The following is a 108,730-nucleotide window of genomic DNA, read 5'->3' on the forward strand; positions in this document are numbered from 1 at the left end:
CACCATGCTGTGCATTAGATCCCAGAATTTATTCCTCTTATAACTAGAGGTCTGTACCCTTTGACCAACATCTCCCATCTCCCCACCCCCCATGGATAGGATCATTCATTCATTTAACAAATATTTATTGAACACCTACGTGTGTTAACTGAACAGCTATTCCCAGAACATTTTTGTTCTGAGTCCATTTTGAGGGACATGTCTGGTAGTTCCATCCATTGTCTCACCCTTTTTCACATATTTATCTGGAAAGAGAAAAGCCAGGCCTGGTAAGGAGTGGCATGTTGGTGTAAAAATACTTCAATATATTAGGTAAGAATAGTGAAAGTATTCAGCCTCACTCTTCCAGTTATCTATTGCTATGTAACAAACCACCCTACAACTTAGTGGCTTAGGGGACTTCCTGATGGCGCAGTGGTTAAGAATCCACCTGCCAATGCAGGGGACATGGGTTTGCGCCCTGGTCGGGGAAGATCCCACATGCCACAGAGCAACTAAGCCCGTGCACCACAACTACTGAGCCTGTGCTCTAGAGCCCATGAGCCACAACTAGTGAGCCTGCATGCCGCAACTACTGAAGCCCACGTGCCTAGAGCCCATGCTCCGCAACAAGAGAAGCCACTGCAATGAGAAGCCAGCACACCGCAACGAAGAGTAGCCCCTGCTCACTGCAACTAGAGAAAGCCCACACAACAAAGAACCAACGCAGCCAAAAATAAATAATTAAAATAAATAAATTTATAAAAAACAAAACAAAACAAAACGTAGTGGCTTAAAACATCATCATCATCACAATCATCACCATCATCACCGTCATCATTATCATTATGGTTCTGGGCTTGCCTGAGCTCAGCCAAGCAGTTCTGTCTTAGGGTCACTCATGGGGTTGCAGACAGACAGTGGCTGGAGTCCTCCCAAAGGCTTCCTCACATGTTTAGTTGTCAGCTAGGACCTCAGCTGGGAATGTCAACTGGAACCTACACTTGACTCCTCTGTGTCACCTTGGCTTCCTCACAGCATGGCAGTAGCCTACCAAGAACAAATGTTCCAACAGGACTGCACGGAAGCCATGTCATTTGTGACTAGCTTTAGAGGTCCCAGAGCCTCACTTTCAGTGTGGTTCTAGACCTGCCCAGATTCAAGGGAAGGGAACATAGATGCCAACTCTCAATGGGAGGAGTGCCAATGCCATGATAAGGAGAGCATGGGGGCTGGGAGAGTTTGTTATGGCCATCTTAGAAAATATAATCTGCTATATTCAGTAATTATCAAAAAATGAAAACTAAACAATGACGCTTGTAGTTTTCAAACGAACAATGGATTCAGTTTACACAGAGTCAAAGCCAATTCCTTCTGTATCAGGCCAGATGGGCTAAGTTGTGCTGTGGTGATGACCACCCCCCAAATCTCAGTAGCTGAAGATAGTAAGTCTCAGTGGCAGACAGTGCCTGGCTGTCTCTCCAGGGTGCCACCAGCTGGTGACTCAGCTCATGACACTTGTCACACATAGGATAGTAAGGGGAGGTTCTGCTCCTTATAGTCACTCAGTAGTGACCCAGGCTGGTGGAGGCTCTACCACCTTGTAGCTGCACTCTCTGGACCACAGATACCAATGAGGGAAAGAAAGACCAGAAAATCACATGTGGGATTTTTGTCGCCTGTGAACCTGAAAGTGACACACTACACTTCCTCTCACATTTCGTTGGTCCAAACTGTTCATATAGTCCTGTCTAGCTGCAAGGGGCTGGGGAATGTAGCAGAGTAATTGGGGTTTTGGGTGAGCATTTAGTGGTCTCTGCCACATCTTGTGTAACCCCAACAAGGCCATACACGATCTGTCCTTCCACCTTATCTCTCAAACCTTTTCTCCAGATATCCACATGGCTTACCTCTTCACCTCCTTCAAGTCATTGCCGAGATGTCTCCTCCTCAGTGAAGCCTCTCCCGATCACCCTACTGAAAATCGTAACCCACCCCTTATTCCTCTCCTTCACCCGTGCTGTCCCTTATTCTGCTTTTTCCAAAGTGCTTATTACTTCTTTTTTTTCCTTTAAATTTCTTTATTTTTGGCTGCATTGGGTCTTCATTGCTGCGCACAGACTTTCTCTAGTTGTGGCGAGCAGGGGTTACTTTTAGTTGCAGTGTGTGGGCTTCTCATTGCGGTGGCTTCTCTTGTTGCGGAGCACGGGCTCTAGGTGTGCGGGGTTCAGCAGTTGTGGCACACGGGCTCAGTAGTTGTGGCTCGCGGGCTCTAGAGCACAGGCTCAGTAGTTGTGGTGCACAGGCTTAGTTGCTCTGTGACGTGTGAGATCTTCCCAGATCAGGGCTCGAACCTGTGTCCCCTGCATTGGCAGGCGGATTCTTAACCACTGCGCCACCAGGGAAGTCCCTACTTCTTTTTTTTTTCAATTGAAGTATAGTTGATTTACAATATTGTGTTAGTTTCAGCAAAGTGACTCGGTTATATATGTATATATCTATGTTCTTTTTTCAATTCTTTCCCATTATAGTTTATTAAAAGCTATTGACTATAGTTCCTTGTGCTATACAGTAAATCCTTGTTGTTCAAAGAGCTTGTTACTTCTAACATACTAAAGTATCTGTCTTTCTTTGCAATGTCAACACTATGAGGGCATCAATCTATGTCTCCTTTGTTTAATGACGGATCCCGAGTACCTAGGATAGTGCCTGGCACAGAGACGGCACTTAATAAATATTTGTTGAAGGACTGAATTTTTAAAAATACTTGCTGTCGGCAAGGTCGTGGTAAGACTAACACTTCTATGCCCTCTTAGTGGGACTATAAATTGGTGTAATAGAGTTTTAAATAAACTTTTAATTTTGGAATAGTTTTAAATTTACAGAAAAGTTGCAAAAACAGTACAGAGAGTTCCTGTATATCCCTAAGGTTAACATCTTACATTGTTGTGGTACATTTGTCAAAACTAAGAAACCAATATTAACATATTATTATTAACTAAACTCTAGACTTTATTCATTTTCACCAGTTTTCCCATTGGTGTCCTTTTTCCTGTCCCAAGATTCAGTCCAGGGTACCACATTGCATTTGGCAATCTGTATTTTTTAAATGTGTGTTCCTTGCAGAGGAAGGTGCCTTCTTATGCTACACTGGGAGTGGTAGGAAGGCAACTGAGAGGTTTCGCAAGCCCCATGAGGGCAGATTTGTGTTGATTTGCAAGAGTCAGGCTGGGCTTCATTCTGGATCAAGGAGTACTGGCCCCATAGGGTGTACCAGTTTTCTCTCACCTTCTGTGCCCTCTTTATTTGTTAATTGATACAGATTTTCTGGAGGACATTAGGTCATATGTAAAAAGTGCCTTTAAAAGGTGCCTACCCTTTGACACAGCAACTTCCCTTCTAGGAGTATAGTCCAAGGAAATAAACCCAGGCACAAAGATTTAGGTACGAAGATGAATCAGGAAGGAATCTTTGTAAATAATAAAACATGACGCTGAGGAATATCAGCAAGCAGGGATCTGTTGGGAGACGCTGATAGCACTCAGGGCTGTAAGGAGTGAGATGACTTGACCTGGGAAAGATGACACGCTGACCCCTCTAGGGATCTCAGTGCCAGAAACTGGTGGCTGTCTCTCCAGGGTGCTGCCAGCTGGTGACTCAGCTGCAACTGGCTTTCCTTCCTGGGTGCCGCCCTCAGAATTCAAATTCCGATTGCAGAAGGGAAGGGAGTCTGTGTCTATTCTATAGCCTTGAGCCCAGTGTCCTGGTCAGGGGGAGGCAGATTCTGCTAACCATTAATCCCACCAGTCATTTGGAGGAAGATAGGATCAGTTCCTTAAAGGAAAAGACTCAGGACTTCCCTGGCAGTCCAGTGATTAAGACTCTGGCTTCCCCTGCAAGGGGCACAGGTTCGATCCCTGGTCAGGGAACTAAGATCCCGCTTGCCGCATGGCTTGGCCAAAAAAAAAAAAAAAAAGACCCAGAGAGAACAATGCCAACAGAGCCCCCTACAAGGGATTTGCAACATAACATTCTTCTATATATCAAAACTTAACCCTCTAGATGGTTATTTTATAGTGGATAGTTTAAGTATAGATGGTTATTTTACAGTGGCTGGATTAAGTAAATTATAGTATATCCCATTTAATATGGTGAATTGTTTACAGTGTTAAATGGAAAAAGCAGGTTACAAAATAAGATGCATAGTGTGATTCTAATTACAAATATGATTAGAAGAAAATACATCAAAATGTTACAAGTAGCTATCATTTGGTGATGGTATCATGAATTATTTTAACCTTTTTTTGCTTTTTAAATATTTTCTAAATTTTCTACAATGAATATGTATTATAATCTGGAAAAACCTAATTTTTTAAAATTTCATGCTCTTTGATCTAGTAATTTCTGTCCTAGTATTCTAAGGAGATAATTAGAAATGTAAATAAAGATCTTATACCCAGAGATATCCATTGCAGAATTATATAAATTAATGAAAATGGAAAACTGTCCAGTATTATGGGAATGTTAAATACATGAACTATATGGGCTATTTATAGACATTAATAACGTTTTTGAAGAAATTTTTAAGACATAGAGAATGTTTTTCACAGCTAAATGAATAAAGCAGACTCTAAAATTGCATGTATAGTGTGATCTCAGCTACTCCATTCAGTCCCTCTGGTTTAATTCAACAGTACCAATGTGGGACTTCCCTGGTGACTCAGTGGTTAAGACTCTGGGCTCCCAATGCAGGGGGACTGGGTTTGATCCCTGCTCAGGGTATTAGATCCCACATGCATGCTGCAACTAAGAGTTTGCATGCCACAACTAAGGAGCCCACAAACAGCAACTGAGCAACTGCCACAACTAAGACCCGGAGCAACCAAATAAATAAATAAATAAATATTTTTTAAAACCCCCCAGAAACCCCAGTGCTAATGCATTCTTTTTTTTTTTTTTAAAATAAAGTTATTTATTTATTTTTGGCTGCTTTGGGTCTCCCTTACTGTATGCGGGCTTTCTCTAGTTGCGGCGAGCGAGAACTACTCTGTTGCGGTGTGTGGTCTTCTCATTGCGGTGGCTTCTCTTGCTGTGGAGCACAGGCTCTAGGCATGCGGGCTTCAGTAGTTGTGGTGCGCAGGCTCAGTAGTTGTGGCTCATGGGCTCTAGAGCGCAGGCTCAGTAGTTATGGTGCACAGGCTTAGTTGCTCCACAGCATGTGGGCTCTTCCTGGACCAGGGCTCGAACCCGTGTCCCCTGCATTGGCAGGCGGATTCTTTTTTTTTTTTTTTTAAATAAATAAAGTTATTTATTTATTTATTTATTTTTGGCTGCATTGGTCTTTGTTGCTGCACGCGGGCTTTCTCTAGTTGTGGTGAGCGGGGGCTACTCTTCGTTGCGGTGCGCAGGCTTCTCATTGCTGTGGCTTCTCTTGCTGTGGAGCACGGGCACTAGGTGCATGGGCTTCAGCAATTGTGGCGCGCAGGCTTCAGTAGTTGTGGCTCGCAGGCTGTAGAGCAGAGGCTCAGTAGTTGTGGTGCACGGGCTTAGTTGCTCCGCGGCATATGGGATCTTCCCGGACCGGGTCTCAAACCCATGTCCCCTGCATTGGCAGGCTGATTCTTAACCACTGCGCCACCAGGGAAGTCCCTGCTGATGCATTCTTATGTCACATGACTAAAAGTATTCCCTGTAGAACAGTTCTTCTCAAACTGTCTGTAATGAAGGGTGACATCTTAAAATTTCCCATCTGTTATGGACTTATATTTTCGTGAAATACAATAAAAACTAGTTATTAGAAAAATGAAATGATAAGACTTATAAAATATAAACTCAATCTTTTATTAGATTCAGGGGTAAAACTGCTGGCTGTGAGTTTCTAAATGCTTGCTCTCAATTTCGGCATGTGTCCCAGTAGCGGACCAGGAACAGCTTGTGGTGCCTAATCCCAGCAGCACTGCTGTAGAACAAGGGACACGCCACTCCTCCATGATGTTCACACCTCAGTTCTAGAGCCATAGCGTGAGTTTGCTTTCCTTTTCATAGGACTAGTATAAGCTCACTGTAAGAACAGCACAGAAAGATACTTCCTCCTCCCCAAAGGTGACCACTGCCACATTTCTTGTGTATCTTTCCAAGCAACATGTACCATTGACAGCTTTTCACATCATTGCACTCAGATCTAGCTCATCATTTCTGTTGGCTGCATAATGTACCATTGTGTGGCTGCCCTTCTAAGATCATCACCGTTACAAATAATACTGCAACAAACACTCCAGAGCTCTTTGCTCCCTTATCCAGGTGTCTCCACGGGAAAAATTCCTTACTGGGTATGTATGCGTACATTAAAAAAAATAAATATAATTCACATACCATAAAATTCACCCTTTTAAGTTGTACAATCAGGTGGTTTTTTTTACTATATTCACAGAGTTGTGCAGCCATCACCACTATTTAATTAATATTTTCAACATCCCCCAAAGAAACCCCATATCCATGAGCAGCCACTTTCCATTCTCCCCTTTCCCCAGGCCCTGGCAACCACTAATCTACTTTCTGTTCCGGACATTTCATATAAATGAAATCATACAATATATGACCTTTTGTATTTGGCTTTCACTTAGCATAATGTTTTCAAGGTTCTTCCATGTCGTAGCATATATCAGTACTTCATTTTGATGACTGAATAATATTCCATTGTATGGATATATCACCTTTTGTTTATCTATTCATCAGTTGATGAACATTTGGATTACTTCCACTTTTTGGCTACTATGAATCATGATGCTATGAACATTTATGTACAGATTTTTGTGTGGACATATGCTTTCAATTTTCTTGGGTATATACCTAGGAGTGAAATTCCTGGCTCATATGGTAACTCTATGTTTAAAATTTTGAGGAACTGCCAAATTGTTTTCCGAAGTGGCTCCACTATTTTACAAGCTCCCTAGCAATATATGACTTGTAATTTCTCCACATCCTCACCACTTGTTATTACCTATTTTACTTTAGCCATCCTAGCGGGAGTGAAGTGGTATCTCATGATTTTGACTTGCATTTTGTTAATGACTAATGATGTTGAGCATCATTTCATGTGCTTATTAGCCATCTGTATATCTTCTTTGGAGAAATGGCTTTTCAAATTCTTTGCCCATTTAGTTGGGCTTTTTATTTTTGAGTTGTAAGAGTTGTTTTTTTTTAAATTTCTTCCTCCCTCCCTCCCTCTCTCCCTCCCTCTCTGTGTTGGGTTTTTGTTGCAGCGCACCGGCTTTCTCTAGTTAGGGCGAGTGGGGGCTACTCTTTGTTGTGGTGCATGGGCTTCTCATTGTGGTGGCTTCTCTCGTTGCGGAGCGTGGGCTCTAGGCATGCGGGCTTCAGTAGTTGTGGCCCACGGGCTTAGTTGCTCTGCGGCATGTGGGATCTTCCCGGACCAGGGCTCAAACCCGTGTCCTCTGCATTGGCAGGCGGATTCTTAACCACTGTGCCACCAGGGAAGCCCCGTAAGAGTTCTTTATACATTGTAGATATAAATCCCTTGTTAGATATATGGTTTGAAAATATCTTCTCCCATTTTGTGGGTTGTCTTTTTATTTTCTTGAAAGTGTCCTTTGAAGCACAGTTTTGAATTTTGATGAAGTTCAATTTATCTATCAATACTTTTTCTTTTGTGGCTTGTGCTTTCAGTGTCTAAAGAAACCATTGCTTAATCCAAAGTCATGAAAATTTATATCTGTGCTTCTTCTAAGAGTTTTATAGTTTTAGCTCTTATGTCTAGGTTTATGATGTTTTAATTTTTGTTTATGGTGTGACGTAGGGGTCTGACTTCATTCTTTTGTTTGTGGATATCCAGTTGTCCGAGCACCATTTGTTGAAAAGACTACTCTTTCCCCCATTGCATTGTCCTGGCACCCCGCACTTATATTTCTGATGTTGCCAAATTGTCCTCCGAAGAGGTTGCACTGGTATATAGCCCCAACCATTGGAGCTAAGTGTCTGTATCTCAGATTGGGCATCAACAGTTAGGAAAAGACTTGATGAACTGAAGCTCATCAGGGACCATCACTAGGGTCGAGTCGGGTGAGCCTGGAAGAAGAGAGTGGCATGAGAGTGTGGGGTGAAGGAAGTGGAAATGCTTCAGAGAAGAGAAAAATGCAAGGGAATATAATCTGAGCGGATGGGCCTGAGTTTAAAGACTTTTTGCCCCTTACCAGCTGTGTAGCATTGGGTAGTTATCGAATCCTCTGAATCACAGTTCCATCATCTGTTAAACAAAAATGGTGATTGCTTACCTTCATAGAGTTGTTGTGAGGAGTAAGTGTATGTAAATATCCCAGCAATAACGGTAGCTGTTGTGACTTTTCTACATGTGGTGCCTGCAGCTGAGATCACGTGATTGTGGGGGGGGGCACCACAGTGGGATAGTGTTGGAGCCATTTGGTGAGTGTGAGACTTTTAATGATGACTGATCATGTGTAGAAACTTGGATCCACTGGTACGTGTCACTGTCACCCAGAGCGAGGCGGTACTTGAAGTCTTTGCTGTGACATGTTAAGGGGAGAGAGGATGTGACTGAGATTGAATGTGACAGCAAGACAGATCCTGAGTGACAGAATGGAACAGAGTGCAGGGAGATGGGCTGCACCGGGCAAACTTGTGTGCGCCCGCCCAATAGGAGCTGCTTGGGAGTTCAGATGTCAGGACAGGTATCTGTATAGACTGTCCCCTCCTCCAGACTCCCCTCTGTGCTTCCTGAAACCTGGGAGGAAAGGAGGGCGGCTTTCCTCATGGACACAGGATTTTGATCAGAGTGTAGAACCCACGATACTAAGGAGCTGCGGCTCAAGCACCTTTGGTGTCATCACCCAAGGCTCAGGAAAAGAATTTGCTGCAAATGTGTGCAAAACGGGTGGAGTAGAAGCCGGACTGGTTTCTCCTCCTCTTGGCTTTAGTCTTCAGAGTGGCCGATAAAAGCAGAATCGAAACCTAAGCATTCCTGCCTACCCTTTGTCCCCTGGCGGAGGGAAGAGAGGAATAAACGCCACATCTCATTAAGCATTGATGAGCTCAGGCAGGCAGAGTGGGCCCACAGCCGAGGCAGGCAGGAGGCTGGGGGAGGCTGCAGGAAGGACTCCCCAGCTCACCAGGGAACATCTGTCCCAGAACTTGGAGGCCTGCTCTACAGGAAGTGAAATAAGGGGTTAACAACAGATGTGGGGGTAACAGCTGCTTTTATTAAAATGAAATCAGAAGGGCCACAGGGACAGGAAGCTGGGTTGATGTGGGGATAAGAGAGAGACAGTGGCAGAGACAAGACGGCAGATCTATGGAAACTGCCTGGAAGAGTCAGCTCTAAGGTGCAAGAATCCTGAGGGTGAGAGAGAAAAGGGGAAGACTGCTCTTTGTACCGTATGAAGCTGAAGTAATGAGATCTTAAACACGAGTGACCCAAGGTGACTTTATATAAAAGGTATAAAAGATTGGCACGAATATTAGTTTGAACAGGGAAATGGGAACTCTTTCTCTGAGCTCAAAAAGAAAGCCATGATTAAGGCTGCACAGACTATAGGGGTAGGAGAGAATAAATACCCTAGTGACCCGCATGTAAAACAGACTGTAAACAAGGGAATGAGATTTGAGGTTAACGGAGGGTCATCTTGCCTAGGCCGCCTTGGACGACGACCGTGTCACAATGCCACGTGGGCATTCACGAGCGCTGCCCACCCGGTGTGAGGGTGACGGGCTGGAGGGTGTGAGGCGTCACAGCAGCAGAGTGGCCTGGGCTTTAACAGGGCAGGAACACACACTGCTGATGAAGTGGGAGTGGGGACAGGGAGCCTAGCCCTGGCTTTGGGGTCTGCGAAGAGAAGGGAGGCAGCAGGAAATCAGGCCGCTGGGGCAGTGCTCATGGTATTGGGAGGGCAGCAGCAGACGCAAGAGCAATAGCTTTCCCAGGTCAAAGTGCAGGCCCAGGTTCATTCCCTACCATCTGGCTGGAAAACCGTGGGGTTCTGGGACTTCAAAGCCACACAGCCAGACTCAGAGACAGGGCTCGCTTGAGCCAATTAGAGTCCCTGCCTGTGGCCAGGTAGACAAACTCCCCCCAGATGGGGAAAGGGTGAGACTCCTTGAGCCCTGCCCAGTCCTGAGCTCTGGGTGTCTGCAGGGAAGTGGAATAGTGCATTAGTGTTAAGAAAAGCATCCAGCGAGGTAAGAAAGGCTTGGGTAGCACCCACTGCCTCTGTCACTTCCGCAAGAATTTCTTGTTGAGGAGGAAGATGAGAAGGTTGACGTTGACCTTGGCCTTGTTGAAGAGTTTCATGACAGCCACACCCTCGTACTGGAGCTGCAGGAGGTCCTAGGAGGGAGGGAAGGGGCAGGGAGGCAAGTTTGAGGGTTTCTCACGGTGGCCCATACAGCTAGTCTATAAAACACTAACATCTTGGAGCCTTACACAGTCATCCAGTGGCACTGGCCACTGAAGTGGGCATTGAAACCCCCTTCACAGATGAGGAAACCAAGGCCAAGAGACAGGTACAGTGACTTGACCAAATGTCAATTCAAGCAGAGCCAGGGCTTGAAATCATTTAAAAGACAAAACAGCAGAGCAAAAAGATTTGGATTTAAAAATCACTGCTTCCCTGAACACTGGTTTATGACTTAGGCCGGCTTCTTAACCTTTTAGTCTCAGAGCCTATAAAATAGGGATAATGCTTGAGAGCTTCGGAGAGGATTAAATGAGGTAATGTGTAAAGTCCCTGACATGTGATAGGGCTTCAAATATTAATCCTGCTCTGACATCACCAGCTCACTCCACTCTCCTGATGCTTGGCAGTGGGGTCTGTGTCAGGGCATGGGGACAGAGAGGCTTGGGCTACACAGACCATCACCCTTCTCTCCAGGAACAGACGACATGGATTGGGTGGGGAACAGAGCTGATGTCATCCGCGGCCCAGGGAAGCCAGGCCAGGCTGCCATCTTTAGGCTAGCACCGAAAGGCCATCGGGTGTCTTGAGGGCTCATGGGAGTGTCCCCTCACCTGATAGTGAAGCTGAAATCGCTCCATGTCCACACCCAGGAACCTGGCATTTACTTCGAACTTTCCTGCCTCATCTCCAGGGGTGATGTCAAAGATCACATTTCTGAAGCTATCAAGAAAAGGATTCAAAACAGGGCCCAGTGCCTCTTTCCAGGGCCACAGCCGCATTCTTCCACCCACTGCTGCTCATCCCAGGCAGGGCTGTGAGTCACCCAGAGCCAGGCTTCCCCTCTATCGCTCTCTTTCTCCTCCCACTTTTACCTCTGCTCACACCTCAGCTCTTTTCTCTGCCCAGCCCTAATCAGCTGTTCTCTCCTGCAGGACACTTTCCCAGCATCTTCTGCCTTGGGGTGTCTAGAACTGTGCCAGACCACACCCACTGCCCTTAACTCTCTGTCTGGAAATGTCATGTCTTCCCCATTGTTCTAGCAGCTCCTTCAAGGCAGGGACCATGCATCTCCTTCCCTCCCACCTGGTGCCCAGCCCAGAGCCCCATCCCCAGGTTAGGACATGGGAAAGGTCTGACATTCTGCCCTCCAAAGGCACATACTGAGAGGTGGGAAGATCTTCAATTTCCACCAAGACACCCTTCTCCAGGAGCTGGGCAGCAGTGTAATGGAGAGATGGCTGCTTCTTCCCTTTCCCAGAACTCCTGATGAAGAAAAGGTCCCAGAGAATTCATCTAACAAACCCTTCAACACCAAAGACACTAGTTCTCTCTGTGGCTGGTAGGAAGGAAATTAGACCCCGAGGAAGACTTCTCACTGGTGGAAGACAAAGGAGGGGGTTGCACTTGAACCCAGGACTTTGCGAGTGAAACTCAAAGACCAGAGTCAGGAAGGGACCATGCTGTTCTGGGGTGAGATGTCCCTATCAAAGCTGGTCAAGAGTGGGGCAAAGGTCGACATGGGCAGGAGGAGAGGTCACAGGTAAGCTTCAAAGTGTAGGAAGGGAGCACCTACTTGGAGCTGGGGGCCAGGTGGTCCAGGCAGGCCCGGATGTACTGGCTGTAGTAGTCGCCCTGCTCCTCATAAAAGGTGGTCTTAGTGCTCAGGGCCTGGAACGTGGCCTGGAGCTTCACCAGCTCTGCCTTCCGCCGCTGCCGGTGCCTGCGCTGGTTGCGGATGTCCTGGGGTTGGGGGCACCAGGGGAGGGGTGAGTTGACCCTTCCTGGCAGGAGAGCCTCAGGGTCTGATTCAGGCCCAAGAACAACTCACTGTAAGGATCTTCAGGAAGAGCAGGAAGAGGAAGATTCCAAGGTTGTTCTCCCTAGGAGGAGGGCAATCTCAAGGACCCTATCCCAAACCCCTGAAGGACATTTCCAGGGCCTCTCCCCCATTGAGGAGTAACTGTTCCATGGCTCCTTGTTTTTCAGTGAAAGACAGTTTCAAGAATACTCCCTTCCCTGACTAATTTTGAGACCTTTCCTTCAAAAAGGACCCTTGGAGATCGCTTGCCTTCCCCTGGCTGGTGACAATTTTGGGTAGGCACTCACCAGGGAGAGGCCTGCCCTTGAGGTGCCAGCACTACGGACATGCGTGCACACACACACACACTCTCACTCCCTCTCTCTCTCTCTCTTTCTTGCCCTCCCGCTCCCTCCAGGCCCAGGCCGTTACCTTGGCCAGTTCGTCTACCAGCCCCTGGTAGCCGTTGCTGGCACTGACCAAACCCAGGCCCTCGAGTCGGCGCAGGTTCCGCAGGACACGCTGTTGCTTCTCTGCCAGCGGCAGGAGGGAGTGGGCTGTCAGCGAGCGGTGTCGTCGCAGCGACTCTGGGGTCTGGGCTTCACAGGCCTGGCGTCGGCACATGAGCCGCTTGTGGGCTGCTTCCTGGGGGGCAGAGATGCTGAGGGGTCTAGCAGGTCCTACCATCCTGCCCCCAAGCCATGGGTCCAGAGGGGGAGGGGCGGGGTGAGGTGGCTTGTGAAGAACATCAAAGTGTACAACCTCACAGATGCTGAAGGGCCTCGTGGGTCACCTTAGAGGAAGAGTGGCCAAGGGGCACCCACTAGGAGTACAGCATAAAGGATTCCGGTAGACAGTGGCTGCGACTTCCCAACAACGGAGCTTTGTGATGGCTCCAGGGTATCTGGGGTTCTCTCCCTCCTTCTGCCTTGTGTTTTGGGACAGGCCTCTACTGGTTGTCCCCACCTGTTCTCTGGGAAGCCCCTGGCTAAGTCTGTACTCCAGCTGGCCCAACTTGCCCCTGGCCAACCACCACTCGCCACCCTCTCCTGCCTCCAGGCCCTCAAGCAGCCCACTCTCTACGCTGAGCACCAGCCCTTCGGTGCTCTTCAAGGGAGCCTGCCCAGACTGCCTCTCTGCACCCCCCGCAACTCCTAGCACTGACAGCAGGGGCTGGGGTCCCTGCAGGGCTCACTCTTATTTCAGTGGGGAGTAGGGAGGGAGGTGGAGTCTTGGCACTCTGCAGCCTGAGGGTCTCTGGGGGCCAAGGGCAGAGGCCTCAGACCCCCAGAGCTCGCATTACTGGTAAGCACAGGTGTCTGCCCGGGAATGGCATCAGCCATGCTGGTGGGGGGCGAACGAGACAGTACCTGTGGGCCAGCCTGCCGCTCACCTGCTCTCTGGAGGCCGAGAGGGACAGGATCTCCTTGAGGGAATCCCCAGAGTGGAACTGCATGATGTCAGCCAGCATCTGCTTGGTGCTGCAGGAGGGGAGCAATGGGGGAGAGGTGAGGGACAGGGGGAGGGTCTGGACATGGGGCTGGCTAGGGAGCTGAGAGTAAGTGGACCTTGCCCCGCATCATGGCTGCCAGGGATGCTTGGGTGGTAAGGAGAGAGGGTGCGATGGAGGTAGGTGTTGTGAGGAGAACATAACCAGGAGGAAGACCCAGGAGGTGGGTTGACGGGTCTGTGATGCAGAACTACCATGGTTCCGAACACACTGTGCTCTCTTACACCTCTGTGTCCTCTGTCTACAATGCCTCCCACAAATGGTCTTCCTTTGAGTCCTTTGGCTAAAGGACACACTTCCTCCTCTGTGAGACCTTTCCCTACCTAGGTGTCCCTCTGAGCTCTCATGCACCTGACACCCACCTCCCTCTTGGTGGCTCTCTGATGTGTGCTCACCCCTAGCCTCGCCCCACTGTAAGGGCTTTGATGGCAGGACAGAGCTGAACACCCAGCTCACTGGTTTACCGGGTGAATGGGTGAGCAGAGCGGCTGCCTTGCTGGCAGGGGGATCAAAGTGGCGACCTGGCTCCTCTACTGCCTGGATGACCAGCCCAGGCCTGCTGGGGGTCCTCCCTCACTTTTGCAGAACTGGGGATGAAAAGCTCCATGCCCATCTCCTGACCATCACTCGTAAGGACAGGGAATTAGAACACGAGCTCCTCCACCGACTGGCTGTGGGACTTTAGGCAAGTCACTTAATCCAAGTTTCTTTCCTCCACTGGAAGGCAGGGAAACCATCATCTATCTACCTCACCGTTTGTCCCTTAGGTTAAATGATGTGTAAGAAAGCATTTGGTAAACAGCACAACAATATGCAAACAACCGTGTTGCCAATGTCCTAACTATTCCTTTGCCTTCAGCCACAAGACAGAGCAAAAAGCTGAGGCTGCCAGAAGGAAAACAGCTGAGACTGCAGCAAGGGGAAGGCCAGTTAGGCTTCAGGGAGAACTTTCTGAAGGATAAGAGAGCCCAGGAAGAAGGTGGGATGGCCACTCCAGAGTAGCCATCTTACTGGCCTGGGGAGGCTCAGGGGGCCGAGGCTGCTCTCCCACCTCAGAAGCAGGCTCCGGGCATTGGTGTCGTCAGCATCTGTCTCTAGCCCTTCAAACTTGTTGGTCAGTGTCAGGGACACTTCTAGCTTGCTCAGATCCACGTTCCCATCCGCAGCTACGTTCTCCCCTGAGGCAGGTGAGGAAGGAGAGAGACTAGCACACTTACACACGCACAGATGGGGCAATGGTAAATAAATACACTGCTCCATGAGCCCCTCTTCCAGGAAGCTTTCCCACACTGCCCTGCGGCACCACCCTGTACCCTCAGCCCTGAGCACCAACGGAAGGGCCGTTACCCACAGAGCTCACCCTTGCATTACTGGGGCTGTGCCTCCCCAAGCCTGGAGCTCCCGGCTGTCTCCCATCTGTCACCACCTCCACCTTGCCCTTCCACCCTTGTAAGCCAGCTTCCTTCCATTCCACAGCTCCTGAAATCCCCCCTCATCAGAGACACATTTTAAGACCCAAGACAGGCCCTATCCCTCCACGGCTCTCTCGTATGATTTAACTGGCCATTTACATGATGGTACAGGGTCCCCTACTGTCTGTCCACTTTCTCCCTATCAGTCTGTCCCTCCCAGGACCAGAGGGAGAGCGGGAAAGTGTGTAACCAGCTTCCTGGCACACGTCCCCAACTGAACACAAACTTGAGGGGGCACGTTCCCATGCCCTTCTCACCTGACTGCCCGCCCCTGCCTGAAGGCCCCTGCCGCCCGCCCCAGCTGTCAAGGATGGCACGCACCGATGAGGTCAGGGACGGTGGGCAGCTCCCCAAGGTCCTCCAGGAGCTCGTGCAGGGGGTCGCAGTGATCAGGGGCGATCCAGTCCTGGTGTTCTAGCAACAGCTATAGGATGGAGGGAGAAAAAGAGATGCAGAGTTTGAACCAGGCCTTCCAGGACCAGCCCACCTACCCAGCGCCCCCAGGTTGCTGCCCCTCACCCTGTGCGTGTTGACCAGCTCCCCCACGGTGATGTACACCACAGGTTTGGCCACAGCCACCATGTCTGAGTACTCATCCATCGCAAAGCGCTCTTCTGGCTCTGGCACGTGGCAGGCTCGGCAGATGAACCTCCTACCTCCAGAGGAAGATCATGTGAGAGGGTGGGGCGGGCCGGCACCCGCCACATTTCTGTTCCCATCAGCCTTCCGCTGGCCCTCTCCAGTGACTGCTCAAGCCAACTCTGACTCTCCAGTCTCGGCTCCAGCCCTTCTGTGCTGCTCTACCTTCTCTCGCAGTGGTCCCCTCAAGCCAACTTCCTTCAATAGTCCTCTTTTCTCTCCACTGGGGAGTCCTTCCAACAATCTATCCTCCTCCAACCCACTAACCATACTCTTCACCTCTATGCCTCCCCTCCTCATGGAGTTGAGAGGGGAAGTGGTACGTGAAAGAAGATGGGAAAAGGAGGAGAGGACAGGGAGGAATAGGATGCCAGGACCCAAGACCTGAACTTGAGGTGTGTCTCCTCCAGATAGTCATTCAAGACCCGCAGGTGCTGGCTCTCCCTGGAGAAGGCCTTGCCAGCTGCAGCGTGCTGCAGGAGTTGAGCCACAGCCCCCAGGGCGTGGCGCTGGGGGGTGGCCAGGGCGCCGCCTGCTGCCATGGCCACAATGTCGAAGGCGTCGGGGGCCACTACAGCCAGGTTCAGGAAGCGGTAGTACAGGAGGTTCCCTACGACCTGAGGGCACAGGATCGTAGAAGCACCTGGGGTCCGCCTCCACAGCCCCAGCCCCGCTCTCCCAGCTCACCTGGCTGGAAGAACCACCTGGGTCAACCCCGTTATGGTACAGAAGAGTGAACAGACCCAGAGCAGGCCGGGAACTTGCTCAAGGTCACGCAGCAAACTTGAGCAATAGCTGGGACTGGAACCCAGATCTGACAAGTCCAGGGTTGGCCACTGTTAACTCATGTCCTGGGTGTCTTTCCATCTGCTACCTGAGCCCTGCTGGTGAGCCAGGCTCGATTGACAGGGTGGAGAATATTTTCCTTCTTGGATTTTTACAGCATAGGGTTTTCTGTCCTTTTGTGTCAGTCTGGGGGTTCACAGGCACCATCGGGGCAAAGGAGAGTGCAAGAGGTGGGGGATGGGAGACAACACTTGCCTTATAGACCTCATTCTCTGTGGCGTCGGGGAACTTCTCTGCCAGAGTTGTCTTCAGGACCTTGGCCACATATCGCATCCCATACCTGGGGGCAAAGCAATAGGTGCGCTATGGCCCTGCCCACCCACCCCGGAGTGAGGGCCTGAGTGTCTGCCTCTCCTTCCCCGGGCTCAGCCACCCCAGAGCTGAGCTCAAGCACTGGCCCTTCCCTATCCACAGCCAGCTCCCTGCTGCCTTCCTCCAAACATCTCTGGGCCTTGTCCCTCCCTCCTGCCCTTATGTCAGCACCCAGGACCAGGGCCCGGTCAGCCACTAAGCTCTCACGCAGCCTCCAGCCTGGCCTGAGAGCCTCTTCTTTGGTCCCCTTTAGTCTCCCCTGGGAAACACCCCAGATCCCAATATTCATCCCGCATTCCCCACAGAGGCACCTTTAGCCTGTACCTTAGGTGTCTGACACCCACAGCCAGAATCCCATCCCAGGACAGCCTGGGAGGCTCTGAGGCTGTTATCACAGAGCATCTATGAAGGGCCTGGTCTGGGCTAGAGGCAGGGGCCGAGGGCACAATGAACTGGAGTAGAAGCATCCAGTCCTGATTCCACCACTAACCAGAGATGTCAGCTTAGGCTGTTTTGCTCCCCTTATAAGTTTGTTCCCTCATCTGAAAAATGGGAATGTTCATTCTATCTCATAGAATCTATCTCATTCTATCTCATATCTCTATCTCATAGGGTTTTTATGAGGATCAGGTGAAATTACGTCTGTGAAAGTAATGGTAGAGTGCTATTCAAACATGCTAGACTTAATTATTATTCCTATTATGGGTGTGCCACCTACAAATTTAATTAAATACCTTTAAAAGCTATTTCCACCTCCTAGGGTGTCAGGGACAGAAGTTTACAGCTCACTGTGTACTTTCCTTTATTAGTCCTAGGACAACCTTTTCTGAATCCTAATTTTAAATCCTTAATCCAGTCCTCCAGGTTTGGGGAGCAGGGCACTGAACTCTGTGGGCTCCCCTCTGCAGCATCCCCACCTTGCCCCGTGCACCACTGAGCCCCAGAAAGGCTGGCTGGCTGAGTGATGATCTAGATGAGGCCCACCTTCTCACCGTTTTCAATCATCTGTTTTTCAAAAAAAAATTATTGACTAAATTTTAAGACGGGAAAAGACTTTTATCAAGTGTTTACTGGTTTGAAGTTTTCATAGTTTTGACTTTGTGGACTGAAGAGTTTTATATTGTCCACCATTTACACTCAGACAATAATACGTCCCCATAATCACTTGAGGTTCCCTTCTCTGGCCCAGTGATGTCCTGACTGCCCACACAGACCTGCGTGCTGTATTCCAGCGCAAGTCTCTAGCCGGGGCTTTGGGCATTCTCCACCCATCTCCTGAAGCCCTTGAGCACCTCGAGACCAGTTTCCCTTCCTGCTTCCATCCTTCAGTATTGCTCTGCTCTCCCCATCGTGGCCTGGCCCTCTTGAGATCCTGTGCCTAGGCTGGTGTGCGGCTGGTGCACATACGGAATTTGGTCCACAGATGAGATGATGGCTGCAAGGAACTTATCGGTCATGGCAAGGAGGTTGCGGAGGGAGATGTCCAGTCGTCTCTGGACCTCGGGGTGGCTCAAGGCCTGCTCTGGGGTGATGTCATAGGGGAGGTGGCTATGGGCAGAGAGAGACAAGGTATCAGCCAGAAGCCCCTCCCATGGCCTCCCCTCCCTGAGGCTCTACCCCCTAAATTCATCTAACAACAAGATCTCATACATACACGCTGAGGGCAGCCCAGCATATGCTTAAGGGGATTAGGCCAGAATAAGAGAAAGGACTTGGAGAGGACTAGAGTGATGTGGGTGGAAGAAGAAAGAGATGGAGCACCCAGGGGGAGGTGGAAGAGTGTAGGAGGAAATGGAGGACCTGGAGTCTATGGAAAGATCCTAAGGGGAACCAGAGGAGACCAGGGCCACCCTGCATATCTTTGGTAGTTGTGGTGGTGGGGAAGGCTGGGCCAGGCCTTGCAGTAGCCCCATCCTATATGCCTGCGTGCCACCCAGAGAAGCCACCAGCGCCGCCTACTCTCCTCAGCAGCTCCATTTCCCTAGTACCTATGCACCTGGGTTAATGCCTCCAATCTATAAGGTCAACTTATTTCTCCCACTATCTCATTTGCCTATTCATCTATAAATTTGAATATTCAACTATACTCCTATCAATAAGGAGTCCATATCCCAACTCCCAGTAAATCTGACATATCATTTGCAAGCACTGACATGGCAATTAAACACATCTGCATATTCATCTGTGCTCATTCTATGTTAAGCGCACCAGGTCTGGTGTCATTTACAGCAGTTCCATGTTAATTACCAGAGGGGGTCTAAAGGCTACCATATTTCATCCTATAGGGCTGGTGTCATATTTGCATAAATCAGCATGCTTATTTATATGCCACCTTCAAAGCACACTCAAGCTTCCCCAGTGAGGCCCCAGACTGAGCTGATCAAAGAGAGCTCTCCCTCTGCCCATCTGCTCACCTGCGCTGCCCTGTCTGGGCCTCGGTCTGGTTGATCCAGCTCTTGTAGAGGTGGACAGGGTCTGTGTGGATGCTGAGCATCTTGTCCTCCAGCACATCCTGGATCACCTTGCCCAGGATCTCCCGCAGGGCACTCTGTCCCCTCCCGTTACGATAGAATCTCACCACCAGCCTCACCACCGTTGGGTTGCCTGTCACCATGTCCTGGGGCTGCTCCACCTTCGACCTATGGGTCAAGAGGTAATTGAAGCTGGTCTCCTGCCTCTGTGTAAAATAGCTGCTTTTCCTTTTGAGATTTTTGGCTCTTTAAAGCCTGCTCTGGTATCCCTCCTGTTAAGGAATGTCTTGTTATCTCTGTCTCGGCCTTTGTGCTAACATGTCAGCACATGTCCTCCCTGCATGCTGTCCCAGGAGATGTCTTGTCTCCATGGGAGGCAGAGAAAAGAGGTCTTCTGATTCCATTTCTACCTTCAAACCTCAATAAATTGTCACCTTGTGAAGGAGCCAATAGTGGCATCTCTTCACCCATTCTCTTCCCATTCCTTTGCATCTGGAAAACCTACTTGATTTCCTCCTGGAGTGCTGTCTTGAACAACTGGAGCAGGAGATAGGCCTCTCGGCGGTTGGAGGCATAGTTGTATAGACTGAAAATCACTGATTCCATGAACTTGGTGGTTTTGTTCTGCGGCATCTGAAAGATCAGCTTGGCCAGGTAGATGGGTTGAGTCTGTACGCAGTGGGGGAGATAGGAATAGCTGATAATGCACCTTGAGGACTAGTGATCAGATAAAGAAAGGCTCTGCTGATTGGAACTTGGAATAGAGAACACTGTCACACTTTCTGGGGGGTACTGGGAACATTCCAGACAAATGAACAGAGGTAGTCTCTTTCCCTGGGTACAAGGCATTAGGATTGTAGGAAAGAACACCTTACTTGCAGGTAAAGGCACAGACATGAAGGCCTCAAGGTCCCAGACCCTCAGGAGATAGTGGAGATATCTCCTTCCAAAGTCCTCTGCTCACCTGGAGCAGGTAGAAGAGGTGTTGGTAAGCTTCTAGTTTCTGCCGTTTCTCTCTGCTCAGCGACTTTAATCCCTTCTGCTTGTCCAGAACCATCATATCTGACAGCTGTTCCTTATTCTTCTTGGTCAGCTTCTTGCAGTGGGAGACCACTTCCTGCAGGGGCGGGGGAGCGTGTGATACAACCAACCCAGGCCAGCACAGAGCACAGAACATATGGTCTAGAATCAGTGCCTTGAAGAGCCAGGGCTTTCTGCTGTTCAAGGTATTCAAGGAATGAGCCAAGGGAGATAAATAGCTCTAGGGTGAGAAAGGGCCTCCCACTGCCCCGAGACTCCATCTGGCACCTCTGCTGTCACAGGGTGAGTCCCCAAAGAGAAGTGGGTTACCAGACTGAGGCACCATGTCTATTCGTTTCTGCTATTATTTCTTATTAGACTGTTGTACAGATTTGAGGTGGAGATATCACTATATCACTTCCACCCCGTCACTGCATATTTGTATGGTAATTTACAGTTTAAGGAGTTTTCATATCTATTTTTACATTTGGCCTGGTGAGGTAGGCACTCTCATTATTCCCACTTTACTAATGAGGAAACAGACCTAGAGGTTAAACAACCAGCCCGCAGTCCCATCACTAGGAATCAGCAGAGCCAGCCATTCCAATTTTATGCCCAGTGCTCTTTCTGCTATATCATGTGCCCCAACAAATTACTAGAAGGGCAGAGGACCACTGTACAAGGACCTGAGCCATGTGATAAAATCCAGACCTTTAAAAAATATTTGATTAGCAACCAGAGAATGGCCAGCATCACCTCTCCAGGGGCAGCTAGATTTGGGAGAAGGGTGGGCCAGTGGGCCCCTCACCTGCAGGGTGATCCGATTCTTCACCAGCAGGCCAATCTTGATGTCCATGAGATTGAGGTCCTGCTCCAGCTGCTGATTGGACCGGATCTTCCTGACCACCTCTTCCTGGAGCTTCAGCAGCTCTGCCTCAGCCAAGAAGTCCTGGTGGCTTTGATTCAAGAGGTGGGCAAATCTGCGTACCACGCTGAGAGGGGGATGGGGCGCGCGGACTGGCGGGAAGGGAAGAGGCGCCGGGATTAGACATGCCTTCGCTAGAGGCTTCCTCGCCAGCCCCCTTCCCCAGTAATCCCTCCCTCAGTGTCCATTCTGCTGGAGGCTAGCAGGTCCCCAACCCCAGTCCTTTTCTAATTAGTTCTGCCTGCAGTTGGAGGGCAGTGGGCAGCCTCCCAGCCAGTCCTGTCCCTGAGCTCCTTATCTTATAACTAGGGATGACACAAGAGCTGTCCTTCCCCTGCCTGGATTCACCCCCAACCTGGGTCTATCTCGGTGACCTCCCACACCAAAGTCAGAGCCCTAGCATCCTCTGATGATCCGTTTAGGCCCCCCTATTCTGATTCACTCCCCACTCCTGCTGGGCCAACTTACTCATCCTTCATCCCAAGTTCACTTCCACCTATCAGCCTCCACTCAGCCCTGCCTGACCCTCACACAACCCTCCTCCGTCAGGAGTGTCTGCGTCGGGGGAGCACAGATAGAAGCAATGTTCAATGGATTTTATAATATAGGGAGGTCAGAGTTAGAGGGATTCTCCTTGAATCTCTTTTGGAATGATATTTGAGCAAAGAGAAGCCTATGAGCTAAGCTGCCGGGAATAACAACAAAATATCAACTAAGACATATAATGTTCACTATGGAACAGAAACTGTTCTAAGTGCTTTAACATACTTAAAACAACCCTGTGAGGTCAGCACACTGTAACTTACTGAGGAAATCACTCCGGCACAGAAAGGGTAAGTACGTTGCCCTAGGTTACACAGCTAGTAAGAAATGAAGGAGTCAGATTTGGAGGATAAACAAAACTAGGCCTAGTCCTTAAAGGCAGTCCAGTAAGGGAAGCAGACAAATAAACCACAATTCACTACAGTGTGGTTAGTGCTCTGAGAGGGGCAAGCATGGGGACCTTTGGGAAAGTGAAAGCGGGCCACCAAAGGCCACCTGCGGAGTGAAGAAAGGCTTCCGGGAGGAGGTGAGACCCAACCTGATGTCTGTGAAAAGGAGGTGAGAGAGAGTGCTCTTGGCTGTTTTAGGAAGTGCTAGAAGTCCATCATGTCTGTAACACAGTGTGGAGGGCACAGGTGCTGAGGGACAGGGCTGGGGGTCAGTGAGGTCAGAGGTGCAGGGAGAGGTTGGATCAAAGAGTTTTGGAAGCTGTGCTTAGGAGACTGGACTTTATCCCCAGGGCAATGGGGTGTCGCTGACAGGTTTTAAGAAGGAGAGTGACAAGATCATGAGGTTTAATGGACTAATCTGGCTACTGTGTGGAAGACAGATCTTTGAGGAGTGAAGAATGGATGAACCAATGGAAGCCAGTTGATGGCATCTTGGATTCACGAGATGTAGCACCTTAACTCATTTAATCCTCACAACAACCATACCTGATCGTTATCTCCATTTTATAAATGAGAAAATGGAGGCAATAAAGAAGTTTAGTAACTTGCCTAGGGCCACACGGCTAGTAAGTGGCAGTGCCCTGAGTGGAGCTGGGGCTAATGAAATTGGGAGACAGACCTGGTAAAAACAAGTTCTTCCAGAAAAACTATAAACTAAAGAGAAGAAAAAGAGATCAAGGATGGTCAGGGCAGTGGTATTAATGCAACAGCAAGAGAAAAAACAGAAAGGGCCAGGCTGGGCAGAGGTAAGGAGGGAAAAGCAGCTAGCTGCCCGGAAGCAGATGGCTAGAGAGGGGCAGGTGGTACCCCTGCCGGCAGGACAGGGTGGGAAGATGGACTAAGGAGGTGAAGGAGATGATTCCTGAACAGTGTACTCAACCTTGAAGCCCACAGGTGTGGCCTCAGGCCCAGGAAGGAAAGGGGCCTACCTCTTCGGAAACCCATGGGCTGGAGGCAAACCTGGAGATAGACCACTAGTCCGCTTCACCAAAAGGAGGGGGACCTCCAAGGCTGGGTTTCTGGGCTTTAAGAACAGGAGCCAAGAGCAGCCTAGAAGGACCTCTTTAAGGCTTTAGATGTATGCCCAACTACTGGGAGCCATGGGGCAGGAAGATGGAGCTCCCTCAAGCGCTCCTCCTCAAGTTCCCTAGCACTGCAGAGAGGACCCCAGGTACCTCGCCTGGCTTCCTGTGTGTTGGGCCACAGAGGGCGGGAAGTGGAGGAATCATGGGTCAGGGAAGAGGGCAAAGTGGGGGAAGGCTGGAACTCTAGGGAGAGGAGAAAGATCCTTTTCTTTCTTTCTTTCTTCTTTTTTTTTTGCTTGTGTGGTAGCAACAGGAAGATAATCTAAGACTGGTACAGAGGTACAGACAGAACCTTGTTAGAGGGGCTTTTCCTGTGATGAGGCTATCTCTTACTGGGGTGGGGCAGGGGGGCTTTTGTTACCACCTCTGTTCCACATTCCTGCACAGACAACTTGTACCTTCCCCTTACCCGCTGTGTGGCCCCAGGAGGGATATCTAGACCTCCCTTCCTATCCCTCCCATCAAACTGGGGTATCTGCAAAGGCAGGAGCACATCTCCTCATTCCTCCACCCACCCTGGGTCCTAAGACAAGCTCAAGGTTGGGGATATCAGCTGTTGGTGAGAGAAAAAGGCTTAAGAAGGCCAGACAACTTCTCTAAGGTCCCAGTTTGTGAGCTGTGGGGTCATGTGACTTTCTACCTTGCTAACTGTTGAAAGCCAGGAAACTCGCAAAGACAGACACGTGCACAGACAGAGGAGGGAAGCCAGGCAGTTTACCTAACATCCTGTAGTCATCCCGGGCTTTCCTGGCTCGGAAAAATGCCTGGATCTTCACGATGGAGTTAACCTGCCAGGAACACAGATGGGAAAAGGGTTGCTGGCTGCCTGTGCTCTGGTCTCATGGATAAAGGTTGGATATGGGGACAGGGAGAGTGGGATGACACTCACATTCTTCTGGAAGTAGCCCAGACGCCTCCGGTATCGCCTCCGAGCTGCCCACATCCGGGCCCAAGCCTGGATCTGGGGGCAGAGACACACTGCCTCAGAGCTCCAGGCTCAGGGCCCGCCCTCCAGGCCAATCCAGCCATCTCTAGAGGTCATAGGAGGTGAGGGGACTAAAAACTGTTCTCAGAGAGTCCTTCAAGAGAGACAGGAACCCACCCAAATCATGATAGCTACCTTGATTACAGCATTCGTGTTTGCTTTTAAATACTGCAACCGTTCCAGGTAAATCTTCCGCTGTCTGTAACCCCGCCAATGAGCCTGAGATCAGAAGGGAAAAAGCGGTAACCCCAGCTGGTCCCTGTTGGCCTGAGAAGCTTGTGGGAAAAGCCTCGTCCTGGGATCTCCAGGGAAGGGGCGGGGGGTGTGGGGAGGCAGGAAAGTAGAGGGGGAAGGAAGGGGAAACTGGCCCTGTTCTCAAAGAACTTCCAACTTCATGGGGAAGACCAAACGTCTGCATGTAGCCAATCATAGCCTCTGCCACACTCCCTGGTCCCACACACACACACACACACACACACACACACTCACGCGTGCACCATGCAATCAAACATACACACTCATGCTAAGCAACACCTCCTCATAGAAACAACTGTTAAGATAAAAGCGTAAAAGATATTAACAAAGCATACATCTACTCACCAGCTTCACCACAGCATGTACCATAACCCCCCCAACATACTAATCCACCCACATAAAGACTACCCACACTCTGTCACACACTCCATGGTCTGGAGAGGCACATGGTGGCATGGGTGGAAAGTGTATGCAGGCACAGAGCTGTGTGCCCACCATCTCTGCCAATGGCCATCTGGGCAGCAGGTCATTCATGCTCTCATAACTCACCCTTCTCTTTACAACTCTACCATTCAGCTCTGAACCCCAGCTCTAAGCAAATCTTCCCTCCAAGGCCCCCAGTAATTCAGCTGTCAGGCTGATGCCCCTCCCCACTGCTAGTCTGCTGCAAAGGGTCTAAATGACCATCTCCTCCATAAATCACATCCCCTTCGGTCCCTAAGACACAAATCTCATGGCTCCCTTCTGTTTTGGTCTCCTTCCTAGGGGCCTCTTCCCTTTCACCCCAAGCTTGTGTGAGATTAATTTTCCTAAAGTACCACTTAGACCATGTTTCTTCCAGCCCCAAAGTTTCCAGAAGTTCTCAACCATCTGACCCCACACTCCTATCTGTCTACTGATCCCTACTTCCTTAAGGATTTTAACCACCTCAGACATTTCACTTTCTTCTAAACATGCCTTATGATCTTCTGCCCCTGAACCTTTGTCTATGCCCACCCTCACCTCAGCCCTGTCTCTACCTACTGAAATCCTATCTTTTAGGGAACACATTAAACATCTCCTGAGAGCTCAGGCCCTGGAGAACACTCTGCCGCTGACATTGCCATGGCTTGGTGCGTTAAGAGCATCTCCTTTCAGACAACTGTCCCTCCCAGCCCCTTCTAAAGCCAGCTCTCTTGGCCAGGCTTTCCCCTAAGACTTACACTGTCCTTCTGTTAGGAAAGGATATAAAAGAGACAGCTTGGCCCCATGATACCAGCTGTCCATCTTGGAGCCTAGAGGCCAGGAAGCCCCAAGTCTGTGCCTTACCTCAGCACTCCTTCCCCTCCTACTCCAGGTACTGCCTGACATATTGTCAGTTGCTGTGGGGAAAGGCAGAGGGGTCTCTTCTCTGCTCTTACCACCTACCCACCCCCACGTGGCTGCTCCTTAAAGAGAAGGCCTCCCAATCTGGATTGGTCAGAATTCAGGACCCTGACTGGGGTCCTGGCCAGGGTCAGACCTCTCAGGAAAGATTAAAGTCTCAACACACCCAAGCTGCTTCGCTTCTGAGTCTCACTCCCCCTAGCTGGAGAGCAGGTAGCCTGGGGCTCTGGGCCCCCTCTCCCTTTCTCTGTCTCCCTGGACCCAGGCCAGAGCCGGCACAGATCCAGGATCAGTAGCAAACTCGCCTTCCGACACTGTGCCCTCTCCCACTGCTGGTGTGGCTTTTCTGCTCCTTAGAGTTGGTGTGAAATTCCAGGCTGTGCTCAGGAGGGAGGAATCCCTATGATTTAGACCACTAAATGCTGATTATTAAGGTTCTGTTTTGAATTCTGGGACCAATGTCCCGAAATTTAACGTCTCATAATGGCTCCCACCAATAGAGTATGTACTGCACTAAGTGCTACGTGTAATTATCCTACTTTACCCTCACAGTCAACATGAGGCGAGCACCACCATTATGAATGAGGAAACTGAGTGCTGGAGAGGCTTAAGTAAGGTGCCCAGAAGTAGTAGGACCAAGAGGCAAACTGCAGCCTCTGACTCCAAAGCCTGAGTTCTCAATGACCACCACATGACCCAGATCATAATCGAGGGCCATTGGCCAGTCTCAGTCTGTGCTTCTGTCTCCCTTGGGGTTCTCTGGTATCATCTCTGCATCCCTACTATCACAATATCTCACATCCACTGTATTCCAGTTCCTCCGATGGGAGAGATGTGATCGCTCACCTGTGTCTCTCACACCCATCTCTCACCCTTGCCCAGTGCCAAGTGGCATCCTTCGCAGATACTGGGCATTTGGAGGTGTTCATTAAATAAAGTCTCTTTACACTGCCAACGTTGCCATGAGGCCCTCCAAGTCACATCTGCCTGAGGAGCTCTGTTTGCTCAGCTCCCACTGTTCCTGGCTTGTAAAGTGCCTGGGCCCGAGGCCTCTCTTCCCAGCTGGCCTCGTGCCCCAGTCACTTGGGGGTTGGTCTCAGAGGCCACACTGGACCGTCCACAGGTTGGGAGAATAAAAATGGAAAGGCTGGCTGGAGAGAAGAGGTAGAGTTCTTTCCCTAAGGGATTCCACCCCTTTTCTGTTTAACCACCACCACCTCTTCACTACTCCTTTTCTAGGCAGGAAGTCCTCCTGGGGTCTATACCCTGAGGTCTCACTAAATCTTTTACTCTCCCCCTGGAGAAGCTAAAAAGCAGCTCTCATACCCTCTGGATGGTGATGATGATGCCAGTAACCAGCATTTATACCATGCTCTTGCCTATCTGCCAGGTACTGTTTAGATGTACTTTAGATATTACCTCAGAACAACCCTATAAGGTGGGTGCTACAATTTCCAGATTCCTAGTTTTCAGATGAGGAAACTGGGAGAGAGTAAGTAACTTGTTGAGGTCATGCAGCTAACCTGGTGGAACGGGGATTCAAACCCAAGTAGTCTGGGCTCCAGAATCCATGCTCTTAACCACTACTGTTCAGAGGCCAAAAGATCATCCCAACTCCACTCAGCAAAAAGTAAGTGGGGAGGAAACCCTGAAGCTCAGATACGCCCAGGCCCTGAAGCCTCAGATGGCCAGAGCCTGCTACCTGGATTTTGATGATTGCTGGGAGCCAGGTCCTCAGAAAGTGGGAACATTCAGCAAACTTCTGCCGAACCAGGAAGCCGCGGAGGCGGGCCTGGAGCCGGATAATGAAGCCCACATTGGCCTTCCAGAGCTGTTGGCGGTCGTGGGCAGCGGTGATCTTGGTGACGGCCAGCTGCGGAAGTAGGAGAGAGAGCCTTTGGTGTCCTGGTGGGTGCGAGCCTCTCCCACAGGAAACTTCCCATCCATGAGGCCCCTCCTTTGCAGGGGCCCACCAACCTGGATCTCCTCCCGAGTCAGGTGGGAGGTGTTGAGGCGGCAGCCGGAAGGTCGCTCCCAGGTCCCCTGGAAGGTCTGCAGATGGAAGTAGTAGGCGGTACCATCCTTCATGTCATGTTGAACCCAGAGCGCCGTATCCCCTAAGCAGAAACCAAATAAGCAGAGAAGGCTCAGAGGAGGCTAGAGGTGGCTGAGGCATGCAGAGAAGGGAGGGGCATGGTAAGGCCACTACCTGGGCGCCGCTTCTTTGCCATGGCATCTTCCAGGACTCGCTGGTACCCGTCAGCACAGTCAGGAACCACCCATCGGAGGCCCACGGAGGGGTTCCTTAACACCCGTTCTGTCTGGGCTGCCTTGCCCTCCTTGATGGCCTGATTGATGGCGGCCACACCAAGAGCCACTAATAGGGGCATTGGGAGGAAGTGGTCAATATTTCCCTGAGCCCCTCCCAGAGGCCCTGTCCTGTCTGTTGGGAAGGGATCCAGAGAAGAAGGACACAAAACCACTCTGCCTGATGGAAGGGACAAGGACATCCCAGGATGGACACAGATGAAAAGAAGCAGCATGCAGCTGTGCTTGGAGGAAAAGGTAGCAATCAAGGAAGGCTTCCTGGAGGAAGGCCGTGTAGGGCTGGGCTGGGGCTTGGTAAAAGGAAAGTCAGCTTGTACAGAAGCTCCAGGGCAGGATATGGTCAGAGAGCCTCAAGACAGTCTTTTAGGAGGAGAATAAAGTCCAAGAAGTGGGGGGAGTTGATGCAGTCCCTGCCTTCCAGTCACTCACAGACAGACAGATGGACAGATGGACTCCAGACACTGAAAACTAACACCATCAGCACCCCACACCAGAAATAACACCAGTGTCTATTTGTACTGACCTTGCCTAGTTTTCCTCAAAGCCAACCCCTCTTCGCCAACTTCAAGACTAAACATTCTCTAACCAGAGCCGATTGTTGGAACCCAGACTCAAGCTACCAGTAGAAAATGGGATGGGTTTTTGACCCCCACGTGGTTTCACATGCTCACATTGCAGGAGGAAAGTGTACACAGGAAGGCACAGAAGGAGGCAGTGGGTGGACTATGGGCTCTCGACTCCTGAGGATTTCCTGCCCAGCTGACTGCTAGGAAATCCATCCTACAGTCAAAGCAGCAGCCCTGTTCTCATTCTGGCCTGCCTCCCCAAAGAGGTTGAAATGGAGAAGGAGGTGACTGGGGAGGCTCCCGCCGAGCCCACATCTCCTCGCCTCCCCCAACCCCTCTCCCCTCCACTCCTGCCCCCACCCCTGCCCATTTACTCCTCTGAGCTGTGTTTGTGTCCTGGTTGGCTCTAACCACTTCCTGGCGGATCTCTTCCAGCCATAGCACAGCTCCAGGATCCCCTGTCACCTGGTAAATTGAGAGAGATGGGACAAGATGAGAGCCCAGGCTGGTCTCCCCAAGCCCAGCTGCCCAGGGGAGCCAAACTGCAGGCCCACATTGGGAGCCACAGGGTAGCAGTCCCCACTCCCCTCTGCCTACCCTGCGTGGGCATGGCCTTGTGGCTTCCTTGGACAGCTGCCAGTTCACAAGGTTCTTTCCTACCCTGCTTTCAGGCCAAGCATCAACTCGGCTTGGCCACAGCACCCCCAGAACCCTCTTAAACCCTCAGCATCCACCACTCTCTCAACAGCTCACTTCCCTGCCCTTGTGCCTCAGTCATGTCCAGGAAGAGCCCACGCCGGAGGCCCTACTTACCTGCCCCTCCTCCCCATTCCCCTACGCCTCAACTTATGGCTTCTTGGGCCCATCTGACCCTGACCTCCACCCTCTCCTTCCCATTCCTTTCCACGCTCCTCTGCCACACAAGGCAGTGGGAAGACTGCATGTGACCACGGGTCAAGTGAGCCTGTGCCTGCCACGCTGTCAGGCTTGTTCCCTCCCTTGCTTTAGCCAATCCCAACCCCAGACTCTACTCCCTCCCAGCTCTCCTCATTAATAGAGTGAATGTTCTAAACTAACATTTTATTGAGCACTGTGTTCCAGGCAGTGTTCCAAAGCACTTTCTTATGAACTAAAACTTGCAAAGCACATAAGACAATGCTCGGGAACAGAGTTAGAACTCCATCAACCTTAGCTAGTACTCCTGTCATATTACCTCACTTAAACCCTATAACTCTGAGACAAGTTCACTATTATCACAAGCTTGTAGGTGAGGGAACTGGGGCCCAGAGAGGGTAAGTAACATGTGCAGGGTCAGGTGCCAGGATGCAACCTGGAGTTGGATGCAACCTGGACAAGGATGCAGGAGTCCTTGTCCTCAGCCACTCTCTACGCTGCTGCCTGCTCTGGATGTTACAGGTTTAAAACCCTGCCACATTCTTCAACTCACTTGGTTTTTAACCCTCATTCCAGTAGGTAGGTAGGACCAGGGCATGTAGTATTTTACAGATGTATAAGGAGAGCTCAGGGATGTTAGGGAATTGCTGTAAGTCACATGGTCACTGAGTGTCAGAGCAGGGAATCCAGTCTGGGTTTTCTGGCTCCCAGACCTGTGCTCTTCCCACGCACAAGGCCCCCACCATTCGCTCTGTGCTGGCAACCAGAACTCTGCCCTTCTTCCCCCAAGGCCAGATCAGAAACCCCACTGCCTCGCATCCCCAGAAGGGACAGTGTCCATCAGACTGGCTTTCCCAGGGTGCATACTGGGCACAGCTCTACCCATAGGCGATATTGTTCCTGCTCTGGTGACCAACCCAGCCAGCCCAAGCCTCACCTGGGCCTTCTGCTTTTTGGCCGCCACGAGGAGGAGATGGTACCGAGGGGCAACAGGAAGGCTGACATCGTCCAGGCCAGCCGCAGGAAGCAGAAGGGAGGAGAGGGTCTTTTCAGGGTTGTTCTGCTCCAGAGCCTCATTGATGAGGCTGACCGCAAGGACCTCTGGGAAAGAGAGATCTGGGTGGGCACAGGGCCCAGACTTACGGCTAAGGGATGGGGCTGTCCGCATTGGGCCATCTTCCCCCAGTCCTGGACTCCACTCACGATTGGTCTCTTCCTGGATCTGGGCGTTGACCTGACTCACGGTGGCCTGAAGATCATTCCAGCTCAGGAAGGCCCCATCCATTCCATGCACCTGTTGCAGCTTCACCAGAGTATCAAAGTACCTGGCAGCAAGGTGAGCGAGAATGAGGGGGGTAGTATGTGCATCATCAGCCAGAGGTCAGGGGAAACTTCTGGACTACTCTCCTCACTTGACCTCCAGGACGTCACATTCTCCTGGTTCTCGTCTCGCCTTACAGGTTGTCCTTTCTAAGTCTCCTCTGCTGGTTCCTCCTTCACCTCTAAATGTCGGAGCATCCCAAGACTCAGTCTTCAGGCCTCTTCTCTCTCCATGCTCACATCCTAAGTGATCTCACCTAATCTCATGGCTTGAAACACCACGTTCTAATGACTCCAAAAAGTACACCAATAGCCCATTCATAAATGCCAGCTGCCTGCTCGGCATCTCCACGTGAACGCCAAAAATCACCGCAAGCCCAGCAGCAAACATCTAAACTCCCGATCCCCCCCATTCAACCTGCGTTTCCCACAGTCTTTCCCATCTTGGTAAATGTTTACTCCAACTTCTCAGGCCAAAAATCTTGGGAGTCATACCTGTCTCCAGTCTCTCTCACACCCCATATCCACCACATAACCAAATCCTGTCAGTTCAGCTATCAGAATATATCCAAAATCTGGCTCCTTTTCACCACCTCCACTGCTACCGCCCTAGGCCAAGCCTCCATCAACTCTCGCCCAGGTTACTCCAATAGACATTTAACAGGTTTCCCTGCTTCTTCCCTTCTAACCCTGTAGTCGATTCTCGGCACAGCAGCCAGAGTGATCCTGTTAAAAGTAGGTCAGATCACCTCCCTCCTCGCTCAAATCCCACCCCCCCCCCCCGTGGCTTCCTTCCTCACTCAGAGTAAAAGCCAGAGGCCTACATGATCCAGCCTCTACAACTTCTTCTCCCATTATTCTCCCTCCCTCCCTCCACTCCGCCTCGTGGCTTCCTTGTGTTCTTTGAACACATCAAGGACACTTCTTTTTCAGGGTCTGTGCCCCAGACAGCTCATGGCCATCACTTACGCCCTTTAGGTCTCTCTCAAAATGACCCCCCTACCAAAGAAGGCTTCCATAACCATACTATGTAGCAGAGACAAACCGCCCTTACCATGTCCCCACCCTTTATCTGCTTTGCCCTGTTTTTTTAACCACCATAGCTCTTCTAATCATTTGACATGTTTGTTTTTTGTCTGTCTCCCTCTACTAGCACATAAGTTAGATGAGAGCAGGGAACTGTGTTTTGTTCACTGTTGTCTCCCAGCACCTAGAATAGTACCTGGCAGGACTTACCTGGTGGAGCAGTGGTTAAGACTCCACGCTCCCAATGCAGGGGGACTGGGTTCAATCCCTGGTCAGGGAACTAGATCCCATATGCATGCTGCAACTAAGAGTTTGCATGCCACAACTAAGGAGCCTGCTGGCCACAACTAAGGAGCATACGTGCCACAACTAAGGAGCCCGCGGGCCACAACTAAGACCCGGTGCAACTAAATAAATAAATAATTGAAAAAAAAATAGTATCTGGCACATGAGTGGGTACTCAAACCTTTGTGATAAAAGATTAAATAAATGGAGGAAAGGGGAATGACTGTGAACCCACCCACTCCCAGGAGAAACACAGGCCAGGGAACTGCGAATAGACCCAGAGGGTGGGCCTGTGCCGGAGAACAGGGCATCGTGCAGAAGGCTAGTCTCCGAGCACAAGAACTTGGACTCTTGGCTACATTCCCTCCATCACCCACCCATCCCCTCTCTCAACATGCGGCTAAACCTTAACCTTTCTCACCGTTGAGCATTCTCTCCTTCCACCTCGGCCAGCCCTGTGGCGGGGTTCACCAGACTGCTCCAGAAGCTGCTGGCATCCCTGGCCTCCAGAGCTTGGTTGATCAGGACCACGGCTGAGAGCATCTCCACGGCCACGAAGAGCTCCTCCTGGCCAAGCTCCTACAACAGAGGGAGGGCCGATTCCCTAGCGGGCTGGTGAAGGGCCTCGGGGGTCTGCCTGCCATCCTGCCCCCAAGACTCTCCCACATCCCAGAGTCTCTGTCTCAAAACACCTATGGCCTAATCCATTCACTAATAATTAATCATACTTAATACTTGAGAATGCTTACTATGTGCTCAATGTACAAGTACTTCGTGCACATTATCAGTTAACTTTCATAACAAGCCAAAGAGGTAAGTATTGTTAATATCCCTATTTCACAGATGAACCCATAGTCAAGTAATATAAGTTAAAGCTAACTGCCAGATACCAGAGCCCACATTCAACCAGTGAGTCCTACCTGCTCCTTTCTGGTCCCTACCACACACCAAGAACTGCACTAGGCCCTGGGCACACTGAGAGCAAGATTATGTGGGCTCCTCAGTGCTGTACTACACACCCAAGGGCCACTTCCCTGCCCAGTCTTCTCCTCCTTCTCAAATATCTGCTTGTGCTGTTCCTTGTCTGGAGCACCCTTCCTGTCCTCTACAAATAGAATGCTGCAAATAATAACAATAATAATAATAATGATGATGATAATGGCTAAAAATTTCACGCCAGGCTCACTTCTAAGCACATATGTTAACTCATTTAATCCTTACAACAATCCTATGAAATAAGTATATTATTGTTCCCATTTTATATATGAATTGAGGGGCAGAGGAGGTAAATAGTTTGCCCAAGGTCACGTAGCTAGGAAGCAGTAGAGCTGAAATTTAACTCAAGGATTCTGGCTCTAAAGTCCACATTAGTCGCTATGCTTTACTTCTTAGGACTTATTTTATGCTCCCTTGTACTATAGTCTCATACATTGAGACCATGCACTTCCTGAGTGTCATGCCTGGAGTCGATGCTCTATAAATGCCTGCTGTGGTTAGGATTCTTTATTGAGTCTCCTCTCTTCCGAGAAGCCTTCCCAGACTTACCCTGAGCTCTGCCCCTTCCATTTCCCTAGTGTGAAGTCATCTCCCATTTACATCATCTACTCCTCCCTGTGTCTCTGCCTGGACCCTCGGGTGTATTCTAACTCCTCCAACAGGCTGGCAAGTCCCTACAGGGGGGCCCTATCACCTCACCGTCAGAGAAGCTGTACGGACAAGGGGAGGTGGGACAGCAGAGTGGTTAAAAACATAGGCTTCAAGTATATTCAGCTTTGCATGCACTCCCAGCACTGCCAGCCACAGCTGTTTTGGGCAAGTTACTTAACTTCTGTATCCGTTTCCTCATCTCTAAAATGGAAATAATAATACTTACCTCATAGGGTTCTTTTAGGATTAAATGAGTGTTTAAAGCAGTGTTTGCTCAAAGGTATTTGCTATTATAATACACTCAGGATGGCAAGGATGGTAGCCCACCTCCCACTCCTAATCTCTTGCCAGCATCTAAGGGTGCCCTCATGGGTGCTCTGGACTGACTGCTCTGATCCCTCCAGCTCCTTGGGAACCCAGGAGCTGGATCCTCATTTCTAGGGCTTACCCCCTGCTGCTGCCGCTGGAGCACTGCCAGCTCCTGCTGGTACACAGCTGATGCAAAGGGGTACGCTGGAGGCAGCTGGGCTTCCGGGCACATCAGCTCCTTCACGGTGTCAGCTGCCACGCCCCTCCGGATGGCTTTGTTGATCCTCTGCACAGCCTGGAGCACTGCAGGGGAGGAGGGAGAGGCTGTACAGGCTGGGCATCCTGTGCTATTTCCACTCTCCTGGCGATCTCTGAGGGGAAATGGCTCTGAACCTCTGCTAGGTTCAAAATGCGTTTCTAAATGTTCAGGAGGGAAAGGGGTTGGGTCGCTTTAAGAAGAGGCTCCGGAAGAAGCAATTTGTCAGGCCTAGAAGTTGAGTAGCTCAGCAGGTGGCTGTCATAGCAGAGGTGAATTCCTAGGGTGGTGAGCATAAGATTGACAGGAGGCTATGTAGCACAACTAAGATGAGGTTAGTCAAGGGGCTCCAGGGACCAAATCTTGATGACAGCGCAGAGGAATAGGGAACTAGCTCCAAGGTGGAGCCATTTGGGCTGCAAAGGGCGAGAGCAAGCTAAAAAGGGGCCCTGGTGTATCTATGTAGTTTTAGTTTTCAAATGCTGGGGCTTATAAAATGCCAAGCAGATATGGGCATTGACATCAAGGAGCACAAAATCCACCGGGGGAAAAATAAGGATACAAAATTACCTACACTGCATTGCTGTCACTGCTATGTGAGAGGTACTTCCCCTCCCCGCAAATCCACTGGCAGTGCGGGGGAGGAGGGATTCTAGGGGGAGAGAGTAGGAAGATCTCACAGAGGAGGAGGCATTTGAGGCAGCTCTGCAGGATATTTTCATCTGCTTTCCACTGGTGAAAACGTGGGAGAACTGTAATCCAGAGGACCAGAGGCCTGGCAGTGGGCAAAGCTGTGGGCAGTCAAGGAAGAACAGGTCATCTGACTCAACTGGGCCGGTGGGATGTGAAGAGAAGGGTTGGGGGAGACATCTGGAAGGTCTCACCTACCATGCTGAAGAGATGGGACTAAAGTCTAGGAGAAATATGGAAGAACCCATGAAGGTCTGAAGATGTTCAACAAAGAAGCTAAGATCAGATCTGTGCTTGAGCGATCACTCTGGCAACAGCAAGGAACTGAGCGATAAGCAGGCAGTTAGCCAGGAGCGGCCTGGGGGCTCCATGAGATAGCCACGGAGAGCCCTGCCAGACAAAGGTGAAGGGCGACTGAGCAAGTCCAGTCAGAGGCAAGCATTCGTGCCAGGTGTGGTGTCCACAGGCTGATGCGTGGCGCCTCGGCACTCTATTTCTCTTCACGCCTGCTACCCAGGTTGATCCCCTTGGAGGGAGACAATCGCTAACCCACATTCTTTTAATAAAGAATTATAGTTGTATTTCATGTTTTTAAGGGAAACTGAGCTGGATCGTGAGTTTCTCTCTCATCTGGGCCATCACTATATTTCAGAAGCCAAAGGAACTCAACCAAGTTGAAACGGTCAAAATACAGGGGAGGTGCCTAGAAGGAAACTGCCTGCCCTAGAAGTCCAGCCTGGTGCAGTACTGACTGTCATTGTCTCCAGGGCCTTAATGAACTTATCTGTAGCATCCCCCCAGGCGGCCAGGAATAGGGCACACTAGGTGGGGAGCTGGAAAATCGGGCAGCAGTCTACCTTGCTCTACACAGAGGCTGGCAAAGGAGTTACATGCTCTCCCAAGAGCCAGTGATACACCCAGACCAGGTCTCAGTCTGGAGATGACTTACTGGCTTGCTCCTGATCACCCTTTGTGTTGGCTGCAGCCACACCAGCTTGGACCTCCTCCTTTTCCAGAAGCTCCACCAGGCCCAGCTCCTGCAAGAGGGAAGAGATGCAGTAGAAGAGAGTCCTCCTGGGACCATGAACATACTTCAGGAGCTGCCAGCATGAGCCCCAGGTCCACCCAGTCGCCCACCCTCAATCCCACCTCTCCCCTTTAGGCAGACTAGCCTGGCCCACCCATCCCTCAGAACTCATCTCTAACCTCTGGCTCTTTCTTACCCAGCAAGCATCTGAAATAACAACACAGCAACACAAATATAGTGTCAGGGAGAAAGTCAACAGCATTGAAAATAAGACTGCTAACTTGAGGTCTCAATTCAGCAATGGGGGAGCATATCACTGCCTACTGGACTGCCCCTGGGTCCCCCCCGGTCAGTATGAGAGATTCTCAGAAGGCAGAAGCTGATCAGTCTGGTCCATTAGGCTTTGGGGTAATTTAACCATTTAAACATGTAGTCAGCACTTACTGAATACAAAGAATTGACAGTGGTGAGGCCCTCCCCCATCCTAGAGTCAGATAGAGGAGGTAGCAGGTCATAGACAGAGCCTGACCTGTGCTTTCTGCTCTCTGTCTGAGCTCAGCTGTTCCAGGTACCAGTCTGCAAAGTCTCTCCTCACTCCTTGCAGGGCCAGGACAGGGTCTTGAAGGGCCTCAAGCAAGGCCTCAGGGCTCTGTCTTTCCAGGGCGTCATCAACAACTTCTAGAGCCCCATGGACTGAAAAGACCAAGACTCCATAATGGATAGTGAGAAAGCCCACCCCTTAACATCCCCAGTTCAGCCCTCTTCCTGCCTGCCCAGGGTTACCCTCACCCCTGCCCCCTGAGCTCCTAGGGCCCAGCCCAAATTCTTCAGCTTGATCTTCACAGCCTTCCCATCTCACCACCCATACCCTGAGGATATCCTGACCTAAAAAGGCAGAGGCACACTCCATCCTGGGCTTTCAAGCAGCCTCTCCTGCCCTGATCCCCTACCCCCATCCATTCTCCAAACTCTCTTCTTGAAGGACCCCAGACCAACTGCCCCCTGGACCAAGAGCTGAAAAGCCTGCCCCTTTGCCTCTGTCCACTCTATGGATGTCCATTCAAACAGAAGCCCCCTTGACAGCGACCACTTCTCCAGACATTAACAGACGTAAAACAGAGCACACACAGCCTTGACTTTGATCTTCCCTTGAAATAAGTGTTGGCCCAAGTGAGGTCATGGGCCTTCTGGCCTGAGAGAAGCCAAGCCCAAAACTCCCTAGGCGGGGGCTTACCCTTCAAACCCCTCCTGGCCTTTCTCTCTTACCATTGACATGGTTGATGTTGCCCTGGATTTCAGCCTGAGTTAGGTAGCAGTCATAGATGTCCTGGCTTTCTCCATCATTCTGCAAAAACTACATTGAGAGGGGAACCTGGGAAAACCAATTCAATCTTTCTTACTCCTCCCTCCCTGTCTATAACTATTTCTTCTTCTGGGGGTCTTCCCAAGGCCAAAGGTCAGTCTGGTTGGAAGGAATCTGAGGAAATCGTGGGATCTAACCCCCTGGCACTGACACAGTTAAGTTGAACTACCCTTTGGAATCTCCAGTCTAATCTCATCCAGTTCTACATTCCAATCCCTCAGCCCTGCCCCAGAACATTTTCCCTTATCTTCTCTTTTGAATTCCCATTATTCTCCTGAGTTCCTCTCCTGCTTCTCAAAAATAACTGACAAGTTGGTTTCTCTAGGCAACTTCGGATTCCGAAGACAGGACAAATAGGAGTCCTGGTTTCACTCGCGATTTTCCAGGCCACCCAGCTTTTCGGCCCCTGCCATCCAAGGCTCCTTACGCGGTTCCTGGCATTGGCAGCCTTCTCCATCTTGGCCTGGGCCAGCAGCTCCTGGTAGATGGCTGCCAGAGGCTCTCGAAGATTCCCCAGCAGAGCACTGGGATTCTGCAAGGCAGCCAGGGTGTCCTTGACCACTCCTCGCTCCACTGCCTCATTGATGGCAAGAACAGCCGCATGGACTAGGAGGGGACATGAAAACAAGGTCAGGATGCCAGAGCAAACCCCAGTCCAGCTACAGCATAACCAGCTGCAGACCACTCTGACATCATCCCCTTTTTACCTCCATAAGGGCCGGGCAAGCCAGGTAGGCTGTTGGCCCTGCCTATGATGAGAAGTATCCAGGATTTATGCAGGGGCTATAAGGTTCAGAGTCCTCCCATACTCACTGAACTACCCCAGCAGGGGAGCCTGGTCTCTACCTGCAGCCTCATCCACCGAGAGTTCATTGGCCAGGATGCCCCCGATCTTGCTGAAGGCAGGCAGCTGGAGGCCATATTTAGCTAGTTCAGAGGCCATGTTGCTGAGTTCCTCAGCTGCAATAATAGCACAGATGCCCTTCATCAGGCCCGGAACCCCCAAGACCTGCCCAGACTGTGGTGGTTGGCGAAGGAGCTGGGCTTACCTGTGAATTTCACTTTCCCATATAGATCATGTATCTGAGGGGCCAATCCCAGCCGGAAGAGGAAGAGACTAGGAAAGAATGGAAGGCATTGGGGCCTATTCATTTTCACATGCTGCCTATAATAGGTTTGCAGGAGATACTATGGGGACTTGGAGATGAAGACCATACAGCGCCTGCCCACAAGTCATCCCCCATTCACAGGGAGAGATGTTATTGTAAGTCGGCACAAGGCAATGCTATAGCAGAAAAATAAGATGCTGTAGGAGCTCTGGGGGGATTGCGAAGGCTTCACAGAGAAGGACACATTGCAGTGGCAGGTCACTGGATGGAGATGGAGGATGGAAATGGCATAGCAAGCAGAGACCCGCTAAGCTAAGGCACAGAGTCCTCAAAGGATGTGGGAAATGAAGTCAGGAAGAGATGACATGATGGACATAGGAACTGGTCAATTACTTTCTATGATTTAGCCAACTGGTTGTTGATGGCTGGCTGCGAGTAGGACTAAATAGCCTTCTCCATTCACACTGACGGCATGTGACACTTCTGATGCATCCTAATCTGACTTCCTTGCACCGCAGTCACAAGCTGAACACTCTTCCCTGCCCGCTCTTTCCCTTCATCCACACAGATCACACATAAATGTGCCCTCCAGCATGCACATAAATCTAAACAAAACTATGTAGATCAAAAATGTCACTCTGAGAAGCATTCCCTGTGGTCTATCTTCCATCCTCCCTGCTGCAATGTTTGTTGCTGTTGACCATTGGTTGCATCCACCTAGAGGAACCTGGATGACAAAAGTCTTGGTCTCTCACCTGAGTGCATGGATGCAGTAGACCACCCGGGGCATGTTCTTCTTGTCATAAATGTCCGTGGTCTCTGGGAAGAAGGTCTAGAGGGGAAACCAGCCAATTACTGCCATTGAAGACTTTGAAGCAGCACCAGATATGGAGAGAGGGGCTGAGGAATTGGTCTTCCTCTCTGACCTGGGGTGTATACTCCTTTGCTGCCTGGGGCTTCTGGGTCAATCTCCCCAGCTCTTTACAGTCAGCACTGCATCCACGCACTCAGTGTAAAAGAAAGGCACTGGGGACACATACTAAGCCAAGACCCAGCCACGGACACACAGCCCCAGATTAACCAAACACCAGACAAGGCTATCAAGGCTATAGGACGCAGGCCACATGCTCCAAGAGAAACAGGCCCCCTGTTCATCCTACAGACACAGCCAGCCTGTGCCCCTCACCTTGGACTCTTGCCAGAAAGGTGGCATGCTGGGAGCTGGCCATGACTCCACAAGGGGCCTAACGAAACACACACTGCCAAGGACCGCAAAGGGTCAGGGCATGCCATCCCTGTCTTCAAGCCAGAGGTCTCTGATCAGTGGGGGCCCCTCTAAGAACTGAGTAACCCCAGGCATGATTTCTCATGCCACCTGGCGACTGTAATGAGGTTTAACCTCAATACCTCTTGGTTACCTTAGATACATAAGAAAGGACCAAATCTAGAGACTTAAAAGTGTTCTAGCCTCACTGAGAACACATGGCCTCTATTGATCTGCCTCTCACCAAAGCATCTGTCTTAACTGTTATTTCCTTGTCTTATAATTGCCTTCTACAGTGAAGAAAAACACTACAGAATCTTATGCTTTAATTTGTATAGTTCTTTATAATTCACAAAAGGAATTCACACAGGTCATGTGATCTTCCTGACAACCTTATAAGGAAGACAGGGGAGGGATTACTATCCCCATTTTACAGATGAGAAACAAACTGAGAGTCAAAGAGTGAGAGGACATGCAGCATGTGTCCACTTGGGGTCCTGGCCTAGGCTTCCAAGTCTACCGCCTTGGGATGTGGTGTGTCCTTGCTTCATGCTATGAAATTCTGGTGGAAAGATGGCTGGCCAACATGAGGCCCACCTCCTGCGTTATATAGGGGCCTCACTGACCAATGGGAACAATGCATCCTGGGCCAGGTTGCCTTCACCTCCCTTCACTTCCCTTACCCACAAGGAAGTGAAGACAGACACCAAGTAACATGGTTCAAAGACATAAAGCCTCAGGGAACTTAAACTCTTAGATTAAGTTCATTTAGAAGGCACACGGAGATGGGCACTAAAGAGTGCCAGGGAGATAAAGCATGTGTGTGGTGGAGGTGCAGGTGCTGGTGAAGAGCAAAGATGAACCCCAGTCTTGAGACCCAATGTTACCGAAGGCAGACCGATGTGGGCTACTGCAGACAGCCAAAAGTTGATGTTGTCCGTGTGACGGAAATGCAAGCCAGTTGCCTAAAAGGGAAGGAAAGAGAAGAGAATCTATTTCCACAGTTCTCAGGATTCCCTCTGGGTAGAGCCCAGACGACAGCTTGAAGATTCAAGGGGTAGGGGCAGAGGACCCTGTCCTATGGATTTCCCATCCCCCCAGGACAGAGACACAAAGACAGAGAGAAACCACCAGGGACGGATGACCCAGTGGGTTATTTGGGAAGGATGGCACAGGGATGGGATTAGCAAGCTAGTAAGGCTTCCTGGAAAAGGGGAGTCCGGAGCTGGGATGGGAAGGAGAGGTGGGTTGGCTTGACTAGAGCACAGTGAAGGGGCAGCATGTCCTGGAAGTAACTTCAAGGTGGCAAAGCTTACAAGCCTCTGAGTGTAGACTGTGGGTAGAAAAGTCTGCTTGGAAGTTCTCATATCAGAGGCATCTCAAAGTCCACCTAGCAAATGCCCCTTGCTGCTAAGCATAGTACACACCGCCCGGCTGCAAGACATCAATTGAAACCCGTTGTTCCAGTGCAATGATTACTAGCACCTTTTATATCCTCAATAGTACCCAGGTTTGGACAATAAATTATATGGTCACCCCACTCTCACAACTTTGAGAACAGATAGTTTGAGAGGAAGAAGGTAGAAAGTAGAGACCTCTGCTCCCCACCTGGTACCGTAGCTGCTCCACGTCATAGATCTTCTTCAAGGGAACCACAGAGGGTGCAAAACAGTGGCCCAGTTTGGCCAGCAGCACTCCATTCCGGAGGCTCTCCTCCAGCTCCACCGGGGACGGAAGCTCCTCCTTCAGGCAGGCCTCCATCCAGCTGAGAGCATAAGAGCAGCTTCTCACCCACTCTGGCAGGCCACAGCACTTCATTCCAACCACAAGACCTTCCCTCCCTCCCTCTCTCCCCCTAAGCAGCCTCTCACTCTCTCCTGCCTCCTGTTCCTGCCCTACTCCCAACTCCCCTCTCTGCCCATTGCCTGGCTGTTCCCACCTTCTCCCAAGCTGCCCCAAACACCGGGATTGGCCTATCCTCAGCCCCCACCCACCCTATACATCTTTCCTGACAGATACTGAAGCTGCCCATCTTCAGTGAGGCTTAAACAGGCTCTTACCTGCTACATGATATAACCTCTCACTCAGTCTGGTTATGCATTTGGCTGTTGAACCAAATTGTACCTGCTCACTTCTCTTATTCTGCATGTTCTGAGAACCCAGGTATACAAAGGTCATGTCTACACAGCCCATAACCCAGCTTTGATGATGATGAGGGGAGTAGGGAAGCCCCAGGGTTGAAGCGAGGGGAGCAGCACCAAGGGACAGAAAGGTCACAGCCCTTCGAATCAGAAGACCTGCTTTCCACACCATCTCCCCCACTTCACCTCTCTGGGCCTCAGCTGCATAATCTGTAAAATGAAGATACCACCTGTACTTCCTGCTTCAGTGGGCAGCTGCCAGGATTAAATGAGTTAATGAATGTGAAAACACTTTGAATATAAATGTAAAGTATTATTATGGCTGATGATTATATGAGGGAGAGAATAAGGGCCTCTCCACATGCTGGGGCCTATAGGAAAGATCTGTTTTCAAAGAGAGAGCCAGTCACACCTCCCTTCATGCCTTCCCTGACACAGACACCCTGGTTTTCTATCTACCCCATCCTACCTACTTTCTTTGGAGGACATTAAAAATATGCTATTGATTAAAAGGAAAGAATTAAGCATTTATCCTGTCTTTAGAGCCAACATCCATTCACAGGAAATATGGGGTACAGAGGAACAAGTTGAGGGACACAGGAAGTGAATAGACAAAGCCAGAATGTAGGATGTTCTACAGGACAAATGACCCGGTTTCTTCAACAAGTCAATGACATAAAGAACTGTTTATGTCAGTTCTAGATGAAAGAAGACTTAGTAGTACATAACAACCAAATGTAACATGTGAACTCTTTCAGATCCTTAACTGAATAAGCCAACTGTAAAAATAGATGATTTTTTTAGACAATCAGGAAAATTTGAAAATGACCTCGGTGTTGATCTTCCAAGGATTAATGGATAACTTAGGTGGGTATTATAATGGTATTGTGGTTACATGTAAGCAAGTGTCCATATATAGAGATATGTATTAAATTATGTAAGGGGATAAAAGGACGTGATGTTGTCTTTGTTCACAGATGGCATGATCGTCTTTGTAGAAAATCTGAAAGCATGACACCAGAAAACTCGTGGCGTTAATAAGTGATTATAGCAAGGTTGCAAAAGACAAGGTTAATATATAAAAGTCAATTGCGGGACTTCCCTGGTGGCGCAGTGGTTAAGACTCTGTGCTCCCAATGCAGGGGGCCTGGGTTTGATCCCTGGTCAGGGAACTAGATCCCACATGCATGCCGCAACTAAGAAGCCCGCGAGCCACAACTACAAAGCCTGCCAGCCACAACTAAGGAGCCCGCTGGCTACAACTAAGGAGCACATGTGCTACAACTAAGAAGCCAGCAAGCCGCAGCTAGGAAGCCCGTGAGCCGCCACTAAGGAGCCCACCTGCCGCAACTAAGACCTGGTGCCACCAAATAAATAGATAAATAAAATATAATAAATACAAAAATAATAAAATAAAATATTATAAAGCAGAAACTAACACACCATTGTAAAGCAATTATACTCCAATAAAAATGTTTAATAAATAAATAAATAAATAAAATAAAATAAAAGTCAACTTCTTTCCAATTCACCGGCAACAAACAAGTGGAATTTGAATTAAAAACACAATACCAGGGCTTCCCTGGTGGCGCAGTGGTTGAGAATCTGCCTGCCAATGCAGGGGACACGGGTTCGAGCCCTGGTCTGGGAAGATCCCACATGCCGCGGAGCAACTAAGCCCGTGAGCCACAACTACTGAGCCTGCGCGTCTGGAGCCTGTGCTCTGCAACAAGAGAGGCCGCGACAGTGAAAGGCCCGCGCACCGCGATGAAGAGTGCCCCCCGCTTGCCACAACTAGAGAGGGCCCTCGCACAGAAACGAAGACCCAGCACAGCCATAAATAAAATAAATAAATAAAAATAAATTTAAAAAAAAAAAAAAAAAAAACACAATACCATTTACATTAGCACCCCTGAAAATGAAATACTTAGGTATAAATCTAACAAAATATGTACAAGATCTACATGAGGAAAGCTACAAAACTCTGATGAAGGAAATCAAAGAAGAACTAAATAAATGGAGAGATAGTCCATATTCATGGATAGGAAGACTCAATATTGTCAAGATGTTAGTTCTTACCAACCTGAGCTATAGATTCAATGCAGTCCTAGTCAAAACCCCAGCAAGCTGTTTTGTGGATCTCCACACACTGATTCTAAAGTTTACATGGGGGCTTCCCTGGTGGCGCAGTGGCTGGGAATCCGCCTGCCAATGCAGAAGACACGGGTTCAGGCCCTGGTCCGGGAGGATCCCACATGCTGCGGAGCAGCTAGGCCTGTGCGCCACAGCTGCTGAGCCTGTGCTCTGGAGCCCGCAGTCTACAACTACTGAAGCCCTCACACCTGGAGCCCGTGCTCTGCAACGGGGGAGGCCACTGCAGTGAGAAGCCTGCGCACCGTGGTGAAGAGTGGCCCCCGCTTGCGGCAACTAGAGAGAGCCCGCGCGGAGCAACGAAGACCCAACTCAGCCAAAAATAAAATTAAAAAAAAAAAAAAATAAGTAAATAAAAATAAAGTTTACATGGAGGCACACCCGGCTAACTCAGTCAGTGGAGCATGAGACTCTTAAAATTTACATGCAGAGACAAAATACCCAGAATAGCCAACATGATATTGAAGGAGAAGAGCAAAGCTGGTACACTAACACTACCTGACTTAGCCACAGTAATCAAGACAGTGTGGTATTGGTGAAAGAATAGGCAAATAGATGAGTGGAACAGAAGAGAGACCCACATAAATACAGTCAATTGATCTTTGACAAAGGAGCAAAGGCAATACAATGGAGCAAAGATAGTCTCCTCAACAAATGGTGCTGGAATAACTAGACATCCACATGCAAAAAATGAACCTAGACCTAGACCTTACACCCTTCACAAAAATCAACTCAAATGGAGCATCAACTTCAAAGTAAAACTCCTAGAAGGCAACATAGGGGGAAACCTAGATGACCTTGGGTATGGCAATGACTTTTTAGATACAACACCAAAGGCACAGTCCTTGAAAGAAATAATTAATAAGCTAGATTTCGCTAAAATTAAAACTTCTGCTCTACAAAAGGCAATGTCAAGACAAGCCACAGACTGGGAGAAAATATCTGCAAAAGAAAATATCTGCAAAAGACACATCTGAGGGAATTCCTTGGCGGTCCAGTGGTTAGGACTCGGCACTTTCACTGCCAGGGACCAGGTTCAATCCCTGGTCAGAGAACTAAGATCCCGCAAGCCACATGGCATGGCCAAAAATAAATAAATAAAATAAAATAAAATAATTATAAAAAAAAGACACACCTGATAAAAGACTGTTACCAAAGATATACAAAGAACTCTTAAAACTCAACAGTAAGAAAACAAACAGTCTGATTAAAAAATGGGACAAAGACCTTAACAGACACCTCACCAAAGAAAGATATACAAAGAAGATATACAGATGGCAAATAAGCATCTGAAAAGATGCTTCACATCATATGTCATCAGGGAAATGTGAATTAAAACAATGGTGAGATACCAATATACATCTATTAGAATTGTCAAAATCTGGAACACTGATAACACCAAATGCTGCTGAGGATGTGGAGCAACAGGAATTCTCATTCGTTGCTGGTGGGAATACAAAATTGTACAGCCACTTTGGAAAGCTGTTTGGTGGTTTCTTACAAAACTAAACATACTCTTACCATATGATCCAGCAGCTGTGCTCTTTGGTATTCAGCCAAAGGAGTTGAAAACTTACATCTACATAAAAACCTGCACAAGGATGTTTATAGCAGCTCTATTCATAACTGCCAAAACTTGGAAGCGACCAAGATGACCCTCAATAGGTGAATGGATTAATAAACTGTGGTACATCTAGACAATGGAATATTATTCAGCACTAGTAAAAAATGAGCTAGGAAGCAATGAAAAGACATGGAGGAAATGTAAATGCATATTACTAAGTAAAAGAAGCCCATCTGAAAAGCCTGCATATTATATTATCCCAGGTATGTGAAATTCTGGAAAAGGCAAAACTATGGAGACAGTAGAAAGATGAGTGGTTGCCAGAAGTTGGGGGTGGCGGTGGGGCAGAGGGAATGAATAAATGAAACACAGAGACTTTTTAGGGTAGTGAAACTACTCTATGATACTATAATGATGGATGGCTATATGTCATTATACATTTGTCCAAACTCATAGACTACAGTATACAACATGAAGAGTGAACTCTAAGGCAAACTATGGACTTTGGAGGATTACGTGCCCAAGTAGGTTCACCAGTTGTAACAAGCATACCACTCTTGTGGGGGCTGTTGATAATGGGGGAGGCTATGTATGTTTGTGGGGAGGAAGCATATGGAAAACCCCTGTATCTTTCTCTTAATTTTGCTGTGAACCTAAACCTGCTCTAAAAAATAGTCGGAAAGAAAAAAAAAAAAAAGATGCTATTTCAACTTTCCCTTTCCCATAGAATGGACTCTTGTCTTTTTGTATTTGCTTTGAGGGCAGGTGCCTGGGGTGGGCAGGGTGGGAAAGGGAGACCAGAAAGAGGCGGTCCCTCTGCTCACCGCTTGGCTTCCTCCAGCCGGCACAGGTACTCATAGGCGACGTTCTGCCGCCTCTGCTCATCCATTTCCTCAGCTGTGAGGCGTTCATCTGAGGAACCAAGGAGGGGAGCATTAGACAGAGGGCTGTAGCAAGCTTCTTCTTTTTTTTTTTTTTTTTTTAAATGTCATTTGATGGGCCCATCTTTTTTAAAATTTTATTTATTTATTTATTTATGCCTGTGTTGGGTCTTCGTTTCTGTGCGAGGGCTTTCTCCAGTTACGGCAAGTGGGGGCCACTCTTCATCGCGGTGCGTGGGCCTCTCACTATCACGGCCTCTCGTTGCGGAGCACAGGCTCCAGACGCGCAGGCTCAGCAATTGTGGCTCACGGGCCTAGTCGCTCCGCGGCATGTGGGATCTTCCCGCATGTGGGATCTTCCCGCATGTGGGATCTTCCCAGATCAGGGCTCGAACCCGTGTCGCCTGCATTGGCAGGCAGATTCTCAACCACTGCGCCACCAGGGAAGCCCCTGCAAGCTTCTTCTTAACAGACTTTCTAAGGCAACTCTGTTCAGAAACCGGAGGCATCTCCCACATGTCTGTCCCCCTATTCCCAGGACACTGGCTCCAATCTTCTCTCCCATCCAGTAAAGCTATCCTAGTCAGCACCCTGTTAAAGGGAGGCCTCTGCACCCTTTAAGAGGGGATCCTTCCTGTATTGGAGGTACTCCTTCCCTTTCCCCTCTAGCCATCTTCCTGACCTCCCCCTTCCAAAACCTACTTCACGGCTCTTCCCTCAGTACCTCCTAGTAGGAATGTCCAGATCCTTCCTTGGCTGGGAACTTAGCTCCTCATTTTATCCCTAATTAGATTCTGAGTTCTCCAAGAACTGTACTTGTGTCATCCTCCTCAGGTACTCTCCCAGAGGCTAGGTTAACAGGACCAACTAGAACTCATCATTCAGCAGCCATTCATTCATTCAATACCTCCTATATGTCAGGCACTGGACTAGCGGACTCCTACTCTCAAGAAGTACAAAGATTATTATTAGAAGAGAAAAACATGTAAGTAAAAAACTTCAACCTGATGTGAGAAGTGCGATCATAGTTCATGAATAGTCTATGGACGTAGACATAGAGAACGGACATGTGGACACAGGGCGGGAAGGGGAAGGTGGGATGAACTGGGAGATTACGATGGACATATATACACTACCATGTGTAAAATAGATAGCTAGTGGGGACAAGGTATAAAGCACAGGAAGCTCAGCTCGGTGCTCTGTGATGACCTAGATGGGTGGGATGTGGGGGGGGGGGTGTGGAGGTCCAAGAGGGAGGGGATATAGGTATACATATAGCTGATTCACTTCACTGTATAGCAGAAACTAACACAACATTGTAAAGCAATTATACTCCAATAAATAAATTAAAATAGTCTATGGAAGCAGCAGAGGAAGCAAAGGATTCTACCTGTGAGTAGAATCTTAAAGAATGAACAGGCAGAAAGGGAGAAAAGGCAGTTCAACAGAGGGAACCACGTGAAAAAAAAGCCACTCACTTGGGTTTAAGTGGAAGGACAGAGAATTTTAAAAGATCACAAAGGTGTATTTACTCTCCCTTTTGGTATAGGTCACCTGAGGAGTTAAATAGTCTCCAAGCTAAATAAAATGCAGACAGTCTCTGACTCCTAAACTCAAGAACAGGAAATCCCTTAAATGAGACAGCATTCATATTCTGCCTTAGCCACAGCCTCCTTTTATCCTTTTCCCCCCTCTTCTCCCCTATCTCTCTAGTCTCCTTAGGGAAGACAGTACAAAAGCAGACAAAATGAGAGAAAGCTACACACATACACCAAGAAAATAAAGTCAGAGAGCTTGAAAACAGAGACAGAGCTTAGCAAATGTCTTTGACTCAGCACTTAATGTCGTTCCCACTCTTTATCTCTTTTCATTATGTTGCATATCCTGCAATATGATTGGGGGAGGGGCGGGGCTTCTTTGAATTGTCAGTTAAGCAAGTTAAAACACACACACACACACACACACACACACACCCCTCCATGTTCAAATTTGAAAGCACTGGCCAATCGCAGGAAATCCATCAGTTCCTGAGGGGGGTGTACAAGAAACAAGTGTTGGTTGCTAAGCATGGAAAATAAACCAGTAAGTGAGTGACATCACTTCAGAGTTATGAATTGAGGACTGTGAGAGATGGGCGGGACTTTGTACATACACACAGAGTCTTAAAAAAAAAAAATCAGTTTTCCTGTCCTTTTCAGATCTGGAACTAGCTTTCCTTCAACAGATCGGTGGACGTGGACTTCGCTTTTTGAATCCTAATGGAGAGGAAGGGAAAGGAGTAGATTTTGCTTTTCTTTCAGAAGGTCAGATGGAAACCTTTCTGCGGTCCCATTTTTCGGACCCCAGTCTCTCTTTCTAAAGCAGTGTTTTTGAAAGTGTGGTACTTGGACTACCCGCATCACAGTTACGTGGGGTGACGGAAGAAGCACAGCGGTGCTTGTTATAAATGCAGATTATGGGCCCAAGTCGAGACCTATTGTTACTGAAGTTCTGGGATAGGATTCAGGAATCTGCATTTTAAATTAGCTCCCCGGGTAATTCCGACACCGACACCGTAAAGTTTGAGAGGCGTTGTCTCAAAGAAGCATCAAAAAGTCAAAGAAGCCCCCCCAGGCCTTGTTAGGCGTCCCGTCCCCTGGTAGCGCTTGGCAAGTATGGTAGCCATCATCAGTAATTGCCGAATTTTTAAGGGGCCATCCAGACCACCTACATTCTCCCATTCCCAGAGCCCCAGAATTTGGGAATAAGGGAGAAAACTCTTTGTAAGCTTTGAAGCGCGACAGAGAAGTCGGAGCGTTTCGCAGCTCACAGCTTTACTCCGGCCCGCAGGAGTCCGGACTGAGTGCTCCCTCCCCACTGAGCTTGGTTGGCCCTGCCCCCAACCCCAGCCCCAACCTCTCCCAGGACCACCGAGTCCCCGACCAGTGGCATCACTGCGGGACCCTTCTCGGCCCCTTCTGGCACTTACAGGTCGCCCGGCCCGGGCCCGTTCCTCTCCCCTCCATGTTCCTCCTTCTTCCAGGTTTGAATCTCCCGCCGCCCGGCCACCGCCCCTCATCGTAGCCACAGGCGGACAGGACACTTCCGGTCCGTGCCGCAGGGGCCTCTGGGATCTGTAGTTCCAGGTTTGGGAGGTGCGCCGCCAGGTGAGGCGAAGGGTACCTTCCAAGGTGGGGAGGGGCGCTCCCGGAGGGGAGCTCCCGTTCCTGTGGTATTTTGGGTCGCTGTTTCTCCAGGGCTCCTTCGCTGCTAAACCGTCTTATTTGAAGTAGCCCCTGCACCTACCCCTGCCTCTTATCATTTCCCCCTAGTATTCCCATTAACCCCCCCCCTCCACTTCCTACAGTGTTCTTTGGTCCCTTTAACTTGAGGGCCTACTATATATACATATAATGGAATATTAGCCATAAAAAGGAATAAAATATTGCCATTTGTAGCAATGTGGATGTACCTAGAGAATATTATGCTTAGTGAAACCAGAGAAAGGCAAATACTATATGGTATCACTTATACATGGAATCTAAAAAATAATACAACTGAATGTATATACAAAACAGAAACAGACTCACAGACATAGAAAACAAACTTGTGGTTACCAAAGGGGAGAGGGAGGCAGAGAGGGACAAATTAAGCGTATGAGATGAATAGATACAAACTACATAAAATAGATAAACAATGAGGATTTACTGTATAGCACAGGGAATTATACCCAATATCTTGTAATAACCTGTAAAAGGATATAATCTGAAAAAGCACTGCATCACTATGCTGTACACCTGAAACTAACACAATATTGTAAATCAACGATACTCAATTAAAAAAAAAAATTCAAAGGACTGGATGAAGTTTTTGAGGAAGGGCATGTAAAGTAAGAAACGAGCAAAGGGCAGAGTGTTGGGAAACACTAGCATTTAAGAGGTGGACAGAGACTCCCTCTTGCGAGAGCACCAGAATCACAACTGGCTGCTGGACAATCATCGACAGGAAGACACTGGACTTCACCAAGGAGGATACCCCACGTCCAAGGACAGAGGAGAAGCCACAGTGAGACGGTAGGAGGGGCGCAATCAGAGTAAAATCAAATCCCATAACTGCTGGGTGGGTGACTCGCAGACTGGTGAACACTTATACCACAGAAGTCCACCCACTGGAGTGAAGGTTCTGAGCCCCACTTCAGGCTTCCCAACCTGGGGGTCCGGCAACGGGAGGAGGAATTCATAGAGAATCAGACTTTGAAGCCTAGTGGGAATTGATTGCAGGACTTCGACAGGACTGGGGGAAACAGAGACCCCACTCTTGGAGGGCGCACACGGAATAGTGTGCGCATCAGGACCCAGGGGAAGGAGCAGTGACCCTGGGGGAGACGGAACCAGACCTACCTGCTAGTGTTGGAGGGTCTCCTGCAGAGGTGGGGGCTGGCTCTGTTTCACCGTGGGGACAAGGACACTGGCAGCGGAGGTTCTGGGAAGTACTCCTTGGCGTGAGCCCTCCCAGAGTCTGCCATTAGCCCCACCAAAGAGCCCAGGTAGGCTCCACTGTTGGGTTGCCTCAGGCAAAACAACCAACAGGGAGGGAACCCAGCCCCACCCATCAACAGTCAAGTGGATTAAAGTTTTACGGAGCTCTGACCGCCACAGCAACAATCAGCTCTACCCACCACCAGAGCCTCCCATCGAGTCTCCCTTCAAGCCTCTTAGATAGCCTCAACCACCAGAAGGCAGGCAGCAGAAGCAAGAAAAACTACAATCCTGCAGCCTGTGGAACAAAAACCACATTTACAGAAAGATAGACAAGATGAAAAGGCAGAGGGCTATATACCAGATGAAGGAACAAGAAAAAAAACCCAGAAAAACAACTAAATGAAGTGGAGATAGGCAACCTTCCAGAAAAAGAATTCAGAATAATGATAGTGAAGATGATCCAGGACCTCGGAATAAGAATGGAGGCAAAGATTGAGAAGATGAAAGAAATGATTAACAAAGACCTAGAAGAATTAAAGAACAAACAAACAGAGATGACCAATACAATAACTGAAATGAAAACTACACTAGAAGGAATCAATAGCAGAATAACTGAGGCAGAAGAACGGATAAGTGACTTGGAAGACAGAATGGTGGAATTCACTGCTGCGGAACAGACTAAAGAAAAAAGAATGAAAAGAAATGAAGACAGACTAAGAGACCTCTGGGACAACATTAAACGCAACAACATTCGCATTATAGGGGTCCCAGAAGGAGAAGAGAGAGAGAAAGGACCAGAGAAAATATTTGAAGAGATTATAGTCGAAAACTTCCCTAACATGGGAAGGGAAATAGCCACCCAAGTCCAGGAAGCGCAGAGAGTCCCATACAGGATAAACCCAAGGAGAAACATGCCAAGACACATAGTAATCAAAGTGGCAAAAATGAAAGACAAAGAAAAATTATTGAAAGCAGCAAGGGAAAAACGACAAATAACATACAAGGGAACTCCCATAAGGTTAACAGCTGATTTCTCAGCAGAAACTCTGCAAGCCAGAAGGGAGTGGCATGATATACTTAAAGTGATGAAAGGGAAGAACCTACAACCAAGATTACTCTACCCGGCAAGGATCTCATTTAGATTTGATGGAGAAATCAAAAGCTTTACAGACAAGCAAAAGCTAAGAGAATTCAGCACCACCAAACCAGCTCTACAACAAATGCTAAAGGAACTTCTCTAAGTGGGAAACACAAGAGAAGAAAAGGACCTACAAAAACAAACCCAAAACAATTAAGAAAATGGTCATAGGAACATACATATCGATAATTACCTTAAACGTGAATGGATTAAGTGCTCCAACCAAAAGACACAGGCTTGCTGAATGGATACAAAAACAAGACCCATATATATGCTGTCTACAAGAGACCCACTTCAGACCTAGGGACACATACAGACTGAAAGTGAGGGGATGGAAAAAGATATTCCATGCAAATGAAAATCAAAAGAAAGCTGGAGTAGCTATACTCATATCAGATAAAATAGACTTTAAAATAAAGAATGTTACAAGAGACAAGGAAGGCCACTACATAATGATCAAGGGATCAATCCAAGAAGAAGATATAACAATTATAAATGTATATGCACCCAACATAGGAGCACCTCAATACATAAGGCAACTGCTAACAGCTATAAAAGAGGGAATCGACAGTAACACAATAATAGTGGGGGACTTTAACACCTCACTTACACCAATGGACAGATCATCCAAAATGAAAATAAATAAGGAAACAGAAGCTTTAAATGACACAGTAGACCACATAGATTTAATTGATATTTATAGGACATTCCATCCAAAAGCAGCAGATTACATGTTCTTCTCAAGTGCGCACGGAACATTCTCCAGGATAGATCACATCTTGGGTCACAAATCAAGCCTCAGTAAATTTAAGAAAATTGAAATCATATCAAGCGTCTTTTCTGACCACAACGCTATGAGATTAGAAATGAATTACAGGGAAAAAAACGTAAAAAACACAAACACATGGAGGCTAAACAATACGTTATTAAATAACCAAGAGATCACTGAAGAAATCAAAGAGGAAATCAAAAAATACCTAGAGACAAATGACAATGAAAACACGACGACCCAAAACCTATGGGATGCAGCAAAAGCAGTTCTAAGAGGGAAGTTTATAGCTATACAAGCCTACCTAAAGAAACAAGAAAAATCTCAAGTAAACAATCTAACCTTACACCTAAAGGAACTAGAGAAAGAAGAACAAACAAAACCCAAAGTTAGCAGAACGAAAGAAATCATAAAGATCAGAGCAGAAATAAATGAAATAGAAACAAAGAAAACAATAGCAAAGATCAATAAAACTAAAAGCTGGTTCTTTGAGAAGATAAACGAAATTGATAAGCCATTAGCCAGACTTATCAAGAAAAAGAGGGAGAGGACTCAAATCAATAAAATCAGAAATGAAAAAGGAGAAGTTACAACAGACACCGCAGAAATACAAAGCATCCTAAGAGACTACTACAAGCAACTCTATGCCAATAAAATGGACAATCTGGAAGAAATGGACAAATTCTTAGAGAGGTATAAACTTCCAAGACTGAACCAGGAAGAAACAGAAAATATGAACAGACCAATCACAAGTAATGAAATTGAAACTGTGATTAAAAATCTTCCAACAAACAAAAGTCCAGGACCGGAGGGCTTCACAGGTGAATTCTATCAAACATTTAGAGAAGAGCTAACACCTATCCTTCTCAAACTGTTCCAAAAAATTGCAGAGGAAGGAACACTCCCAAACTCATTCTATGAGGCCACCATCACCCTGATACCAAAACCAGACAAAGACACTACAAAAAAAAGAAAATTACAGACCAATATCACTGATGAATATAGATGCAAAAATCCTCAACAAAATACTAGCAAACAGAATCCAACAACACATTAAAAGGATCATACACCACGATCAAGTGGGATTTATCCCAGGGATACAAGGATTCTTCAGTATACACAAATCAATCAATGTGATACACCATATTAACAAATTGAAGAATAAAAACCATATGATCATCTCAATAGATGCAGAAAAAGCTTTTGACAAAATTCAACACCCATTTATGATAAAAACTCTTCAGAAAGTGGGCATAGAGGGAACCTACCTCAACATAATAAAGGCCATATATGACAAACCCACAGCAAACATCATTCTCAACGGTGAAACACTGAAAGCATTTCCTCTAAGGTCAGGAACGAGACAAGGATGTCCACTCTCACCACTGTTATTCAACATAGTTCTGGAAGTCCTAGCCACGGCAATCAGAGAAGAAAAAGAAATAAAAGGAATACAAATTGGAAAAGAAGAAGTAAAACTGTCACTGTTTACATATGACATGATACTATACATAGAGAATCCTAAAACTGCCACCAGAAAACTGCTAGAGCTAATTAATGAATATGGTAAAGTTGCAGGATACAAAATTAATGCACAGAAATCTCTTGCATTCCTATACACTAATGAGGAAAAATCTGAAAGAGAAATTATGGAAACACTCCCATTTACCATTGTAACAAAAAGAATAAAATATCTAGGAATAAACCTCCCTAGGGAGACAAAAGACCTGTATGCAGAAAACTATAAGACACTGATGAAAGAAATTAAAGATGATACCAACAGATGGAGAGATATACCATGTTCTTGGATTGGAAGAATCAACATTGTGAAACTATACTACCCAAAGCAATCTACAGATTCAATGCAATCCCCATCAAATTACCAATGGCATTTTTTACAGAGCTAAACAAATCATCTTAAAATTTGTGTGGAGACACAAAAGACCCCGAATAGCCAAAGCAGTCTTGAGGGAAAAAAACGGAGCTGGAGGAATCAGACTCCCTGACTTCAGACTATACTACAAAGCTACAGTAATCAAGACAATATGGTACTGGCACAAAAACAGAAACATAGATCAATGGAACAAGATAGAAAGCCCAGAGATAAACCCATGCACCTATGGTCAACTAATCTATGACAAAGGAGGCAAAGATATACAATGGAGAAAAGACAACCTCTTCAATAAGTGGTGCTGGGAAAACTGGACAGCTACATGTAAAAGAATGAAATTAGAATACTCCCTAACACCATACACAAAAATAAACTCAAAATGGATTAGAGACCTAAATGTAAGACTGGACACTATAAAACTCTTAGAGGAAAACATAGGAAGAACACTCTTTGACATAAATCACAGCAAGATCTTTTTTGATCCACCTCCTAGAGTAATGGAAATAAAAACAAAAATAAACAAATGGGACCTAATGAAACTTCAAAGCTTTTGCACAGCAAAGGAAACCATAAACGAGACAAAAAGACAACCCTCAGAATGGGAGAAAATATTTGCAAACGAATCAACGGACAAAGGATTAATCTCCAAAATATATAAACAGCTCATTCAGCTCAATATTAAAGAAACAAACACCCCAATCCAAAAATGGGCAGAAGACTTAAATAGACATTTCTCCAAAGAAGACATACAGACGGCCACGAAGCACATGAAAAGATGCTCAACATCACTAATTATTAGAGAAATGCAAATCAAAACTACAATGAGGTATCACCTCACACCAGTTAGAATGGGCATCATCAGAAAATCTACAAACAACAAATGCTGGAGAGGGTGTGGAGAAAAGGGAACCCTCTTGCACTGTTGGTGGGAATGTAAATTGATACAGCCACTATGGAGAACAATATGCAGGTTCCTTAAAAAACTAAAAATAGAATTACCATATGACCCAGCAATCCCACTACTGGGCATATACCCAGAGAAAACCGTAATTCAAAAAGACACATGCACCCGAATGTTCATTGCAGCACTATTTACAATAGCCAGGTCATGGAAGCAACCTAAATGCCCATCAACAGACGAATGGATAAAGAAGTTGTGGTACATATATACAATGGAATATTACTCAGCCATAAAGAGGAATGAAATTGAGTCATTTGTTGAGACGTGGATGGATCTAGAGACTGTCATACAGAGTGAAGTAAGTCAGAAAGAGAAAAACAAATATCGTATATTAACGCATGTATGTGGAACCTAGAAAAATGGTACAGATGAGCCGGTTTGCAGGGCAGAAGTTGAGACACAGATGTAGAGAACAGACATATGGACACCAAGGGGGGAAAACTGCGGTGGGGTGGGGATGGTGGTGTGCTGAATTGGGCGATTGGGATTGACATGTATACACTGATGTGTATAAAATTGATGACTAATAAGAACCTGCAGTATAAAAAAACAAACAAACAAAACAACTAATACTGAACTTTCATTGGGTTATTTGTATGGAAATATGTTAATATAAATGTTTCAGACATTACATGAAATTTCTAAAGATCTTATATGTTCTGGTATAATGTTATAAGTCATAATCCTAGTTATTACTTTAAAATGTATATCTCAGAAATAACTAATTTTCTTGTCAACTGCATTATTATGAACTTTCATCAAATCTTTAACCATGGTCATTTTAAAGTCTTTTGTCATTTACAGACAGTTCTGGGTGTACTCTGATGCTTTTGCAAATATGTTCCTATAAAAGGGTTTCATCTTCAAGAAATTCATGGAAAAAACTCTGACAAGTACAGTTTTCTGGTAACTGACTGTACTGCTGAACTGAATGAATAAGCATTTTCAGAACTCTAATGAAAAACTGATGAACTCATAAAAGGGCTAACAAAAGATCAAGATGAAAAAAAAAATTAATTACATGGGACTGAGTGAACTGATGAGGATGAGTATAATTTTTGTGACTTTCTGTTTGAATTAAAAAAAAAATCCCACAAGGACTCAGAGGCAAAGAATATACAAATCAATTTTCACTGCAAAGTAAAGGAGCTGTTACAGTGGAGGATTACTGGACTGAATGTCAATATTATGACATAGTATGAGTGTGTTTCATGTTTGGTAATTGCAATCATTGTTGCTTTTGTTGTGGTCATCCATGTACAATGCTTGGTGTCAGTCTATTTATCTCTTGTAAAAATAAAATACAGTGTGTGTGAAAAAAAAAAAAAAAAAGAGGTGGACAGAGGGCAAGCAAAGGAGATGGAGAAGGAGTTGTCAGCACAGGAGAAGGACAGCCAGGACACAGTGGGTCATGGAACCAAGTGAGGAGAGAGTTGCAAGGATATGTCAGATACAGCAGGGAATCAAACAAGAAAAATGATTCAGAAATGATCACTAGATCATTGAGAGGTCATTGGAACCTTGGTGAGAACGGTTTCAGTCCCTGCTCCCTCCCCAAATCCTCCTCTCCCCTTAAGAGAGGCTACTCAGTGAACAACAGACTGAGCTGCATATTTGGCTCTGGCTATGCTGTGGTAGCATCCTGAAGGCCCAGTCCGTGGGCAGAAGCTGCAGGCTGCTAGGAGAGCCGGCCTCGGGCATGGGCACCATCTGTGGCACACAGCACCAGGCCTGCACGCAGCAGGCACTCAGCAGAGGCTGCCTGGCAAATGCAGGTGAGCCCAAGTACTTCCTTATAATTTTGTTTCTGGCCATGGCCCCTGCTTAAAAGAGGCCTTTCTCCCAGATAAATGAGGACATTTGCTTTCTGATGCAGGCCACCCTTGGTAAGTTAGGGCAGTAGGTGCCTGTTGTCCTGGGGCCTGCTGTCCTCTCATTAAGCAGAACCTGGAGGTTGCAGATCAGTGGAGCTGGAAAAAGGAGTCCGGGGGCAGAGAGGCTCTTCTGATCTCCAGGCCCTTCCTGACCATCAACCTTTCACCCTGTTTCCAAATGTGAAACTACCACACAGAAGCACAGTGTATAAGAGTGTGTGTGTGTTCGTGTGTGTATGTGTGAAAGGGTTCACTTCTGGGACAACCCAAGCCTCATTAAAGCTCGCAATCACGGTTAGTGGAAGGGACCTTAGGCTAGTTAGCCCAGAATCAGAAAACCTGGGCTCTAATCCCAGCTACATGAGTGCTCTGTGACCTCAGGCAAGTTACATCTGCTCTTCTGAGGTCCCTTCCTCTGTGAAATGAGGGAATGGGATAGATGATCTTTGAAACTGTGACTAGTAACAAGCCCTTGATGCTTTGATTCTTGCCTGAAGTGAAGGATTGATGCGTGTGTCTGCAAGGGTGGGGAGAGGTGGGGCAGGAAGGGCAATGGGATCCGCGTATCTGTGCCCAAGCACCAGCAGGGTTCAGCACTAAGATAGGGCATTTGAGCTGTCAATCAAAGAATTCCCTAGGAGTGGAGGGCGGTACCTGGTTGTCTGGGAACCCCAGGGGCTCTGAGCTAAGAGATAAGGGAGGTAACCCTAGCCTGAGGGACCATTCCAGAAAGCCAGCTACAGAGAAGATCGAAGGAGGTAAGGCGTTTTGTGTCTGGGGCCCCAAGACCCGGTGGGGGCAGCCGGGAACGCCTCAGGAATGCGGGCTTCAAAGAGACAGGATTCCTGGCTGTTCTTAGGAGCAGGGGGAGTTTCTTTAAAAAGAAAATGTATCACTTCTGCCTGCTTCTCCTAAAGAAAAAAAAAACAGGGAGAAGAAGAAGCAAATGGGAGGGGCTGAGAGCTCAGCTACTGAATCTTTTCCACTCCTTTTCCTGTCTCTCGGGAGGAGAGTTCATGAAAAGGTTTTGCCTTTCTGGGGGAGAGATACTAATGGGAAACACATGCTGATGAGAGAAATGTATTTGGGTTTAAGAGTGCCCTGGAGACCAGAGCAGGATGTTGGGGGGCTGAAACTAGCAAGCAGACAGAAAGCCAAGGAGGTAGGGGGGAAAGAGGTTCCCCTTGAGATAGGGAGTAAGCAGTAAATGGAGAGACAGCAGCCCTGCTCCTGGAAGTTGGCTCCTTGCCAATTCCATGGCCTATGCAGCTTTGTGCCACCAGTGCCTTGTGTGGCTCCCGGCACACAGCAGGAGCTCACTGTTTGGTGAGCTGACTTGAACTATATACCTTGAGATTAGACAGCAGGAGAACCTAGATATGAGTGGATGTCTTTGGAGGCACAGGGTGAAGGAGATGGTGGAGAAGAGGCCCTGTATGTGCTCTGTTCGTTCATCCATTCATTTATTCATAATAATAATCTAATGATCTATAAAACTTTTTCATCTCATTCAATAAGCATATATTGAAAATCTACTATGTGCCAGACCCTTCAAGTTGCTCCAAATCTAGTAGGGGAGATAGACAGGAAAGTCAATAATCCTAAACCCAGTGTGTTAAATGCCATAAAGGACATAAGGTGCTATGGGAGTACAGAAGAGGGACCCAGTTGGTTGAGGGGAGGGGCTTTCTGAAGGAAGCTTGAAGTGAGCCTTGGAGGACGAAAAATTAGTCTGGACATTAGAGTGAGAGTTAATATGGTGTTCAACGGGTTAGATGAAGCAAAGTGAGATGGCAGAGAGAAATCCTTGAAACCCTGAGGGTCACATCAGGGCAGAGGTAGAGCTGAATTGCCTAGAGGGATAGTGCTTTGGAGGAAGCCAAGGATGACATACTGCCCCCTCTGCTCCCAATCGTCAGCACTATGTCTTCCCTCAACACTGAGGATACCCCGCAAGAGCCCTCACCCTCGCCTTCAAGCTCCAAGAAGAAAAAGAAGACAAGAAAGTGGCCACGGCAAGAGGCCAGCATCCAAGCCCTCACCAGGGCTGGCCACAGGGCCCTATTGGCTGGTCAGAATCACAAGGCCTTGACCAGCTTCCAGAGGGCCTTCCTCCTGGCTTCCAAGTCACCACAAACCAGGGACATCCCTGTTCTCCGGGCCTGTGCCTTCAACCTGGGGGCTGCCTACGTGGAGACTGGGGACCCAGCCAGAGGGCTTGAGCTGCTCCTACGAGCTCAACCTCAAGAGACAGCCCAGGGCGGGTGTCATGGCGACCAGTGTTTCAACGTGGCTTTGGCTTACCATGCCCTGGGCGACCTGCCTCAGGCTTTGGCTTGGTATCACAAGGCCCTGGGCCACTACCAGCCACTAGGTGACCAGGGGCAAGCCCAGGCAAAAATGGGAGCCTGCTACCAGGCTCTGGGACAGCCTGAGCTAGCAGCCCACTGCCTGCAGGAAGCGAGCCGGGCCTACGCCCAAGCAGGGCAGCCCCGGGCTGCAGCCCTGGCACTGGGGGCTGCAGCGGGCTGTATGCTGAAGAGCGGGCAGCACGGGGTGCGTGATGTGGTGCAGGTGCTGGAGGAGAGCCGGAGGCTTGCTGAGAGGAGCACTGAGCGAGGACTGCTGGGTGAGGCCTTTGGGCAGAGAAGGTGTGGGATCTGGGGAGATTAAGACTTGGTGATACTCTGAGAAGTGGGGTGGAAGCAGAGGCACTTCTGAGGGCTGGGGGAACCCTGGGAGAGTGGGACAGAGGCTGCAGCAGTACAGCTTCAGCTGCATCTGACCTGGCTACCACTGACCTTGGCCATGCCCTCTAGGGCAACTCTATAACGACCTAGGCCTGGGCTATTCCCAGCTCCAGCTGTTCCCGCTAGCAGCAGAGGCCTTCCGGCAAGCCCTGCCCCTGTGCCGGGGGCCAGGAGAGGAGGCCACGGTGCTAAGAAACCTTGGGATGGCCCACAATGCCCTCGGCAACTATCAGGAAGGCCGGGAGTTTCACCAGAAGGCTGCCGACACGCACGGTGGGTACCAGGGGCTGGGGAATGGGATTGGGGCCAAGGGACTAAGAGGGGGTTCCAGCTGGGGCCCGGAGGCTGAAGAGTAGATGGACGTTTAGAACTAATTATGGGACTGGGAAGTCCAGAACAGGGGAGTGAGGGTGTGCAGGGGGTGCAGGAGATGGGATAGCCAGACAGGACAGAGGGTCATGGGCCCAGAGGCTGAGGCCTGGGGTTGGGAAGGCAACAATGGGCAGAGGGAAGAGCCCTGGCTGGTAGAGGAGGCCTGAAGTGGAGCCAGTGCTTCCTCTAAATGATTGTGTGACATTTAGCGAGTCATTTTTGCTTTCTGAGCTTCAGGTTCTACATGTATAAAAATGGAGCTATTAATACGTGCCTTGCCTGACTCCCTGGATTTATACGTGGCTCAAACTAGCATGGGGGAGGCATTCAGGCCAAAGCTCAGGACTGAGGAGAGGCTGGGTTTCACGCGTTCAGGCCTCTGTGGTGCATCTGGAGGTGTGCCAGGGTTGAGCACAAGGACTCCTGGCAACCCTCCCTTTGTCTTTGGGGGGGTAGGGTCCTGATGCCCCAGCAGCCAAAGTCCTCTCTTAATATGGGGCGGGCTCTGTCACCAGGCTCTGTGGGGCAGCGATGGGAGCAGGGCCGGAGCTTTGGAAGCCTGGCATTTGCACTGAGCCAGCTGGGAGACCACAAGGCTGCCAGAGACAACTATCTACATGCTCTGCAGGCTGCCCGGGACACTGGTGAGGGTGAGGGGGTTTGCAGGTGGCTTGGGGTGGGGCAAAGGCTGAGGATCCTTGGGGCTGGTGGGGAGGCAGACAGGGGGACTTGGGGTGGGGAGTACCTCTGGAGGGGTAGGGAGCTGTGGGAGGACCTCTCAGGCTGTCTTCCCCAGGGGACGTGAAGGGGCAATGGCAGGCCTGTGAGGGTCTGGGGGCTGCTGCAGCCAGACTGGGGCAGCATGACCAGGCTTTGAAGTACTATAAGGAAGCGCTGGCCCGGTGTCAGGTGAGACCCTCCATCCCGGACTCTAACTCTTCCCCAGTATCCCTCCAGCTGTCTCCTGCTATCCTTTCTCTGGCTGACATTCCTGCCTTCTCCCCACCATTCATTCACTCGTCCAATGTGCATTGAGCACATTGTGTGCTAGGTCCTGGGACACTATTGAGAGGAAGAGTCCATCTCTGTCCACAATTCTGGGCAGGCGGTGGCAGGACCCTGGCAAAGGCATGGGGATGGGCTAGAAAAGAGGGGAGACAAAGTCCCCTTCCCTCCCCTTTTCCTGTTTCTTTCTTCCCCGATCCCCAGAGGACCACAAAGCCCAGGCTTCCTCCGTTACCCCGTTATCCACTCTCTCCCCAGAAGGAACCAGATTCGGTGCGAGAGCGGCTGGTGGCCAAGCTGACAGATGCCATAAGGACCCACTTGGCCCGGGGTGGGCTGCTCCCGACCCACACCCTGGTGAGCTGACACCTGAGACAAGGAGCGGGGGGTGGGGAGAGGTTACCCAGAGAAAGGGGTGGTGGTGAGCAGAGCTGCTGTCCTCAGGGCTGCTGCTGCACTTGACTGCTCATCTGTGTTCATCTGCCCTGGGGCCTGCATATGGGATATATATCACTTTCCAGAGGCCACCTGGGGGTGGGGAGGTGGGCGGGGGATTGTGTCACGTCTCCAACACTAGGGCTGTGCCAGGGCCTTGGCTGAGTGGTAACTAGCTCAGTGGGTGAAAGCCAAGGGGTGCCTTCAAAGATACTGAGCCAAACCTGTGAGCAGGTGGAAAGGTTTGTCCTTGGCTGCAGTTCCCCAAAGGGCCACAGGATGGGAGCAGTGCTCCAAGGACGTTCCTCTCTCCCCTCCCTCCTTCGCTAGGGGGCATTTCTCTGTGGGTCTCTAGCCTTGTCCCTCCTTCTCTGACTCCTTCTCCCCCTCTCGCTACCTCCCAGCTCTCTCAGCAGGTCAGTGTCTCTCCAGCTGCCTCCTCCCTTACACTCTGAGATTTCTCAGGCAACCTCCTACGCCAGGAATTGAAATTATACTTTACTATTTGTTATATTTATTTACTAGGTTTTATGTTCTCTTATTTGAAAGACTAGGACACCATATTTATAATTTGCAAGTAAAATTAAATTAGCCTGGTATATGCAGAGGACTGGATTGGGGGTCAGAAGAGCTGGGTTCCATCTGAAGTTGGCCACCGACTTTGTGTGACTTTGTCCCGGAGGCCCCAGGCAGGATGAGGTGGTCATTAAGCTCTGGCCAGGTCTGATAGTCCATGAGCCCGAGTTCTAACTTGAGAGTTACTAGCAGGGCCCTTAACACAACAAAGGGCATTGCCCTGTAATTTCATCCTCAGACACAAGGCACAGCCCAGCTGTCTCTAGCACTTCTCTGTCTCTCTGGGGCCATTGTGTGTGGAGAGAACATACATGCATACCACAACCACAGCTGGGATGGCCATTTTTCTGAAACTGATTCCCTTTACTCCCCTTCATTCCCAGACCTCAGCTCCAGGGGGGCCCCAGGCTCCAGGTGGGGCCTGCCCTGTGGTGGGGACCCCAGCCAGGGTGGGAAAAGGCACAGCAGGAGTGCGGCACAGGTGAGTGAGTAGGGCAGGCAGGAACAGAGCTTCAGGTGTGGGTATGGCCTCTGGAGGGTGTTGGGAGGTGTCACAGACTGTCAGTGGCCGGTGGGATCTGGGGAGGAGGGGATCTGGCTGGAGTGCCACTCTGCCCCCTGTTCCCTGCCCCTACAGATCTTCCAACAGGTGGGAAGATGAGTTAGAGGAGGGCCACGAGGGGAAAGAGGAAGAGTCGGCGAATGTTCTCACGACGTCTTGGGCACCAAGACTGGAGCGTGAGTCTAAGTAGGCTGTTTCCAGCTGTGCATCGCCTTCCCCCAAATGGGAGACTCTCATTTCCTTTATCCCCACGCCCCACTCTGTCATTTCCCCGCCTCAGGTCTGAGACTGAGGCCGCCCCACACACACATTGTATTCCCAACCCCAGGACCAGGCCTCCCCACTTTCTGCTTGTCTCTCAAGGCCCTGGCCCATTTCCCCTAAACCCTTTCCTGAATCGCCTCTTCCTCCCTGCTTCTGAGGCTTTCCTAACATCTAGAACTTTGTATCTTAGGGCACCAAGGCTTTCACACCTACTACATGCCAGGCACTGGATGCTTTTCTTACCTTAGCTTACTGTTTACTAGTCTCTTCCCCCAAAGGCTTGGCACTCTGAGGACAGAGTTCCTTGCTACTTGGTGACTTGAATTCACTGATGTCTTCTTTTCAGCGTGTTTTCTTCCAGGCATCAGTGACACTGGTGAATCATCCCCAACTTTAGTCGGCCCAGGTTTGCCAAGCACCTGCCCTGTACAGGTGTCTCCTCTGTGTACAGTAACCAATACATCCCCTGATACCCACCCTCCTTGTTCTTCTCCCAAAGATGTCTCGTTTCCACCATGATGGTTCTTGGTGCAGAGAGGCCTGTGATGAATGTGTTTGGTCCTCTCCATTCAGGTCCAAGACCCAGGGCCCATCTCTCATTTGGAGGCCAAGGCCCCCTCAGAATGGAGAACCCTGGCCTTCTGGTCACCAACGGCCCCCACAGCAAGAGGTGGGTCCCTGGGGGAAGGGAAGAGGCCTGGAGAATAGATAAAAGAAGTAGGAGAGGGTATGGCTTTGGATGACTTTAATGGAACATGATCACTGTTAAAGTTGGGGGAAGATGTGGTCTGGTGCTTAGGGATATGGTGCTTTGAGCCTCTTTGTCTTTGCCCTTTAGCAATCTGAACGGCCCTCACCCGGCTCTGGAGGCCCAGGGTGTCCCCTGCCTCCTGCACAGCCTGAGTGTAGGCCTCAGCGAAAGGGAGAGTCCTGCTGAATTGGGGGACAGGCGGCTTAAGCCTACTCCCTCCTGCCCTGGAGCCTGCGAGCAGAGGTAAAGGCCAGAGAGGGTAACAGAAACTGGAGCCAGGGCAAGCTGCCTTCTGTTCGCTCCCTAGTCACTCCCATTGGCAAGCCCCTCTCTGCCTCCTTCAGGTCATCCAAACAGCCCAGGGAAACCCCCAGCAGGAACCCTCAGAGGAGATCCACTGAGTCTGGCTTCTGCAGGATCATGTGACCCTCCCCCGCTGGCCACAGCATGGCCCCTGCAGTACCTCCTCAACATACACACTTCAGGGGCTTCTGGGGCTGAGCCCCTTCCCAGTCATTCCCAGTGAGCACTATATGGACACGGAATACAACGTCAGAAAGTGGGCTCCAGAGCAGGCTGGACAAGGGCTTTGCAGGCTCAGCACTGAGGTGGTCTGTGTGCTCCTCGTTGGGATTTTTGGACTCAATAAGCAAAAGAAAAATGAAAAACGGATGGTGAATTTCTCCCCTTTCCTTCTGGATTCAGACCTCACAATTGCTAAGGCCCTTGCCAGTTCTTAAAACTATGACATCTTGGTTAAGAGGCTTTGGAGTCACTGACTCCATTTTCTCACGTGGGAAATGGTGATCTAATGCTACAGAAGATACGCCTTAACCAACCAATGGATGCATTCCTCTTCCTCCAAGAAACATAGCAGATGCTGGATGCAGGCCCCTCAGGCCTGTAGCAAAACTGCTGCCAGCAGCTGCAACAACAGTATTATGTAACACTGATCACTTAGCACATACCACACACTGTTCTGCAAAGTGCTTCACAAGTGTCTTCTCCTTTAATCCTCACAGCAGATGAATCCCCTTTCACAGATGAGGAAAACAAGGCACAAAAGTTAACTGGTTTGCCACCCAGGTCACACAGCTAGTAAGTGAAGCTGCGATTCAAACCTAGGCAGTGAGTTGAGTACCTTCTAGAATGCTGTGCAGTCAGTTCTACTCCCCCAGTTAAGCCATTGCTTACCGAGTTGGTTGTGTTTGATACCAAATGTGTTTATTCCAGTTGTGTTATTGTAATTTGTAATTTAATTAAATTGATGAACTAAGAGTGTGAAAACAAGCAGTTTCTATGAAAACTAAGTTGAATCCTTAGAAGACGTGATTCAGGTGAGTCACCTTAAAAACTGCTGTTGAATTAGATGTAAGCAGAGAGACTATTACAGATTGGGGGAAAATCATAAAAAATCTAGATGAATTTTGCACTCAGTTTGCTTCAAATATACAATTAATTTTTTTTCCACCTTAAGGACACAAACTGCAAATTGCAGGTGATATGTAAGTGGTGAAGTTTATGAGATAAGGAAAATGGAGAACTACAATCTTTGGCCCTATCCTCAAAGACAAGACCCTGGTCACACTTTGACAGATGGCAAATGAATGGGTTTTTTTGGCCGTGCCATGTGGCTTGTGGGATCTTAGTTGCCCCACCAGGGATTGAACCCTGGCCCTCGGCAGGGAAAGCGTGGAGTCCTAACCACTGGACTGCTGGTGAATTCCCTGTATTTTTTGTTTTAAGTCGAAATAAAATTATCTACTCCCAGTCATGTCAGATAAGAGCATGTACTGTACTGTGAATTACTTCACAATGGAATTTTGAGGATGCATTAAAATATTTGTAGAGGACCTACTATGTTCCAGGCACAGAACTAGGTGCAGGGGACACAGCTGTTAATCTTCCTTATCTAAATGGAGCTTATTATCTTGTCAGGCATTCAAGATGTCTTGATTGGGATGCAGATTCACTGGCTGTAACAAAAACCAATAGAACATTGCCTTTAAATAGAGAAGGAAGGAAGGAGAATGGATTTTGAGGGACAAGTAGCAGCATCTGCCGCACGAGAGTATTGCTACTGGGTCAGGCCAACCCAATATCAACCATCATTGGCTCTACCATTTCATAGCTATATTATCTTAGGAAAATTACTCGACTTCTCTCTGCTACTCAATTTCTCATCTCTAACATGAGGATAAAAATACATCATAGGATGGACAGGATTAAATTAGCTAATATATGTAAAGCATCTGGAACTCAGCAGGTGCTCAATCCACATGCCCTTCTTAAACTGGTTTTGAAGGCATTTCCCAAAGAAAACTCCAAAATCTGAAAGGCAGCAAGGTGGACTAGGGCACTTGGGCACTGCCTTCCTGAGGATAGCCCTCATTTGGCTGTTTCATAAACTCTGAGTGTGTCATAATTTTACAGTTACGTCTCATCAGAATGAAGTCAGCAGTTGACAACCCTTTAGTTACATAGTTCTGCATTTGGAGAGGCATTTCAGCATAGAATAATGCTTAAGACTACATACTCTAGGGGCTTCCCTGGTGGCGCAGTGGTTAAGAATCTGCCTGCCAATGCAGGAGACACGGGTTTGAGCCCTGGTCCGGGAAGATCCCACATGCCTGCCGCGGAACAACTAAGCCTGTGCGCCACAACTACTGAGCCTGTGCTCTAGAGCCCACGAGCCACAACGACTGAGCCCACGCGCCACAACTACTGAAGCCCGTGCGCCTAGAGCCCATGCTCGGCAACAAGAGAAGCCAATGCAATGAGAAGCCCGCGCACCGCAACGAAGAGTAGTCCCCGCTCGCCACAACTAGAGAAAGCCCATGCGCAGCAACGAACACCCAACGCAGGCAAAAATAAATAAGTTCATTAATTAAATAAATAAATAAAAATAAAAACACTGAAGATCACTGCATACACAGCAGCCCTTACAAAAAAAAGACTACATACTCTAGGTCAAGCTGCTTGGATCCTAGCTCCACTGACAGCTATCACTGTATCATTGGACATGTCACTCAACATCTTTGAGCCTCAGTTTTCTCATCTGTAAAATGGGGATAATAACAGAGTTGTGAGGATGAAATGAGATGATTCATGTCAGCACTGGGCACATAAACTCAAAATGTTATCTATGTCAAAGAAGCATGCTTCACATTGTGTTTTAGAAATGAATCTTCAGAATTACCAAATTAATTTTCTCAAGTAGGCCTGTAGGGAGTCTTGACTAATATATAAAAGTGAAACTACATATATACCGGTGAAGTTATAAAACAAAGTTAATGAGGTCTTGTGTAAGATCATCCAATTGTAATGTAAACCCTACATTTCAATTTAGATGAGTAAACTCAATGAGTAAACCACAAACAAAGTCTAACAAAAACAATTTTCCACCACAATCCCAGTCTGATACATTCAATTTCCCACAACAAACATGTAAAACAAACATAGATGAAGGCCAAGGGTACAACCCATAGGAGATGTTAAACCTCTTATAATTAAAAAGGAGACTATCAGAGGAGTAGTTAAAAGCAGGAGGGGTTCTTGTTTTCTCAGTGAACTAGCCGGGAATGGAATTCATGATACAGAAAAAGAATATACTAGCATAAAAACAAGACCTTCAATCCTGTAATAAACCATAATGGAAAACGGAAAAAAATCCCCACAAAAACCCAAGCCCTTCATTCCACCTGGATAATTATCTTTATCTTAGTGCCTTAATGTAACCGGTCTGTTATTCCCCAAACTTCTCTCTTAACCCGGCAGGAGTGTGTTTGCATTCTTAAAAGCTCTTGGGTTACAAGTTTAGTCTTCCTCTCCAGGTTTTTCTTGAAATATTATCGTGACCTGGAGTCTAGGGTTTCAACTACGTTTTTAATCTTGGCATACTCAACCTATTTAAGGTTTATGGTTTTCTATTTCCACAGCTATTACCCGATAAAGAGCGATAAGTATTATGTATGATTAGGGAAGTACAGCGTGCTATCCTGGTAAACAGAGATAGGGGAAGCTAATTTGGTGGGGAGAGGGGTCCTAAGTTATATGAAATGCTTAGCAGTGTGAATAAGAACATTAATTTATTGAGCCCTATGTACCAGGCGCTGTCGACGGCTTTGCATGGATTACCACCCCATGAAGTATGTACTCGTATCCCCATTTTATAGACAGGGGACTGAAACCTGGAGAGCCATGTTCACTCAGTCACTAAGTGGTAGGGGAGGAAGCCGGGCTAACTGCTATGCTATACAGCTTCCTGAAAGAGCTACGAAAAACAAGAATTATTATCAAAGGGCGGTTGGAAGCAAAGCACTTTGGGTCGTCTGTGAGGCAACATGAAAATGCTCCCGCGAAGGGCTGGCATCTAGGCAAGGCGCCCGGACGAGGTGGGGCCGGGGCGGGAGTGCACCCGGGGCGCTGGCGCGCACAGTAACGCGCGAAGGAGCGGTGGAGTCCCACTACCGGTCCCGCCAGCCCCATGACAGCTTCCGTCGGCGGTGCGCGCGGCCCCGGCCTCTCGGGGGCGGGGCGAGGGGCCGCGCATGCGCCGGGGCGGGGGCGGGGGCGGGGGCGGGGGCGGGGGTTGGGGAGAGGCGGGCGCCGGGCGGGGGCGCGCGCTCTGAGAACTGAATGTCCGGGCTGCGGGCGCTCCTGGGGCTCGGGCTGCTGGTTGCGGGCTCGCGCCTATCGCTCCTCAGAGTCCAGGCCGGCGCCTGTCGCGCGGGAGCCACCTGGTGGGGGCCGCAGCGGCTGATCTCGGGTGGCCGCGGGGACTCAGAGGTCATGGCGAGCTCAGCAGTGAAGTACCTGAGGTTGGACGGGCACGTGCTCTCTGGGCGGGCACGCGGGGAGCGGGACTTGGGTGGAAGGGCCCCCCTCCCAGGGGCGGGACCTGGGCCGCGCCGCCTGCGCGACGGAACACCTGAGGGGCGGGGACTCAGGTTGTGGATTTCCTCAGCCAGGAGGAGGCCCAGGCCGTGGACCAGGAGCTGTTTAACGAGTACCAGTTCAGCGTGGACCAACTTATGGAGCTGGCCGGGCTGAGCTGTGCCACAGCCATTGCCAAGGTCAGTGGCACAACTCTCCACCCAAGGGGCAAGTCACTGTGCAAGCCACCTGGCCTAGGCTCAATGAAGTGGGAGGGACGGCCAGGCCGAGACTGGGCTGTCACTGCCCAAAGCCCCTCTGAATCCCCTTTGACTCTGCCTTCAGGCATATCCCCCCACGTCCTTGTCCAGGAGTCCCCCTACTGTCCTGGTCATCTGCGGCCCTGGGAATAACGGAGGAGATGGCCTGGTCTGTGCTCGACACCTCAAACTCTTTGTGAGTATGCGGGGAAGGGCTGTCGGGTATGAGGTTTCCAGGACCTGGGCTTGAATCACCCCTTTCCTTTCCTCACAGGGCTACCAGCCAACCATCTATTATCCTAAAAGGCCTAACAAGCCACTCTTCACTGCACTGGTGACCCAGTGCCAGAAAATGGACATCCCTTTCCTTGGTGAAATGCCCCCAGAGGTAGGTGGTTCCAGTTCACTGCCCTCCTCAATACTGCTGCCTGTGTTCTGCTCTTCCCTCACCTTTCCAGGCTGAGCTCATTTGCTTATCTTCCTTTCTAGAGGATTAACTCTTAGAGGGCAGGGATAGTGCCTGACACAGAAGATGCCTAAAGCATGCTATCTGAATGGAAGTGGCGTAAGAGCCTTCTCCGTAAGGCGTGCTCCATGAGTTCCCAACACTACCTTCTCTACAGCTTCATTTCCCCTTAATTTCCCCTGGTCACTTTTTTAAAAAAATTAATTAATTTATTCATTTATTTTTGGCTGCATTGAGTCTTCGTTGCTGCGTGCGGGCTTTCTCTAGTTGCGGTGAGCGGGGGCTACTCTGTGTTGCGGTGCGCGGGCTTCTCTTGTTGCAGAGCACGGGTTCTAGGTGCGCGGGCTTCAGTAGTTGTGGCACGTGGGCTTCAGTAGTTGTGGCTCGTGGACTCTAGAGCGCAGGGCTCAGTAGTTGTGGGGCACGGGCTTAGTTGCTCCGCGGCATGTGGGATCTTCCCGGACCAGGGCGCAAACCCGTGTCCCCTGCATTGGCAGGCGGATTCTTAACCACTGTGCCACCAGGGAAGCCCCACTCCTGTAACTCTGCAGCCAGTTCCTCTTCGCCTAGCTTGCAGTAAACACATCATCTGCATCTCCTGGGAGCTGAAGTCACTGCCTCATCCTAAACCCTTTCTTCAGATGTTTCAGATCTTGGATTTAGGAGTGGGAAACTTGAGAACTTCTTTTTAAAATTCCTTAACACATTTTACAGGTGAAGAGACTGAGATGCAAGAGAAGGGAAGTGATTTGTACAAAGTCACAGAACCAGATCACGGCAGAGCCAAGACCAGAACCTGTCCCTCCTGACTTCCAAGTCTCAGGCTGTCCTACACTGTAGCCTCCCCAATGGTTGGCAGGCACTCAGAACAGAAAATGTGACTGGACTCAGCTTGGCCTCAATCAGTGACCCACTTGCACTTAACTCTAGGCCTCAGAATGCCATCTGAATGAGATAAAATTATATTTGTGCCTATGTGAATGGTCTGTGGGTACAGAGGACAGCCCTCTCCTGTTAAGGGTTCTTTGTGCAGCTGCCGGCTCTGACATCCTTTCCTTTTTCTGCTCTGCCACAGCCCATGCTGATTGATGAACTATACGAGCTGGTGGTGGATGCCATCTTTGGCTTCAGCTTCAAGGGTGATGCTCGGGAGCCATTCCGCAGCATCCTGAGTGTCCTGAATGGACTCACCGTGCCCATTGCCAGCATCGACATTCCCTCAGGTGCTGGGTCCAAGGAGGTTGGGGGGATTGGGGCCCTGCCCTGCCTTGAGGTAGGTACTAGGAGTCCTGGTTCTTGACTCAAGGTTCAGACCAAGTGTAGAGGCGCATACCACAGCCAAAGTAGGGCTGGGGAGCAAAGAGTTCAGGAATGCCCTTTACAGTGACTGTCAAAGAGACCAGAGCCCAGGCGTACATGGACACGATTTCCTCAGGTGGGGACCCAGGGGGCTTCCCACTCTTTTAGGACTAGAGTAGAGCAAGGTGTGGAAGGGGACTGGACATCTGGTCTTTTCCGCTCTTTCTGAATACCACCTTCTTTTCAGGATGGGATGTGGAGAAGGGAAACTCTGGAGGGATCCAGCCAGACTTGCTCATCTCCCTGACAGCACCCAAAAAGTCTGCAACCCAGTTTACTGGTCGCTACCACTACCTGGGGGGTCGTTTCGTGCCTCCTGCTCTGGAAAAGAAGTACCAGCTGAACCTGCCACCCTACCCTGACACCGAGTGTGTCTATCGTCTGCAGTGAGGGAAGGTGGGCGGGCATTCTTCCCAATAGATTTAGTTCCTCTCTCCCAGAGCTGTGGAGTCCTGGGAGCTCTTCTGGCAATAAAGGTTAAGAGATGGCAGGAGCCAGAGAGCAACACTGGAGATGCGGTGCCCTCTCTCTGGGGGAACAATATGCAAGAGGGGTTGCTATGACACTTGGGGGCAATGGCAATTCACTTTCAGATGCTAAAAAAGGCTCCCAAGTGAGGTGTGCTGTCCTTTACACACACACAATTCTTAACAGGGATGCAGACAGGGAGCTGGGTGAGGTTCTCTAAACTTTCTCCTTCCACTTAACAGCATAGCAAGACTACAGGAAGTTAACAGAAGGAATTTCTTCAGAGGCCTCTAAGGAAACTAACTTGTATTCAGGACCTTCTCAGGCTGAGAATGGAGATGACAGTCAGGACTTATATACAGGCTAGGAGACCAAGCTAATGTTTATTCAATTTGGTATAGTTAGAAACTGGCAACCTATGGGCTGAATTTGCATGTTTTTCTTAGCCTTCACAAAATTAAAAAATCAGTACCTTTCTCATAGGTCTATATTTTCAGCTTCTTTTGGCCAAGATGCCCCTTCAGAGGCTGTCTGCATTCCCGTTCCCACAGCCCCCAGCATCCTTGTCCCTTAGCTGCCCGGTCCCTGCAGGTGCTTGAGTTCACCATCTCTGGGTTAGACGCTGTAAGGGGGAAATGCGCCTGCTCCCTCAAGTCAGACACGGCACTACTGCTCTCCTCTCAGCGGACTACTGTTCCAGAGCTGTTTCCTCCTTGGGAGGGACTCCTCACTGAGAGGGTGCACAAGACCTGCACCAGCTCAGGTCTCTGAGGCTTCAACTCCTGAAGAGGACTCGATCGGGCTGCATCTTGACCTGGCCTTCAGTTTCTCTTCTTCTGTTTCTTCTTTTTTGCTCTCTGGTCAGTGTGGACTCCAGGTCTTTCCTCCTCTGGTTGCTTCTGCCTCTTCTTACCTCTGCCACTTGAGCCCGTGTATGCCTTGCTCTCTGCTGTCCTAGTCCTGCCATCTTCCTCATCTCCTTTGTCCCTTACACGCAAGACGTCCTCCTCCTCCTGATGCCGCTGTCTTTTCTTCTTGCTTCTCCTACTCTTCCGATCACTGCATGATCTGCTTTCTGCTTCTCTGGTCCCGCCACCTACAACAGCCTCCTCCATGTTCAAGTCTTCCTCATGCTGCCTCCTCTTCTTCTTCCTTTTCCTGAGGGACTGATCAGCTTGTTCTCTGTTTTTCAGTTCCCCAAGCCCACTTGTTCCTGTGGTCTCTTCTTCCTCATGCCTTACAGCTGTTCCCTCTCTCTCATCTGTGACACCTTCTTCTTGATGCCGTCTTTTCTTCTTCTTGCTTTTCCTGACGCTCTGATCAGTGTGTTCTGGGTACTCTTCTGCATTCCTTTCAGTTGCCGTAGGCTCTTCCTCCTCTTTCTGCTTCCTTTTCTTTTTCTTTTTTGGTGGGGGCTTGCTCTCAGACTGCAGTTGAGGGACCCCAGGGTCCTGGCCTTTGAGACAAGCCAGGAAGGCCTGCTCCTGGGCCTCCAGCCGAGCAAGCTTGGCCTTCATCGTGATCCCAAGACGGGCAGCCCTGAAACAGATGGGGCCCAAGTCAGAGGGAGGGTATTGGGGAAAACAGGCCTAACCTCTGAGACTGCAGGGGAAGTTCGTAAGGGAGGCGCTGCCTGTCTTCAGGCAGCTGCAGAAGTGGGCAGAGAATAGGAATCACTTTCTCTGGGGCGAAAAGAGTGGCACAGGGGCGGGCTTGTGATGGGGAGAAAAGAAGGGAGCCCACGAAGCTAAGCGCTACTTACTCGTGTGCTGTTCGCCCCTCACAGGCTTGGAGCAGCATCTCATCAGTCAGACTGTTGGGGGAGGGCAGGAATCAGGAATTACAAACAGATCCGGTGGAAAGGCTTGACCTCTCCTCCCCTCGAAAACATTCCTTCAGCACCGAGTTCCTATTCAGGCCCCGGCACTTTTCTAGGTGTAGCGGACACAAAGCTGAGTACAACACATTTCCACCCTGAGGAAGCCCACAGTCAAGCATTACACTTGCTCCTTTCTTTTGAGATTGGAAGGCATCTCCTCCCACACGCCCCTAGCCCTAAAAAGAAGTCTCACATCTCTGCAGGCTTGGGCCCCCGGCTGTCGTCATCACTGCCGCTTTCCAAGTCCTTGTCTGGCTGCTCCCCACTTGAAGTCAGTGTGGCCGTCTAGAAGGAGGAATCACGGGGGTGGACAAGGCCCACTCAGCACCACCACCATTGCTCTTCCCTCCTGGAAAGGGAAGAGCAGTGGTGCCACTGCCACCCCGAACAGCCACTGGCACAAATTTGTCAGCCCCCAACATCGCTCCTTGCAGCCCCACACAGAGGTGTGCCAAACTGCATACATCAACTTTGGGCGGGAGGTGGGCTGCAGCTGGGGGTGGGTGGGGTGGGGGCAGTCCCGGCCTCCCTGGCTCACAGCCAGCTAGTGGACAGAACAGGAAGGGAGGAAGAAGTGCTCTGGGTCATCAGGTCTTCACAGTGGGACAAGTGCCCCCTGGCGGTCATCCCATGGTGCCAGTAACGGACAATCAAGATGCTACTTTTCATGCCCTTCCCCCCATACCTATGCACAGTACTTTAACCAGGTTAAGAACCTACTTTGGGCTAAGAGGTTGGGGACAGAGTGGAATAAGGATGAGATGGTTCCAGCCCAGATGGAATCTACATGGTTGAGGGGTAAAGGAATATGTCAGAACACAGAAAACGATGATCAGAGTGTTGTCTGTGCTAGAGGAAGGGTACCCTACTCAGGCTTCAGGGTTTGGGGAATAGTTACTACAAGGAGCTGAGCTCTGGAAGACAAGAAAAAGGTCAGCAGGTAAAGGGGCAAAGGAAGCAGAATGTCCCAGGCAGAGGGAATAGCATGTGCAAAAACTTGAAAGTGAAAAAACATGGTACCTTGAAAAGATTCAGATTCCATCTGGCTAAAGTGTAGAGGTCCTGAGAGGTGGCGAGAGACAGGCTAAGAGAGAAGGCGGGGACAAGGCATGAAGGGCCATGTGAGCCAGTCTGACACATCTGGACTGTGTCATCCTAGGTCAAGGAGGAGCCAGTGACAGAATGAAATTTGTGTTTTTCAGAGAACACTGGATGCTTTGTGGAGGATGAACTAATCGCGGTGGGGTTTGAGACTAGAGTGAGTATAGTTATGAGGCTGTGAAAGAAATGAGGCAGGAGAGGATGATGGTCTGAACTGGGGCGGAAGATGGCCACAGAGATGAATGGGAAGGATTTGCTAGATAATACATAAAGCCCTCAAGGACGTAATAGAGGATCGTTAAATGTTAGCTCCCTTCTATTGGCGGGCTAGAAAAGGGGAGTCTCAACACCTGGGTTCTAGTCCTGTCTGCCATTACTAGCCAGCTGTGGGCTCTTCAGCGAGCCACTTTCCCCCCTTTTGGCCACGTCTGCAAAATAAGGACAATGGGTCAGATAATCTTGCAAGTCTCCTCCGACTTTTAAGTCCTCTGAATTAGACATCCCCTCCCTGCCCTGCTCTGACAGCTCCTGACTGTGCCCCACCTCCCACTCCCTGTTGCTGCCCCCTCAGCAGATGGCAGGGATACATTCAACCTGAAGATTTCAGTTCTTGCTGAGGGTCTGGGCAGTCTAGGTAAGCAACAGCGAGGTTGGTCACAGGAACCCACCGTTAGGACAGTCCTGAGAATAGGTAGGGCGTACAAGGCAATTGTTCAGGCCCCAGGGGAGACCAGGGAAGGAAAAAAGGATGGGCCGTCTCACCCCCAGCCTCTAATACCTTCACAAACTTCTGATACAGCAGGTTGGGCTTGGCATGATCATGATGGGTGGTCTCCTTAGACAGGCACCTTATCTGTACTCCATCCTGTGGGGGAGTATCCGTGAGTGGGTGACATGCCGTGTCTCCCTCACCCCGACATGTCCCAGGCCCTCATGGTTCATGTGCCTACTATTAGAGCTTATACCTGCCCAGTTTTCACTACCAAGCTGGCCGCAGTCTTGTTGAAGAGATCATTCCACCAGTAGTTTGTGAACTCTTTGGCAGGGTCGTGTCCCACCTGCCAGAGGAAGAAGTATGAACTCAGGACCTGTCATTCCCCTCCCTCCCCCTATCCTCAAGGCCCCCCTCTCCCATCCACACTGACCTCCCTCAGCCTGCCCAGTCTTACCCCATGAGTGTCCTGCTTCGGCGTTACCCTGAGGGCCTGGGTGATGCCATTCTCCTTCCGGCCCAGGCCTTTGCCTGCAAACAGTGAATGATTTGGCTTATTCCACTCCTGCCCCAAGCCCTCACAAGGCACCCCCAGCGCATGCCACTCCTTGCCATTCCACATATCTAACTTTGGGCATGCTCCGTCCATCCTGGAAGCCCTCCCAGTTGCACTCTTTCTAGCACCTCTCCATGCAGTCCTCCCATTTTGAGCCCAAACTATCTTTCCTTCATAATTCTCTCAGGACAGAAGTCGTGTCTCTTCCTCCCCCTCCCAGTCCTCCGAACCACTTCTTTCTCACTATCCACCATCATATTTCTTCCCTTCTTCCCTTTTCTGGAAATGTCAGCAATTTTCTTCTGCAAATTTCCCTTTAAACTAACTTTCCTCCTCCAGTTGAACGGACTACATAGGGGTTAATCCAGGATGATGCCTCTTCCCTGGGCAGAGGGTAGTGAGGGAGTTGGGGGGATGTGAAAAGGGCCCCATGGGAATCACCTTGAGTCCATCCATGCTTTAGCAGCTGCTCCTCAGCAAACTTCATCCCACGACTCTTGACCTCTGGGGTGACACTCATGGTGAGAAAAGAGTCACTGTCCTCAGGCCCTCACCAGAGAAGAGAAGGGGTCACTATCTTCCCTTTAAGAGGAAAAAAAGAAAGTGCCCAAGTCATCCATCAAATCCATCCTGACTGCTCTTATAAGAACTCTTTCCTGAAGCTGGAGCAGAGACAGAGGAAATAGGCCTGGTCCTTGGGGAGCTCCCTGTCCGACCACTGAGAGGTCAATGTCAACATGTTGAAAGCCAAGGAGACCTGGTATTAATAATAACACCCAAATGTATGGAGAATTCACTACATGCCAGGCTGTGCTAAGATTTTACATGGATCATTTCGTGTACTCTTCCCAGCCCGGGAAGATTTCCTGAACTTTACATTCAGGAAAGTATTATATCCCTGTTTTACAAATGAGGAAACTAAAGCCTAAAGAGGTTAGGTGACTTGCTCAAGGTCACACAGCTGATACATGTAGAACTCAAACCCCGGAAGCTTGTCTGCAGAGTCCCCACTCTTTACCACTACCTGATAGCATCTCCCACGATTTATTACCACGTAAAAACAAAGCAAGGAGGTGCTTGTTAACCTGAGTTATAAGACAACAGTACTTAATAGAGCCCATATCCTATACCTGTGCCCCAGCATTTACACTGTCCTCTCAATGTGAAGGCTACGTGCCTCTTCCCCACTGTCTTTCAGTCTTGTTGGAGCACCCCTTTTGAAACTGTCCAGCTTAGGAAGGGCACTCTTACTGAGCATTTAAGGTGTAACAGAGGGGTTACACATATTGCTATACTGTCTCATTTAATCCTGACAGTCCTGTGAGATACACCTTATCCTTATTTTACAAAGGGTTTTTTGCCTGGGGTTACACAGCTGGTAAGAGATGGAGCTGGAATATGAGCTCAGGTTGCCTGACTCCAGAGTGGCCCACTTTCTATCACATTCCCAACTACAGTCATCCCTCAGTATCAGCAGGGGATTTGTTCCAGGACCTGCTATGGATAGCAAAACCCATGGATGCTCAAGTCCCATACTGGCCGTCCGCATCCCAGGATTCAACTAACCACTGATTATGTAGTACTGTAATATTTATTGAAAAAAATCCACATGTAAGTGGACCCATGCAGTTCAAATCTGTGTTGTTTGTCAACTGTAGTTGCATTTCTTTAGAGTCGTTCAGGTGTTCCTCATTTTGGACTCCACAATGGCACTGTCCGACTTATATACCAAATTTGTCTCTGAAACGGTTAAGATGGCTTATTACACAAGACATTCAAAACTAAGACTATCACTGCTGACTTGAGTCACTAAAGTTAACTTGTACTAAGATCATTTATTACAGGCATTGCAGACCATTTTAAAAGCTGATTAATGGCACTCCTGGAGTAACCCTCTGGCCTCCCCAAGTGACAACTCCAAAGGCTAAAACTTTCAGTTGTGTTTAAGAATGTCTAGTGAGTATGCTAATAATAAAAAAAAAAAGTCAGACACATCAAGTCACCCCTCCTAAACATTACATATTAGGCTTAACAACGATGACCAGTCTGGTTAGGTATGAAGAGTAGCAAATTTAGGATGAATCACATTTCTACTGTGAAGGATGATTACTTGAAAACCTAATTGACACCTTGAGAGTCCCAACAGAAAAGCACTGAGTGAAGAAATGGCCCTATCTTGCTTCTTGATAATGCAAGAGAAGTAAAATTCAAACACTGAGGCCTCTGAGGCCACCTCAAACCTCTGCTTCTTCTCAGAAGTTATTTCTAATCTATTAGCCCCCAGATTTCAATAACAACAACCACCAACACGTGCATTTACTCAATGCCAGCCTGCTGCTAATTGCTGCACACACATTATTTCATTTAATCCTCCCAACAACCCTATTAGGAGGTTTTTTTTTTTTTTTTTTTTTTGGTAATTGACAAATGGCGCTGAGAAGTTTAGTTACTTGTCCAAATCAAACAGCTGGCAAGTAGCGGATCCAGGATCTCAGGCATTCCAGAACTGGTGTTCTTAATCACTACATTCCTCAGTCTCATAGACGTTTGTACTTTACGCTGTAAAACCTACCACTGCCTGTCCCTTGTCGCAGTAATTCGAAACTATACGCCCTGGTTTTATTACCCAACCCCGGTGTACTTAATGCAACTCCAAGAATCGAGAATGCGTTCAGTCGTCATTCGTTGAACTGAGTGACATAAATGGTAATTGCTTTAACCGACCTAGAACGGATAACTGGACAGAAGCAACTAGATCCCAGGCTGTGCGCCACAGTCTTTGTGAAGGCTTCTAGCACACTTTCAGGAACTGTTTTCTTTCCAGTCAACCTGAGTTTTCTGGAGAAGGGGCCCAGGGCCACCTTCCTTACAGCGATTCCAAAGAACCGGCAACCCTTTCCCTAGGCCTCCTTCCTCTGAGGTCTAAACTCCAGCCCTCCTCCCGCAGTTTCACTTGGGTAAAACTACTCTCCTGCTCTCACATTTGCTCCTGAGCCCGGGCTCCGACAGCCACCGTTCGGGGGACTGTAGGCTCTTACCGTTAGTGCAAGGTCCTCTCCGCAGAAACATGTGCCAGACGTGATCTGTGCGCCGCCATCTTCCCGGAAGTGCCGTTTCGGTCGTTCTAGGCTGTCGAAACCATAGAGACGCACGCCGGAACCGAACTCTCGGTCGTCCCCGGAGGAACTGTGTTGTGCCCATTTCAGGAGATCCGGAAAGTGTTCTGTTTACTTCCTCCCTGCAGGTCTAAATGGCCGCGGGACTTCAGTCCTATCCGGCTCTATTGGGATGCAGAGAACAGCTTTGGGTCCGACACTGACTAGTTACAGGCACAAATATGAGGAAGGAAAACTTTAGGGGAAACCATTCAGAGTGGCCTGAGAGATTCGTGGAGGCAGAGAAGGAGGTAGTACCTCTGAGGTGATTTGCGGGGATGAATACTCAGCCTGCAGGGACAGTTATTTATAAAATCCTAGCGATGAGAGGTTTCAGTAGGTTCATCAAACACTTTTTGACTCACCACTCTGTGCCAGGACCTGCCCCTTTTGGTACTGGTGATACAAAGATGCATAAGAGAGAGCCCTGACTTCGGGGTGCACCTAGTCTAGCCCAGGGAAAATCGGGACCTCGAGTGGGAATGGAGAGAGAGGGAGGATCCCGGAATCCATGCCAGGTTGAGGAGTTTGGACTTGGCTTTTAAGTATTAGGGTCCATTGAGCAGGGGAGGGAAAGAACATATTGCAAACAAATCAACAAGAGAGGCTGCGCGTGCTCTCATCCCCACAAACTGTTCCTAGGCTTCACTGAGCCACCCAAGAACTAAAACCTGAAAAAAAAATCCCTTGTTTGCGTCCCTGTATCGGTATTTACGGTAGCTTAGAGCCCGACCCACCCCACCCCCTCCCCCACCCCCAAGGAACTTCAAAAAGAAAAACTGACGTGTCACAGTAAAGTTTTGTCATAATTGCTCAGTATGTCATACTCCCTAATCCCCATAAGATTTTTTTTTTACATAAAATTAATTTTACTTTAAAAATATGCTACCTGGGAAGGAAAAATAAAGGGGGAATCCCCTGGCGGTCCAGCGGTTAGGACCCCGCGCTTTTACTGCCAGGGGTCGGGTTCGATCCCTGGTCGGGGGGGGGGAAATAAGATGCAGCAAGCCAGAGCAGCGCGGCAAAAAAAAAAAGAGAGAGAGAGAGAGAGAAAATTCCACAGATACGTCTTCAGTTTCCACCATTTTCCCACTCCATCTCCCCTATCTATCAATCTACCTATCTATCTAATATATTATACTGTGGGCATAAAAGAGGTTTGAAAACTCCTGAATAGGGCAACCTCAAGGGCCCTTTCTAGCCCACAATTTCTGTGTGGCATACTTTGCCAGCCACTCCAAAAACCTAATGGCCATAATTCCTTGACTCAAGATTCTTCCTCTGGCCTAGAACCTTGAACTCCTGTTCTGCCTGACTCACTCATTTGATAAACATTTATTGAGGGTCTTCTGTAGGCCAAGGGCTAGGGGTCCAGCCCTTGTCCTGTTGTGCCTCACCGTCTTGTGGGAGTGTAACAAGTTACCAGGCATTTATATGAGTGAGTGATGAGAGCTGCGGCAAGGTCAGGACACAGTGCCACGGGGGTAAGAGGAGAAGCCAGGGCCCCTGAGGGCTTCCTGAAGGAGCCTCTCCCAGGCTGTAAGCCTGTCCCTGGGGGCTACGTGGGACTGCAGAAGAAGAAATGGGCCTCCAGGAGTTCCAAGTTTCATGGGGTCTCACACTCCTCACAAGAGTTGTGAGAAATAAAAGCCATTGTAAGAGAACAAGAATACATGGCTACTTATAAAGTGAGCTTAGGGTCTTTCTACTCCGCCGTCTTGGCCGCTCTCAGTTCTGCATGCTGGGAAGTCCAAGATCAAGGGACTGGGACGATCACCTTCTGGTGAGGGCCCTCTTCCTGATTCATATCCGGTACATTCTGGCTGTGTTCTCTCGTGGTGGAAGGGGCCATGACTACTTATAAGGAAATAATCTAAAATGCAGACATAGCAAGATCAATAGAAATATTTATTACAGGAATATTTATAAAATGGAAAAATTGTAAAGAACCTAAATATCCCACAACAGGAGAATGGCTAAATAAATTATAGTGTAACCGTACAATGCACTAATATGTAGCTTTAAAAGGAGTCTTAATAACTTGGGGGACACGTCTATGATATGATTGAAATGAAAAAAGCAGGTGCAAACTGGTTCCTGCATAGTAAGAGCCCATCTATGTTAAAAATTCATGGGCAATGGCATCAAAAGGAATAAAGCGCTTAGGAATTTAACACAATATAACAGAAGAAGAGCAAGAGTTTTACACTGAAAATTACAAAATGTCATCGAAAGAAACTAAAGAAGAGCTACGTGAATGGAAAGATACATGTGTTCATGGGTTGGAAGACCTAATAATATCACAATACTCTCCAAATTGGTCTACAGATTCAACACAATCTCTATCAAAATCCTAGCTGGCTTTTTTTGCATAAGTTGACAAGCTGATTTGGAAATTCAAATGGTAATGCAAGGAGTCCTTTTTCTTGAAAAAGAACAAAGTTGAACGACTAACACTTCTCAATTTCCAAACTTACCGCAAAGCTATAGTAATCAAGACTGTGGTTCTGGCATAGGCTAGATATAAAGATCAATAGAATAGAAATGAGAGTCCAGAAATAAACCCATACATTTATGGGCAATTGATTTTCAACAAGAATGCGAAGACAATTCAATGAGGAGAGAATAGTCTTTTCAACAAATTATGCTAAGACAACTGGATAGCCACATGCAAAAAAAAATGAAGTTGGACCCCTACCTCGCATCATATGCAAAAATTAACTCAAGATGAATCAAAAACCTAAATGTAAGAGCAAAACCTCTAAAGCTCTTAAAAGAAAACATAGATGTAAACTTTCATAACCTTGGATTAAACAATAGTTTATTAGCTATGAGTCCAAATGTACAAGCACTCAAAGGAAAAAAACAGATAAATTAGGCTTCATCAAAATTAAAACGTTTGTGCTCCAAAGGACACCATCAAGAAGTAAAAAGACAATTACAGAATGGAAGAAAATATTTGCAAATCATATTTCTGATAAGGTTCTAATATCCAAAAAATACATAAAGAACTCTTACAGGGACTTCCCTGGTGGTGCAGTGGTTAAGAATCCGCCTGCCAATGCAGGCGACACGGGTTCAATCCCTGGTATGGGAAGATCCCACAGGCCGCGGAGCAACTAAGCCCATGCACCACAACTGCTGAGCCTGCGCTCTAGAGCCCGCGAGCCACAACTACTGAACCCGCGTGCCACAACTACTGAAGCCTGCGCACCTAGAGCCCGTGCTCCGCAGCAAAAGCCACCACAATGAGAAGCCCACGCACCGCAACGAAGAGTAGCTCCCGTTCACCGCAACTAGAGAAAGCCCTTGCGCAGCAACAAAGACCCAATGCAGCCAAAAATAAATAGATAAATAAATAAAATTTAAAAAAAGAATACAACTCAATAATAAAAAGACAACACAATTTTAAAATGGGTAAAAGATTTGGATTGACATTTCTCCAAAGAAGATATACAAATGGTTAATAAGCACATGAAAAGATGCCCAACATCATTAGTCATCAGGGAAATGCAAGTGAAAACCACAATACAATATCATTTCACACCTTCTAGGATAACTATTATTTAAAAAATGAGCAATAACAAGTGTTGGTGAGGATGTGGAGAAATGAGAACGCTTATACATTGCTGGTGGGAAGGTAAAATAGTGTGGCTGCCTTGGAAAACAGTTTGAAAAATTCCTCAAAAAGTTAAGCATAGAATTACTGTATGACCCAACAATCCCACTCCTAGGTGTATACCCAAGAGAATTGAAAATATATGTCTATACAAAAACTTGTACACAAAATTTCATAGAAGCACTATCTATAGTAATAGCTAAAAAGTGGAAACAATCCAAATGTCCATCAGCTAATGAATGGGTAAACAAAACATGGTAGATCCACAATGGAATATGATTAGGTCATCAGAGGAAATGTGGTATTGATACATTCTACAACATGGATAAACTTTGAAAATATGTTAAGTGAAAGAAACCAGACACAAAAGGCCACATACTGTATGATTCCATTTATATGCAATGTCCAGAGTAGGCAAATCCATTGACATAGGTCAGCTGGGAAGAGGAAAATGGAGAGTGGCTACTAATGGGTGGGTGGAGGGTTTCTTTTTTGGGCTGATGACATGTTCTGGAATCAGTGGTGTTGGTTAAACTTGTGAACATACTAATACCCACTGAATTGTACACTTTAAAAGGGTGAGTTTTATGGTATGTGCATTATATCTCAAAAAACCCAAAAATCCACAGGCACAGTAAAAGAACAAGAGAAGAACACTAACATGTTACAGGCAGTCATTCTGAGATGAAGGAATTATGAGTAAGTGCATACCCTTCTTTATATATTCTCTCTGAATTTTAGTTTTTTCTACAATTAACATATTTTATCAGGAAAAATAACTTTAAAACAGCAAATGAATACACATCAGAGTTCCTCAGTGCTGAGGAACTTGGTGCAGAAATGAGGAGAAATATGATTGGCAACAGGGAGACCTTCAGGAGGAGGTGAATGTGGCCCTGAGATGAACAACTCTTTTTTTTTTTTTTTTACTTTTTTTTTAATACATTTATTTATTTATTATTTATTTATTTTTGGCTGCGTTGGGTCTTTGTTGCTGCGCACGGGCTTTCCCTAGTTGCGGCAAGTGGGGGCTACTGTTCGTTGCAGTGCGCGGTCTTCTCATTGCGGTGGCTTCTCTTGTTGCGGAGCACGGGCTCTAGGCACGCTGGCTTCAGTAGTTGTGGCATACGGGCTCGGTAGTTGTGGCTCGTGGGCCCTAGAGCTCAGGCTCCGTAGTTGTGGCACACAGGCTTAGTTGCTCCGGGGCATGTGGAGTCCTCCCACACCGGGGATTGAACCCATGTCGCCTGCATTGGCAGGAAGATTCTTAACCACTGCACCACCAGGGAAGTCCGAGATGACCAACTCTTGAATTCCTTTCAAAATTTCTGGAGCAGAATGAAATCCTAAAAATTAGGTATTGGGTTATCTTTCTATACTCTAAGTCATACTACGCTAACAAATCCCTCTGGTGCATAAACTTGTGTAACATTTTCCTCTACCTCTTCTCAGTTGTTTATTCATGTATTTATTCTATTACTGAAATTTGAGAATGAGGGAAGAGAAAAGAGCCTGTGGTTGCAACTACAATTGTGGGGATTTTTTTTTTTTTTTTGCCACACCATGTGGCATGCAGGATCTTAGTTCCTTGACCAGGGATCCATCCCATGTTCCCTGCAGTGGAAGCATGGAATCTTAACCACTGGACCACCAGGGAAGTACCAAATGTTGGGATTTTTGAAAGCTTATATCACAAATATTGGCAATGTTTACCTAATATAATGTTATTTTTCTTTCTGTTGGGAAAAAAAAAAAAAGGTGCGCCTATGTGTCTTAGGGTTTTTTCTTAGACTGATATTATTTCTTAATCCTCAGGCTTAGGCAGTTTGTAATTTTCCTACTTCATTAACCATTTAAGTTCATAACAACAAAAATATTACAATCCCTTGTGCAGAGTGCTTTGCTATTTAAAAATAGTGGGTTTTGGGGGCTTCCCTGGTGGTCCAATGGCTGAGACTCGGTGCTCCCAATGCAGGGGGCCCGAGTTCGATCCCTGGTCAGGGAACTAGATCCCACATGTACGCCGCAACTAAGAAGTCGGTAGGCCGACAACAAAGATCCCGTGTGTCACAAATAAGACCCAGAGCAGCCTAAATAAATAAATAAAAATGATTCAAAAAAATTTTTATATAGTGGGTTTTATTTAAAACAGTGGTTCACAGTTTAAAATATCATTTTCACAAACATCATTTTATTTGATTCTCAGCCTAATCCCAAATTGTATATAATCTTCCCTATTTGTAGGTAAGCAACCTGAGGGCCAGTCACCACAGAAAACAGAAATGAAATGGTCTCAGCCACAGATGGCTGTCCTTTGATGCAATCTGGTGTGTGTTTCTGCTTAACAAACATTTATTTCTCTTTGAAGCATCATTGCCATCTGCCCCTTGGTACCACGCTTCTCTCCAATTTGGGTCAAGACCTGTCTCTGAGCTCTGCATCACTGTCCCTCTAGTTCCTGTCTCTGTCTTTCCCTGACCTCAGTGTCTCCTTCTGTGAAGGGGCTTGGAAACCCCAGTGTGGGTACATGCTGGTTGTGGTGGTGGGGTGGTGAGAATGGATGAGGGAGGGAACTGCAAAAGGGGCCCTCTTTCCTCTGTAGTGCTTGCTGCCACTTCTAGAGTCAGCCTAGAGAAGTGAAGTTTGCAAGGCAGCAGACACTTCCACTTGGCTTGTTTTTTATATTTTTAAAAATAAAATACTTCCAGGGACTTCCCTGGTGGTCCAGTGGTTAAGAATTGGTCTTGCAACGCAGGGGACGCCGGTTCCACCCCTGGTGGGGGAACTAAGATCCCACATGCCGCGGGGCAACTAAGCCGGGCGCCGCAACTAGAGAGCCCACATGCTCCAACTACAGAGCCCACGCGCTGTGGAGCCCTCGTGCCACAACTAGAGAAGCCCGCGCACTGCAATGAAGAGCCCGCGCGCCACAATGAAAGATCCCGCGTGCCACAACTAAGACCTCATGCAGCCAATCAATCAATCAGTATTTTTTTTTAATGAAATATTTCCAGATACATCAGTAAAAATGCCATGGAAAAATTTCTGAACGAGGGCAGTATGAAAGACATCAATATGAGTGGCAGTAGAGATGGGAAAAAGGACCCTGCTGGAAAGAAAAGCAGCAGGGTGTCCCACCTCATTCTTTCTCTTGGCACTGCTGCCACAAATACGAAGGAAAACGCTTTGAGATATTGGGACTCTCTCCCTCTGAACTGAAGCTTAGCTCAGCCTTGTCAAAGCGAGTCTGAAGGGCGCTCTGAGTCTGGAGGACGCCCCCAGAACTTTCAGGTCTCTGCTATAGCATTCCCATCTCTGAACATCGTCCGCAGTAAACAAGCGGTGATCCTCCAACAGTGCATAGGACTCGAGCTGTATGCGGAGCCCAGCACTCTGCAGGGCCCGTCAGCGCCGGTAATGCTGCCTTCTCGCGCCACCTGCTGGCTGTCAGATGTATTGCATATTAAGTCATGAAAAAATTCATACACGTAATAAATAAATACATAAATGCCTTGAAAGTTTGGAAGGACAGACAACAAAATGTTAAAATTTATTTTCTCTGTGTGGTAGGATTAAGTTTCATTTTAAAAAATTACTTGCTTATTTATTTGGTTGCGCTGGGTCTTTAGTTGCGGCATGCGTGTGGGATCTCGTTCCCTGACCAGGGATCAAACCCAGGTCCCCTTCATTGAGAGCGCGAAGTCTTAACCACTGAGCCACCAGAGAAATCCTGGGATTCTCATTTTTAAATGTTTTTATGTTTGTTAAACTGTCTACAATTAAATGTATCATTGTGGAATCAGTTTTTAAGAAAGCAATAAAAGTTGCCCTCCAATTTAAAAATTATTATTCTATGACTCATTCTGGCTTCATTTTTACATTTAAATATTTGAGCTTCCAAGAATTTATTTAGTTTAAGGAATGAATTATGGATCATATTTTTTTCCCAAGATGGCTAACTGGTTGTCCAACCTCTAGCGGTCTCCAACAATAGGCATCTCGTTAAATAAATTATGCTACAGCCACCCACTGGAATACTATGCAGACATGGGAAAGAATAAAGAAGCTTTATGTCATGTGCTGATAGGACTGATGTTCACAACATATTATTAGGTTAAAAAAAACAACAACAAAGTAGGGAGCAGTTTGTATATGATCCCAATTAGATTAAAAAAAAAGAGTATGTGCATGATATATGTTTCTATTTATCTGAATTCTTGTAGATTCTTAAAAACTTTATGGGCAGGTACAGAAGAAGCTTAACAATGGTTTAATTGTTCCAGGAGGAAGTAAGAAGAAGGAAGGAAGAAAGGAAGGAAGGATTTTACTTTCGTTTTATCCCTTTGTTACTGGTTTAATTCTTTTTCATTATGTTCATGTATTAATTTTGTTATGTTTCGTGATAAATAAAAATAAGTGGGACATTGATTTGTATGTGTTTATGGTTTTAAAAAAATCACGTGATCCCTCAGGATCAATCAGTCAGTATCTGTGTTTTGATTGATTCTGTTCCCTGTGACACTTCTTCCCCTCACCAACAGTAAGGGCTAAAATACATTGAGTGCATTCTATGAGTCAGGCACATTTCTAATTATTGATGTCATTATCCTCTTTTTCAGAGGAAAACAATGAAGTAAAGAGAAGGTTGCCTAATGTTATCCAGTTAGTAGGTTGCCTGAGATTTATCTCCGGACACTCAAATTCCAGAGCCTGTGGAACTTAACCATTATGTCCTGCCCTTTGGTTAAGCTTGCAGAAATTAAAGAAAGAGAGAAAATGTCAATTTTATTTATTTATTCGGTAAACCTTTTCTGAATGCTAGTATATGCCAGGTGAGAAAACTGTTAAATTGTTTCTTGGGAGGCTTCCTGGAGGAAGAACAATGGATGCATTATAAAGTCTCTGATGTAGCTAATGAAACTGAGTTGCTGTAACAATGGTGGCCCATTAGAGCAGCAGCCTTCGTAGCCTTAACTACAAGAAGGCACTGTAGAGGACTCTTGCTGAGAATGGCCACTTCCTCCTAGTGCCATTGCTGGTCCTCTGCAGGCTGGAGATACAAAGTATCATCCCCTCAAGGAGGTTCAGTCTCTCAGGGCACTCATGTGTTAGTTCTACAAGTGGATCTGCTATTCCAGGGAAGCAGAAAGCACTAGGATGTTGCTTTCAATATAGGGAAGTTGAGAAGTGGAAAAACAATTCTCAAAGTTATTTTTGAACTCACATCAAAGATTTATTTAACTCATTAATGGCAGAACTAGGAAGAAGACAAAAGAGCTGCTTTGAAGAGCATTTGAGAAACAGGGATTTATATAGTCAATAAAAAAAGGAATGCCGAAATAAGATTGCTAGTTTAGATATGATTGGTCAAGTTTCCAGGACAATAAAACCAAAACACCTTTGTGGTTAACTTCTCTGTTGGGCAATAAAACCCTATCATTCTATCAACTTCTGCAAGTTAACCACTAACCATACAGACTGTAAATGTTTCATCTCTTTTTGGTTGTAGATTATTTATCAAATATACTATAACAACAAAGTTACATTCTCCAGGAGAGTCAGTTGAGTGTCAAGCAAGCTTTTAGACAATGCTCTAGAGCGACACCAAACCAAACCAAACCAAACAACTTCCCCTCAAAACAAAACCCCCAACAACCAACAAAAAAAGCAATTCTCATTTTACCTTTTCTAAGTTTGGAGGAATTATTCTTCCACAGAAGGGAAGAACTCATCTAGCTTTGGAGATGAGCTCCCTGGGTTACTCACTAACAATTAACTAACTTTCTCTAGACATCAGTTTCTTTGTCCATAAAATGGGAATGTTAATACTGTGAGAGTATTTATGTTTCTCATGCGAGAGAATGTAGAGCTATAAGTTGGGGCTCACTTTTTTAATTTATTCACATTCTGGCCTGAGAATGGTTGATTAATACTTGCAAATCTTCTTACTTCTAGGCTTAAGTTTGACTAACGTGAGACTGGGAGTGAGAGTCTGTACAAAGTAGGGTCAGATCCAACTTAGACTGCCTTGAACGAGAACAGAAGCAGGGATTTGAGAGAGCAAGCCTTGAGGCCTGGGAGTGTGAGAAGGGCTGATAAAATGAGGACTCGGGAATCTCAAGGTATTTGCAGAGGTAGATGAACAAAAACACAATTTTATTTTTTAAAATTGATTTTATTGAAGTATAGCTGATTTGCAGTGCTGTGTTAGTTTCTGCTGTACAGCAAAGTGATTCAGTTATACATATATATGCATTCTTTTTCATATTTTTTATGTGGTTTATCACAGGATATTGAATATAGTTCCCTGTGCTCTACAGTAGGACCTTGCTGTTTATCCATCCTATATATAACAGTTTGTGTATGCTAATCCCAAACTCCCAATCCTCTCCCCAACCATCCTCCACCTTGGCAATCACAAGTCTGTTCTCTATGTCTGTGAGTCTGTTTCTGTTTCATAGATAAGTTCATTTGTGTCATGTTTTAGATTCCACATATAAGTGATATCATATGGTATTTGTCTTTCTCTTTCTGACTTACTTCACTTAGTATGATAATCTCTAGTTGTATCCATATTGCTGCAAATGGCATTATTTCATTCTTTTTTATGGCTGAGTAGTATTCCATTATATATATGTACCACATCTTCTTTATCCATTCATCTGTAAGTGGACATTTAGGTTGCTTCCATGTCTTGGCTATTGTGAATGGTGCTGTTATGAACATAGGAGTGCAGGTATCTTTTCAAATTATAGTTTCCTCCAGATATTTGCCCAGGAGTGGGATTGCTGGATCATATGGCAACTCTATTTTTAGTTTTTTGAGGAACGTCCATACCGTTTTCCATAGTAGCTGCACCCCAAAAGTACAATTTAAATGGCCCACTTGAATATAGCCATGAACTGACTGTGACAAACAGAGACATGATTAGTAATATGTAAAATATAATTGTTAAATCTTAGTAACCATGGAAACAACTTCTAGACATTTGTCTTTTACTGTTCTCTGCACTTTCCAACATTTTATTTTACCCTCACCTACCTCTGCGATAGGACAGGTGTTATCCCACTAGCCTGAGAACTTCATAAGGTCAAGACTTTCCTACGTTCATTTACTGCATTGCTCACACAGTTCTCTATACCCTGAGGCCCTTCAGAAAAGGGGGGCTTCAGAAAAAGCACTACCCTGGCCACACCCCTCAGCCACCACGCCCTCAGGATAGAGATGGTTGAGGAACCTGAACATTTGCCAGGTTGAGATGAGGACAACCAGATATCCCCACTGTTGTCTTTCAAGACCTTTCAGAGCCAGGAAGAGGCTGCCCATAGAGCCAGGCAGCTCCTCCCTCTGGACATCTTTGCTTCTAGTTTCTAGGTTCTGATCAGTACTGAAGTGGGCACTGTGGGTCCACTTCTCAAGAGCCCCAAATCAAGGGGCTGGAGTGACGGACAGGGAACTGAGTTCTGTCAGGACTCCTGGGCTGGGCGGGGCAGCTTGAGATGGGGCACGGTCAGGGCTCCACGTGGCATCTTAGGCATGGTGGTGACATCCTCCTGTTCTCCACAGAGATGGAAATAGAGTAAGATGGAAATACAGAGAGGGACACCCTCACTGTTTAGAAAGAGACCCCAGCCCCATGAGGGCTCCACCTGTTCTTGGAGGGTGTGGCTAGTTCAAGGATGTTCAAGGATGAGGGGGTCTAACGGATCTCAGCTCTTTCCCATCTCATTCTCCCCTTCTCTAGCAGTTTTCCCATTTGAACTAACCATTATAACAATGAACCTCATTCACAGCGTGCTTTTCACCGGGTAGAAGGCTGCTCCATCATCCTCACACCAGCCAGTCCCACTGGGCAGGTGTGGTGCCCATTCGATAATTAGAGAGACTGAAGCTCCAGGAGGTTGCTATAGAGTCTCATAGGAAGTCGGCATCTGGCTGGAACAGGATTCCTGATTCATGGTCCAGTGTTCTTCCCATTAGCCCATGCCCCCTCCAGACTGGCAGCCCACCCCACACCCAAGGGCCTGGGTCACATCTTCCCCTTCCTTCCCACCCTTGACTCTGTCTACAGGACAAAGGCTGTTCAGGGTACAGTGAGGCATCCTGAGCGGAAAACATGCCTTTCCACAAGGCTGACTCCCCCAGGCTCTCCCCCCACATGGTCCTGCAGTGCAGCCAGGATGCAGCCCCACAAAAGGCCCGAGCCTGGGTTAGAAGAAAGAGGAGGCCTGGGGGCTCCCAGGGAGGAGGAGAAAGGTGAGACCCAGCAGAGAAGGAGCGAGAGACGGCCCTGCAGCGTCTGCTGGAGACTCTGCGGCGGCCGAGGCAGCTGGGTGTGAATGCAAATTTCATTGGAAGGAGCGGGAAGCCCCCCACTACCCCCCCACCCCAGCACACCTGGCCCTTCCCTGCTATGCGCCCTAAAGTACCATTTTGCCGACTTTTCCAGTCCTTCATGCAACAATCCCGTAGTAAACTGGGCCCATGCTTGCCGTCAACAAAGATCCAGAAAATTAGTCTGCTGAACGTGCCTGGAGGGTGGAGGCTGAGTCTGGGGTGTCAGGGAAAGAGGTGTCAGGACTCCATGCTCCTCCTAGATGATTCCACCTCACCCTGGTTGGTAGGCAGCAGGAGTGGCAAAGGCCTCTCCTCAGAAGATGCCAGAAAAGATGCCAACTCAAGCTTGAGCAGTCTTACCTCATTCCTATCTCGTAGTGTCTTCGGGAAGAACTGAGAATGAACGTGACCTGAGCAGACTAAACAGTTTGGTTATTCACGCTATATTTATTCTTGGTCTGTTCCTTTCTCATTCCATCCTCAAGGGGGTTCTCTTTGCATCTATCGCATAGTTCTAGGCCTTCCTCCCTGCCAAACTCAGCCTTTTACGGATTTATACACCAGAGACTTCCGAACCGCAACTCAGAAGTGGTCTGGGGAGAAAGGAGCAACGAGGGGTGAGCCTGGGAATCAGGGTGCGACCGGTCAGGCCATGGAGGCTTTATACGCTCCCTCTCCGCGTAAGGCTGTTTGTTTGCATTGGGCGGAAGCCAATCAGATGCGCGGGATCAGGGTGTCCTGGCAGAGGAGACAGGCGGCTATTTGTCTGTTCTCGTTTGTCCTTCTCTCTGGGAGGAAGAGGGAAGGGTTTAGGAAAGGATGGAGCGGACAGGAAAAGACAGTCAGTCGATCCAATCCTTAAAGAGCACCGTCGGGGTGGGCTCCATGCTGTCAAATATGGCCCCAGTGAAGACCCTGCAGCTCCGGGGCTGACTCGGAGGGTCGAGGAGAGGAGTGGAAGAGGGATTAGCCGGAAAAGCAGAACGTCCTAGGCTCGACTCAACAACTGCGTTCTGTGTGGTCTTGGACAAGTCACTTTCCCTTCCCTCTGGTAAACGAGGAGGCTAAGGATCCTGAAAGTGTAGGATTTAGTAACGTGAAGCCACTGATGTTGGGTTGCAGAGAGAAAAGAAGGTCAAGAGGCCATTCGAAGCTCGAAACATTTCTAAATGGCTACTTACGGAGGGAGTGCTCCCTTTGCATTGACAGCAAACAAAAAAGAAATGCGCTTATTCTGGGTGTTGGAAACGTTCTATATCTTAATCTGGGGCTGGGTAGTTACAGGGTGTGTACACATGTCAAAATTTATTGAGCTGTACCCTTAGGATCTGCACCTTGTTATATGTAAATTCTATCTCAATAGAAAGGTTTAAAAAATGAGCTTAAACTCCGGTAGGAGTTTAGACTTCCAAAAGAACTTCCTAATAAGAGGGATTTTAGAGAAGTGAATCTTCACTCGGGGAGGTTAAGGATCTCCCTTCTCTTGAGAACTTTAAGATTATCCATCTGCTGAAGGAGGCGATGGGGAACTAGGGAACAAATAAGATGCCCTCTCTTGGAGAGCTTTCCAAAATCCTTCCATCCTCAGAAATTCCCATGTCCTTCCCAGAGACAGCAAAGTCCTCTGTGCTATCTAATTTCCATCTCTCCTATTGCAATGCTGACCACTCACTCTGCTCTCTGTGGAGTTCAGCCATTTCCCCGGCCTTACACAAAATCTCTTTAGAGCCTTGAAGCTTGAATATTGAGGGGGACCTCATTTCAACCTTCTCACCAACCTTCTCTCTCCCTCTCCCCATTTTCTCCTCCTTGGGGATGTCAGTTCCTGTTCTGAGCCCGCCTCCACCCAGGCCCTTTTTCCGGTGGTGTGTGCCAGCCGGTCCTGCATCCCACATCCCCAGCTGTTGACATTTCGTTGCCATTACCCACAGGATAAAGAAAGGGCCCCTGTTATTCAACAATAGGGGAAAAGAAGGAGACAATGGGAAATTGTGCTTCCGATGGGGTGGGGACAGAGAAGGAAAGGACAGACAGATGACAGACAGGGGAGCTGGACAGAAGGGGTCAGGTTTTTTGAAGCAACTGGAGGTCCTGGAAGTCTGATTCCCACCTTGAGAGCCTCTTCCCATAGGCAATGCGCACCCAGGCACCGGAGGGCAGAGGTGAGGGCTTTGCTGGGGGAGGTGGAGTGGTGCTGCGCAGAGTAAGCCCGTATGGAAAAGTGGAGGCAGCTGGAACTTGACACTTATGGATCTTTGAGCCTCATTTGTAGTTCAGTCCATGCCCATCAGTCCAACATCCTTACACCCACCCATTAATCCATCCCTTCTCTGGTCTAAGAGCATCTAGGAGAAACGAGGCACCCCATTCTCCACAATATTCCAGGTAATTATTCCTGGGTTGCCTCCTTTACTCCATCCCTCTTCATGGGTTCCCATGCCTCTTCCTAAGCCGTGTCTTCCCCTGGGCCCAGGACAGTGAGTGCCACAGACACAGTGCCCGGTCACAGAGCTGGACCCTAGTCACTTAGCCTGGCTTAGTGGAGTGATGAGTGGGGGAGTTTTTGGTACCTTGACTTCTTTGAACTCAGGACAGAAGCCTTTCCTCAAAGGTGTGAAAGGAGAGACCACGATGATCAGGGGCCCAAGTCCTGGGGCTCTTAGATGCTTGGACCTCCCAGGGGCCCAAATCCTGGGGCTCTTAGATGCTTGGACCTCCCAGGGGCCCAGGCAACTCCTTCACCTGGAACCTCTTCGTTCAGCAGGACAAAAAGCTGCCAGTCACTGCTCCCTCCATCTCTGTGAAGAGGCCCACTTCTAACAGGTCAGTGTCAAAATATCTTACACAGTACTGTTGATCAGAATGTTCATAAAATAATTATCAGTGAAATAATTTTATTCTATACCTAAAAGTGTCCCATAAAAATTATGAATATTTCTCTTAAATAAAACTTTATAAGTGGAAAAAAAAAAGGTGGGGGGAGGCACTGGAGCTGTTGGCCACTCTCTCATTCTCTGTAAGGGGTATGAAGAAGATATGTGTGCGCCTGCTCTGAGAAACAGAAAGACAGATCAGTGACTAAGAGCTTGAACCTCATGTCAAGTCTGGATTCAAGTCCCAGCAAACCCCTCCTCTTACTAGCTGTGTGACCTCACTCAATTATCCTGACATGTGAGCACCTTTGAGCATATATAAATGGGATCCATAGTTGTTCCTACCTCATTGCTAAGGGGAGTAAATATAAAAGTGTACATGTAAAGTGCCTAGAGCAGTTTCAGGCACGTTAAACTTTAAACATGTGGGTGCTGGCTGTCATTACTATGGGTCCCTCAATCGGTCTCAGTTCCCACTATCACTGTGCTTACCAGGTTCTCCTGTACAGAAGATGTGTTCTCTCGCTCAGGTCCCTGTCCCAGATGCTTTCCTTTTTAACCATTGAGAAGTCCTTTCTGCACCTCAACCCTGTCTCATTCTGCTGCATGCTCGGCTCTGGCCTTCATCTGCAAGAAGATGGAGTCCAGCTCCTTAGCTTTCCGACTCCTCCAGTCTTTCCTTCCTCTTGCCACGTCCCTGCTCTTCTTCCCAGAAGTCCTTAATGGGAGCTCATTCATTAACACACATATTTATTTAGCACCTACTGTGTGCCAGAAACTATGCCGGGAGCTGCAGGTAACAACTAACATATACATAGCCCTTACTAGATATCAGGACCTATTTAAGCATTTTACATATATTACTTCTTCTAATCCTCACAACTCCTCAGTGAGGTAGGTGTGCTACTATTCACCACATTTTACTGATGAGGGCATTGAGGCAGAGAGAGGTTAAGCAACTTGTTCAAAGTCATGCGATTAGGAAGTGGAGGAATCAGATCTCAAAAAGGAATAAAACTAGGTTAAGGGGTCTTTAGTCCAATTTTTAAAAAAATGGCCAAGGTCAGATCATAAACATAAAAAATTTATTTTGCTTTATATTAAGCCTTATTGTTCTACTGTTTCAAAATTCAAATTTACTCACAAGAAAGAGTCAGTTTCATATTAGATTTGGTTTAACAAATGCTGCTCCTGCTATTCATTCTTATCACCAAAAAAAAAAAGACTATTTGTGACTTAACGATAATATGTTCCAGAAAATTAAAAGTTAATGTCTCTTAGAAACAATACAAACGTTATCAGTAGAAGTGAAGTATACCAAATTTATATATTCAGGAGAATATGAAACTTATACCATTGATTGTTAAAGGGTTTTAAAAGCTTTTTATTACATTTTGTAACAAAATTCTAGGCTTAGTTGTAAAATCCTGGGTTAACTATCATTTGGAAATTTAAATATACACTACAGTAAACATTTAGAAAATGTTTTTCTAAAATGTTCCATCTAGGTCAATAGACTTGTCTGTAGAAGTCTTTTATAAGGATAAAAAAAGAAAAAATGGCCAAGGTGATAAAGAATAAAGAATAGAATAAAGAAGGGGGGAAAATCAACTACTGAAATAGACAATTGTGTTTGAAATCATTTTTAATAGTCTTATAATTTTATACTTTATAACTTTATAATTACTGGAAGGCTCACTGACATAGTCTACATATGCATATGTATTACTTTCAGATCCACACTGCTAATTTAGCTGCTAATAGAAATACTTCTAAGAAAAAAAGTCCCCAGTCCAAGGCAGTAGGGGAACCAGAGGAGTAGATCACAGTGCACTACAGCGTGATGAAGTGGAGGGGAGAGGAAAGGTTTCCCAGAGGAGGTGAGGCCCAAACTGATTGCCTGTAAGAGGAAGGTGAGGGTGAACTTGGACTGTGTTGGAGCCAGAACATGTCTGGAGCACAGTGCAGAGGGCACAGGTGGTGAGGGGTAGGGTAGGGGGGCAATGTTGGAGGTGCTGGGAGAGGCTGGATCACAGAGAGCCTTGGAAGTTGGGTTCGGACACTAGATTTGATCCTCATGGCAATGGGGAGTCACCGTTTTAAGCAGGAGAGTGACAAGACCATATTTACTCTGACTTCAGATGAAGAATGGGTATTGGGAGAGGACAGAGACCACAGGTGGCAATCCAGAAGGCAAGATTTGGGAAGTAGGGCTTCCCTGGTGGCGCAGTGGTTGAGAATCTGCCTGCCAATGCAGGGGACACGGGTTCGAGTCCTGGTCTGGGAAGATCCCACATGCCGCGGAGCAACTAGGCCCGTGAGCCACAACTACTGAGCTTGCGCTTCTGGAGCCTGTGCTCCACAACAAGAGGGGCCACGATAGTAAGAGGCCCGCGCACCGCGATGAAGAGTGGCCCCCACTTGCCGCAACTGGAGAAAGCCCTCGCACAGAAACGAAGACCCAACACAGCCAAAAATAAATAAATAAATAAATAAATAAATAAATAAATAATAAATAAAATTAAAAATAAAAAAAAGATTTGGGAAGTACCACTTGTGCTGAGAATGGATAGGTAGAGGAGGTGCTAAATTAGGACCTGCTGACTGAAGGGATGTGAGAGAGGAGGAGGGATGGGCTCAGGAGGCCTGGCAGGGAGTGGAGTTAGTTACTGCCCCTCCCCCATCACCTTCCTTTTGCTAACAACTTCAGCCCCTTTTTCTGCCCGCATGGCTTCCAGCTCGACGGTCCCCTCTCAGGAATCCTTGATGGGAGATCTACCCTGTTCCCTCCACCCCATTCCCTTAGTCCTAAGGAATGCCCACCCTTTGTGCCCTGCAGACTGTGCTGGGCTGACTCCCCATCATGCAAGGCAGGATCAGTCTCCCCACTCTCTGCCACTTCCTTCTCCCTTGGGCCTTCACCACCTTCCACAGAGCCCTGGGGGACTCAGGTAAGACCTTAGCTCTGCCCAGAATCTGGGGAACAGTGGTGGGGAAAGTGGAAAGGGCAGCTGTTGGAGATACTCTGGGGCTGAGAATCATTGCTGAGTGAGCAATGGAGGAGAGGGTTGGGGGAGCCTGGGGTACGGGGATCTGGGTAGGCACTTGGGGCATTGAGGGTGAGGGGGTTCCTGCCACTGTGGCCCCCTCTGCTCAGCACCCCACCCTGGCCCCCACTACCTCCTGCCCCCCATCCACGAGGTCGTTCACTCTCGTCGTGGGGCCACGACCACGCTGCCCTGCGTCCTGGGCGCCCCGCCTCCCAGCTACAAGGTGCGCTGGAGCAAAGTGGAGCCGGGGGAACTCCAGGAAACGCCCATCCTCATCACCAACGGACCGCACGCCCGGGGCTACGGGCCCCTGGGGGGGCGTGCCAGGATGCGAAGGGGGCATCGGCTAGACGCCTCTCTGGTCATCGCGGGCGTGCGCCTGGAGGACGAGGGCCGGTACCGCTGTGAGCTCATCAATGGCATCGAGGACGAGAGCGTGGCGCTGACCCTTCGCCTGGAGGGTGAGGCCCTTCGGTTACTGCCCCGCTCCTCTCCAGGGGTGGTTCGGCTGTCTCATCTCAGGCCTCCCAGGGCTCCTCCCCAGCCTCTCCCCCGCCTGCTCCCGGGGCCCCCCTAGCCCTTCTTCCTAGGCTGCACCGCCCTTCCTTCCCCCTCTCCCTCTGCCGGCCCTCCCCAGGCTGTCTGCCACTCCCCCCCCCAGGTGTGGTGTTTCCGTACCAGCCCAGTCGGGGCAGGTACCAGTTCAATTACTATGAGGCGAAGCAGGCGTGCGAGGAGCAAGACGGACGCCTGGCCACCTACGCCCAGCTGTACCAGGGTGAGCGGCCGAACCCGGGCACCGCCCAGGCGCCCTCCGGGCTGTCACGTGGACCCCAGTGGAGGCGAACTCCGGGTCTGGCTCCCGCCTGTGGCGCCTCTAATCGCCCGACCCCCCACCCCACCCCCCGCCATCTCCCCCCAGCGTGGACCGAGGGTCTGGACTGGTGTAACGCGGGCTGGCTGCTCGAGGGTTCCGTGCGCTACCCTGTGCTTACGGCGCGCGCTCCGTGCGGTGGCCCAGGGCGGCCCGGGATCCGCAGCTACGGGCCCCGCGACCGGAAGCGTGACCGCTACGACGCCTTCTGCTTCACCTCTGAGCTGTCAGGTAAGGGGGCGGGGCGAGCCAGCCTCAGCACCGGAGGGGGCGGGGCCTGACCGGCTGCGAAGGAGGAGGATTCAGCCTGTGAATGAGGCGAGGCGGGGCGGGGCGAGCCGGGCCAGGACCCGGACCTGAAGAATGGGGCGGGGAAGGTAGAAGGCAAGTGGCTTGAGATCCCGGGCCAGCTCCGTGGTCTCTTGAAGGCCTCGCCCCTCCGTCACTCCGCCCACCCAGGCTCCAGCCTGTCTCCCGCAACCTCACCCGCACCCCCAGTCTCGTTACTCCCACTCCTCCTACCCAAGCTCGGACCCACCCGACCACACCTGCCCCCCCGACTCTGCTCCCTGGGAGTCTGAATCCCGCCGCGCCCCGGCTGGCCCTTCTCTGGATCAGTCGGTGACCCGCTTCGGTCCCCAGGCCAAGTGTTTTTCGTGCCGGGGCGGCTGACGCTGTCTGAAGCCCACGCGGCGTGCCGGCGGCGCGGGGCCATGGTGGCCAAGGTCGGGCACCTCTATGCAGCCTGGAAGTTCTCCGGGCTGGACCAGTGCGACGGCGGCTGGCTGGCGGATGGCAGCGTGCGCTTCCCCATCACCACGCCTCGGCCGCGCTGCGGGGGCCTCCCGGATCCCGGAGTGCGCAGCTTCGGCTTCCCCAGACCCCAGCAGGCGGCCTACGGGACCTACTGCTACTCCGAATAGGGGCCCACAGCGCCCCCTCCAGCGCGCGCGACAAAGCCTGGGAGTCGTGTCAGGGGTCTCTCGCCGCCCCTTTCCCGCGAGCCTCCCCTTCCATCAGACGAGGAGCAGCCCCTCCTGACCCGCCTTCTCGGCCGAGGGCTGCAGGCCGAGGATCCCGGCTGGCCCGGCGTCGGGGAGGGGAAGTGGTGGCACACCCGGTGGCGGTGCGCGGCTACGACCCTCGGACCCGCGGCGATTCGCGCGCCCCGGCAGACGAGGCAGCCACTGCTGGGTGACGGATGGGGCGTCCCGGGGGCATTAACTGACTTCTATATACAGCAATAAAATAACTCGAGGACTTTTTGTGTTGGGTGAAGCTGTAAGCGCGGCGGCGAGGCGTGGGGGGATGAGGGGGATGACCTTGGACCCAGCGTGCTGACGGCGCGCCTAGGAAGACAGAGTAAGAGCAGAGGCTACTGCCCCTGAGGGGTGAACCTGCAAGAGAGTAGGGATTGCGAGGAGAGGGCACCAAAAGGCCGGAAGAGAGTTGGATTCACCGTGGACGGCCTGGCCACGGATAGGAGCAAATGAATCTAGGGTGGTGTTGTACCAGGCACCACGCGGGGGCGCCACACACTCACTTAAGATTACTCTAGTTCAAATCTTCCAGGAGCGCTCCAAACCCCCAGGCCTAGCCCCTGGGCACCACAGAACAAATACAAGGTGGACCTGAACATATTTCAAAATGTGTTTGTATCCTGCCAGTCTCCCAGAAGGGTTTACATGATTGCTATTAAAGGAAGGAAAGTCATTCCGCTGTTAACAGCTGATGGGAAATTAAGCCCTCAAAAGGAAGAGGAGGTTAACGGACACAGTAAGGTCCTCGCAGGGCTGATACTGCAGGGCGGCTGTGCATTGGGTTTAGCGTTCACCACCATCACGGCCGCCAGGGCAAAAGGGGCAACTGGACCAGGGACATTCTTAACATCTGGCTAAAAGAAACATACCAGGAACTCAAGAGACAAATTCCAATGTCATTAATTCATTTTCCTTAATATATATTATATTCTATATATTTTATTTGTATGTTTGTTTGTTTATTACTGTTCAAGCAATCTAGCTACACCACAAAAAGCCTGGGCTAGAGAATAGTCATGACTGGCGCAATGGGTATGAACTTTCTAACGGCACTTGATACATGTTGTAAAATTGCTTTCCAAGAGGATTCTTGCAATCATTGTCAAATGAATTCATCCCATGGGACTTTATATAAGGGACAGAGGATAACTGAATGAACATCATCTTCAATAATCCTCATATAGCAAATGAAATATTTGTGCCAGTTCTTAAGCTTTGGTTTTTTCATCTTGGTCATGGGATAATAAGATCCGCCTCCCGAGTTTGCTGTGAACAGTAATTGAGACAATGCATCGACTGCATAGTACATGCCTGGTACACATAAGAAGCACTCAGTAAGTGGTACCTATAATAATTAATGAGTAATAATGATAGTAACAGAACAAAAATAATTATTCTTATTCAGGTTCTTACCAGGTAGCCTGTAGAATCGGTTGTTGTATGGCACTGATTAGTCAAGATAAGCTAAATTATGCTGTGATAACAAACAACCCCCAAATCTCAGTGGCTTAAAACATAAAGGTTTATTTCTCACTCTAGCTACTTGTGCTTTGTGGTCAATAAGGGGGCTCTTCTTATTTTAGTTATTCAGGGACCCCGGGTGACAGAGCAGCCACCATCTCATATGCCATCAATCACCATGCCAGAAGGAAAAAATAAAAAGAGCACTGGAGGGTCTTATACAAGAAGTTAATAGGTACAGGCCCCAGAGACACCTGTCTTGTTCACAACTCAATTCTCCAAAACTAATTACATGGCCCCACTCAACCACAAGGGGGCAGCAAAGAGCAATCTTACTTTGGCCTAGACGTAGAATTGGAACTATTTGGTGAACAGCACCAGCACAAATGTTGACCACCAACAGCAAGGAGGGCAGTCTAAATTCTGGGACATATTGGACATATTGGTAGTCACCCACTCCCCCAGTCTTCTGGGTTTTCTAATGTTTGATTCTCTTAACGTTTGATTAATGTTTGATTCTCTTCCATTTGTCTTGGGTGCTATGGAGTGAATGTTTGTGTCCCCCCACTCCTATTATGGAATCAGAACCCCAGGAAGCCAAGATCTAAGGCCTTGCAGCTCAGCCCGTAGGAAGATGGCTTGTCTTCAGTATAATGCCTTCAGCATTTGTCAAGAGACCATATGAGAAACGGTCATGGGAGGAGCTTTTCATTTGCTGCAGAGCTTTGTTTCTTTGCCCATAGAAACATATGACCACGAATTCTTACAACTACTCTTCATATTGCTATTATTATTATTTTTTCGTTATAGAGAATTTAAAAAGTACACAAAAATAGAACAGAATAAAAAATCACTCCATCCTCCAGCTTGACGATTTCAAAATTATCCTTGTTTCTTGAATCCTCTCATTTGTGTTTGTTTTTTGCTGGAGTATTTTAAAAACAAATCTCAAATAGCCTATCATTTCACCTGTAAATACTCAGTATGTGTTTCCAATATATAGTGACTTAAAAATAACCATAATTCTGGGAATTCCCTGGCAGTCCAGTGGTTAGGACTCCACGCTCTCTCTGCCAGGGGCCCAGGTTCAATCCCTGGTTGGGGAACTAAGATACCACAAGCCACCCAGTGTGGCAAAAAAAAAAATTTTTTTTTAAACAAACAAGCATAATTTACTATCACACTCCTCCAACAAAATTAATGTTATCTAACATTTAGTTCATGATCAATTTCTCCTGAATGTCTAAAAATATAACTTTATAATAAGTTTATTTGCTCAAACCAGGATCCAACTAAGGTCTACACATTGCATTTGATTAGTTGTTTTGGGTTAATTTAAGTATCTTTTTTTTTAAAACTTTTTTATTTTTTTGCCTGCATTGGGTCTTTGTTGCTGCGCACAGTCTTCCTTCGAGTTGCGGCGAGCGGGGGCTGCTCTTCATTGCGGCGCGCAGCCTTCTCATTGTGGTGGCTTCTCTTGTTGTGGAGCACGGGCTCTAGGTGCGTGGGCTTCAGTAGTTGCAGCGCGTGGGCTCGGTAGTTGTGGCTTGCGGGCTCTAGAGCCCACGCTCAGTAGTTGTGGTGCACGGGCTTAGTTGCTCCAAGGCATGTGGGATCTTCCCAGACCAGGGCTCGAACCTGTGTCCCCTGCATTGGCAGGCAGACTCTTAACTACTGTGCCACCAGGGAAGCCCCTTTAAGTATCTTTTAAGCCATAATACTTCCTCCTTCATTTTATCTATACCATCTTGTTTGTTTATGTAACTGGGTCTTTTTCCTGTCAGGTTTCCCACAGTCTTGATTTGGCTGAGTGTATCTTCAAAGTGTCATTTAATATATTCCTCCACCTCCTGTAATTATATTTACAAGTTTGATTAAATTAACACTCACTTTTTTTTCCCCCCAGTAATATTTAATAAGTGATACTGTATACTTCCTCCTTCATCACATCAGGAGGCACATGGTGTCTGATTATTGGGCTAAAATAGTGATGCTAAGATTGATCAGTGAATTCAGATAGTGTAAGTCTGATCCACTCATTATAAAGTTTTTCACTGTATTAGTTTCCTATGACTGCTGTAACAAACTGCCACAAACTTGGTGGCTTAAGACAACAGAAATTTATTCTTTTACAGCTCTGGAGGCCAGAAGTCCAAACTCAAGGTGTTGGCAGTGTCACACTCCCTCTGGAGACTCTGAGGAGAATTGTTTCTTGCCTCTTATAACTTCTGGTGGCTGGTGGTGTTCTTGGGCTCCGCTGGCTGCATCACTGCAATCTCCGCCTCCTCCTTTTCATGCGCCTGTGTCTTTTCTTCCGTCTCTCATAAGGACACTTGTCACTGGGTTTGCCTCACCTGGCTAATCCAGGATGATCTCATCTCAAAACCATTAACTGAATTCCAGGAATGAATTCATGTAATAAATGACATCCACAAAGACCCTTTTCCAAGCAAGTTAACATTTGCAGATTTCAGGGATTAGGACATGGATATATCTGTGGCCATCTGTCAACTCACTACACTCATCAACTTTTTAATCTAATGGCTACTGATGATCACTGTCTAGATACATTATTTCGTTAGAAGTGCGAAATGGAGACGTTCTAATTTTGTCATTTCTCCTTCATTTATTAGCTGTGAATTGTCTATGAGGAAAAATTTCTCTTTATCCACTATTTTGTTACCCTGACATATAACCCATTTGGGAAGGTAGGATTAATGTTTGATTCTCTTCCATTTGTCTTAGATAGGTGCTATGGAGTGAATGTTTGTGTCCCACCACTCCTCAAAATTCATACGTTAAAACCTTAATCCCTAATGTGCTGGTATTTGAAGGTGGGGTCTTTGGGAGGTAATGAGGTCACAAGGGTGGAGCCCTCATGATGAGATTAGTGCCCTTATAAGAAGAGACTTGGGAGAGCTTACTTCCTCTCTCTGCTCTCCACCATGTGAGAGTACAATGAGAAGACAGTCATCTGAGAACCAGGAAGTGGGCCCTCACCGGACACCAGATCTGCTGGCCTCCAGTACTGTGAGAAATAAATGTTGTTTAAGTCACCCTGACTATGGTAATTTGTTATAGCAGCCTAAAATGACTAAGACAACAGGGTTCCCTAAAAGCAGATGTGAGTCAAGACTTTGAGTGCAAGGAGTTTATCTGGGAGGTCATGCTAAGGAGCACTGGTATAGAAGTGGAGACGTGAGACAGGAAAGGGGAGGAAGCTAATGAAAGGTTGTGATAGAGCAGGTGGAGCAACTGGGGCTCAATCCTGCTGGGGAATTCTGGAAGGCAGTGTAGAACCTGTCTCAGGAAATCCCACCTGAGGGGCAAAGAAACTAAAGTATTATTGGTCAACTTCCTGTCTGAAAGTTGAGGGCTGCCTCTGGAAGCATTAACCCTCTACCATTCCTGGCTAGCCCTGAGCACAAACATGCTCCCACAGCCAGAAAAAAAACGTTCCCAGGCAGAGTCACAGATGTTCTCCCAGAAGCCTTCCCCTTGCAGAGGTGAATGCAAAGGATAGGGGTCACAGCTATGCTAAACCCTTTGCACTGCTCATCCATTTGTGCCTCCATGATAAGATCACTTTGTCCCCTCACCGATTCTTCAAGGTCATGGCTGATCGCAATTTCTAATTCATTAAAAAGAAAGTTTGGGGAATTCCCTGGCCGTCCAGTGGTTAGGACTCCGCGCTTTCACTGCCTAGGGCCCGGGTTCAATTCCTGGTCAGGGAACTAAGATCCCACAAGCCCCATGGTGCAGCCAAAAAAAAGAAAAAAGTGTCTTATTACAAGAAGGTTAGTGGGACAAAGAGTTGCTGCAGTTGGTTCCAAGGCCGTAATCAATATTCAACATCTCCCTCCTCTACAATTCATTCTGTTGGTCTATGAGTCTTTCACAATGGAAAAACCCTGACCTTCATCCCTGAAGGCCTCAGCCTTTCATTACCATGCCCTTAACAGGCCAACATTGCAGTAACTGCCTGTTCATGATTACCACTGGACATGGGATAATCAAGATCAAACAACTTGGCCAGTATAATTCTTTTCTTTGTTAACTGGTCAGTTGGCATGAGGTGCCCAAAATGACCCGGAAGTTGCTATAGCCTTAGGTTTAGTGATACCCTTACTGTGACACCTGGTAGATGCATCTCCCACTCCAGGAACTATGGCTTCTAATCCTGCAGAGTCTGAATTTATAGGTACAGGAAGCACAAATTCCCGAAGTGGGCCACTGGTGAGAGGGGTATTGCTTCTTTCATATCCTGGTTCCTGTACCCATGATTTTTACCCATGGGATACAGCACCATGGAATGGCCATTGGTTCAAAATATATATATATATATATACTGTGTTTTGAAGGCCAGTACCCCAATCCTAGAGGATGTTTTCCCCAAGCTGGTATTTAGATGTGGTGTAAAGAGGCCATACTAACATACTATCAGGTTGGCAGTTTCAAGGAGATATGGTGCATTGTAGGCCCAATGGATCCTGTGGTCATGTGCCCACTGTCACGTTTCCTTCACTATAAAGTTGATCTCCTTGGTTAGAGGTGATACTATATGGGATCTCATAAGGATAAACCATTTCCTTTATGTCCTTGGATATAGATATTAGTGATGGCCAAAGCACTTGGGCAGGAAAGGCAAATCCATATCCAGAATATGCATTAATCCCAGTAAGGAGTTACTGCTCCCTCCCTCCAAATTGAAGGAGGTACATTGTAATCAACAGGCTTCCCAGTGGCTGGTTGATCTCTTTGAGGGATGGTACCATGTGGAGGCTTTAACATCTGTCTCTGCTGTTGACAGGCCGAACATCCAGCATTGGCAGTAGCTAGATCAGCCTTGGCGAGAGGGAATCCATGCTGGTGAGCCCTTATATAGTCTCCATATTCACTGCCACAACTACTCCATTCATGGGCACATTGTGCAAGCCCTGGCATGGCGGAGGACAAAGGCTGGCTGTTATCCACTGGAGTCCTTCTGTTCCCCTAGCTGTTCAATGTCTCCTCTGCAGTGAATGCTCTTAAACGGTACTGCCATCAGACACAATGTCCACTCCTGTAAGTCCATCCATATAGCTCTTCCCTAGACTTCTTATCTCCAACCTTCCAGTTTTGCCCTTTCTGGCCTGACCAACCAACTAAGCCATTTGCCACTGCTCAAGAGTCCATGTATATACTTCCTTCAAGTCATCTCTCTCACTGCAAAGTAGATGACCTGTGTACTGCTTGAAACATCCTCCTGGGAGGATCTTCCCTCGCCACTGTCTTTCAGGGCCACCCCTGTGGGGGCTGCAGTGTGGTAACAGCCCATGTTTAGCTCACATCAATATGTCACAGTGGGTTTCCCTGGTGGCGCAGTGGTTGAGAACCTGCCTGCCAATGCAGGGGACACGGGTTCGAGCCCTCGCCTGGGAAGATTCCACATGCCGCGGAGCGACTAAGCCCGTGAGCCACAACTACTGAGCCTGCGCGTCTGGAGCCTGTGCTCCGCAACGGGAGAGGCCACGACGGTGAGAGGCCCGCACACCGTGATGAAGAGTGGCCCCCTCTCGCCGCAACTGGAGAAAGCCCTCGCACAGAAACGAAGACCCAACACAGCCAAAAATAAATATAAATAAATAAATAAATAAATTTCTAAAAAAAAAAAAAAAATGTCGCAGTGATTCATCTATGGACCAGGGGTGGGCTTTGTCCTCCTCTGAATCCTAATCACAGACAAGCCCCACAAGGCTACAGGGTGAGCTGAGAGAGAGGCAAGGGTGCAGCAGAGATAGGTAATGTGGGAATCTGGGCCTCCTGCTCATGTAGTTTACTCATGCCTCTGTATGTATTCACACCCAGTCACAAATGTACCATTGTGGATTGCCACTGTGCTCACCCACGTGTGCTCGTGACTTAGCAGGTCTGAAAATTCCCGGATCTTGATAGGAAAGGGAAACAGGGAAGGGAAGGAATCCAATAAATAATTAAGTAAATAATCCAAATAATTGGGCAGGTGATGGCTATGGGCAGCTGGAGCTCAAAGCTGCTGGGAGCTCTGAGAGAAACTTGCCTCAGAGTGTTCCCTCCTGAGAGGCGAGGGCTGGGGTTTTAGTCTTTCAACTCCCCTTCTGTCACTGATTGAGGGCAGTTTCCGGGGCATTCTGACTTGCCATGCACTTAGGCCAAGTGTGCCTCCACATCAGAAACTAATCCTCAGGAGGTCAGCAGCCTTTGGCTTATCAAGGGACAGGGACACCAACAGGACCTGCTATATACCCCATTCATTTTCAAAATTGTGAGTTGATGTCCTATCAACGTCCAGAGGTGACAATTGATCTTATTTTTTAGTATCATTAGGAAATCATGGACTCTTTATCCATTTGACATGTTTCAATCTCTTCCAGTCATTATTCATCTTAATGCTGATGTTGTTTCATCTTTGGCCAGTGGGAGTCTTCTCAAGTTGGCTACTGGGTCCTTTTGACATGAACCCGACCTAAGTCTCATAACTTCCTTATTCTCAAGTATGACAAACTATCCTGCCCCAGACCTGGAATCTCTCCAGAGAGTTCCATTTAGTGAAAAGTACTATTTAGAGACCTCAATCTGGATACAAGGGGTATTCACTGTTATTGGTTTGTCATTGCTTCTAAGCCTTTTCAGGAGACAGAAGATAAATATGCAAATCATGAGTTCATGCTGCTACTTCCAATGCAGATTTAAGATTAGCAGTTTTTGCTTAACTTTCCTTTTCTTACACTGAAAATCTTAGTTCCTAACACCATTACTATAATTACTTATTTGCTTTATCACCATAAATAGCCCTTTTCAAAATAATAATGCCAGCAGTAACATATCTCCATGGTTCTTTTTGTTCTTAGAGTTCTATAGCCAAAATGCTGAGTTTTATAATCACTTGAAAGAAAATTCTTCTATGTGGCTTTGCCTCCAACTTCATATATAATTAGGTGCATGAGTTTCATTTTGTTTTAAAATTTTAGGGATTGCATCACTTTTCCTCTGTTTAAATTAATCTAAAATTAATTCCTTCCAGTTTAATTTTTTGTTTTAATTATATTCTTCCAACATCAAAACCATAAAATAAAGTGTTATTACCATTTTACAGGTGAAGAAACTGAGACTCAGAGAGCACCTGCCCCAGCATCACAGAAAAGTGAGCGGTCTTTCCCCATCAGGGGGCGGGAGAAGGGCTGCAGGGAGTCTGCAGATGGGACAGACTTTTTCTCAAGAAGTAGATTTGGATGTACTCAGGGTTGAGCCTTCCAGTTCCTTCAGCTGTTCTTTGTGGAACAGGCTGGTGGTCTTCTCTGAACACATGAGTTTGCAGCCCTCAAAGCGAGGGTCTGTCAGGTCAGGGGGGACAGTTGGCTCCTGCTCATGCAGCAGGGGCTCTCCCACAATGCTGGTCAGTCTGTAGGTCCCCCCACTGTCCCTCCACCACCCTACTCCCCTCCCACCCCCAGCCCATGGTCAGCTACAGGAGCCCTCAGAGCTCCACCCAGCCATTCCTGGGCCCTCCCTCCCCTGGGCTGGGGTCCCAAGCTTCCTGGCCCCTTTCAGAAGCTATCAAAGCCCCTATTCTCCAAACACAGCTGTGCCAGCCTTCAGCGCCATGTCCATCCCCTCTCTTCAGCCCCACTCTCACGTCCCCATGGCATAGGATCCAGGTGCCTGTGTGATGTGCATGGCCTCAGAGAGCAATCAAGCTGCTTGGGCCCCCACCCCCAAGTCTGGGAAAGTGGAGGCAGGTGTTCAAGAAGCTGGACAGACAGGCTCTCCCAGTGGCCACTGTGATTGGGAGTCCAGTGGCGGGGTGGGTTGGGATGCTAGAACTTGGAGGGTTGATTCTGCTTCCTGAACTTGGGTCATGACCTCAGCTTTGTCTTGGATGGAGGATATTGAGGGTGGGCAGTGGGTAGGAGATTG

At 48.2% G+C, this 108,730-nt stretch overlaps 5 protein-coding genes across 7 annotated transcripts; 3 read left to right on the forward strand and 2 right to left on the reverse strand.

Moving 5' to 3' along the window:
• Window positions 1-9,192: 9,192 nt before the first annotated feature.
• On the reverse strand, window positions 9,193-49,950 carry IQGAP3 (IQ motif containing GTPase activating protein 3). Of its 3 annotated transcripts, none has more exons than XM_068541031.1 (38): window positions 49,871-49,950; window positions 46,846-46,933; window positions 41,774-41,930; window positions 41,053-41,130; window positions 39,657-39,733; window positions 38,842-38,909; window positions 38,639-38,752; window positions 38,220-38,398; window positions 37,696-37,774; window positions 36,959-37,122; window positions 36,352-36,439; window positions 34,596-34,759; window positions 32,922-33,079; window positions 31,073-31,194; window positions 30,807-30,970; window positions 29,350-29,440; window positions 28,291-28,458; window positions 28,059-28,198; window positions 27,784-27,954; window positions 24,597-24,680; window positions 24,366-24,437; window positions 24,195-24,264; window positions 21,283-21,491; window positions 20,419-20,571; window positions 19,960-20,123; window positions 19,398-19,622; window positions 18,391-18,531; window positions 16,867-16,951; window positions 16,210-16,442; window positions 15,706-15,838; window positions 15,508-15,610; window positions 14,766-14,892; window positions 13,598-13,685; window positions 12,637-12,849; window positions 11,980-12,146; window positions 11,568-11,669; window positions 11,018-11,126; window positions 9,193-10,336 (listed from the first exon to the last, which is right to left on the reverse strand). In XM_068541031.1, the coding sequence occupies exons 1-38, from the start codon at window positions 49,905-49,907 to the stop codon at window positions 10,223-10,225; spliced, it is 4,899 nt and encodes a 1,632-aa protein (XP_068397132.1). In that variant the 5' UTR covers window positions 49,908-49,950; the 3' UTR covers window positions 9,193-10,222. The 3 variants fall into 3 exon arrangements, with proteins under 3 accessions (XP_068397132.1, XP_068397131.1, XP_068397133.1); XM_068541030.1 differs by having other exon boundaries at window positions 37,696-37,783; XM_068541032.1 differs by lacking the exon at window positions 18,391-18,531 and having other exon boundaries at window positions 37,696-37,783.
• An 8,718-nt stretch (window positions 49,951-58,668) lies between these two features.
• Window positions 58,669-65,975, forward strand: TTC24 (tetratricopeptide repeat domain 24). The gene is made up of 11 exons (XM_068541036.1): window positions 58,669-58,753; window positions 59,915-60,624; window positions 60,815-61,018; window positions 61,633-61,761; window positions 61,914-62,026; window positions 62,381-62,479; window positions 63,517-63,614; window positions 63,771-63,871; window positions 64,533-64,629; window positions 64,798-64,953; window positions 65,055-65,975. The coding sequence occupies exons 2-11, from the start codon at window positions 59,919-59,921 to the stop codon at window positions 65,134-65,136; spliced, it is 1,785 nt and encodes a 594-aa protein (XP_068397137.1). The 5' UTR covers window positions 58,669-58,753; window positions 59,915-59,918; the 3' UTR covers window positions 65,137-65,975.
• Window positions 65,976-69,329: 3,354 nt separating this feature from the next.
• On the forward strand, window positions 69,330-72,177 carry NAXE (NAD(P)HX epimerase). Its single transcript, XM_068541035.1, has 6 exons — window positions 69,330-69,530; window positions 69,677-69,785; window positions 69,931-70,041; window positions 70,120-70,233; window positions 71,387-71,534; window positions 71,858-72,177. The coding sequence occupies exons 1-6, from the start codon at window positions 69,349-69,351 to the stop codon at window positions 72,058-72,060; spliced, it is 867 nt and encodes a 288-aa protein (XP_068397136.1). The 5' UTR covers window positions 69,330-69,348; the 3' UTR covers window positions 72,061-72,177.
• A 325-nt stretch (window positions 72,178-72,502) lies between these two features.
• LOC137762739 (G patch domain-containing protein 4) lies at window positions 72,503-79,508 on the reverse strand. The gene is made up of 8 exons (XM_068541034.1): window positions 79,425-79,508; window positions 76,828-76,968; window positions 76,288-76,361; window positions 76,084-76,176; window positions 75,897-75,983; window positions 74,211-74,302; window positions 73,901-73,951; window positions 72,503-73,677 (listed from the first exon to the last, which is right to left on the reverse strand). Exons 2-8 carry the CDS (start codon window positions 76,904-76,906, stop codon window positions 72,960-72,962), a joined length of 1,194 nt encoding a protein of 397 aa, XP_068397135.1. The 5' UTR covers window positions 76,907-76,968; window positions 79,425-79,508; the 3' UTR covers window positions 72,503-72,959.
• A 14,752-nt stretch (window positions 79,509-94,260) lies between these two features.
• On the forward strand, window positions 94,261-99,217 carry HAPLN2 (hyaluronan and proteoglycan link protein 2). Its single transcript, XM_068538252.1, has 6 exons — window positions 94,261-94,320; window positions 97,210-97,321; window positions 97,528-97,881; window positions 98,082-98,198; window positions 98,343-98,525; window positions 98,937-99,217. The coding sequence occupies exons 2-6, from the start codon at window positions 97,234-97,236 to the stop codon at window positions 99,215-99,217; spliced, it is 1,023 nt and encodes a 340-aa protein (XP_068394353.1). The 5' UTR covers window positions 94,261-94,320; window positions 97,210-97,233.
• The last annotated feature ends 9,513 nt before the right edge of the window (window positions 99,218-108,730 follow it).

Source organism: Eschrichtius robustus, chromosome 3, assembly GCF_028021215.1.
Source record: "Eschrichtius robustus isolate mEscRob2 chromosome 3, mEscRob2.pri, whole genome shotgun sequence".
Taxonomy (NCBI): Eukaryota; Metazoa; Chordata; class Mammalia; order Artiodactyla; family Eschrichtiidae; genus Eschrichtius; species Eschrichtius robustus.

What these genes read in the sequence shown, in the direction of transcription:
- NAXE (XM_068541035.1), top strand. Translation starts at nt 69,349, where the DNA reads ATGTCCGGGCTGCGGGCGCTCCTGGGGCTCGGGCTGCTGGTTGCGGGC. An exon ending in TCAGCAGTGAAGTACCTGAG is followed by an intron (nt 69,531 to 69,676) that starts GTTGGACGGGCA and finishes GGATTTCCTCAG; the next exon opens with CCAGGAGGAGGCCCAGGCCG. An exon ending in TTGGTGAAATGCCCCCAGAG is followed by an intron (nt 70,234 to 71,386) that starts GTAGGTGGTTCC and finishes GCTCTGCCACAG; the next exon opens with CCCATGCTGATTGATGAACT.
- TTC24 (XM_068541036.1), top strand. Translation starts at nt 59,919, where the DNA reads ATGTCTTCCCTCAACACTGAGGATACCCCGCAAGAGCCCTCACCCTCG. An exon ending in CACTGAGCGAGGACTGCTGG is followed by an intron (nt 60,625 to 60,814) that starts GTGAGGCCTTTG and finishes CATGCCCTCTAG; the next exon opens with GGCAACTCTATAACGACCTA. An exon ending in ACAGCAGGAGTGCGGCACAG is followed by an intron (nt 63,615 to 63,770) that starts GTGAGTGAGTAG and finishes CTGCCCCTACAG; the next exon opens with ATCTTCCAACAGGTGGGAAG.
- HAPLN2 (XM_068538252.1), top strand. Translation starts at nt 97,234, where the DNA reads ATGCAAGGCAGGATCAGTCTCCCCACTCTCTGCCACTTCCTTCTCCCT. An exon ending in GCTGACCCTTCGCCTGGAGG is followed by an intron (nt 97,882 to 98,081) that starts GTGAGGCCCTTC and finishes TCCCCCCCCCAG; the next exon opens with GTGTGGTGTTTCCGTACCAG. An exon ending in CTACGCCCAGCTGTACCAGG is followed by an intron (nt 98,199 to 98,342) that starts GTGAGCGGCCGA and finishes ATCTCCCCCCAG; the next exon opens with CGTGGACCGAGGGTCTGGAC.
- LOC137762739 (XM_068541034.1), bottom strand. Translation starts at nt 76,906, where the DNA reads ATGAGTGTCACCCCAGAGGTCAAGAGTCGTGGGATGAAGTTTGCTGAG. An exon ending in GGGCCCAAGCCTGCAGAGAT is followed by an intron (nt 73,952 to 74,210) that starts GTGAGACTTCTT and finishes CTCCCCCAACAG; the next exon opens with TCTGACTGATGAGATGCTGC. An exon ending in GAGGGGCGAACAGCACACGA is followed by an intron (nt 73,678 to 73,900) that starts GTAAGTAGCGCT and finishes CATCTGTTTCAG; the next exon opens with GGCTGCCCGTCTTGGGATCA.
- IQGAP3 (XM_068541030.1), bottom strand. Translation starts at nt 49,907, where the DNA reads ATGGAGGGGAGAGGAACGGGCCCGGGCCGGGCGACCT. An exon ending in GATCCAGGAAGAGACCAATC is followed by an intron (nt 30,971 to 31,072) that starts GTGAGTGGAGTC and finishes TCTCTTTCCCAG; the next exon opens with AGGTCCTTGCGGTCAGCCTC. An exon ending in GCACTCCAGGAGGAAATCAA is followed by an intron (nt 19,623 to 19,959) that starts GTAGGTTTTCCA and finishes CTTGACCCATAG; the next exon opens with GTCGAAGGTGGAGCAGCCCC.